Source organism: Dermatophagoides farinae, unplaced genomic scaffold, assembly GCF_024713945.1.
Source record: "Dermatophagoides farinae isolate YC_2012a unplaced genomic scaffold, ASM2471394v1 contig7, whole genome shotgun sequence".
Taxonomy (NCBI): domain Eukaryota; kingdom Metazoa; phylum Arthropoda; class Arachnida; order Sarcoptiformes; family Pyroglyphidae; genus Dermatophagoides; species Dermatophagoides farinae.
In genome coordinates this window covers 95,187-239,365 of record NW_027461522.1, presented here as the reverse complement: position 1 = coordinate 239,365, position 144,179 = coordinate 95,187, and the positions used below count along the sequence as shown (strand labels likewise).

General features: G+C 35.6%; 13 protein-coding genes, 2 non-coding genes and 3 pseudogenes across 15 annotated transcripts; 12 read left to right on the top strand and 6 right to left on the bottom strand.

The window, feature by feature from the left end:
* LOC142598114 (uncharacterized) overlaps positions 1–1,015 on the bottom strand; it is a 1,722-nt pseudogene extending 707 nt beyond the window's left edge.
* A 1,416-nt stretch (positions 1,016–2,431) lies between these two features.
* On the top strand, positions 2,432–9,017 carry LOC142598113 (ras-related protein Rab-4B-like). The gene is made up of 3 exons (XM_075735075.1): positions 2,432–2,447; positions 6,183–6,707; positions 8,758–9,017. The coding sequence occupies exons 1-3, from the start codon at positions 2,432–2,434 to the stop codon at positions 9,015–9,017; spliced, it is 801 nt and encodes a 266-aa protein (XP_075591190.1).
* Positions 9,018–19,199: 10,182 nt separating this feature from the next.
* LOC142598097 (uncharacterized) lies at positions 19,200–20,522 on the top strand. The gene has a single exon (XM_075735059.1). The coding sequence runs from the start codon at positions 19,200–19,202 to the stop codon at positions 20,520–20,522; it is 1,323 nt and encodes a 440-aa protein (XP_075591174.1).
* Positions 20,523–62,794: 42,272 nt separating this feature from the next.
* LOC142598112 (GTP-binding nuclear protein Ran-like) lies at positions 62,795–63,648 on the top strand. Its single transcript, XM_075735074.1, has one exon. The coding sequence runs from the start codon at positions 62,795–62,797 to the stop codon at positions 63,485–63,487; it is 693 nt and encodes a 230-aa protein (XP_075591189.1). The 3' UTR covers positions 63,488–63,648.
* Positions 63,649–66,158: 2,510 nt separating this feature from the next.
* Positions 66,159–67,358, top strand: LOC142598098 (uncharacterized). The gene has a single exon (XM_075735060.1). It carries the CDS (start codon positions 66,159–66,161, stop codon positions 67,257–67,259), a length of 1,101 nt encoding a protein of 366 aa, XP_075591175.1. The 3' UTR covers positions 67,260–67,358.
* Positions 67,359–75,380: 8,022 nt separating this feature from the next.
* Positions 75,381–76,390, top strand: LOC142598111 (uncharacterized). Its single transcript, XM_075735073.1, has one exon. The coding sequence runs from the start codon at positions 75,437–75,439 to the stop codon at positions 76,388–76,390; it is 954 nt and encodes a 317-aa protein (XP_075591188.1). The 5' UTR covers positions 75,381–75,436.
* A 2,170-nt stretch (positions 76,391–78,560) lies between these two features.
* On the bottom strand, positions 78,561–79,025 carry LOC142598110 (ribonuclease H-like). Its single transcript, XM_075735072.1, has one exon. The coding sequence runs from the start codon at positions 79,023–79,025 to the stop codon at positions 78,561–78,563; it is 465 nt and encodes a 154-aa protein (XP_075591187.1).
* A 1,207-nt stretch (positions 79,026–80,232) lies between these two features.
* Positions 80,233–81,539, top strand: LOC142598109 (developmentally-regulated GTP-binding protein 2 pseudogene; annotated as a pseudogene).
* A 2,304-nt stretch (positions 81,540–83,843) lies between these two features.
* On the top strand, positions 83,844–93,877 carry LOC142598108 (uncharacterized). Its single transcript, XM_075735070.1, has 6 exons — positions 83,844–85,189; positions 92,381–92,636; positions 92,811–93,236; positions 93,342–93,434; positions 93,504–93,795; positions 93,861–93,877. The coding sequence occupies exons 1-6, from the start codon at positions 83,844–83,846 to the stop codon at positions 93,875–93,877; spliced, it is 2,430 nt and encodes an 809-aa protein (XP_075591185.1).
* A 1,253-nt stretch (positions 93,878–95,130) lies between these two features.
* Positions 95,131–99,490, bottom strand: LOC142598107 (uncharacterized). Its single transcript, XM_075735069.1, has 4 exons — positions 99,392–99,490; positions 99,096–99,341; positions 98,588–99,011; positions 95,131–95,171 (listed from the first exon to the last, which is right to left on the bottom strand). Exons 1-4 carry the CDS (start codon positions 99,488–99,490, stop codon positions 95,131–95,133), a joined length of 810 nt encoding a protein of 269 aa, XP_075591184.1.
* TRNAV-UAC (transfer RNA valine (anticodon UAC)) lies at positions 97,168–97,240 on the top strand. Its single transcript has one exon. It is a non-coding gene; the product is annotated as a tRNA-Val (tRNA).
* On the top strand, positions 97,297–97,369 carry TRNAV-AAC (transfer RNA valine (anticodon AAC)). The gene has a single exon. It is a non-coding gene; the product is annotated as a tRNA-Val (tRNA).
* A 1,743-nt stretch (positions 99,491–101,233) lies between the features above and the next one.
* LOC142598106 (large ribosomal subunit protein uL4A pseudogene) lies at positions 101,234–102,147 on the top strand (annotated as a pseudogene).
* Positions 102,148–104,124: 1,977 nt separating this feature from the next.
* LOC142598105 (uncharacterized) lies at positions 104,125–123,476 on the bottom strand. Its single transcript, XM_075735068.1, has 7 exons — positions 123,356–123,476; positions 121,804–122,884; positions 106,813–107,283; positions 105,989–106,296; positions 105,302–105,916; positions 104,244–105,235; positions 104,125–104,130 (listed from the first exon to the last, which is right to left on the bottom strand). The coding sequence occupies exons 1-7, from the start codon at positions 123,474–123,476 to the stop codon at positions 104,125–104,127; spliced, it is 3,594 nt and encodes a 1,197-aa protein (XP_075591183.1).
* Positions 123,477–123,890: 414 nt separating this feature from the next.
* Positions 123,891–124,556, top strand: LOC142598096 (uncharacterized). Its single transcript, XM_075735058.1, has one exon. It carries the CDS (start codon positions 123,891–123,893, stop codon positions 124,419–124,421), a length of 531 nt encoding a protein of 176 aa, XP_075591173.1. The 3' UTR covers positions 124,422–124,556.
* Positions 124,557–126,847: 2,291 nt separating this feature from the next.
* LOC142598104 (DNA-directed RNA polymerases I and III subunit RPAC1-like) lies at positions 126,848–127,723 on the bottom strand. Its single transcript, XM_075735067.1, has 2 exons — positions 127,159–127,723; positions 126,848–126,870 (listed from the first exon to the last, which is right to left on the bottom strand). The coding sequence occupies exons 1-2, from the start codon at positions 127,721–127,723 to the stop codon at positions 126,848–126,850; spliced, it is 588 nt and encodes a 195-aa protein (XP_075591182.1).
* An 8,246-nt stretch (positions 127,724–135,969) lies between these two features.
* LOC142598103 (cysteine--tRNA ligase, cytoplasmic-like) lies at positions 135,970–137,631 on the bottom strand. Its single transcript, XM_075735066.1, has 2 exons — positions 136,652–137,631; positions 135,970–136,012 (listed from the first exon to the last, which is right to left on the bottom strand). Exons 1-2 carry the CDS (start codon positions 137,623–137,625, stop codon positions 135,970–135,972), a joined length of 1,017 nt encoding a protein of 338 aa, XP_075591181.1. The 5' UTR covers positions 137,626–137,631.
* A 250-nt stretch (positions 137,632–137,881) lies between these two features.
* LOC142598102 (uncharacterized) lies at positions 137,882–139,045 on the top strand. Its single transcript, XM_075735065.1, has one exon. It carries the CDS (start codon positions 137,882–137,884, stop codon positions 139,043–139,045), a length of 1,164 nt encoding a protein of 387 aa, XP_075591180.1.
* Positions 139,046–144,179: the final 5,134 nt, after the last annotated feature.

Genomic DNA, 144,179 nt, shown 5'->3' with positions numbered 1-144,179 from the left:
TCAAAGCATATTCGACTTGGTACAATCGTCCTTCTGGAGAAAACGTTGATACACCTCGATCGTATTCGTTTCTAGACAAATAATGGCTGTTTGTTAACGTACTGAGAGTTATACATGCTGTTGTGACGACTAAATAACTGAATACGTTAGTATCGCTATTCACTGAAAATGATAATCAAGAAAAATGCTATTTGATTTTATTGAACCAGCACAAATTGAGATTAAAAATAAAAAAATCTGTTAATTGCAAAAATAATTATTTACTTATAATTGGTTATCGAGTAATAGAGAATCAGAGCGGCCGTAGTGATGGGTCGATTTTCGTCTGTACAATAATATAGATTAAAAAATTTTGCACGTACATGTTTTATTTTGTTTATTAACGCTTGTTTAACATATGTCACTCCAATATTCTGATTCGCAAACCACGCATTCCAGCATTGACTTTGCTGAAATAGACCAATTCAACACTTTGTCAGACCAGATAAGTGAGTATAAGGAAAAAATAGGCGAACTGACCAAAACGAAGGAGGAGTTTAAAGCTAAATCAGACCAAATGTTGGGAGCGATGAAATCTTGTAAACTAAAAGAGCTAAACACGTTGAAAACTGAGTATGAAAAAACAATAGCTCTCGTAGGAGATTTGAAAGAGCTTTTGAAAAGTGAGTTGAACATCATGGAACAAGACAAAGAACATATCAACGAAGTCATGAATTCGTTCAAGCAAATCACGTGCACCCAAAAGTAGGCAGGATATTTACAGCTTTTTTGCAATCGCTCGTGAAAAATTTCGTCTTATGACTTTTTGAAGTCAGAGCGAAGTGAGAGGCTCGAAAGATACAGGAATTCCGGAGTCAATAAGTTTTTTCCGCATAGTATCTTTAATTTGGTCCGCTTCGAGAGTAGTCACAGTTGTGAGTTTTTCTATAATTCGTGGAGCGCGATTTTTCACTTCCTGAATCACGTTAGAAAACGAGTTTTTGGCTGACAAATAACGAAGTGCGGCTTTAGGCATTTCTGTGTAAGTCAGCTTGACTGACGAAGCGAGAAAAGGAATTTTCGTGAGCGAGTCTGTAACGGCTTTGGCCACTTCTGGGTTCACAAATTCAATGAAACCAAAACCTTTTGAGTTTCCTGTCTTCGCACTTCGACATATAATTGTACGTTTGATTGTCCCGAATTGCGAAAAAAATTTTTTTAAATCAGAAATTTCAAGTAAATGCGGTAATTTGTGAAGTCTGACGACGCCTACGGTCGCTAGTTTTTTATTTGCCATTAGTTTTTATTTCTAATGTTAAGTCGTTGTCTGTCTATGGACTGTTATTGTTTTTTGCAGTGTTAACACGACGAAACTACCCAAAAAAAATTTTTATTTCTAAAACTTCTTGTATTTATTTTAACATGAGATAAATTAATATTATTCTTTCTGCAACCTCAGAAAGACATAAATGATACACGTTATTATCTAATTTGCTTTGGCAAAGAAAAAAAACTAAACTCGCTGATTTGGCACTGAAATAAATGGTTGTAGATAGTTCAGACAACTTAAATCAAGATCTAGATTCACTCATCAAGAATGAAAGAAAAAATAAGCGTCTTACCAAGCAAAAAAGTTCTATAATCGATTCTTCTGCTTACAAAAAAATTATTTATAAAGCCAGCAAAAGCGAGCTAGACACAAAAGCAGAACAAAATGACGATTATTGGTACAGTTCCGACTTGGTTTACAAGCCTAAAACTTTTTCAGACTCTAGAAATGCGAAAAAAAACAGTGATAACGAAACAAAAAACTTGCATTCGCGTTACGAATCTAAACTTTCGAAAAGCAAGATAAACCGTAAAATTAAAGAAAAAACAGATATTGAACTGTCAACAAATACTGTTTTGATCAGTAAGATGGATAAACAAAACACCACAGCAGCTACGAATTCGGACTTGTTGGTGGAGAATTGTTTTTACTGTTTCCACTTCGACGATTTGGACTTTCTTTCAATCAGAGTGGATTCCAGCTATTCGAATTCGATTACTACTATATATATGCTAAAAGAAATAATAGAGTTTAATTATTTTTTGAAACGCTGCAATGAGGGCGTAAACTGTGTACTAAAAAGGTTTGCATCTATCGTACGCGCTCGCTTTGTTGAAAATGACCTAGACGAGTGGGTTGCTGGAAAACACCGGGAATTTAACAGAGAACTTTTACTACATTATCTGGATGTCTCTCCAGACTCAAAGTCCATCATGTGCAACAATAAATATCCTTATTTATATAAAACTTTGTTGAGATGTCTTCAGCCAGATGGTTTGATGCTCCGTTTTGCAAACACCAAAAGTGTTTCAAAAAACGAAAATAGTCAGATCATGTCACGTTTACAAACAGAATTGAACGCGGACGTTATTAATATTTACATATCGCTGCTCAAAGAGCACTATGAATCGAAAGAAGTGTATGTATTCGAAACAGATTATATGAACCAGTTCGACATAGCGTTTCAAGCAAAACCAAACCAAGAGGAACAAGTTTTGTCTGACAACATTGTATTACCTTCAAACATGAGTTCATGGAAGTCTGAAATCAAGAGAATCATGGCTAGCTTGAAAGTGAGGGAAAAGTGCATTGAAGTCTTTGAACGCTTACACAAATATCTGCAGCGAGCAAACGTAAATTTAGACGACTATTCACTCCTTTGTTTTCCTTACAATTATTTTTCCGTGCATTGGATATTATTGGTTGCTGACGTGAAAAACAAAAAGGTGTATTGGCTCGATTCCACTCAGTCGCAATACTCTGCTGGTGTGCGAAAACTGCTTTCCAATAGTGAGTATGGGCTTCGATTTTCACTTTCTGCCGCAGAACAAGACATCGCGTTGCGGCCAGGATTCGCTGTAATAGAATATTTGGTTAAATTTATTCTCTATTATAAGTCAAAGCGTGAAAAAGATTTCGATTATGAGCTCACTGCTTGGAAAAAAATAGTGGTATCCGATTTGCCTCAACAAAACGCGGGCTCTCTAGATTGCGGAGTTTTTATGTGTCAATACATCAGGTGTGTTTTAAAATACCTGGATCCAACCAAATTCGACTTCGTTGCTGAAGATATAAGTAAAATTAAAGAAGGTATGATTTTGAGTCTGGGAGCTGGAAAAATATTTACTTCTTTGGATGAACTAAACAGCCACAAGCCCGAGGTAATGAACGACTCTAACTATAGCTCTAACGACGATAGTGATAACCTTGTTGACGAAGAAGTGATAGCAGACTGATAAGTTAGTGCATAAAGTCGTGCGGGTATTTTTCTTTCTTTTATAATTTAATAAATGTATTAGGTAGTAATTTTTGGCTTATAATTTGAATTTTCATCTAACAGACGCAAGAAATGAGTTGAAACCGCATTTTATGGCGTCTAACCCAGTAATATCATTTATTCTTGAGTTAGCTAAAGAAAAAAGTTTGTATGGCGAATTATCGCTGGAGATTTTCGCCAAATGCGACGAAATTACCTATGATTACTTGGAAGAACTGTACAATAAACACTCGGCAGATATTACTGATATTTTAGCTTTTATTACTACGTTTGTGACCTATTCATCTTTTTTGTCTGTTAATTTTTGCAGTCGCTTAATTCAGCTATTGTTTGTCTTGCTTAATGCGGTCGTACTGCAACCAGACGGAGACAGCTTTATCGGCGAGCAATGGTGTGTAATTATTGTTCATTTCATGCGAAATTTGACGGTCGGTTTGGCTCATTTCGATCTGATTTCTAGTTTTGTAGACTGTCTATTGTTGAATGCTGCTAGCTTGTGCAAAGCCATTGAGACATTTAGGCTGTCGAATAAACCGTTATTTCTTTTGGAAATGATCTGTTTTCATTTATTGAACTACCATATCAGTTACAAACGCAAGGACATTTTGACAACTAAAATCAACAAGCTTTTTGGCTTGTTTTCTGAAAACTTCTTGTATCCAAAGTACCACGTTTTGTTTCAATCTAATTTGAATAAACTCGGCCCAGACTCGAACGTTTCTTTGAAAATCGACTCTGCCGAAATTGCTGTGATTCCAGCCTACTATTTCACTCCTTTCTTGTTCTCGCGAGCAGTCATAAGCGTGCTTAGGCAAGACATTTCTGAAACAAAACTGGACTCACAACTCTTAGTTAAGTACGAAAATCTTCAGTCTGAAACCACAATTTCTAATCAAGTCTTTATACATTTGACAAGAGGATTTCCTTTGGAGCTTTTTTTGCTCTCAAAAACTTTTTATCACGCGAACTTTACACAGCTAGAATATATCTACTACCTAGATAACTTTTTTTACCGAAATGACATTAGAAATTTTAAGATATGGTGGAAGGGAGTTCCAACACATCTGTCTTGTCTCACGCTCTATCAATGTACAATCCCTATGCGGGCAGAGCTGATGTACAATTTCTACTTCTGGAGTGGAGGCGAAGTTTTTAAATTAGATACAGTCCACAATAATGCTGAAATTCGCCGAAATTTTTACGCCCAATGCAAAATCTTGTTGGAAGGTTCCTTGTTCCATTTTCACAGTTTAACGGAACATTTGAGTTCAAACTTGAATAGTTTGTCAAGTTCTTATTCATACGTGATCGAAACTTACCAGAAAAGAATTAAACACCTTATTGACTCTATTTTCAACGGCAGTTGTGATAATGTGTTGACGCAATATAAAAATAGCGCCAATTGTCCGACGCCTGACACACGAAGTTTTGTACGAAGTAGCGAGTATCATTTCACATTTATTTTTTTCGAACAGATCGAAAATGTGGTTCACGCTCATCTGTCTAATAAGATTAACCCCGTTCAAAACCCTATGGAGACATTTCGAATTTTTGTTTTGTTTGAGTTTTTCCAAACCGTCATTTGTCCGAAAAACAAAAACGAGGGAAACGGTCATTTTATCTCGTTTATCGTCACAATCTTTTTTCATGCGTTGTTTATTTTAAACATTAAAAACTGGGACGAAGCGACAAAAAGAAAGTCTGACATTGAAAACGTACTGCTTCAGTTACTGTATTTTATTGAGTCAGAATCCGTCTTAAAGCTAACTAATCTTATTTTTAATGCAGAGTCTGTGATTGAGAACGAGTCTGAGGTTGTGGAAAATGTCTATGTTTGCAACAAAGATAATTTGCACGAATATTTTATGCCATCTAATTTGCTCGACTCTATTCAAGCTCTTAGAGACCCTATAAACAACCTATCTCTTATTCAGGGTCTGAGCCTTATCGACACAAAGGCCAACTCGCTCGATTATTGCAAATTGTTGAAAGGATTAAATTTTATTAACAGTTTAATGAATCTGATTGATTTCATTTATACCGTGAATCAAAACTATGTTTGGCAATACACGCGTTCTGTAGCTAAGAACCAAACAGAAATATATAAAATCTGGTACGAATGCTTGAAGTACAGCATATCTACCAAACAAACGATATTCTCGGCTTCAATGCTAGACCAATTCCCAGAACTCGATGCAATTCAGCTTCTTGCTAATGTTCTGGCAAACATTTACTACGAACCCGATCTTTCCTCGATTTCTCCATGTATTGCTCGTATACACAGCGTTAAATATAAATTAGTAGAAACCCATTTATTTTTTTCTATGAGTTTCAATTACTTTGCTTGCTTTACACGCGAAAGCTTGATAGAGAATTTAAACACTTTTGCGCACGAAATATCGGTGCAACACAAACAATGTTCCCATAACACTTGTTTATTCGATCTATTCAACTTCCAGACTCAAAAGCTCGACGTGAGCTCTTTGCCAGAAGATGCGTCGACGCTCATTCAAGGAATATACAGCATTATTATTGAAAAAATTTTCGAAGAACCAGATATTATTCCTTACTGTGTCCACATACAAAATAACTATTCTAATTATATCCTGTCTAAAATAGACGCGCAAGGAAATCTCAAGCGTTTAGTTTTAGATCTCATGTAGATGTACTTAGGTTATACAGCTTCAATTGTTTTTGGCACTGCCAAAAAAATAAAGCGTTCAAATAATTTATTGATTAAATATAATCATAGAAATAAAATTTCATTCGTTTGAAGTCGTCACACTTTGCAGCGCTAAATGTACAACTATAAGACATCATATCTGTCATGAACGCCACAATGAACAAGCGTAAGTTTGCCTGATTAAGAGTTTGCAGTGCTTATTCTGGGAGACGCCAGCGTTGGAAAAACACACTTGGTTATGTCTTTTGCAAAAAAAAAATTGCCTGACAAGCCTTCAGCTACTATTGGAATCGAGTTTGAAACGATCGTCGTAAATACCAAGTCGGGCAAACAAAAGTCTTTCTATATATGGGATACCGCTGGGCAGGAACGCTTTAGATCTATCACAAAAAGCCATTTCCGCCGGGCTTTAGGTTGTTTTTTGGTGTACGACATCACTGAGCGACAAAGCTACATGAATATTCCTCGGTGGCTGTCAGATCTGCGACAATCTGCGCCAGCAGAAATCGTGATCATACTTATTGGAAACAAAATAGATCTTGTTGACGGAGAAAATTTACGAAAAGTTACATACGAAGAAGCCCAACAGTATGCAAATGAAAACGGGCTGTTGTTTTTTGAAACCAGTGCGATTTCGAAACAAAATGTGTCAGATACTTTGCTCGCTATGGCAGAGTCAATAGAAGAAAAACAAAAAAACGAAAAATTTAACGATAACAGTATGCGGGACAACTTTTATCGAGAATCTTTTCAGCTGAAAGATACCGAACAGAAGCCAGTCATCTGTTGTGGGTACAAACTAACAAGCATTTAAAACACTTAGTTAGTGTGTTCATTGGCTAGTACACACTCACTGGGTGGTGTCCAACAACGGAGTATTGGATTTTTAATTATTCTGCGCCTAAGCTGAAACTGACTTTGTTTGCTGTTTACAGAATGAGCGATCACTTCATGTCTTTAGCAGTTCAACTTATAAAATTTAACTGTTATACTACAGTTAGCCAAAGCAGCAAATGGGTATCGCCGAAAACTTGCTCACAGTTTTCTAGACAATGGTTTTAATAAGGAAATTATTTAATCTCTGAAAATAAAGTTTTTTATTTAGTCCCATTCGACCAGTTCGCCTCTTGGCGTATTTACCACACACTCTGATAAACAATCTTCTTCTAGCTGCGAGAAAGACAAAGCATCTTGATTTATCATTAACGGAGAAAGAGGCGTGAGGTTTAAACACGAAGGCGAATTTAGCGTTACATTGGGTGTCTGTATCAATGGGGTTTCACAGACATCTTCTCTCCTGCCCATATTTATATTTAAGGTCATCTTTTGTGCTGACTTTTTGCATTGTGATTCTGGCCTCCCTTCATATTCAACTTTAATAGCTTTTGACTTTCTTCTTCCATCTTCATCAGATTTGCGGTCGACTGAATTTCTGGCATTTTATCTATTTCTACTTTTGAAATTTCAAAAGAATCTTTGTGTAGCGTGTGTTTTTTGTCACATGCATCTGACATCTTTTACTGTATGTAGCACAAGAAATTTTCCTAGATAAACTTGTTATATTGTGTTATCAAAGATCGTGTTTGGAACTTTCTTAAATCATATCTAAATATAAAATAAACATTTTGTATATTTATCAATCTATCTCAAGTATGCAAAAAGACGTAGCGTAGCGTGAATTTTTTTACTTAGCTGTTATAAATGAAAATAAATAACTGATCGCGTGAACATATGAGCAATCAGACAACAGTTCAATCAGATTCGGAACTGAAGTCGTCCAAATTGCATTCTTCGACTAACTTCACTCTATTTTCGTCTTGTTCACAGGTGAAACTAGTTTCGCTGGCAGTGTCGTGTAAAGGGGTATGAAATGATAATGGAGTTTCAAATTGATCGTTACTTGACTCTGTGTCAAAAGTTCGTTGATTCTCACGAATACATACTTTTTTGCTTACATGCACATCGCTTGATGCGTGTATTCCGTGGTTATTCGTTTTAAGTTGGCAATTAGACATTTTAGGTGATGAAAGGGAGAGTCCGTATTGATCGTGGTGCTTATGCGCTGCATTATTGGAATTTTGTTCTGATATTTGATTGTCTGAAATCTGAGTCGAATAGTTAATTTTTTTTGATGTAACCGACTTTTGATTGTCTTTTTTAACATCATTATCTAAGCATTTTTTTTTTTTCTTCGTTTAACTCTAATTCTGTTGAAACACGCTGGTTTTGATTTTTATCCAAAACTTCATTGTTGTTCAAATTTCTGAATTCTTCGTCGGAACTTGATGATAAATTGATTGCATTGTTTGAAATTCGAATTTTTTTACTTTTACGTGACAAGACAGCAACATTACTTATATCACTTTTATTTGATAAAGAGTCGATGAGATTTGAAGCTGAAGTTTGATATTCAAATGCACTTAAAAGTTCTTCTTCAGATGAAGAATCATCAAACCTTGGGGAGTTATCTGCTTTTTTCCGTTGATGTATCATTAACCATTAATTTTTTTGTTTTTCTTCTGCTATTAGGTATAGAAGCGTTGACATCTTTGGCATTTTTCTTTTTGTCGTCGCTAGAAGAAAAATCGAAAAAATCATTAACTTCTATAAATTTCTTCCCCTTCGGTAAAACTATTTCATCGTCACTTGAAGGTGAATCATTGTGAACAGAAGGTTTAATAACAGTTCTTTGTACAGGTTTAACGGGTTCATCATCACTTGAACAGGAATTATCATGAACTGAAGGTTTAATAGCAGTTCTTTGTACAGGTTTAACTGATTCATCATCACTGGACGAAGAATCATTCCGAACTGAAGGTTTAATAACAATTCTTTGTACAGGTTTAACGGGTTCATCATCACTTGAAGAGGAATTATCATTCCGAACTGAAGGTTTAATAACAGTTCTTTGTACAGGTTTAACGGGTTCATCATCACTTGAAGGAGAATCATTCTGGACAGAAGGTTTAATAACAGTTTTTTGTACAGCTTTAACGGGTTCATCATCACGTGAAGAAGAATCATCATGAACTGAACGTTTAGTAACAGTTCTTTGTACACGTTTTAACTGGTTCATCATCACTTGAAGAAGAATTATTCTGAACAGAAGATTTAGCTGCAATTCTTTGTACAGGTTTAACAGGTTCATCATCACTGGACGAAGAATCATTGTGAATTGAAGGTTTAATAACAGTTCTTTGTACAGGTTTAACTGATTCATCATCACTGGACGAAGAATCATTCCGAACTGAAGGTTTAATAACAGTTCTTTGTACAGGCTTAACAGGTTCATCATCGCTCGAAGAAGAATCATTGTGAACAGAAGGTTTAGTTGCAATTCTTTGTACAGGTTTAACAGGTTCATCATCACTGGACGAAGAATCATTGTGAACTAAATGTTTAATAACAGTTCTTTGTACAGGATTAACAGGTTTCATCATCGCTCGAAGAAGAATCATCGTGAACTGAGGGTTTAGTAATAATTCTTTGTACAGGTTTAAACTGGTTCATCATCACTGGACGAAGAATCATTGTGAACTAAATGTTTAATAACAGTTCTTTGTATAGGTTTAACGGGTTCATCATCACTTGAAGAAGAATCATCACGAACTAAATGTTTAGTAACAGTTCTTTGTACAGGTTTAACTGGTTCATCATCACTTGAAGAAGAATTATCATGAACTAAATGTTTAGTAATAGTTATTTGTACAGGTTTAACGGGTTCATCATCACTTGAAGAAGAATCATTGTGAACAGAAGGTTTAATAACAGTTCTTTGTACAGGTTTAACTGGTTCATCATCACTTGAAGAGGAATTATCATGAACTGAAGGTTTAAAAACAGTTTTTTGTACAGCTTTAACAAGTTCATCATCACTTGATGAATAATCAACGTGGAGTGACGATTTAGAAATAGTTGGTTGCACAGGCTTAACTGGTTCATCATCACTTGAAGAAAAATCATTCTGAACAGAAGGTTTAATAACAGTTCTTTGCACAGGTTTAACTGGTTCATCATCACCTGAAGAAGAATCATCATGAACTAAATGTTTAGTAACAGTTCTTTGTACAGGTTTAACGGGTCCATCATCACTGGACGAAGAATCATCATGAACTGAAGGTTTAATAACTGTTCTTTGTACAGGTTTAACTGGTTCATCATCACTTGAAGAAGAATCATCATGAACTAAATGTTTAATAACAGTTCTTTGTACAGGTTTAACTGGTTCATCACTGGACGAAGAATCATCATGAACTGAAGGTTTAATAACAGTTCTTTGTACAGGTTTAACGGGTTCATCATCACTAGACGATGAATCATTGTGAACAGAAGGTTTAATAACAGTTCTTTGTACAGGTTTAACTGATTCATCATCACTTGAAGAAGAATTATCATGAACTAAATGTTTAGTAATGGTTTTTTGTACAGGTTTAACGGGTTCATCATCACTTGAAGAAGAATCATTGTGAACAGAAGATTTAGCTGCAGTTCTTTGTACACGTTTAACTGGTTCATCATCACTTGAAGAAGAATCATCATGAACTGAAGGTTTAATAACAGTTCTTTGTACAGGTTTAACTGGTTCATCATCACTTGAAGAAGAATCATCATGAATTGAACGTTTAGTAATAGTTCTTTGTACGGGTTTAACAGGTTCATCATCACTTGAAGAAGAATCATTGTGAACAGAAGGTTTAGCTGCAATTCTTTGTACAGGTTTAACTGGTTCATCATCACTAGACGAAGAATCACCGTGGACTGACGGTTTAATAACAGTTCTTTGTACAGGTTTAACGGGTTCATCATCACTTGAAGGAGAATCATTCTGGACAGAAGGTTTAATAACAGTTTTTTGCACAGCTTTAACGGGTTCATCATCACTTGAAGAAGAATCATCATGAATTGAACGTTTAGTAATAGTTCTTTGTACGGGTTTAACAGGTTCATCATCACTTGAAGAAGAATCATTGTGAACAGAAGGTTTAGCTGCAATTCTTTGTACAGGTTTAACTGGTTCATCATCACTTGAAGAGGAGTTATCAAGAACTGAAGGTTTAAAAAACAGTTTTTTGTACAGCTTTAACAAGTTCATCATCACTTGATGAAGAATCAATGTGGAGTGAAGATTTAGCTTCAATTCTTTTTACGGGTTTAATTGGTTCGTCATCGTAAGAAAGTCTTGCTGAACTACTTTTGATAGATATAGTTATTTCGTCGTCACTTGACAAAGAATTAGAGTTGTTCGAAACATCAAAAGTGGTTTTTCCATCGAGCTTTTGTTTTTTGTTTTTAGTAGTAGACTCGGTCTGAACAGTGGTAGTTTTCTGTAGTTTAATTTTAGTAACTGGTAAAATTAAATCTTCATTACTTGATGATGTGTTAAAGTTTATAGTATTATCGTTTTGTTTAAATAAATGTTTTGAAGTTGTTTTATCTGTACCTTTGAACGTATCTATTACTTGGCCATCATTATCAGTTGACGCTTGATTGTTGCTAATTTGATTTTTTTTTGTGTGTGAACCTGTTTTGATAAAATCTAATCGTGAATTTGCAACATTTAGATTATCATCAATTTTCTGTGTATTTTCACCTAGTTTGCGTAAATGCGAATTTGTTATATCATTCTTATTTCTCCGGTTATCAGAAAAAGCACTTGGTGGTTCATCATCATCTGATGATGAAGAACAATTAACTCGTATTTTTTTTCGTTGATGTTGAACCATCACTAGGATAACTTGAACAGCATTTTTTTCGCCTTTGGTATTTTATCGGAAATACATTTGTTCTTATAAGTTTTGGTTTTAGAAACAAAATGATTTGGCTTTGAGTTACCCAAAACCATAAAAAGCTAGGTTTTATATATTAATAAAGCTTAGTACGCTTGATAACTGTAGTTTTATATTCTCAAATAACAAAAAATTTCCTAACAATTAAATTACTGAATTACACCGACTATTTGCAGTCATTAGTAGAGCACTTAATAAATAATTTTTAGTTTATTTATTTATTTTTTTGGATTTTCATATTGAATAAAAATAATTAGTTTTGGAACTAAAAAATATCAGATAAAAATTTTAATATCAGAAAAATCTTAAATGACGAAAAACTAATTGATCTCATTATTGTCCAAATTATCGTCAGAGCATTCAGAAACAATTAGATCTTCGTCGTTTAAAGAATCACTACTTTCGCTATCTAAGTAATAATTAATATAGATGTCATTCTTATTGCCGCTATTCTTGACAATGTATTTGTCTTTTTGAATATAATCATTAGGTTGATCGTTACTGCTGACTATGCAAATCAGGTTGTCATACTCTAAATTTTGTAACGTCAACTAGTTCGCTCTGCAGTCTGGAACGTGAATCTTTTTTAATTTCTTCTAGCGTGTTCTTCTTTTTCTCAACAATATCGGCTTTATTTCGCACGTATTTGACTGTCAGCACAATCTTTAACTTCTAAAATTGTTTTGTCAGTTTTAGGACTTAAAATGTTCTTCTTTTGTAAATCAAATTTGTTTTCTGAGAATACATTAGACTCAGCATTGTTTTAGCTTATCTGTAACGTCTGTATAAAATGATGTCATGACGTATTTTGCATTTTTTGAACGCTCTAGTATATCAGTATTCTCTAACTCTTGGGTAGCGCTTGTTTGCACTGATTGATTATTAATATCAGTAATATCTTGTTGAGCCAACTTTGCACTTGGAAATGAAAGATCGAGTAATGTTTCATTGAAAAATTTGTTGCAAGAACCTGTGGTGTTAGAGTACTCTCCAGCGGAGCTTTGAGTTTGTGTAGTGACCTCAGACACGTATTCTTCGAATTTTTTTTGTCTTTTTTTATCTGATACTAAATATTCTGTTGGCAAGTAGTCAGACAACAAGGTTTGACAAGCTACGCGTTTTCTGTATTGACGCTTGAGTTTGTTATAATATCCAAATGTTACTGGATGTCTTGAACTGGTAACGTCTGCAGGATAGTACGCTTTAGAAGTTGGCACAAGACTGTTAAAGTAGTCAAAAACACATTGTTCGCGATCATGAATTTATATAAAGTTAAAACTTCTATCGTGTTCAATGGACCACGAAGTTCTTGTTTACAGGTCATTCTTTTTATTTTGTTTGGTTTTTCATCTTCAAGTGGTTTCGCAATAGTTATTTCCTGGCTCGGAGATAGAGGGATTTGTCCACTAAGCTGCATGAAAGGCGTTCTACTAGCATCAGTCAACAGTGGAGGTGTTGCGAAATTATATGCGGTTTTAATTTCAACGGGTTCTTCACTCATTTCCGCGAACAAACGTGATAAAATGCTGTCGTCTAATTCGAGTAAACCATCCCAGAATACACGCGAAAGTTCATGAATATTCCTGGGAAGTACAAGTCTTCTAATTTTTCTGACTATCTCATCTTGTTCCACGAGATCTGCGTCTTGACAGTAGTCTTCCAAAATAGGCGTTATCGCTAAACGGTTTTCATTCTCTACAACAATAGTTTTTTTTTTTAAATCAACTTGTTCTGCAAAAGCATAGCTACGACCCATAGCTATTGGCTGAGGTTTTTTGTCGTTGGTTGGAGTTGCTTGACTACTTTTAAATGCCGCTCTGTCTGGCGTTTCCGTGTAAACTTTTGCTTTCGACTGACACTTGGCGATGTTAAAAGTAGAAGGAACGGGATTTCTTAATTTCACAATTGCTGATACATTTTTGCATTCGGACAGCGAGAAAATTTCCTTCTCATCAAATGTAACAGGGTCTTCAAGCATTAAAGAGCGTTCAAAAAGATGCATTTCTAACTTGTCTTTAAACGAATGATAAAAGTCGTCTTTAGAGCATTCTGAATTAAGGAAAATTGAAAACGGTTTATGTTTTGGGATATCAGGTTTGACTGGCATTGTTCCTTTCATGTAGTCTAAAAATATTCGAGACGCATCAGCGGGTCCAAATAGATGACGTTCTCTGTATAATTCAAAGTTTATGTTATTTTCTGCGATTTCGTCTGGAGTGATTGAGAATTCGCTACGCTGTCGACCAATATTTGTGGTATGATGTTTTTTTGATTTTTCGTTGAATGGGTAATTTATCATTCGATCAGATTTTTCAGTCTGGTCAGACCGTACTCTTACAGGTTTCAGTCCTGTCATAAAAAAATCAACATCAGGATAATCAGTAAATTCAAGGTTTTTTAAGTCTTCGAGCTTAACAAAAGATGGATAGTCCTTTGGATCCGGTACATTTTTGAAAATGTCTTTAGACAAATTGAAAGCTGGATAAGAGAATTCCTTGAGGTTTTTATTGGGTTTAAAGCCACTCTCAATGGGAAAAGTTAAAGTTCTAATACGTTCAAAACTATTGCGATTGCCTTCGCATATTCGCTGAGGAAATTTAATTACTTTTTTTACAGAAGACCTTTTATTGTTAACGACAGAGATCGAGTTATCCCTTCGTTTATTATCGGGCGAACTGATAATAACGCTATTTCTCTGTTTTTGATCCTTGGTATCACTTTTTTTTTGTGACTCAGCTCCTATTACATAGTAATTTTCAAAATAATTATCAGACTCATATGGAACAATTTCCTGAGTAAATTGATTTCCTGCTTCTGATGACCTTTGTAGATAAGCTTGTTTAGCTTTTTCGCCTAAACGCATATATAGCTCGCTCGGGGCGTCTTTATGAAAATGCTTTAGAGCGAAGTGGATGTTCATTTCGTCGTTACATGTGCAACAAATCCATTTTGTGGTTACTTTTCCTGTGCATAAGTGCTTGGTAAAATCTTTTGGTAATACATAAGCGTGACAATGTTGACACAGAAATTCAGTCATTCAAAGACATTCTTTTTAAAAAATGAAGAATAACTCTAATGTCAATAAGCATTTTTTTGAATTTGGAGACGGACGTTGTTTATTATAACATTTAAATTTTGGGCTTATAAAAGATTTATATGTAAAAGTTCACTTTTAGTCGAGAAGGGACCATCAACCCGACGTATAAAAACCGCGGTGAGAGTTTTTAAGCTATTTTATACATTTTTGCGGCGGTTAACAATTGTGCCAATAAAATAACAGCTAAAATTTATTCTAATTTTGCTGGAGCGCTGATACACTTGGGTACCTCACATTCAATCAAAGTGTAGGTTTGCAAAACTACAACTTGGACTTACAGACTTGTTTTAAGTTTTTTAAAAACTCTTCAAACATGTCTGTTATAAAAGCGGTGTCTTCAACAAGATCGTGCGGAATTTCGCCAAACTTGTCGTGAATCGCAGTAGAGATGTCTGTGATAAGTTGATTTTGATCTTTTAGCTCGATTTCAAATTCCATTAGCCCTTGCGAAATCAGTTTGTGTAAGTGGTGGATCAGTTCTGCTAAGGTACTGCTTTGGTTTTCTAATGAGTCGTCGCTCTCGTTCAGTGAGGAGTATCGCTGCAGAGTGTTTTTAAGTATGCTATCTGTTTCTTTTAACACTATGTTTAATTCTGAAATTATTTCATTCACCATGTTCAAGTCGAATTTTTGTTCCTGACCAGCGACACTTAATTCTGTAATTCGCGCTAGAAGGCTTACGTCGATATCTGACATGGCAACTGTGGTTTCGGCTGCGAATTGAGTTAAGGATTTTCCTTCGAAAAAATTATATCTCTTAATCGCTCTAAGCGATATTCTACTTATTGAAGTGTGAATTTTTTTACTTAAGTCGTTTGGACTTAGATTTTGGTTGTTGTAAGCGACGAAATTAATAATATTGCTTAATTTCAATAGTGTTTGTAAAAACTCACGAAACGCGCCCCCAGAATGCAGAGATAAGCAACAGTTCTGCAAGTAGTTAATGAGTCTTTTGGTTTTAATAATAGTTTCGCCCCTGATTTTGATCAGAGACTCTGTCGAAGAGATCAGTTTTTGAATTAATTTAATTTCTGGAATAAACGAAATATGATACAAAAGCTTGTCCGCTATACTGTATTCTGACAAGTCTTCTATTTCTTTTAATTTTATTTGTTCATCGTGCGAAGGATAAATTTCACTCAATGCTTTAATTATCGTAGGGTGATTTTTCACGAACCGGTAAAATTCTGAGTAGTCGGTACCGTTTGTTTTTATTTTAATAATGTGGTTTACAGATTCGTCCAAATTTATGAAGTTGGACTTGCTGTTCTCTATGAAATATTGTATACATTTCATTACTGTGCATATCACAATCTTATTAATATTGGTCAAGTTGTCGTCGTCAAATCCCAGAGCGCGAGTGCAAATCAGTACTTTATGAAGTTTACTTGGGTCTAGAATCGATTTTACCTTAGTTTTCGTAGAGTCATCTTTTTCTTCTTTTACAGTTTGGTGTTCATTCGTAGGAACTAAGTATTTCGTTATTTCTGTCAATACATTTGGTTGAGGCAGTTTACTTATGTCAACATCTGACCAAATTGAAGAGCTTGAGCTTTTGTTTTCAATATCAAATAAAATTATGGGCTTTGCCGCTAATGTGGCAGAATTCTCACACAAGTAATTGTTCATCTCGGCTATGAATTTTTGTTTTTTTTCATTAGCGGTAGAACGACCTGACTGTGGAGTGTTAAGCTTTGGAGAATTACCTGCCGTGTCTAGGAGAGCTTTTGTATGGTGTTTTTTCTTAAGAGGGGGATTTGTTTTCACAAGACTTTTCGGATGTGTCACCAGATTTTTCTTAGTCGAGCATTTTTTTATTGTTTGATCAACCAAGTTTTTGGAAACTGGTTTTTCACTTAGCTTGGTTTTAGCTTTTGCGTTTTCTAAAGAAATGCTGTCATTTGAAACAATAGAAAACGCCTTAGTATTCCCACTATGACTCAGTTTTGTAGGCAATTGTTTGCAAACTTTTAAATTTTTGCTTGATCCTTTTGTATTAATGAGTTCAAACTTTGAATTTATTTTCTCAACTGTGGGTGTTGCGTTGTCAGACGACATAGTACTTTCCTGATTCAATTCAGACTCGAGAAATATGACAGACTCATGCATAAGTTGTTTCTTTTTTTTCCAATGTGGAATGAAAATCATCAACTCGTCACTTATCTCGTTATGGACCAGCTTTTTCTTGGATTTTTTGTTCGGCATCGCCAATAAAAGAGAAGAAAGATAGACATTATTTTTGTGGGTCTGAGCTTCTTTACTTATTAAATTGATAAGTTTTTGGTTGACTAAAACGTGCAATTTCAAAAGTTTTTTTGACGGCAACTTTTTGTTGGACAATATCTGAAGAAACAATTCATAAGACTCCTGAATTAGCTTCTGATCATAATGATTCATTCTTAAATATCATCGATTTGTAAAATAGTTCGTTAAAAAAAAATTAAGCGAGTATTGAGCAGTTTACGTTCAGATTTGTTGTATCGAAGCTGAAATTGATTTATTTATAGGAGATTATTTTCTTTTTAATTTATACATATATATTTATTTGGTTTGACGGATTTTTCATCGCTAAAGTCTATTCGCAGATTGTTATTAGTGGTGTTGGGCCTATCTGTACGTAACAGTGATACTTTTATTTTTCGTGTAAAATAATAATTCCAACTAATAATATTATTCTATATCTGCTTTTTTGAGTTAAGAATTATTGAAGAGACGCCTGACGTAGACAATAAAATGCCTAACAATTTGGCAAAACATATTCGCTTTCACCCATGTAAAGATATTGAAAGTTTTAATTCAGTAAGTGGCGATACTCGTAACTTTTTAGGTAATAAATTCACCAGGGTATCCGGCAACGTATTTTCACCAATACATAAAACCAAACGTTTCCGTCCAATGGCCGGCAGATTTCAGAATTAATATTTGCTACATCCCAACTACGTTTGACATGCATATTTTTGCTCAACCGCCGTTTCCTATGGGAAATGATCAGTATTCAAACGTTTCAAGCTTAGTCAAGCGTGTTGAAAAGCTTTTCAACTTTCCTGGCGAGTTCCTCTGTGAAGAAGTGTTCAGAATGCTTTTGCACAGCTTTGAACTTTACACGAATAAGTGTGAAAACCAAGCTATCAACGGCAGCAAAGATTTGAGTGCTAAAAGTGAGTCTCCCGCTGATCAGAAAGCGCGTCAAATTCTTTCATACTTCAATATACCTGGAGCTGTTATCGGTTCTATAAAAACCAACTTCGACGATGCATCCGGAGAGAACGTCTGTTATGTCTGCGAAATAGGAACTAACATGTTGTTAGACCCACAAAACAAATTTTTTGTTGTTCAGCGTCGAATTGAGTGGATGATGAGGTTTTTCATTTCTGATTTGACAGAGATCAAACCTTGCTGGCGCTGGCGTTTCTTCCTTTTGATCCGTTTCTTGGAAGACCCAAGCGCGTTCACCACTACGTTTAAAGATTTTGAGGCTAGTAAAAAACTTGCTGTTCCTTCCAACATTAATAACTCTTCTAAATCGTCAGAACTATTCTCGTTTTTAAAACGCGATACTCAAGTAGAACTAACTTACGACTTGTTATTTGATTATGGAAAGCCCGTAGAAATCTTGGGATTTTGTTCAGCTTACCAGTTTTATTCTCTGCCGTCAGAGAAATTGAGAATATCTCAATACATGATAATGCCGCCGTATCAGCGAAAAGGACTCGGATCAAAATTTCTATCTGCTTTGTTAGAGCATTTGAATTTATCAATTAACATAATGTACGTTCACGTGGAAAAGCCTAGTAAAACATTTAAGCACATGTGGCTTCAACTATCTCTAAGAAGGTCTATCTCACAAGGATACTTATCAATTAATAATTTTTTGCCAAAAACAGATCCTGAGTACGAATTTATCGACGTGCTTGATCGAGAGGTCTGGGAAACTAAAGTAGAAGATTTAAAAAACCACCTTCAATTTCCTCCAAGCATCGTATTTGATATACGAGTAATTCTTTGCCTTGCGCCCTACTGTTCACATAAGATGATCAACACTATGGATCTAAATGAAGTTTACACTCTTATAAACACCGAAAAAAATCTTGGAATAATTGCAGATGCTATTTTAAAACGAATACAAGTACAAATGGCTGAGTCATACGCATACAACGAAGCTAATTATGAAACATTGCAAGAAGCATATGAAACTAATTTTGTTTTATTAATTGAATCATCTTGTGTTGCGCTGCGCAGTTTGAGATTATTCTACGCACGTTAAATGTTCTGTCACGGACGTGTGTGTATTAATTCTTTTTTAAGGTATTATAAAATAGCTAAATAAAATGAGTGTTATAAAGAATATTGTTGCTAGATCTATTTTCGACTCCAGAGGAAATCCAACTGTCGAAGTTGATCTAACCACTGAATCTGGCGTTTATCGTGCAGCTGTTCCTTCAGGAGCCTCGACCGGAATTTATGAAGTATTAGAACTCAGAGATAAAGGTTCTGATTACATGGGCAAAGGTGTTTCAAAAGCCGTTAAAAATGTGAACGAAATCATTAGACCAGCTTTGATCGGAAAAGATGTAACTGATCAAAAAGGTATTGATGAGTATATGTCTCAAGTACTCGACGGTTCTAAGAACGAATGGGGTTGGAACAAAGCCAAGCTCGGAGGAAATGCTATTCTCGCAGTTTCCATGGCTGTATGTCGAGCTGCTGCAGGTTACTTGAAAATGCCTTTGTACAAATACATTGCCAAACTTGCTGGTAATGATGTTAATAAGTTTACCCTGCCAGTACCTTCTTTCAATGTTATCAACGGAGGTTCACACGCTGGAAACAAACTAGCCATGCAAGAATTCATGATCATGCCTATTGGAGCGAAAAACTTCGTCGAAGCAATGAAAATGGGTTCTGAAATTTACCACACTTTGAAAGGTTTAATCAAGAAGGAATATGGACAGGATGCAACCAACGTAGGTGACGAAGGAGGTTTTGCGCCAAACATTCAAGACAATATGAAAGCTTTGGTAATCCTAACGGAAGCTATCAAGAAAGCTGGTTACGAAGGAAAAGTTAAAATAGCCTCCGATATTGCTGCCAGCGAATTTTACAAGGAAGGCAAATATGATCTTGACTTTAAGAATCCTGATAGCGACAAATCTAAGTGGCTCACGGGAGAAGAATTGATTTCTCTTTACGAACAATTCGTCGACAAATACGACGTTGTGTCAATTGAAGATCCATTCGACCAAGATGATTTCGAATCTTACACCAAAATGAACAAAACTCTTGGTAAACGCATTCAAATCGTAGGCGATGATCTTTTAGTAACGAACAAAACGCGTATTAAGCTTGCCCACGAAAAAGACGCTTGTAATGCTTTGTTGCTCAAGGTTAACCAAATTGGTACCGTTTACGAAGCTATTGAATCTGTACTTCTTGCGAAAAGTTATGGTTGGGGAGTCATGGTTTCACACAGGTCCGGCGAAACTGAAGACAACTTCATAGCTGATCTCGTTGTTGGTCTCGGAACTAAACAAATCAAAACTGGTGCGCCATGCCGTAGTGAACGTCTTGCCAAATACAATCAGCTATTAAGAATTGAAGAAGAACTCGGCTCCAACTGCACTTACGCAGGAGAATCATACCGTAAATTCTGAACAGCTTGATTTTAATTTTTCTCTGTATAACTGTATTTGCAAATTTTTAAACAAATACTCACTACAGTGAGATTTCATAATCTGAATTCATTTAGTTAGACCTTCTATACTAGTGGTGGTTAATTGATTTTCTTCATTTGTCTAGATATAAATATTTATTTATAAATGTCTACGTACGAATGTGGTTCTATAGAAAAACTAATTACAATGAAAAAAACTATTAAACTACCAGATTTTGAAAACGAAATTCAGGTTGAGCAAGTCATAGCGAGTTGCTCGACTAGTTTGATCTTGAAAGTGATTTTAGAACTATCGAGCGATGATAAATTTTTTTTGTCACATAATCTTGACAAGAGAAACATAATCGGCTTGAGCGAAGAAGCTGAAGTTGATAAAGAAAACATAGACGTTCCAAATAAAGGAGCAGCAACTAGTTCTAAAGTAAAGAGAAATAAAAAAATGGTGAGATGTGCCATGAAAATAATCCCTTTTGGCCAAACTGTTTACGGTTTGAACGTAAACATAATTCGAGAGATAGAAGTATTAAAGATAATGCAAAATAAACCGGGTATCGTTTCGTTTTATCAAGCCGGAATGTTAGAAGACGACAAAATATTCATTTTGCTTGACTATTACAGCACCGATTTAGAGAAAGCATTAGCAAAAAGATCTTCTGGTTTTTTGGAAGTTGAAGTTCGAAGAATAACACGCGAGATTTTGACAGGCATATTGAACTTGAACTTAGCCGGCTACGTTCACAGAGATTTAAAACCATCGAATATTTTGCTTGCGTCTGATCATTCGAGAATCGCCGTAGCGGACTTTGGACTAAGTCGAAAACTGTTGTCTAGCGATAACGAAAGTATAAATGAAGATGCTGATTGCAGATGTAATTGTAGAAAAGCTTCCCGAAACGTCGTTACACTGCCGTACAGAGCGCCTGAAATAGCACTTCACGGAATTTGCATGTCATATTCCGGAGATATTTGGTCACTAGGCTGTATAATTTATGAACTACTGACTCAAACTAAACTATTCAATGTAAAAAATGTTAAACAGCTCGTGGAAGCCCAAAAATGGACCAACTCAAATATGAATACTTTTCCCATTTTGCATAACACTCCATATTCAAAAAAAGTTTCAGCTTTAAGTTGCTCAAACGCTTGCAAAGTTTTTATAAACGAATGCTTATGTTATAATTACGCAAAAAGACCTACAGCCAGTGTGCTGATAAATCATTATTGGTTATTAAGTAACTTATAAAACCAGTCTAATTGCACCATAATAAATGGATATCAATATTGACGATTATTTCGACTTCTCAAACATACAAGATCACCTCGCAGAGAGAAAGGAGAAACTCAAAAAAATAATTTCATTAGACAGACTCACAGAATACAATAGAAACATTGGACACTCCAACGACAAAGTCGATACGATATGGGAGAGCCTTGCAATAGAAGCTATTTTAGATGAACTGATGTTTGATCCAAAAATTCAAACAGACACGAACGCCCTTTTGTACCAGCAGTGCTGCGACATCGAGTGCAAACATAACCTTCTGTGGAGTCAGCCCACGAATGTTATTTTGAAACCAATTTCGTTTAAAGAAGCACAAAAAGAGGTATACATCAGTTTTCCGTACTATCCTACATTGTTGAACGACACGGACAAGCAGCTCAAAGAGAAACACAAGATAGAACTCGAAAAACGTAAAAAGAAGTTTAACGAATACGTCGAAATGATTTCAACGTTAATCACAGAAGAAGATGATATTAAGTTAATGGCAAAACCGCTGAGACATCTAGGGCTCGGCGAACCAGTGGTTAAAGCTAAGGGAATGAAGATCAGCGACGACACCGACGAACATAACAGCGCAGCTCTGTTTACTGACCCAAAATTGCAATTGCGAAAAGTAGACAACAGCCATGTCCCGTCAAAGTCGGTAATTCGTAAGAGAATAGTAAAAGGTGCTTTTCAAAAGCGTAACAGAATTAATTTATTAGATCAACTTTAGTCTTGATCAAGGTTAGTATGAAATTGAATCAGATTTTTCATTACGTCGTTTCGACATTTTTCAAGGCAATAGTCGTTGCATGGATTGTTTGGATCATGATAATTAACATCGTATATTTTGCAGAAGTTTTTGCAGTCACAAAAGTCATCCTTTTGCTGAGGTTTTTTGTGTTTGGCTTCGTTTTGAAGCTTTTTAACGATTTCGTCGGCTTTTTTCCAGACTTCGCTATTCTTGTTTAAGTAGTCTTTGATGAACTCGTTATTTTTACGCGCGGTTTCTTCTGGAACATCAATAGGTTTTGGATCTTTGTATACATCAAGATCTTTATCATAAGGAGCGCAGTCGCGTGGGTACGGGTGAGAGTCGTTGAAGGAAATGTACTGTGGTGGTATTCGAGTATAATTTACATACAAACTAAACGCGCAAAACGGCGGTGCGGAAACCATGCTACACGGTCCTATAATATCGTCGATCCAAAACCCAGGACAAGCTACCAGAGTTAGTAAACAGTGCATAAAGCACATTGGAAATGTCATAGCTTCTTGCACACCCAGGGGAATCCAGCACAAAGGATAATTTTTTGCACATAGCATTCCAAAATACGCAGACGCGCAAGTTAGATATTTAGCTTCAGAAGTCCTACCGACCTTGGCGGCGTATTTCGCCGGAAAGTTATCAAAACTGCCGTCGAGTACGTGATCGTTTGTTACAGCCCCGACAAAATGGGTTAGAGAAACAGGATAGAGAACACTGAACATGCAGTTTGTGGATGTCAACAAAGGAACACACGGCAAACTCCAGAGAATCCAGAATGGAGGAGGAATTTTCGGCGGCACAACGTCAATAATTATGGAAGCTGCAATTTCAACTATGCTTACTATCGACATAGCGGCGGTCATCCCGATTAAGGAAGTTGTAGCTGACTTGCCCGGATCAGCGGAGGTCATATTCTGTATAACCATATCAGTCAACCATTTTCCCAGTGAAAAACCCGAAGTGTATAAAAGAGGACCGCCGGGAAACTTTACTTTTTGCTGCGAAGATTCATCTTGGATTTCCGGCCCAGCGTCGCAATGCGGCAAAAGAGTCTGTATTTCGTCCGCCGCAGCTTGAAACTTTTCGAAATTATCTTTGTTGAATGTTTGCTTCATCGCGGTTTTAAGCCCTGTGCTGTCGAATTGTTTTTTAAGACTGTCGAACAAGATGTTGAGTACTTCGCTTTTTTGGTCGGAAGCGCCCTTTAGGTTTTTTTTGTTTGACTGGCAAAATTGGTTTAAAACTTGGGTAGAGTGAGTTAGTGAGTCTAGCAGTTTTGTCTGCTCGTTCAGCGTCATATCGTTGATTAATTGAGGCTTTTTCGCACTGAGTCGAGTCTTAACTTTGAAATTGTATATCGACAGCGCTAGACTGTCCGTAATTTCGATATACTCTTTTGGGTCAAAGGTAGGGCAAAAAAACTCTGGATCTAAGTCGACGTCATCCGAAATACCAAGAAAATTGTTTGTCATTTTGCTTCTTCTAAACGCTTGCGCAAAGAGGAGAGCTTTCGCCAACGAACATGCTTGTAAAAGTCTCATTTAGCAAGCTGTAACTAGAGTTTTTGAAAAGCATACAAAAATATTGCGAAATTATTGCTTATTCATTTATATATTTATTAGACAAGTAAGAAATCGCGGAAAAAATGAATCTTTCTAGATCACCCAAGTCGTTCTCGATTAGTATGTATCGCAATGACTGGTTTTTGACGAGAATGTCGTTGTACGTTGATCTGACTGTGTCAGAGTTTTTGTGTGCTCTGAGTGCTTGAATTTTATTTCTAATTCTATCTTTGAGTAACTGGGTGAATTCAACTTTCAGCGCAGGCGAAAGAAACTTGCTCATGTTATTTTTCAGCAACGTTTGTTCCAGGCTTGATGAGATAAGTCTGGCTCGTAATTTTTCTTTTTCAGCTTCGTTTGTCGTCTTCGACAACAGCCGTTTGATCCGACGGTTATGTATCCAAATTTTAGATTCTTCTGATAAGTTGTGTTTGGCCATGCAAGGCTGTTCTTTGTGAAAAACTTTGGACCGCAATTTTCCCGGTCCAGATAAAAATCGGGAGTAATTGGGATCGCGAATTTCACCTTCGCTTTCATCTGAAACTTCGATTTCTTCCATGAGATTATTTGTGCACTTCAGATTCAATTTTTTTTTTAATAGAATAAAATGAAATAAAGAACATGTTGGCGGCTATCCGCAATAATTTAGATATTTAGCTGAGTCACAAATTGTAAACTTGTTATCTACAAACTGAATATACCCGCCTTTAATCAGCGTTATGTAACGATCTTTAACTTGCACGTTTGAACGGTTCATTTCCGGCATGTTGGAAATAGCGTTCCAGTGGCCTACGCCGTACAAATTCAGCCCCTCGATCAAAACACAGGTTTCTTCAAACGTCCACCGCATTCTTGTGCGCGTACTACCAGTAGAACTACATCTTTTTTTTTTTTTGCTCAGAGATTCAGTCCAAGCTAGCTTGGTTTCTTTTGGAGAATTTTCTATCTGAGCTGGTTGGTCCGAAAAAGGAGTGGTGTTCTCGGTTGAATTTGCGTTGACTTGTGAATTTGTTTTTTCTGAGTCTAAACTGTCAATGTTTTTAGCGAAAGCTCGATTTTCAGCCACATTTTCCGCCTCTGGGCCCGTTGAATATTCACTTTTAATTTTATCTGGATCGCCTGCAGGCATCTCGGTGGAAAATGCTGCGTATCGTAGCGCTTCGTTTGAATTCTCAGTTGGTTTTTTTTTGCTTATACTTGCAGAACCGATCAGGGTCTCAATTGGTTTAATTTCGTTTTTAATTTTTCTTTTGTCCACCAGATAGTTGATAACTTCGGCACAGCGAAACAAAGTTTCGTCGTCGAACTGTCGTATCATCAAAATTAATTCTTTATAGTCAACATTTAGTTTTGACTGAACGTTTTTGTCTAAAATCAAGTCGAAGTGAGACGTTAGAAAAGAATGGTCTTGCTCAAGATCGATGAGGTTTTGAATTTGTGGTTTAGTCATTTCGGTCATGTTACAAAGTGGTGTTTAAAACCCTCGTCTCATGGAAACTATGCAACTATCGCTAGCAGAGAGACAACGAAATATTTATAGCTAAATCTAAAATAAAACCAAAAAAAAATCTATTGAAACTAAAATAAAAATAGAAACTAATTCTCTGGGATGAGTGTAAAAATATGTTAAGCCATTATAGAAAGAAATAAAAGTAAAACACAACACTTACTGGGCTTAATAAATCTAGTCACGAGTAATTCAGTAATTAAAACACAGATTAGCGTTTTGTCTAAATATAATTTCATCATAGATATTATAAATTTTTTCGCGTAATGATGCAGATTTTCGTGAAAACACTAACAGGAAAGAACATTACCCTGGAGGTGGAACCAAATGACACTATTGAGTCCATCAAAACCAAAATCCAAGACAAAGAAGGAATTCCTCCGGATCAGCAAAGACTTATTTTTGCTGGTAAGCAACTAGACGACAACCGCACTTTATCCGACTACAACATCCAGAAAGAATCCACAATTCATTTAGTGCTTCGTCTTAGAGGAGGTGGTGTTACAATTGAGCCCACTCTCGCCGCTTTAGCTAAAAAATACAACTGTGAAAAGATGATTTGTCGTAAATGTTATGCCCGTCTCCATCCTCGTGCTACCAACTGTCGCAAGAGAAAGTGCGGTCATTCTTCGCAACTTCGCCCAAAGAAGAAGTTGAAGGGATAATTCTTAAATCAATTTACATTCGCTAACAGTAATTTCTCATTTGTTAATTTATTTTATTGTTTAAACTTATAAACGTATTTAGCTTGTGTTTATACGAAAATTTACTCTTAATTTTTTATTTGTATAATGGACTTACAGCTGCAGAGCAGAGAAAAGGCCCTGCTAGGCAGCGGTTTGAGAATAGACTCTCGCAAGTTTGGCGATTCTCGAGAAATTAAGCTAACTACCAGCCGCGTAGACAACTATATCACGGTGGAGCTGGGCAAAACTGTGGTATCTGGCGAAATTCAAGCAGCAACCATTGTGCCGTCGCCCAAACAACCCAACCGAGGGAAATTGTCGATTTGCTTCGTACAATCAGATCTCGTCTACTTTCCGGCCAAACAAAAATCCGTTTCTACTCCGAAACACGAACTCTGCGAGATTCAAAACACTCTGCAACAACTGATAACAGAGAGCTCGGCGATCCACCTGGAGTCTTTATGCATAATTCGCGGAAAGAAAGTCTTTTTTTTAAAGTTGTTTTTGAGGCTCCACCAACACGACGGCGCTTTGCTGGACGCCTGCAGCGTGCTGGTGATAGCTCTAATTCAAAGTTTTCGCCAGATGAGTGCTAAAACCAACTGTTTTTTTTCTCTGCTGAACCAGCCTTATTTCGTCACGCTCGGCGTCTTCTGCGGTCAAACTAAACGAAACGAGACGGAGCAACCGGAAACGGGTGAATGCTTCGAGGAACAGTTGGTATTCGACCCCACGTATAGCGAAACCCTAGCGTGCATTTCGAACATTTCCATAGGCACCAATAAAGAAGGCGACATTTACGCCATTCAACTCAAAGGTCGGGACGCAACACTGCCGGCTATTTTCGACGTAGCGACCGCTAACACAAAAAAAAGAACTCAATATTACACTAATCAGATAGCTCTTTTTATCGAGCAAAACTATCAATTGCTACGCAATGAAAGGTGAATTAATATAGTTAACTACTATTTACTGTATAAAGGCTCAAAAATGTAAAGTTATATAGAAAAGCAACAAGTAACAGTCACAACACAAAAAATCATTTGATAATCGAGAGTTTAATTTACTTGCTTTGGAAATAAGTCTTTAATTAAATCGGGGCTTGTTCTTCTGTAGCATTCACAACACAGATTGCAAGTTGTTCACAAACTTCGACGATTTCATTTCTAGTCTGCTCAGTGTCTTCGCGTTCGAAAAGCTCGGCAAGTAATGCGAACTCGGGACGAGAGTGAGCTATACTACATTCGTAGGTCAAAGCTTTTAAGAAGTCAGGTGAAGGAGTAGTGTTTTTTAAGCGAGCCAGGATGTGCTCAAACACAAACAATTGCCAAAGTGAGACTGCGAGTTTTTCGAGTGATAAAGTTTTATTTTGTAAAAGTTTTTGTTTCGATTCCTTTGGGTTGGCAAAGAAATCGTTTCCAAAGTTTTGGTCCAGGTCAGACCCGTTTTCAGGATCTGATTCCGAAGACTGAGGGCGGTTGTCCAAGCGCGATGGTTCAACCTGTTCATCTGTTCTTTCGTTCTTATCTTTCTGCGCTGTCTCTTTGAAAACTTTGTCTTCGTCGACTGCGTTGCTTTTGTCGGTTTCGTCGGTTTCGTCGGTTTCGTCGCTTACAGTATAAAGGTCATTAGAGTAGTCGTCGTAATGGTAACCGGCTAAGTGAAGTATATTATTTTCGGTTAATTTGTACGGAGAACATGTTATGTCCTTCGAATTCGATTCAGACTTCTTTCTTTTTCCGCAACAGCACAAACTAGAAAACCCCATGTTCAATTAATATAAATTTCAAATAATAAAAGTTTGGAAAAAAAATTTTTGAAAAAAAAATTTTTATTATGATTGAAAATTTTATAATTCTATTATTAATTAGCGATAAAAATAATAAATCTACGTAAATAAATTTCAGACGTTCAAATTAACTTATGATTTTTTACTTCTTCGTCGTTTAACAACATATTAGGCAAATACTTGATCTGCGTTATTTCAATTAAATTATCTATAAATAATGTAGTCTAGTAAACTTACTGTCCAAAGCGGCTTGTAAATCTCCGTAATCCGTGTTGTATTCTTCTGAGTAGTAGACGTGCTTGATTCCAGACCTGATAATAGTCAAAAAACAGGCATTGCACGGCTTGTTCGTTACATAAATAGACGCGCCTTCTAGGTTTTTTCTGGGAGACTGCATGATGGCGTTAACCTCGGAATGAACACAGATGCAGTTGCTATTGTACTTACTGCCAGTGGGTTTTATGGGGTTGTCACACACCTTGCAACCGTGCCTGTTGCAATTCAACATGCCGGGCGGTGTTCCATTGTAACCCGTCGAAATGATCTTTCTGTCTTTGACAATTACAGAACCCACTCGACGCGAAATGCAAGTACTGCGCAATGCAACGACGTAAGAAAGCTCCAAAAAATAGTTGTGTCACGAGGGAATTGTGAATTTGCTCAGATATTTCTCAAACTCTTGCTGAGTGAAGTCAAATCTCGTCAGGCATAAACATTTATTTTACAAATTGCTGATAATTTTTTGCGTTTCCTACAGAACTTCCGAAGACTGAGGGCGGTTGTCCAAGCGCGATGGTTCAGCCTGTTCATCTGTTATTTCGTTCTTATCTTCCTGCGCTGTCTCTTTGAAAACGTTGTCTTCGTTGATTGCGTTGCTTTTGTCGGTTTCGTCGGCTACGTCGCTTACAGTATAAACTCCATTAGAGTAGTCGCCAAAGTAAGTTATATTATTTTGGGTTAATTCGGACGTAGAACATGTCTCGTTCTTCGAATTCAATCCAGACTTCTTTCTTTTTCCGCAACAGCACAAACTAGAAAACCCCATTTTCAATTAATATAAATTTCAAATAATAAAAGTTCGGAGAAAAAATTTTTATTATGATTGAAAATTTTATAATTCTATTATTAATTAGCGATAAAAATAATAAATCTACATAAATAAAATTTCAGACGCTCAAATTAACTTATGATTTTTTACCTCTTCTTCGTTCAACAACATATTAGGCAAATACTTGATCTGCGTCATTTCAATTAAATTATCTATAAATAATATAGTCTAGTAAACTTACTGTCCAAAGCGGCTTGTAAATCTCCGTAATCCGTGTTGTATTCTTCTGAGTAGTAGACGTGCTTGATTCCAGACCTGATAATAGTCAAAAAACAGGCATTGCACGGCTTGTTCGTTACATAAATAGACGCGCCTTCTAGGTTTTTTCTGGGAGACTGCATGATGGCGTTAACCTCGGAATGAACACAGATGCAGTTGCTATTGTACTTACTGCCAGTGGGTTTTATGGGGTTGTCACACACCTTGCAACCGTGCCTGTTGCAATTCAACATGCCGGGCGGTGTTCCATTGTAACCCGTCGAAATGATCTTTCTGTCTTTGACAATTACAGAACCCACTCGACGCGAAATGCAAGTACTGCGCAATGCAACGGCGTAGGAAAGCTCCAAAAAATAGTTATGCCACGAGGGAATTGTGAATTTGCTCAAATATTTCTCAAATTCTTGCTGAGTGAAGTCAAATCTCGTCAGGCATAAACATTTATTTTGCAAATTGCTGATAATTTTTTGCGTTTCCTACAGAACTTTTTTATTTAGGAACTCAAACATACCTGCATCTGACGGCAGATGTCTTCTAAACTCTTGTTTTCGAAAACACCGGAATCGTCCAAAATAGCATTCACTACAATGCTCAAGGATGTGTGACGCATATTGTCTGAACACATCAGAAATGTTTCATAAGTGTCGATAATGCTGAAGTAATTTCCTCTTCCAGGCAAGATGTGGTCACGTTTAAACACATTCGCAGGGACAAACTGGTAGTCCCACGAAGACAGACGTTGAGCAATAATTTTTACGTGTGAACCAATTAAAATCAGGAACATCCAATCCAGTACGAATAAATTTAAATTAATTAATTAAAAAAATAAAGACGCCCGCAGTCTTTAATAAATGTATGGATCCTAATACTGAAACGTTACTTCCAACAGTTAAAGCGCAAACGAGGAGTATAAATTTTGAAATCGAAGAATATTCACCCAGCGCTGCAGACGAAAACGTCTTCAGAGCAGAGAAAACCGAAGTCAAAAAACTGGAAAAAAAAAAATTGAAAAACTTGATCAAAAAAAACTCAAAATCAGATGTATTCGAAAAAGAGAAATTAGACGATCAGCAAGTTGAGCCCGCAACCAACGAAAAACAAAAATCTGACAGTGACAACAATACGTGTGACACAAAAGAGATTGCATACGCCAAGTGGCTGCTCAAGCTGCCGCATTTAACGCCTCCAGAATCTTTACGATCGCTTCCAGCGCACTTCAAAAAGTTCATTTACCACGACTTCCCACCTGACGAGAGCCAATTGGGACGCAAAGCTCCGGTACAGCAAGATAAACTTGCAGTGAAAACCCCGTCAATCCAAGGCGAGTACAATATTTGGTACGGCTACAACATCAGCTACGCGTTTGTAAACTCTCGGAAAATTCGGAGAGCAGCTAAGGCGGAATTCAGTTTGAACGTGTTCGAGCACTCAGGCATTACAAGAGCTACGAGGTTTAAAAACATTTTCAAACCTTTTTGCCTGTATTTTGCCAAAGGTCAATGCTTTAAAGGCAAAGAATGTGATTTTCACCACCGCCTCCCCACCCTTTACGACAACGATTTAATACCGTACAAAATGGATATCTTTGGACGTGAACGGCCTAAAGGCAACCATCATTATAAAATTGGCGTTGGCTCGATCAATTCTTCGTGCCGAAGCATAGTTTTGATTGATTTTCCGATAGAAGCACAACTCAAAGGATATAAATCAATGGAAGAAATTATCTTAGCTAAGTTCTGTCTGTTTGGACCCGTTGAAAGCATTAAAATTTCGAGAAACAAATCTTTAGTTTTCATTCGCTACTGTTATCGAGCTGCCTGCGAATTCGCTTTTGCCGCAATGGACGGCTATGAATTAGCGTTAAATAACGCAAAAACCGTTATTAGTATACAATGGGTTGTCGAAGACGATATTAACGTCTCAAAAGATATCGTTTCTGCGAAACAAAGACTGAGCATTGCATCAAGATTGGACTAGATTTAATTAATAATTTGCCGAATCGTACCTATTTTAAACACTTTAGGCAGAAGATCTGATCGACGCACAACCGTACCGACAAAGTGAGAGTATAGCTCATAGTACGGCATTATCAACGGGTTAAACATGAAATCTTTTAGACCTAAGTATCGTTCTTTTAGTTTTTGTAGATAACTTTCTTCTGGACAGTCGTAAATTATTTGTGCATAAGACAGCTGTAAAATATTACATTTGATCAATTTGTATACTGCTATTTCCAGAGCTTCGTTTGTCCAATCATGCTCGGAATTTAAATTTGGACAAACCTCCGCCAGTTTGCTTGAAGACAACAAAGAAGCACCACAGATAAAAGGAATTTTGCCTTTTGTACAAAGGACGTAGAAAGCTCGAAGCACACAATGGTCAATCAGTCTTAAAGACGACCAGAGCAAAATTACCAATCGAACTTCTGCTGGAGTATCAACACTGATAGAACCTTTTAGAACCTGCATATACCGCTTGCAATCAGAAACGGGCACGTAGTTATAAGCACTCAAGGGTGTAACTGGAGTAGTTGTAAGAGGGGTCGTATTTACTGAACAAAGATCAATAGGAGTGTATATAGTAGGTGTATTTGATGAACTTTGGCCTCGGGGATTCTTTGATACTCTTATATCGGAGTAGCACGTCGCTCGCTCGGTTTCTTGTCTGTATAGTTCTTTCTGCGAAAGAGGCGTTGTACTTTCAATTACGTGTCGTTGGCTTAACGGAGTAGCCGGCGTTTTACTAGCGTTGCGTGGTACCAATTCATATTTGTTAAAAAACAGCAATGGGTTAATTGCGTCTATCGGTTCTTTAAATGGATATTGAGATTTATACATTTCGTTAAAGGTTGCCAAAAGTCTTTTTGCAAAATATGAGTACAAAATCTCGCTGTCCTTTATAAATTCGGCACTCAAATCAGAGTAAATCTCTTGGTACCTGCTTTTTACTTCAGAAACTTGTAAGCAGTTATAGCAAGATTTGTCTCTCAACCGTATTTTAAAGATATTTTTATCTACTGCCTGGTGCAAAGCTGTGTCCAGCTCGTCTAAAAAGTTGACAGACAAGCACGTAGACCTAAACAAACGTTTTAAATAAGTAGACAAAAAATGTATATATTCGTGAGCCTCAAAAAAATTTAGTTTATGAGGAATAATTACGCTTTTTGAAATATGTAATCTGCTTTTTATTTTGGACACTGTAACATGTTTGATATCATTCATACTGGTATAAATTAATATGCTCCAATTCGGTTTTGACGGAGAACTCATTATATCTAATAAAGTGTAAAACAAAGAGTCTTCTTTGTTCGCTTCAGACGAATCAGTAATGTACAAAATTTCTTCCATATACACCGGAAAAACGATGATGCACGTTGTTTCTAAAGACTGTTCAGCTAGTCGTTTAAGATTATGAAATACGCTCATATTTCCTTTTTTAAATGTTCGACGTACATCTTTTGAATAGCATGCGAATAGTTGATTGAACAAATATATAGATACATATTCACGTGACTGAAATAGGTCATCTGAATCGAGTGTTTCAAGTTTAGGGAACGTGATAATGGAAGCGTTTTTAGATTGAAATTCTGCTAAAACATATTCATAAACTACAAACGTCCCAAGGTGTAGCAACCGTGGAATCTGCGCCGTTACAATGTTATTCCCTTGCGTAATTAAAGTAACAATTTTTTTGATTGCCTGGTTTATTTTCAAAGCTGGACAACCACAATACAACCACGAATAACGAGCTAGAATCTGGATTGCCACAGTTTTGATGTCATCAGATAATGGTAAGAGAAAAAAATCCTGACTTCTACTTAACAAATCTGGTTCATAGTACGTAGAATTATTTAGCATACAAGATTTATTTAACTGCCAAATATTCTGTAACAGATAAAAAAATCAATTTCTAATTAATTAAATTTGCTTCGATTAGTGCTTTGTGCGCACAGCTATTGATTATTTTAAATCGTTGTGGACCAAGTTTAACCCCACCGTACCATCGACTAACAATAACCACCACATCCTTTATTTTAAGTTTGCTTAACAACCAATGAAGCCCTGAGCCAGCTCCATGTTCTCCATCTGAGTCGTAATTTTTTTTTACATGGTTTGCATCACTAGCCGAAATCACGTAAGCAACAATGTTGTGCGTAGCTCTTTTAAAACGGGGGTTTGTTTCTAAAGATTTCAGTACACACTCTATTTCTTCTATTGTTCTTACATTAGCAACATGAGCCTGGAACACGCTTTTACGTTCTATAATTTCGTCGGAACTATAAACTTTGACGTAAGGCTTAAAAACAGTTGTTGAATGACCTTTATTAATTATTTTATGCGATTCAGCTGTGTTTTCTTTTTTTTCTATCGAATCATTAGGGTCATTTTTTTTAGTGTCTTCTTTCCTAGTTTTTCTAAATAGTAAACAATATTCTTCAACAATCTTGCTAATCAACAAATTTACTAATTCAGTCAAAAAGTAATCATTCACAGAGACATTTTCCGATAATTCATACTGCGTACTTTTTATAATACGCTCTTGAACAAAAGAATCGAACTCCCATAAGTCAAGTGTGATTTTTAAAATCTTGTCAAAAATATCATGCTCATTTAATTGAAGTGTAGTCAGCAAATCCACATAAATTTCTATTTCAAAGCTAAAAGGAAAAAAAATTCTATTAGTTGTATTATTAAATCCGTGTTTTTCCAAGTCTACATTGGAGAAATTAATAACTATTCTATCTTCTTTTACGTCGTAATCACAACCTTCTTCAGCGTATAAAACAAGTAAACATTCACACTCTTCTAGTATTGTATCGATTTTGTTCATTAACTATTATTTTTAAATAAAAACTCTCTGGTGACAAATTGGCCAAGGATCATTATCATACTTATAGATAAAATAATATTTTAATATATTATTATTTTAAGCTAGCAGAACTTTTTTCTAGATAACCTCAAATTCATCAACATTTACTTGTTATATTAATACAAACATCAATTGCATAATAATTGCTATTACAAACAAATAACTTCGTGTTCCGAAATATTTATATTATCTTGGAGTGCAGAATAAATTCTTTTCACAACTCATTATATAAAACACATCATTTGTAATAATTATTGAACTGCGAATTATTTTTGATCAAATGTGTAATTCACGCTAATTTAACACACTTCGTTTAAACGCTTGTCCGGGTAGTTTTCGTATATTTTTTTTTAAATAATGTAATAACTTATATACAAGTTTATTATATGATAATAAAACGTATCTATGAAACGGTATATTATAAAAATTAGATAAAAGTTAAAAAAATGCTTTTTTTCTTGTAAAACATGTTAATTATCTAATGAATAAATAGATGAGTTGTTTGATAAGTTGAGACAGTTAATTTTCTTTACTGATGTTACAGAAGACAGGCTTTTAAGTGTTTTTGTTAGTGAATAATAGATTCGCAAATTTTCTTATGCTTAATTGGAATAATGTCTAGAAACTTCACAAATTCTTTATAGAAATAAAATCATGGCGATGTATTTACGGTTGTGCTTTCAACAAGATTTAGCGTTTTTAACTAAGTCAATGATAACCTAAAAAATAATAAACGATGAAACGTACCTTTTTCAATTTAATGACGTCGTTTTGCAACGCTTCGGACTTGCGATTGAGTTCTAACACTAATTGATCAGATGGAATCTCTATTAAATTTTCAGAAGTAGAACTGAAATCACATTTCAGGTGAGAGCTGAAAAACATTTATCAGATGAAAACTTACTGTGACTTGTTGTTCAACAAACTATTTATATAATTGTTTAGCTGTTCGACTTTGTTTTTCAAGTTTTTGATTTCAAGATTTTTTTGATCGAGCTCTTTCTTTTGTTCGCTTAAACTGATTTTTTTTTCTTGGCTACTCAATGTTTTCAACAAACTTTCTTCCAATTTAAGATTCTCGGATTTTAACTTATTAACCTCTAGTTGAAGCGCTGTTTGTGCAGCTTGATTTTTTGCTTTAAAACTATCATAGTCAGCAGCAACGTTTTTGTATTGTTCATCTAGTTCGCTGAGCAAATCTACCAAACTTTTATTTTTATCCAAACACGTTGTAAGTAAGGACTGCAGCTCAATCATACGACTGCTAAGTTGTGAAATCTCAATGTCTTTTTTTTTATTATTTATCGAATATAAATGAAGCATTAAAACGGATCTCTCCAGTAACGCTTTTAAGTTTTGACCGACAGAATTGTCAGTAGCCGCATTGGCTTTAAAATCGTCTAACGTGCTGGAAGGGTCCTTACTGATTTTGTTATAAGCATAGCTAATTAAGTCACTAGTTGAAATCAATTCAGGATCATCAAACCTATTTTCATTAGATTCTACGGCTGAATGTGCAGATAAAATGTTTTTCTCAAGCAGGCTACTGTTTCCTAACTATAAAATGTACTATCTGAACGTAACTCACTTCAATATAATTCATTAATATTGCAATCTTAGCTTTATCTTCAATAGTTCAACAAACATCTAATTTTTGTAAACAAAGCTGCAGTTGTGTAAATAATTTTCAAAATTTTATATTTAAAAAATTTTAATTAATCAGCTCATCCAATCAACTTAATTTGAATTAATTTTTAAGGCATTCATACTTTCTTTGTAAAAATCGCTATCCATATAAACACAATCTTCTTTAGCGCGTTTATAATTATAAATGTTGATAATATCTTTCTTAGTAGTGCCACCAGCAATAAACCCAGTGCTGTGAACGAATATTTTAGTGCCCTCTATTTGAATGCCGGCGTATTTTTTTATATCTTCAATACTGTTGAGTCCACATAAATCAGAATGAATGGGTGCCCGATTTGCGAAATTGTCACTAAGGGTAGATAAAGAAAGATATTTAGCGTAGTTGTCTCGAGCTACAAATATTATACCCTTGAGTTCATAATTATATCTAGTTTCTAAAAAGTAGAGTATTTCGCGCTCTGAACAATTTGGCATTAAAAAGATAATCTTGCTTTTATGTTTCATGGCTAATTCAAACTGCTTTTCGGTCGCGGGAAAAACGTCCTGTTCCAATATTGCATTTTTGAGCCTTAAAAAAAGCGTTCTATAGATGTACTTAATAATTTCGTCAGGTAACTTGTCATTTCCTTGTTTGTACAAACTATATATTAACAGATATTCATCGCTAAAACAATGGTGAATAAATTTGTGTTTTCCCGGACAATTCTTAATGTCGAACCGGTAATTATCTTCAATTAGAAAATCGTAATGATCATTTTTTTCCAAATTTTTACACGCGTCAATATCTCGTATTCTCTTTTCAACAACAACAAAATCCTTATTTTTTTTGTAATAACCTCGCAACATCAAAGGGTTAACCTGTATTCCCATGAGTTTCCAGTAGGATTCTACTAGTGCAGGTTTTTTTTGCAAAGCAAAATTGACGTATTGCAATATATTGTTGACGTCTAACAGATCAAGAAGCATTTTAAGCCCTTTATTCGGGCCTTCATTTTGGAATTCATTTTTTAGAATTTTAATAAGAACTTGAGTGAATAGATTTTCCAAATCACAAGAGTTGTCTTGCTTATCTTTACCCAAAATATGCTGCAGCGATAAATAAGTCCAGTTGTATAACTCGGAGTATGATAACATTGTAATTTAATACTTGTATATTTGAGTAAACCTTTGATTCAAAAATAAAACAATATTTTTAATTAATCTTTTTTTACGGTTTAATGAAATAAATCTTCAATGTATTGACGTACATTCCTCTAACCTCTATATCTGGTTCTTGATGAATTTTGTTCGTTTGTATGCGGATAATTACATTTTTATTTCGAATTTACATAAATAGTAAAATTTTATAACAACGACATATTGCAATAACATAATATCTTCTTTAAAAGCTCAGTTATCTCTTATGCAATAGAAGATATTATACACACTTATAACTTAAAAGAATCGATGAAATCACCACTTACTAATTTATGATAGAGATTAATTACAACCAATTTATTAGTGTTTTAGTCACATACTTAGATTACTTATTTATAGATATTCATAATACGCAAAAATGTTTTGTTTTTAATGTGGTTTATTTTTTCGTTGAGTTGAACATATTTCGGATTTCAGTTCCTGCCTTCTTTGCTCCGGCTTCTATTTGGTGTTTCATAGAATTCATTGCGTCTCCAACTGCATTTCCGAGCTTAGATGCTGTATTCTTAACTTGTTTAGCGTTTGAGTCAATTTGTTGCTTGGCTTTTGAAGCAAAATTGGAAGCTGCGCTCTTAACTTGTTTAGCATTTGAGTCTAATTGCTGCTTAGCTTTTGAAGCGAAATTGTTGATGTTGTTATTGGCGATACTTTTTGCAGCCACTTCGTGTTGTTTCTTAGAAGGTGAGATTACGTTTTGTAAATTTTTGCCATCATTTTTAGCGTTGGTTTCCATTTGTTTCTTTGATGAGTCGCCGTGATCGGCTGTTTTGTTTTTTGTTACTTTGTTTCTAGCTTGTTTTTCAACTACTTTTTTAGCTTTTCCTTTAGCGTGCGTTTCGAACTGCGTTTTTGATGGTTGTAGCATTTCAGATAGTTTATTTCCGGCTTTTTTTGCTCCTGATTCGATTTGATCTTTAGCATTATTGGCCATGTTACCTAGTTTGTTAGCTGCGTGAGTTGCATGAGATTCTACTTGATCTTTGACTTCATTTGCAAAGTTTCCTAGTTTTTTAGCTCCATGTTTTATTCGATCTTTAGCATTGCTTGCCATGTTACCTAATTTGTCAGCAGCGTGAGTTGCGTGAGATTCTACTTGGTCTTTAGCATTGCTTGCCATATTACCTAATTTGTCAGCAGCGTGGGTTGCGTGAGATTCTACTTGGTCTTTAGCATTACTGGCCATGTTTCCTAATTTGTTAGCTGCGTGGGTTGCGTGAGATTCTACTTGGTCTTTAGCATTACTGGCCATGTTTCCTAATTTGTTAGCTGCGTGGGTTGCGTGAGATTCTACTTGGTCTTTAGCATTACTGACCATGTTTCCTAATTTGTTAGCTGCGTGGGTTGCGTGGAATTCTGCTTGGTCTTTAGCGTTGCTTGCCATATTACCTAATTTGTTAGCTGCGTGGGTTGCGTGAGATTCTACTTGGTCTTTAGCATTACTGGCCATGTTTCCTAATTTGTTAGCTGCGTGGGTTGCGTGGAATTCTGCTTGGTCTTTAGCGTTGCTTGCCATATTACCTAATTTGTTAGCTGCGTGGGTTGCATGAGATTCTACTTGGTCTTTAGCATTACTGGCCATGTTACCTAATTTGTTAGCTGCGTGGGTTGCGTGAGATTCTACTTGGTCTTTAGCATTACTGGCCATGTTTCCTAATTTGTTAGCTGCGTGGGTTGCGTGAGATTCTGCTTGGTCTTTAGCATTACTGGCCATGTTTCCTAATTTGTTAGCTGCGTGGGTTGCGTGAGATTCTACTTGAGTTTTAGTGTCGTCAGGCATGTTACTCATACGTTTACTATGGAATGCAAATGCCTTTCTTGGATCATATATGCCACCATGGTTTTGAGTAGCCTGAGATTCAACTTGGGTTTTTGCCTTGTACGCAATATCACCTAATTTGTTGTTTTGCTTAGCATTCGATTCGCACTGGGTTTTACAAGTATAAGTGTATTCACATCCATTGTTGTTTGTTTCTTGTTTTGCGTTTGAGGCGAATTGTGATTTATTGTATCCCGTACCATACTGGTTAGCTGATATTTTCTGATAGGCTGGGTTAAATGTTTCAGTTAGACCTGACTCGTTATGTGGTGTTTTAGAATAGTGACTGCCGTTGTGGTTTTTCGCGTGGAAATCATATTGTGTTTTGGCATTTGACACGTAATCACCCAATAATTTTCGAGATCTAGTATTGTCTCCGTCCAAGTCAGAAATATAGTTATAGTTGACTGCTTGAGTACCCATGGCATGTGATTCATTTTGTCTCTTTTCACCATGCATAATAAAGGTTGGGTTATAACCACTAGTTCCCTTGGCTCGAACTACTCCTAATGGGTTATTAGTTTTAGATTGTACTGAATACATTGATGAGCCGGGAATGTGAGTACTAGTACACGTTTCATTTATACCATGACGTCCTCGGTCAGCATTTGGATTGTTTTTTTGAGTGTGATGAGTGTTAGGTGTTGAGGGGTCTCCACTGATGAAGTCTGAAACCTTTTTTTTAATATTGTTATAAATGCCTTGGATGGAGTTTGATTTTTCTGTGGTATGGTGTTCGTCATTTTTATAAACCGGTTCTGCAGCAGTTCTATCGCGCTCATAGTCATATCTCGTTTCAACTTTAATGTTATCAGAACCTGAAGTTTTATTGTTCGATATCTTCTTTTCTATCGAATATGTTTTTTGAGGCGTGGGTTTTTCTACTTCTTGGGTTTGCACATTGGTGGAAGTCTTTATAGGTTTCTCTTCTACGACATTACTTTCCCCAGTTTTAGTTTTGATTTCTGTGAAGTTCGAGTTCCCTTTACCATCATAGTAGGTTTTTTCTATTTCTTCAACTGCTGTTTTAACACTTTTCTCTACCATTTTCTTATACAAATTTACTTGAAACTATTTATCTTTATCTAATCAAAAAATTTTAAACAGCTATAAAATGTACAAAGGAGCAAATCCACAATTAATAAAGGTGATGAATCAATTAAAACCACGCATTATTTGCTAAACTAACTTTTTAAATGATTATTGACCCAGTACACAATAAATTGGGAAAATTCATACTTTCTTCAATCTTGTTAAAATATGATTAATTATCATCAATAAAGCTTGGTTCATTAAACAAAGTAATTAGGTTTGCCTATTCGTTTAGCCTATACATCTGTACTTTAGTGTATATATTTTTCTTTAATTCATATTTTGATGGTTTACTGTACAACCGTTTTAAAATTTTTTTTAATTTAGGATGTTCTTCCTCAACCGACGGAACGTTGACTGCTACACAAGCTTCGATTTCTTTTCTTAATTTTTTTATTAGTTCGCATTTGTTAAACGCTATAAGGTAATTTGTATACAAAAATTCATACAGGTCACTTTTAGTATCAGATGGAAGTTTTTTCACTAACCGTTTGTTTCTCAATAAGCAGCACATTATTCCCGATCTTTTCAAATTACTGTTACGATTATTAAATATTAGTAATCAAAAACCATTTAGAAGATATAGTATTGACTAACTAAAAAAGCATGTATCGTTAAAGACAAGTTTGTTCTTGTAGCAATGATACACGTATTTATTTTGATTAAAGCTCAAAATTAAACTATTTTGTACATGCACACGGAATAGATTAACAGCAAAAATATTTCTCTCCTGTATGTCACAACCAAACCATGCAAATATATATCTAACACAAACTTATCTTAGTACTGAAGAAAAAAGTTATAATTACCCCGGCAATAACATAGAAAATCAAAAATTACTTGATTTACCAGCAGAGAAGTTTGCTAGAACGTCTTATTCAGCAACAAAAAATCTTCAACAAGACCCATATCAGCGCCTAAACAAAGAATCTTTAGATTTAAATTTCTCAGATCATTTTACGGGTTCCCATAAAGGTTTTTCAAATCCTGATCGTAGAAACGTTTTTAAGGTGCTAGAACATATTGGTAAAAAATCAGTACATGCAGGTTTATCACCATTTAAAACTGGTTTAGAACCAGTAAAGTTAAAATATCAGAGCCCAGTCAAACTAATTTTAAAAGGCGAGTTGGTGGAAATAGCTCCTTCGAAGGAGAACGACACGCTCTGCGATCGTGTATTAATAGAAATTTCCGATATAATTGGCGACTTTGCAAACAAGCAGCTCGATTTTTTTAACAACCATTTAAAAGTTCCTGATCAACTTAATTCACTGAAGCAGAAAATAAAAGGGTACCTGTTAGAAACAACAAAAAATCCTACTGGCAATGTAGACTACAAATTACAAATTCAAACCAGACAATGGCAAAATGACAATTTTTTAAACACAGTTAATAAGCTTTGGGATCGCATTATTTACAAGCAAAATCACGATTTTGTGTCGCCTCTTGATGTAGCACCTAAACACGCTCAAAATTTTTGCAATGAATTTTTTAAGCTCGTCGTAAAAGATGACGAAAAACACTATTTTGTTTGTCAAAACACACAAGATAATGGACTGCCTTGTCAAAATTGCTTAAACGAAGATTTTTGTACTCCCACAGAGTTGTATATAACAAAAGCTATGAATTTACGAAACCCTAACGAGTTTTGGAAGCTTTTACGTTGTAAGATAAATTGCAACAAGCACAAATGCAAATTTAAATACATCAATTGTGGCAAACACGAATCTATTGTTGACAATTTGCTCGATCCTATTAAATTAATTTACGCAGATTTATTTAAACAAACTTCCTTACAAGAATACTTGCATTACAACAAAAAACCAGGAGAAAATTTAATTCCAACTTTATATGGAAGACAACATATGTTCTGTCGTTTTTGCAAGAAAAACCAAGCTACCGGTGATTCTAGATTGAAATTTTCGTTTCCGACAGCTAGGGATCTAGCTTGCACGTGTGGGTTGTATCGTTCTAACATAGAAAACGTTAATTTCGAACTAAGACCCAGATAAACGTATCTTATAATCTCAAAATGTAAAATAAAATTACTCTTCTGTAAATTTCACATGGTTAATCAATGTCATAGAGTTAATGCATTCACGGGTTTTACATGTTGACGTTATGAAGACAAATCCATCATTGTCAGTTTTAAATTTATATAGCGTACCATAATAAAACTCGTTGATTTTAAGAGCAACGTTATCTAGTAAAATAATAGAATTTACTTCTAAGTTCTGTAACATTTCACCTGTTTTAGGTAAGCAAGCACTGCCTACCTGCACGACCAAAGAATAATGCGTATTAGGTTTCAGCTTTATTTTCCAATTTTTTGAAATACAGGCTTTATTATCTTTTTTACAAACTTTGCTGTTTTGAGGATAAAAGAATCCAATAGAACTTTTACTGATTGAGTTTCTCAACTTAGAAAGTCCTTCAAAGTTTTCCAAGATTTTTCCTTCGCAATTATATATTTTTGCAAGGTGAGACCACCCATATGAATAAAGATGATCATTTTTCGGTGGATATAGACTTCCTTTGTCATAAAAAATTTTTTTGGTCGGACCGTTGCTTGTAAACACTTCGCTTTCTAACCCAAAGAATACAATTACTGTATCTTTAGAATATGATGTTTCTTTTACTAAAAGATCCGAAGGTGTTTCTGATATGGAAGGTAAAACAATAAATCCTTTATTTGACTTGTTGTCATCATAACTCTGGATGTCGTTTCTAAGTAAGCCTTTAAACGAATTGTCCATTTCCTTTAGTTCAATATTAAACGAACAAGACTTGTCGAAATGACAAATTCCAGCGTGAATTGCTGCCATACACAACGAACTGTAAAAAGTATATATATTAGTTCCCCACACTAAAGGTCTAGAAATAAATTTTCTTGAGCAGGGAGTTTCGCAAACTACGTCATAACTAGTTTTATTTTGGTCCATAGTTTGTTTTTGAAGATTGTTCAATGAGGCCAAACAGTTTTTCGCCTTTAACTTTCCTACCTTTAATCTCAATCCTGTATTATCGGTTTCGTTATGTTCGGTTTTACATACGGAGCCGTAAAATTCAAAACCACCACCAGTTATCTGATCGAATGCATTCATTTTAGAAATTTCAATTTTAACACTTGTTGCTACGACAGGGTCCAGATTATACGTTTGAAGTTGGTCATCCACCGTGGACAAGACTTTAAATGTTTGTTTATATAATTTTTCTTTTATCATAGGTCGGTTCACATCTTTAAAGTATAGTGTCAATTCTGCCGGCATTTGTAAAGCATTACGTAGAGGTTTAAATTTAAAATGAGTAAGCTTAACAGGTGATTTAAAATTAACCGTAATAGACTGACCAATTCCTGTCACCCCGGTTTTCCAGCTCTCTTTTGCGTTGTCTGAGTGGTTAGCCGTTAAAGCGAATTTACAGTCGAAATCCGGACTGAGTGTACTCGTAGCTGAGCAGGACAGATAATTTGTATCGGCAGATTTAGGATTGCTAACATTTACGCTAGGCCCTGTACATAAATTGATCAACGTATCGTGTGGCCGGAGAAACGTTAAGAAGTTTTTATTTTTTATCGTGAAATTATACAAGTGATTGGCTTGCAGTAGCGCCAGCTTTATATTGTAAACTACAACATTTGTGGCAGGCTTGGTAAAATCTGGAACGTGGTAAAGACTTAAATAATCTTTTTCTCCATCTTCAAAAAATACATCCTTCGCGCCAGTGCACTCCAACGGAAATTCGCGTTCATAAGCAACGATCATTTCTGTAGGTACGTTCAACTTAAACGTTAAATTATTTAATTCATTGTGCGGGACGTCTGGATATATAGGAAGTAAGTCGTAACGTCTCTGAATGAATTTTTGGTTTCGCAACGAATACGATATATCACCAATGTAAAGCTCAGGATCGTCAAAAAAAGCTTTAACGCCCCTGTTAGCTTTGTTTAGCATTACATAATTTGCAGGTAAGGAATTCACTTGTAAACTTGGCAACTTATCTAACTGAAAAAAATATTCAGGTTCGATAATCGTTTTTGAAAACGTCGAGTTCGACCAATATAATTTGATGAAAGCATTTTTTTCGTTTTTCCACACCATGTGAGTAGAATGTATGAATTGGAGTACTATTTTGATTCTTCTAACGTTTGATAAAAAGATCTGTTTACTCTCAACGACATGTTCGCGAGATGGTTGATGAGAAAACTGGTTCTTTACAAAATCCACCGGGTCAGGTTCTATAGTTGCATTAGATTTTGCAGGCATTCTGTCCACAATAATCAATTTTCCATCTAAAAACAGTCGAGCCCCAACACTGGCATTAATATAAAACGTGTAGAGGTCATCTTCTGGCACTAACAAATATCCTTTCCACTCCACGGAAAACATATTTTTGGAAATACCTAAAACCGGGTCTCTGTCGTACCAATCGAAATCAATGTTCATATCGGTACGTATTATTTTTTTTGAGTACATTTGTTCATCTAAATCTAAGTTAATACCATCATAGTAGGTGCCAATTATGCCATCAGCTATTTCACTTCCATCGTATCCTGGAACATTGAGGCAATTATACAGATTTTTCTCCGTAGTTCTTTGATTTTCTTCCATTGTTCTTAACAAGTTTTCGCGCTGTACGATTAATTCATTTTTTTTTTGTTCAGCGTTGCGATTTAATTTTTCAATATGTTCTAGATCTTCCATTTGCTTAGTAAGTTTTTCCATGATGGCTTTTTTTTCGTTCAAACCTTCTGTACAAACACTCTGGAATGAATTTATAACTTTTTCTAAATTCTCATTATCTTTTTTAATTTTGATAGCTAAATTCGATAAAATCTTAACACTTGTGTTCAAATTTCTATCGGCTAGAGAAATGACCTTCCCGTACTCAATAGGATCAGCACAAAGACCCCATTCCTTTTGTTGAGCTTCTGGCTCGTTTATGTCGTATTCAATGTAGCACCATTCAACGCCTGTTTGACTGTTGTCTGGCGTCGTGACTTTAGTACAGTTGGTGAAACGCTGTCCGTTATGAATAAAAGCTGGAGCGCAGAGAAAACCATCTACCGTTCTTCTATGATTGAATCGATTTCTAGTTAACTTCAAATTATCATAAATCCATTGAGACATTTCTGTCGGATTGGTTGTGTCTGCGTTAATTAGTTGCGTATTTAGACACAAAAAAACTAATGTAACGACGTTCTTGAACATCTCTCTTTTAAAACTTATTGATCTATCTTACAATACTATTAATATTAGCCATATTACTATTAAATCTAAAAGTTCGATTGGACTTTTTTGATCAAAGATATTTTATTAATTTAAGAATTATTTATTTTCAACAAAACTTAACCAAGACTCTCATAGGTCTCAGTATACAATTTTTCTACTTACTTGTTTGAATTTAACGTGTATTTATATAAGACAGTTTTTATTTATAGCATAGCAGTTAATTTGTTAACAATCTGTTTAGTTTCAACTCTTGAATTATGATTGGAAAAAAATTAATAGCGTAAAAATTTAATAATACTATAATTGAAAATTTATAAATATACCAAATGTCTATTACGATAGTTCAGTTTAAAAATAAGTCTATTGATTTTAACCATATTAAATATCACTGACATAAAGCTTGTTCGATCCGACTTAATGAACGCCAGTTCCAATACCGATATAAATCAATTAGGACGAAAAAGCAATATAATTTAAAAAAAGCTAACTGATATCACTTTTACTGAATAACCATTGAGTTTACATGACAGATAGTGTTACTTAATAAATACAATAATATATATTTGATAAATCCAGAACCAAAATAACACTCTGTTTAATCGTATAAGAGACGTTACACTAATATATTTTACAAATACACGTCTTAAAATAAATGTCATAGCTCGAATTACATTTGAAACGCTTAAATATGCTGAACTGTGGTTAAAAATAAAGTGTTGGCGGGCGAAAAAGAAAGATTTAAAATGTTGTTTTTCAGTTCATATGTTTTTATTAATTCGGAATAATCTGGAGAGTTATGCGAAAACATTATTTTGTCGTTTTCGACTGATTCGACTTCGAAAATGTAAACTTTATTGTTGGAACAGCCCACTGTTAAAAGTTTTGAATTATTAGAAAATGATACCGTTAATGGAAAAGAATCGACTTCGTATTTTTTATAAAAAGCGGACTTAATCAAATCCCACACATTAATATTTGTAGAAAGCCCAAATAATACGACATAACGACCGTTCGGACTGTAAACTATGTTGTCAATATGACTAGAGACGCTAATCGTGCCCACGAGGTTGGCGATTCGGGGATCCCAAAAGCGAACTCTCTTTTCTTCACTCGACAAAGTAGAAACAAGAACACTGTTAGGATGAAAAGAACATTTGTCGACGCTAAAAGGATGTCCTAAAAACGCTCTAATAGGTTTATCTGCGTTCATGTTCCATAGCAGCGCAACTTTAGCAATATGACTAGAAACGAATTGAAATCCGAACTCATCTACATCGAGAGACAATACCGGGGATTCTCCCGAAAATTGGTGTACAGTCGACATTGTGTCCAATTCCCAAACTTTAATTGTGCTGTCCAACGACGCAGATAAAGCTATGTTTAAATGACCACCGGTTTGAAAAGACGATAAAAATTTGAAGCCTGTGATGGGCATAGCATGACAGTTATGTTTGAACAGGTCGCTAGTATTTGAAAAATTGTATTGTGATAAATCAGATAAGACTTGCTCAGAGTCATTAGATAAAAATATTTCCTTGTTTGCCTCGTGATAATTATTTAAAATTCGAGAGAAAACCGTGTTTTTAAAATTAATGATGGATACAATGCCGCTAGAAGAATTAGTCACGGCTACTTTGTTGTGATCGGCGTTCAACTCACATTTAAACGAATTGCTGAAGCTTTCAAGTTTATGTCTTATTTTGAGATTAAGCTGCATGATATTTGGCAGGTTTGAACGACTAACTTCGTTTCGGCGTAGTTGATTCCAATATTTATTTTTGTAGTATTGATCTATTCTCCACTTGACTGATGGACTGTTCAGGCTGTTAAACGGTAAAGTGTAAATTGAGTACAAGTTTTTCGGAAAGCAAATGCATTTAGGTTCAAATTCCAGAATATCGTTGTGTTTTATCGCAGGGAAATTAGGTAGGTACGAGTGAATTCCACATAAGATAGCCAGGTTAGGCGACGAAATTAATCCATTACCGCTTTTACATATCCCTAGCTGGCTCAAATTGTTGCAAAGCTTCGCCACACATTTTTCAGATTCAGTGTTGTTAAAAGGCAGAAAAATCATTCGATTTTGAAGAAGACTAAGTAAAAGATTTTCATTCTCGTTGACTAGCTTGATAGAGAGCATTTTCTTTTCTTCGTTTTCCAGAAATAATAAATACTTGGTGCCGCTCAACAAAGAATTTACGAACTTGTTGTTCTTCAAATATTCCTTACTCTTTATGATTTTGAGTTTCTCAATTTCTAAATGATGATTGGCTTTATGTTCCTCGGCATATGTGTTTAAAAAAGAAACGGCTTGTTGAGTGTCTTTGTTCACGAGTCGAACCCAAATTTCAATAAAGAGAATAAATAGCGTTTCATGCATGCCTGGTGACATGAAAAACGATTGATAGACGAACTTTCTGAATTCGACATAGGTATTCCAAAGTACTCTTATTTGATCTGCTTCGGAGATCTTGCTTAATATTTCAGTTTCTACATGATCAACAGGTTTTGCAAAAAAATTTTTGTCACGCGACTTCGTATCCATGATGTCTGCTTCTGAAGCTTTCTCTTTGTTGTAGTTGCTTGCAGCATCAGTCAATACATTTTCTTTTATTTTTTGAGACTTGTTCATCTCTAATTGTTCGAATTCATTGCCTGGGCTTTTTTGGCTTCTTCTCGAATTGGCACTCATGTCGATAGAGTAGTTATTTAAGTCAGTTTTCGTGCGAAGCGATTCAGAGTTGGAAGGTAGAGTTTTACTTGCAGTGTCGATAATTCTTTCAGAATAATCGGGTTTATGTAAGGAATGGTCTTTTTGAGGTTTTGCTGACGCATTTGGTAACTGTTCCCTCTGTTCTAACGTGTTCATTTCATCGGTGTTTTGGTATTGTTGACTGGGTTTTTGAATCGAATTAAAATCGGTCTGAGTTTCGATGTATTGAACTGATTTCTGATCTAATTGAACAGATTCGAAAGATTGTTCTTTATCATTTTTTTTTTTGTACTGAATGCGATACTGTTCTCGATTCATGGGATACGCTTGAGGCTGGTTCATTTGTTTTAATATTGGAAAATGTTGTTGAGGATAAAATCTAGGTTTGTTGGCCATAGCAAGATTTTGACCGTCGTTGTAGGATTTATAGCTGGCCATGTTAGCATTAGGCATATTCATGTGAGCAGGTTTTTGTACATTATTCATTGAATGCAAGCCTGAATGCAGCATCGGTTTTTTGTCGTGCATATCGCCATAGAGCCTTTGCTTTTCCAGTAAGTTAGTTGAATTATTTTGTTTGTAGGAAAGCGCGTTCATCATGTTTGCGTTTGCAATGGGGCGTGATTCATAGTTGATATTGTTTGGCTTGGTTTCGTGCATAAAAGATATCCCGTTTTGCTGGTACGGATAAAACTTCTCCCGGACTTTTACAAATTCATTTTGTTTAGGTTGCATATAAACCTGGTTGTACATGTTTTTATCCCAGTTCATGTCTCCTTCCATGTTGAAGTTTTTCGGTTGCTGAGATAGACTTTCATGATTTTTTGGAACGTACGGCATCAAATTCGGATTTTTCGGCATCATTTTAATGGGTCGTGAGTTGATATTACCGTTGTCCGTCATGCCGTTTAACATGGGGGTGGTTTGGTTATAGCGCTGACCAGCGTTGATCATTTCTGACGACTTGTTCCAGTTAGAGTTGGGATGGTTTTTCATGTAGATTCTTGGATCATTGGACTGAGAGAAATTTTCGTCCGGTTTGTGATATGACATTTGAGGCTGATGCCCGTAGTACATTTGCTTTTTAACCGCATTTGGCATTAGCCCGTCATGCAGGACATAGGGATAACTCATTCCTGATTTGTTTTTATCCATCATGTGAATGTGCATGTTATTCGTCATCATTTGTTGCTGCATCATATGCTGATGCGCCTCAGGATGATTGTTGATGCTTCTCGGCATTTCATTAAGGTTTGGGTTTTGTTGTGGGAGATATCGTTGCTGGTTGTAGTTCCCCGGTTTATTTGGGCCAATCTGTCCGTTGTTATTGTAGCTCATTTGAAATTTAAACGACTATTTTGATCTATAAAAACTATGTTGTTTTCCTAATATGAGATTCTGATTTTTTATTGATGAGCGCTTGCAACTAAATTTTTATGTGTAGTTTTAACTAGCCAAAAAGTGCTTCAATAAAAATTATAATCGTGTTAAATGTTATCAGAAAAATTCTCCCGTACACGCGTATAGCATATAAAATAAATGATACTTGAAAAACAACTCCACCAGCTTCTTTTCTTGGAAAGTCTAAACCGTCTAAAAATAATTTACATATTATCAAACATACATTTTGCGAGAATTCGTTTCTCGTTAATGATTGCAATACTGTTCATGGCAAGCACTATTATTTTCAATAATTTCCATAATGATAATCCAAACATGTTGTTTTTGTCAACGCACTTATTTTAAGAACACCAATAGATTTTTTAATTTAACTTGTTCACAAAAAATGAAAAAAACAATTATTAAGATTTAGGTTAAACCCCATCGCGAGAGATTAGGCGAAAACTCGCTCAGTTTAGTTCATGATCCATGTGATAATCTGAAAATCATTTTGCCGCTCGCATTTTTTCATTTAATTACTTAATTACTTTGAATCGATTTCGTTTTCTCTTGAAATCGATTGTTTTGGAGATAAAAAATAAAGCAGTTTATATTTTTTTATTTCATCAAATTCATATATCTCTTTAACTAAAACATTAAGTTAAACAAAATCTATTTAGTTCGCTTAGATAGTTCCACAAGAAAAATTTTGGCAATAAATAATATTTTGTCATCATTTTATCAGGCTGGAATAATAAAATAATTTTCCTGTAGTTGTATAAAATCGCAACTTCACATCAATGAAACCCAAATACTGTTCATAAGTTATTAGGTTGTATGTATTTTAATTAAATAGCCTGGAAATGAGTCATGATTTTAATAATGAAAATGAAAAAAATAGTCGTTTAGCTAGGTTAAAAGAAGCTAGATTAAAGTTGAAAAAACAAAAACTTTCAGATCCAAACTATAAAAGTGGCAATGACGAACACTCTGCACTGATAAAAACGGAAAGCAAGATCAAGATCAATCTTAATGTTCATGACGGTAATAATCAGGTTAAGAAAATCAAAAATATCTTGAAGGAGGGAACAGAACTAAAGAATTTTACGAAAAATAAAAAAGAGTTTTTGTCATTTCTATCTTCTCGTGATGGCGAAAAATTAGACTCTGATGAGTCTGACGAGTTTATTTCGTTGCCTAAAGGCAGATCAGAAAGCTTAGCTGATTTAGATGATTTGGAAGCCGTGTTAAATGATAAAGAGATGAACGAAACAACTGATCAAGCAAGCGAAGAAGAAAATATCTCGTTGAGTGTTGTGTCAATAGAAAATCCTACGACTGAGAATTTAAAAACACTTGAAAAAACAGCTATAAAAGAAAAATTACCATACAGTGAACTGGTGAAAAAATACCAATTAGATATTGGGAGCCTCAATAAATCAAATGCCGACGATAGTGATTTTACTTTTACTAGAAATGCGATTGTATTGCCAGAGTTGATGACCATGGACGAAGCAAAAGTGTTTAGAGAACAAAATAATATCAGAGTGTCAGGTAACAATTACGTATGTCCAGTTTTGGAATTTGCTGATATGGGGTTGAACAGGAAAATACTAAGCAATTTAGCACTACGAAACGTGCTTAAAGCGAGACCCATTCAATCTCAAGTTATTCCCAACGCTCTAATGGGCCGAGATATAATTTGTGTGTCGCCAACTGGGTCTGGCAAAACGCTCACATATCTAATTCCATTGATCCAGTTTCTCCAAACTTACAGATTTTCAAAAAAGTACAAACCAAATGGACTTGTTTTGCTACCTACTAGAGAACTCGTACTGTTAATTCACAAAACCTGTTTGTGGCTGGCGGCTGGAACGAGTCTGCAAATAACCTTTTTATGCGGCGGGGAGCCTCTCAGTTGTCAGTTGGGCCGCGTTCGCTACGGGCCAGATCTAATAGTTGCATCAATGACTCGGTTACTCGAAGTTTTAAGATTTAGCAAAAAGTTTAGTTTGTGTTATGTGTTATTTTTGGTAATTGATGAAGCAGACTGTATGTTTGACAACAGATATAACTCTGGCGTTGAAACAATCCTGCCTTTATTAAATAAAGAAAAGCAAGTGATCATTGTGACGGCAACGTTCCCCAAATTTTTGTATTCTGTGGCGAAGAAATGGTTAAACTCGCCCATTTTTATCACTTTGACAAAATCTGAAGACGATATAAAGCGAACTAAGCACGTATTCAAAATTGTTTTAACTGAAAACGATAAGTTTCTTGAGCTATTACGACTTTTGGGAACTTGGCATCCACATGGGGAACGAATCTTAATTTTCATGAGTATAGAAGAACGCTGTGTCTGGATTGCTTCTGAACTTATAAACTACGGATACCCTTGTCTTACTTTGCATAAGAATGCACCACTGGACGAGCGTATTGAAAGCGTGGCTTCTTTGAATTTAAGAAGGCGAACTATTTTGGTCTCTACGCAAATCGGCAGTCGTGGTATCGATTTTCATAATGTAATTTTAGTAATCAATTATGACGGTAGTAAATCTGTGCCAGACTATGTACATAAATCTGGACGAACTGCCCGAGGCAACAATATAGGTGTTGTTTATAATTTTTACTTGGAGGACGAAATAAAAGCAGCTGCAACTATTGTTAATTCTTTGAAAAATTCTATCGTAGAAGCAGACGAAAAAATCAAAGTTTTCGCCGAATTGTACAATGAAGAACTCACTGCTAGAAACAAAAAACTTAAAGGATTTTATTCATTACCTCCTACCTCACAAACTGACGGTCAATCGAAACAAAATGTTCCAGATTCTCAGGAAAAAGCTGTTGTCACAAAATCAGATCAGACAGGAAACAAAACGTATGAAGCTAGTCGAAAAGATGAGTACATTGACTTTATTTTGAACGAGTGGACAAAAACAATTCAAGATCCAAAAAAAAAATTGGAACAACAAAAAGCTTTATATCCTTCTGTTTTTCATTTAATTAATTCCATTAACGAGCGTGGAGGCACTTCAAATTATCACAGGAACGAATCAATAATTGGAAAATGTTCTCGGTTAGCAAACAATAAATACATCGCCACTTTGAATATTAATGATTACCCAGCCGTTGTGCGTAACATGCTTACGAGTCCTGAGTCTTTATTGTCTTTTTCCGAACTTTTGTCTACCACGATCACGCTACTTGGTGAAAATGTTAACAAACTTTTATACGCAAAAAAACGCTATACTCAGTCTCCACTTTACTTACAAATTGTTGGTGATTCGGAACTTTCAGTTTTAGTTACCCAAGAGCAAATTTATAAAACATTTGAAACTGAAAGCAAAGCTAAACTAAAATTAAACCGTCTTAAAGATCAATAAAAAAGACATTAATAATTATATCAATACAAAAGAATTGATCAACTTACTTGAAACCAGTTGTTCGACGTATATTTAACGAAACTTACTTTAACAATTTGATAAATTCAGATACATTTTTACGTTTTCCTACGTTATAATATTTTAGCCTTATGAATAATTAATTTCACAACGTATTCGTATCTACAATTGAATTTAACTTGATAATCCGTTGAGGTATTGTATGATTGAAGGACACAATTTATTTCGATTTGTTTGAAAAGGTTTGTCAGCTTCTTTGCTGCGATGAAGTTTAGGAAAACAGTATTTTCTGTCTGTTATATTTGCTGTGTAAAATATTTATCACTGAATACACTTAAGTATTAAAAATATAGTATTTGCGTTGTATAAATACTAAATTAAGCTAACTTAGTTTCTTTTACAAAGTTTATTGATGAAAAATAAATCTAATGAGTGAAATCTATACTAATGACAAATCGGGAAATAATATATACTTAGACTTGAGCGTGCGGTTGATCCAGAGTTATGAAATAATAATCACTATCTGTCTTCTTCTATCTGTAATGTCAGCATATATTTTCTTTTTACTTCTTGTGAAAGCTAAATTAGTGAATTTTAAGTTTTATGTAGGTATCGTCGGTTCGATATTATCGATGTGCGCTCTGCTAAGCCCACTAATAGCGTGTTACTATTGCTGGATGGGCCAGCAAAAAGCGAAGCTTCACTACAAGCTCTATTTGGGGTTCGCGTTATCGTGTTTATTTGGTACTTTTTACGGATTGAATTACAATATCATTCCCATGCTTGTTGCGAATGTGTTTGGATATGTAATACAGTTAATTGCGTTAGGAACATTTTTTATTACTGAGCCTTGCATTAATTCATTTATTTCAAGAAGATTACAAAAGTATACTTTAGGAAAAAATTTCGACCAAATCCTGACTAATAACAAATTCACTGTCATGCTATCGATTTATACATTAATAGTGTCTTTAATTACTTTTTATTTATGTTTGCTTATCATGATACTGCCGAGACAGTTGACGGTAGGCCCAGGATACGTATTTTTCTGCATCTCGCCGTTTTTAGGGTTACTGTCTAGTTTGAAGCAAGATTTGCTGAATTATCGAATTTGTAACGCAAAAAAGAAAATTTTGCCGGAAGCAGACGCTGAAGTTCAATCTGTGATAGAACCTTTGAGCTTGACTATTATTATGATAAACAGTTCAGTGTGGATGACTTACGGTCTTTTGCTGAGTGACTCAATAATAATATTTACGTCGTTGCTCGGAATTGTTTTTCCAATGTTAGAACTGCTTTTAATTTTAATTCCGCCAATCATGGTTGTATTTCCTTCCGGTAAGCCAAGTTCTGATAACAGAACGATTGATGATACACAAAGTAACAAAATGTCATACGATTCTAACACTCCAGCATCAAGTGTAAATTCTTGCACCAAAATCGAAGCAGGACGGGGAACTAAATCTTGCGAAGACCCCACTCAGTACAGAAAAAAAAAACTATGCGTTGTCGAAACGCAAGGGGCGATTACAAAAATAAACTCGAATTTTGTATGGTGTTTTAATTCATACTATTCAGTGGACACGAAATCTTTGATTATCGATCCTTATTCTTTGTTGTTCAGAAAGATGATGAACTATTCATCGTCAAACGAAATTTGAGCAATGTTGTTTTAAACTTTAGAATCCAATCTAATCGTTTATTTAATAGACAGCTATATCTCGTTCGTCGTCTGAGAAAAAAGACCCACTACCGTGTTTGTTTTTGTTATAGGTGTCTTCGATAAAACTCATAGAAAAAATAGTTTGTAGGTCTCCGTTTTCAAGTCTGTTCATCGGCATAATAGTTGAAAAAAAATCGTATCCGTATTTGTTCAGTTGTGATATTATTCGTTCTTCAGTTGAAATTATTTTCGAAACATATTTATTTTTTGATGTTACTGTTTGTTTGGCCCAGTGCCACTCGAATGAAGTCACCGGCAAAATAAGCGAAGCTAAAAGTGATATTATGAAAAATATCACTACAACGAAACACAAAAAAACACCTAGCAGTAATATTAGTATTCTCAAATGAAAATAAGTTGAATAACTACGGGAAAACAGAAACAAAGTAAAAGGAGGCCCTGTAAGCAAGTAATCATGTGTCGAGTTGCTGTTAACCGTATCTTCAACAGAAAACAATTGTTGGACTTGGAAGTGATTCATACTCTCAAGTTTTGGTTGGTTTCCTTCTATACAGCGATACTGAAACTGAATATAATAGCTCAACACTTTTATTCGAATAAGTCGTAACAGAAACAACGGTGTTCTGAAAAATACGTTATCCAAATGAATGGATTTTGCAGCATAGCTAATGAGTTCAGAAATAATTTCGTACATGGTATCGGAAGCTTCCTGACACGAACAAGAAAACTCTGTGTTTATGCAATCGTTAAGCGAACAATTATAGTCTAGTTGATCATCATGCGCTAAAAATTCAAACTGGTCTTCGCCCCAGCGTGTGTGTTTCCAAGAAGTATACGATTTGAAATTTGTTAAAATTATGTCGTCTGTTTCATTATTGTTATTCAAAGTTTGGTCATCAGATAAATTACTATTACTGAAACTTGAACGATTCATTTATTCGTGATTCTTATCTATTTTTTTCATGAAATGAAACAAATTTTTTACACTGCTATTTAACAATGGAACTTCACTAGACACTTTGTCAATAGAAGATTACTTTATTTTTAAAAATAGATTTTGCGCTACGATTACAATATAATTCTAAATTTCTAATTTATTTTTTCTAGAAATGTAATTTCATCAATGAGTAGCTAGCTATCTATAGCAGGTGATTGCGATAATAATATCTTTAAATTTTCAATAATTTGAGTAATTAAATTTTAGCTGAGTTATGTTTTTTATTTTTGTTAAAAAGTGAGTAGCTTTTTACTATAATTAACGATTGTAAGAAATTTGTTTTCATTTGTGAGATCAGTGAATGACTTTTTATGCTCATGTTTTGTTTGAGATAGCGTATTTTGGCGAAGGATATAGGGGTATGGCTATTCAAATAGCCGATGGTAAAGTTGATTTACCAACGGTCGAATCCGTAATCATTAAGGCCCTTATTAAAGCCAAATTAATTGATTCATACGACTCTTGCAACTTTAATCGTGCCGGTAGAACAGACAAAAATGTGAATGCCAGGTCAAACTACATCTCATTAACTGTTAAAAAGACAAAGTCTAATCAGTATTACGACTATGTTAAAATTTTAAATTCTATGATGCCCATATCTATCAGAGTTTTGTCAGCATATGAGGTTCCACCTTGGTTTAACGCTAGAGGATTTTGCAAAGCCCGTACTTATATTTATTATATCATTAACAAGCCTTCGTATAATATAGATGCCATGAAAACTGCTGCCACAGAGTTCATAGGACATCATTATTTTATTAATTTTTGTAAAATTGACAAGTCAAAAAAAAATGAATCATTTAAGCGAACCGTGTATAGCAGTGCATTGACAGTTTCAGAAGACGGCCGTTTTATCATTTATAAAGTCAAAGGTAGCGCATTTTTGTGGCATCAAGTACGTATGATGGTTGCTTTTTTGCTAGGTGTAGGTCTTAATCAATATAAAGTTGAAGATTTAAAGTTGTATCTTTCTTCTTCTGTAAAAATAGTAAACATTGCCCCAGCAGACCCTAAAAAACTGATTTTGTACCAATGCGATTACCCTATTCTTCCTTATATTGCGGAAAAAATAAGTTACAATTATAAAACTTCAAAGGATATTGAAGCTTTTGATGAATTACAATCCAAATTTGAAATATGGAAAACTATCTTTGCTTTCTAAATTTTTTATTTATGTACTTAGCTAAATATCCAAGATTACAGTTTTGTCACGTTGTGAAAATACAGAAATAATCACCTACAATTAAAATAAGTTAACACGTTATTTGAATTGTGATGCTTTTTCAGTATCTTTGCTAGTTCGTAAATTATTAGATTAAATTATATTTAGGAAAACCAGTTGACACACAGTAAAGATATATTTGAACTGAATGATTATGAATGGGAACGTTATTTTGAATAACTCTGCTAATAACTTAAAGAAAACCTTGATCAATGGTTGTCAATTTGCTGTAACACGAGAAGAAAGAAATCAAATATTAACCAAATTAACTCAATTAATTCAAAATTCAAGTCATAAAACGTTGAAAAATTTAGTTTTAAACGCTTTTGTAGGTTACTCAGAAGATGACACCGAAACCAGCAAGCCAGAAGATTTAATTAAAATTGATTTTTTAGCTTGTCACTTAGCTAGTGAGATATATCCTATAATTTTGAGTAGAATTAAAGAAAAAGCTAAAATCATCTCGCAAATTTTTGATTGTTACTCAATGTTATTTGAACATCACTCTGAAAATGTGCAAGAAAAAGCTTTGCAAGGTTTTGAAAAGTGTTTAACATGTCTATTGGGTCCGACCAGGAATGCTTTAGATTATTCAGAAAATTATGAATTGAATTCTAAAGTCAAAGTGATAAAAAAATATAAACAGGTTGTTGATGATTACTTGACACGGGAGTTAAATCCTGAATCGATAACTTCTAAAAATTATTTTGAGTATACAGCTCAATTAGACATGCTAACCGTGCTTTACAACAAAATTGATTGTGTTGTTTATAAGAGAAAAATTGTAGACAAAATTTGTTCAATCGTTACAATTAATCATCAATTAACTCAAAGTAAAGTAATAGAGTTTATCTTAAGATGTTGGGATAGTCTGGAAGAATCAGATTTATATTTACTTGTTTTTATTTTATTAACCAAGCTATGGCCAACCTATGAATTAATTATGACAGGTACTGTTCACGAAAGATTTGATCTTTTTGATTCTGACAATGAAGACTTCAAAGATTTCGTTGATTACGATCGTCTCTCTATTTTTGAAGATTCAGATTATTACGCATGCAGATGTGAACTTATATCAATACTATTTAAAATAGTGAAAAAGTTCAAAACTAATCAAATTAACGAATTTTTTTTGAGTTATTTGTCTATCATTCACACTTACATGTACTCAAACGTAAAGTTGAGATTTTTAGACGAAGTTGAACAGAGCGATATCGAATTCCTTATGCAAAATGAACGGTATTTATATCCCGTTTATAGATTAGCGTTTGACACCGATATTCATATTGCAAAAAAAGCGTTGCATGTTTTATCCACAAAATTGATCGAAAGGATTAAATTAAGCCAAAATTCGAAATCAAAAAAAGAACTAAATATTACTGGTTATAAAAAATATGGTGTTAAATATCTCAATGATCATACTAAATCGCCCGTGCTAAACATATCCGCTAGTGAAGCTGGTTTAAATAGTCCAAAATATTCTGAAGGTTATTTAACAAGGGAAAGTATAAGTCGAAGATTAGAGTTAGTTAGTACTTCAGCAACAGAATTTGAATTTGAATTAAAAGACGAAAAGAATACCGATTTTTCTTCTATTGAGCCAATTAGTGCCATGAGTACAGGATGTTCATCAACAAGAAGTTCTAGTAGTTCTTTGAATTTCAGGAGTTTAGGTGATCTTGATCACGTACCGTTTGATTTTGACGATGATTGTCAGTTTTGCGGCGTATTCAATTGCACTACAAAAAGAAAAGAATATAAAAAAAATATTTTAGATGAATATGATAAACGAAATAAAAAAAATCCACTCTTTGCGCCTTTTACTAGAACAAATGAAAAATCAAAAATCTATTCATCTCTGTTCAGTGAAAGATCTGTAAAATCTCAAAATAACAAGCCAGTAGACAATTTAATCCAGTATACAATAAATTTATTTGAAAATCTACCCAAGGATTTAATTAAATATAAGCAAGCAGTTCAATTATTTTTTATCGTATATCCAAGTTTACCTTCTACTAAAGCTTCAGAATACCTTGCACAGCTATACAAAACTCAAGATTCCGAAACTTATGTATTGCTCTTAGACAATTATAAATATATTTCAGCTAACATAGACGATTTATTATTAGTGACTTCAGCAGTTATTTGTCGACAGTGGAGAGTTAGAGTTGCGTTAGCTGCTAATTTACCGCATTTTTCTAAAAGCATAATAACACTGCTTTGGCCATTGTTGATGGCTGATTCTTCTAAGGACGTTAGGCAATGTTTTTTGCAAAGCATTGATGGTTTATACGAGTGTTTAGGCAGCAAATGGGTTATTAAGTATTTAATACGTCCATTGTTGGAAACAATGGTTCATGAAGCGAAAAAAATAGGATGTTACAGTTTTGAAGATTCTAACATTGAGCTTAACCAAGTAATCGAAAGCAAACAAGGCACACCAAAAATTAAAAAAACATACAACGTTCGTTCTATTAAGTCTAATATTGCTTCAGCATTTAGTTGTTTACTTTCGTCTAATATTGTTACATCTACGATTCCAATGGTACAAGAATATTCAAGTGTGAGCGACGACTTGTTATATCTTAATGAATCTGAAATTGACAGTAATATATTTCTACTACGTTTATTGCAAAAATCAAAGATTAAACTTTCGTTAGCTTCGCAAAAAAAAATCATAAAAGAGTCTCAAAAAACCATTATCAATTTATATATCTCAGCATTGGAAACCTTACTTGTAAGTTAAACACGTCTAGTTATTTTTAGGTATGTATCTCTAAATTGAGAACTGTTAACAAGGAGTTTGTAAATATTATCAAGATGTTTTCTAAATGTCAAATAGATCGTATAAAGATATTATCAGAAGAAATAGTTACGAGTATCGGATGATGATTGTATAAAACGTATTAAAACAATCAAAACTAATTAAAACTACTTCAAATTAATAGAGTTGTAATTTTATTTCACTTTCCATCCGTTAGCAAGTTTGAAATACCAGGCCGACTAAATATATTGCATTTTTATTTTTTAAATATCTTGTTAGTTAAAATTGGTAAAATTACAATTTCAATATTAAACATCGCTAGCCTGGCTAAACAAAATTAAAAAATAAGTCATTACTGAAAGTCGTGACCAAGATAGAAATGAAATGTTGTTTACATAGTGAAGACCAATGCAGTAATCCTATTCAACATACAAACAAACATCTTCGTCAACTTTGTGATGATTTTGAAAAGATAATAACAAATACAAGGCTTGTAATTGAAAAACATCACCTAATTTCATCAATTTACACCAACACTCAGCTGTTCGATCCAAGTGTTTGGCAGGTGTCAGAGAGTAAAAACTGTTTTCCAAATTATGAATTAATTGAATACGCATTACTAATAGGAGGAAAATTGACAGATTGGAAAAATAAACCAGATGAATGGAAAAACAATGCAAAAAAAACCTTAATGATATTGTTTAAAAAAGACATAGCTCATTCTAATATAACGGATATTTCTCTTACTGATAATTTTGTTGACATTAATTTTAAATTTTTGGCCGAGGATAAAATTACTAAATTCTACAATTATAATGAACTGTTCGTTACGTTTAGATGTTATTTTTACATCGATATTGAGAAACAAAACTTGTCTGACAATTGGCTTATCAATCCCAAAACTGTTTTTGAAGATAAAGACACATCTGACACATTAACAGTACCGAACTTTGTTGGCCAATTGTTTCACATGTATTACATTCCGACCTTACAGAGTGAAATCATTGCTTACTGTAACAATTTCAGCTTTCTGACTAATACAATCAAAACTCTGAAGTATTGGGCATATAAGCAAGGCATATATAGTCGTGAAAATGATTATTTCTGGGATATCATTTGTATTTATGTGGTTTCGAACAATGCAAATAGTTTGGACATAGAACCTAAAAATTGCATCAAGAATTTAAAACTTATAATAAAGTTTTTGGCAACTCATAAGTGGTCGAGTCAGCCTATTTACTTGAAACCAATATGTCAAGCTTTGTATGAAGCCAGTTTTCCCGGAAGGCTTACTAATCGCGATTTAAACCAGTTCAATCAAGTCGCATCTGTTTGTTGGAGACAAAAGTTGAAGAGCGTTAAAAGGCCTTGGGCTTTTATTTCTTCTTATTTCGACCCGTGGGGTTTGCTTATACCGGTGCACAAAAACAAAACGGACGTTATATATGCTGCTAGACATCACTTTGAAGAAATGAACGAAAATTCACTGTTTAAATTCAAGACTTACTTGCCGAAACACATCAGTTCAATTTTGATCTTGAAAAAAATCAATGACGTTTTGCAGACGGTTGATCTGTTGAAATACAAAAACATAAAACTACAATCAGAAACTGGCTTTTCAATAATGAAAAACAACCCAGGATTGCTATTAAAAGAGGAAATAGAAGATCAGTTGAGTAGCTGCACACAAATTTTTTACAGCAAGTACCAACAGCCCTGTGCACAATATTATTTGGTGTTGAACAGTTCACTTTTAAAACAAGACACAAACGAGCAGGCTCCTGAAAACGATGTGCATTCGAAACTAAATACGTTATTTGGTGATTTAGTCGGTGCAATTGTTTTGAAAAACAGCGTGAAATTTGACGATTATTATAGTCGATTAATAAACGAAGGTTGCATATAATAATACTCGAATTATTAATTAATAATTAATTGAAAATATATTATACAGGTTTATGTTCTACTTGTCGTTCGATGTCAGAGATAATTAGTTACAAATGTGTTTCAGCGTTGTATTTAGTATCGAAAAACACAAATTGGGCGGTTGCCACAGTTCGAGTCGACGAGTTTGACACTGCCAAGTTCTCGTTCGTCGCTGGGTTTGGCAGGCATTTGGTATATATTAAAGATCAAAAAAATTTGGTCGTGTTGCATTCGTTTCAGAAATCCATTCGCAGGATCGAGTTTGACGGGCGAAACATGTTTAGCGCCAGTTTTGACGGCACTTTGTGTTGGTTCGTTTACTCCAAAGCGGAAGACGAGTTTTCACTGAACTGGGTTTCGCAAAAAATTCCATCAGAAGTAAAGGGTTTGTCGACGTTAACGATCGATAATAATATCTACTTGGCGGTGTCTTGTAGAAATGCGAACGTTTGGATTTTCAAAATGCCTAATTTCGTGGAAGGCGAATCTGCGTCCCTTATGACTCAAAGCTCCAAACAATTTGACTTAGCAGACGTTTCGTACTCTTTCAAAGCAAATCAAACAGATTACAAAGTCGTTGCTGACCCGCAGTCGAAACTAAAATCGCAGAAAGCGTTGACTTGCAAAAACAAAACAGTTGTTTGTGACGTGATTCTGAGTACCCACACGCAAGATGTCAAATGCGTATCGTTCAACAAGGTTCTCTGCGTGCTGGCAAGCTGCTCGTTCGACGGGTCGGTCCACTTGCACAAAAAAACGTCTGCCAGTTGGCAATTTGTGTATAAGCACACGTTCGAAGGACAGACAGTGTGGGCAGTATTGTGGATCAACTCGTTGGGCTGTTTAGTTTTTACAGGCGACGGAGCTATACACTACTTGTACCAGCGTATGACGAAAAATCACTTGCTCTTCGTCATTCATCCGTTGAAGTCCGACTTCGTGATCATCAAACTGAACACTAACCTGAAACGCATTCTTAACGTCCCTGATCAAGTGCTTCTGGAGGTTTACTCTGCAAAACTGTTTCTGAGTTCAGACGCATCAATTGTGTCAGTCGCCACCAACACTCCTAAACTTGTCGAGTTTACAATCACACAATCTGTCGATAAAACTGATTTGTTGGCTGTGAACGCTATCTTAGACAACCCAGAGAACCGCAGTTACACCTACGATTTCGCTTACTCAAATTACAACACGTTTTTAACGACCGGTTCTGACAATGCCATTAAAATTTGCACTAAAATTAAACCCGCCGAAAAAATCTTATAAAATATTTATTTAGTTTTCCAATATTATATATTTATTTAATGGAAATTAATTATAAAACAAAAATTTCAATTTATAAAACATTTCTAACAAATTAAGATTTAATTTTGCGTTATTGAAATTGTTAACTTTTTTGGCTAAACATGAATCAGAGTCCGGTAAACCAACTTCAACCCAACCAAGAGCAGAACACAAACAATCACCAATGTCCAGTATTTAAAATAATCGTTGTTGGAGACGGAGCTGTTGGTAAAACAACATTTGTTAAACGTCACTTGACAGGAGAGTTTGAAAAAAAATACGCAGCTACCGTGGGAGCTGAAGTATACCCCATGAAGTTTTTTACGAACTATGGTCCAATCGTTTTTGAAGTCTGGGACACTGCCGGACAAGAAAAGCTTGCAGGTCTTCGAGACGCCTATTATGTAGCTGCGCAAGGAGCGATCCTCATGTTTGATGTAACAAACCGTACATCGTACAAAAACTTACCCAGCTGGTACCGTGACGTGGTCCGTGTTTGTAATAAAATTCCAATTGTTTTGCTTGGAAATAAAGTTGATGTGTTCGAACGGGTCGTCAAGGCTAAAAGCGTGAACTTCCATCGCAGACACAGTTGTCAGTACTACGAAGTATCGGCAAAAACTAATTATAATTTTGAGCGTCCTTTCTTGTGGTTAGCCCGTAGACTAACAGGGCAGGTCGCGCTTGAATTCGTCGGTGAGTACGCTCACAAACCTGAATTTGTCATGAACCCCAGCTTAATCGCCAAAAATGAAGCTGAATTGGCCGCAGCTGCAAACGCTCAAATTGAAGACGACGGTGAGGACGAACTTTAAACGTTCAAATAAACGTGCTTTGATAAAGGAACTGTTGTTCCTTGTAGAATACATGTGACTAAATTTCATAAATTCTAAAAATAACTGCATATTTAAAGCTTATAATGGTCGGCGAGCGTCTTTAAGTCGGCGACTCGAATTTGTTCGCACTTTAATTTTGTAACTATCTTCATCATTATATGAATAGATTTTTGCGTACCATCTAAACAAATCGAAGTTTGGTGCTGTAGTTCTTGCCACAATTTTTTATTTGAAATTAAAGAATCGTATATCCGTCTGCAGATTCGCGGACTGGGCGAGTAATGCTTAAGCAGCAGTGAGTTGTGCTTTTTAATGTTGTTAATATTTGACAGCAGTAAGTTTACCTGGTCCCAGAACAAAATACATTTTTCCAAAGATTCAGTGAACTTTTGCAAACTGAGTATGCCATGAAGCATCAGTTCGCGCCGAGATATAAGCCGAGACTGCAAAAATACAGAGTCATCCGCAGACTCCTTGCTGCTGTTTAAACTTTCAATGATATTGGTTGACATGACTTTGTTGTCAAACAAGTCTGGATTTATGCTTGAAGTATTGCTGCCCATAACAGAATCAGGACTCGGTTCGACGTTTTGCTGGTTTAAAAATAAAGGATCTTCCGTTGTAAAGCTGACGCTTCTCTCAAACTTTGGTTCTGCGGGAGATGGATCCGTCAGTTTAGAAGAAACGGGAGTCGTTCCTGAGATGAGCCCTGGCTTAATGTGCAAATCAGGGTGAACGCTGAGCAATCTGCCTGTTTGATCAAAAAAAATCTCGAAAACCTCGTAAAAACTTTTAGGCTTGTCTACTTCAACTAAACTCGCGATTTCGTTTGAACGACCCGGCTTGGATGCAACGTGGTTAACAACTTTTTTTGCAAGCATTTTATCGCTGATATGCAAAATGTCAGAAAACTCATTAGTACGCTGGAACTCAGTCAAAAGTATTGACGTGGAGTTTAAAAGAATCTTGTATTGATGATGCATTTGATCGACAGCTTCAACCACATCGTTGGTTAGCAGTTGTAGCTGATCGAACAAATCGAGCGAAGCTTCAATGTCGTTTTCATCCAAAAAAAGAGCTACATCGTCAAGTATTTCAATGATAGAATCACATGTGTAACATATGATTTGAAACACTTTGTGAGTGGCTAAGCCTAAATCTTTAATCGTAATTAATAGTCTTTCTAACCTGGAAGCCAAAAAGTCGTCGTACTGTAAAATAAAATATGCTTGATTAAACACGTAGAACAAAGTTTCCAAAGACTGAAGCAACATTGAAGTGTCTAAAACATGATAACTTTTATTAATAGTCGCAGAAGTAGTGGCAGGAGCTTGTTGATACACTTTGCTAGAATTAAAACTTTCTGTTATAGTGACTGATTCGGTAGATGCATTATTTTCAGGTTTATCTGAAATGTCACTAGTAATTGAACTTTTGGAAGTCCTGGTCATCGGTGAAGATAACTCTGGAAGAGAATCAGTCAGCTCTATTTTAGCTGACACGTTCATAAAAAATGGGCCAGCCGTTATCGTTATAGGATGTTTTTCTATTGGTTTGTATTCAGGAATTGGAAAAGGAAATTTCTTTCTAGCCCATTCAGTCTTTAACAGTTCAGACAGACTCAGTCTTTTATCAATGTCAGGAGTTAACAATCCTTTAAGAATTTGAATGCACTCTTTGCTGAGCTGAGTTTCGATTTCTTTTTCAATATGAAAAGTACCGCTTAAAATGTCTTGCTCGAAATTGTACGTGCAGTCAAACGGGTATTTACTGCATAAAAGAGCATATAACAAACAACCCAGAGACCATAGATCAGTAGACTTACCATAACCCAAGTTCTGTCTTCCTGCCATAATTACTTCCGGACTCCAGTATTGCGGAGTTCCTACACAGCTTTTAGCTAGTTTTTTTTTGTTCATCTCCTTACTTAAACCAAAGTCCGATAATTTCACATAAAAATAGTTGTCCTCGCATTCTTGTTCGACAAGTACATTTTCTAATTTCAAGTCACGGTGGATAATGTTGTTTTGATGTAAAAAATTAAGAGTATTCGCAATTTGAATAATAATAAATCGTGCTTGATCTTCTTTTAAGGGTTCATTCTGAATTTTAAAAAACAATTCACCATTAGGAACCAAATCAAGCAACAACAGAAGATAGTTATCTAAATCAACAACACCGTGTAGATTGACGATACCTGAATGAGATATTGAGCTCAATATTTTAACTTCCCTCTTGATTTTCTCTTTAACAATAACCCATTCGGAATTGAATTTCAATTTATTGATATCGTAGACCTTGGCTGCGAGATCTTCAACAAAACTCTGGTCGTTTAGATAAGTAATTCTACGAACGTGATATACTATACCCCACGCTCCTATACCGATTAGAGATAAAAATTCAATATATTGGCCTAAAATCAAATGTACAGTTATAAGCGAAGAATTTTTTAGCTGTACGTTTTTTGCTTTTCAAATTATAGAATTTCAAGCGCGAAAACAAAAGCCGCTAAAAAACTATTCTCGACGCATTATAATAATTATTAACTTACTCTCACTGATCCTTAATATTGTATTTTTTCCATTGGCATTAAGGTCCATATCAAAAAATTTACATTCTTATTTTGATAAATGAGCTTGTATTTTTGACAATGAGTACTACTCAAAAGATAACTGAAATAGAAAATGAAATTGCTAGAACACAGAAAAACAAAGCTACTAATTTTCACATCGGGCTTTTAAAAGCTAAGTTAGCGCGGTTGCGACAGCAACTGCTTGATGGAGTTTCTAAGTCGAGCGGAGGCACTGGAGAAGGTTTTGATGTAACTAAAGTAGGTGATGCTAGAGTAGGATTTGTGGGTTTTCCTAGTGTAGGTAAAAGTACATTATTAACGAAATTAACCGGTCAATTTAGCGTTGCTGCAGATTACGAGTTTACTACCTTGACTTGTGTTCCTGGAATCCTTCGTTATCAAGGAGCAAAAATTCAAATGCTTGATTTGCCAGGTATTATTGAAGGAGCTAAAGACGGTAAAGGACGAGGTAAGCAAGTAATCGCTGTTGTGCGTACTTGCAACCTTGTATTAATCGTGCTCGACGCAACGAATCCTTTAACCCACAAACGTTTAATCGAAAAAGAACTTGAAGGCTTCGGACTTCGTTTAAACAAGCAACCCGCAAACATTTCTATTAGTCAAAAAGACAAAGGTGGAATAATTGTCATTAATTCCGTTCCTTTGACTCATCTCGACCACGAAACAATTGTCTCGATTTGTCACGAATACCGTGTTATCAATTGTAGCATAAACTTCAAAACAGATGCCACTGCTGACGAGTTCATCGATGCTTTAGAAGGCAACCGTATTTACGTTCCTTGTATATACGTCTTGAACAAAATTGATCAAATAACAATGGAAGAACTTGATTTATTATCGCAATGTCAACACACTTGTTTAATTAGTGCAAAAGACAATTGGAATCTTGACGAGTTAGTAAAAATGATTTGGGAGTACCTCAATTTAATTAGAATATATACCAAACCGCATGGCCAAGCCCCTGATTACTCAGATCCCGTTGTATTAAAGAGAAATAAAGCAACGGTAGCTGACTTCTGTGTACGTATTCACAAACAAATTTTAGATCAGCTTAAATACGCTTTAGTCTGGGGAACTTCGGTTAAGTTTAACCCGCAAAAAGTCGGAAAAGATCATGTTTTGAATGATGAAGATATTGTTCAGCTGGTTAAAAAATAAATCACACGTATATATTATTTATACATTTTATGTAAAAGAGGCACTGAAAAATTTGGAAAGTCTCCTCAAACAAGGTTTTCCGTCATTATTTAAATTAGGTTTTTCATTACTGCGACATTCGAATTAATTTTGCAATTGTATTTGTTTATATCGAAAAAATTATAACAGTTTAATTTTTAGTAACTTGTGTGAACTATTTGCAGATCTACTGGAGTTTTGGATTCGAGTTTTTGCCTTAGTTTCATTGAAAGCGGTCAATGTGTCTGTTACACGTGAACACAACGTGTCTATTTTATTTATTAGCATTTGAACTTGAGCAGTATTGAATGACAATGGCATGACGGAGTTTATTTTAAACATTATTTGTGGTAGAATCAATCAAACCGTTGATCAGACCACTTGAGAAAACGTGTAGAATAAGTTTTCAGCATCGTCGTTGGAGATAAAGAGTTTCGCTGCGACGTCTGAAATGGACAAGGGTGTCTGACTCATTAGGTGAGCTTGCGAGACGCGGAACAAACAGTTGATTTGAATTTTCTGCGTGCATACTGGCAAGAAACCCGAAAACCCGATCTCATGTAACGCAGCCTCATTTTTTTTAATGTAGTTGTTGTATATTTCAATGTCAGCACTGTCTACAACAGTCAACAACTCCAGCATGAGCCAGCACTCAGTTGACAATTTCATATTAGCATCAAGAACGGATTTGACAAGCTGCGAATTTAGTACTTCTGTACCGTTGAAGTTATTTGAGCACAGCAAACATGACTTGCATAAGTCAGTTATTAGCTCGATTTTCTGGTTATCAGGCACAAATTCTAAATTACGCGAAGCGGACAAAATGTGCGAAAATGTTTTCTGATGATCCGGTATGAATCGGGCTAGCTTGTACATGCTGTAGTGAAACAAGTACAATGCGTAGTCATTTAAATTGTACTGAGACTGGCGAACAACCTCTAGGTCAAAAAATATTTCTTCAGCGGTCGCACGATCTGGTACGGGCAAATTAAGCAAGTGCAAACAAATACTCGAGTACAGCATGATGACATAATTAACGTCTTTTTTTACTTGAGGACAAAATACTTTTAGAGTAGCTAAAGCGAGCTGCGGGTCGATTTGGTGAGTTACTTTGCAAACAAATTCAATCAGCATCCCAAGTTCGAATCTGTTTTCATTTTTTCCAAAAGCTACAATTAAATAGGCACATTTGAGCTTTTGATCGTTCAAATTACTTATTTTTTCTACGGCACTAGTGAAGAATTCTTGATGTAGAAGATGTTCTTGATAATGCTTCAGGTCGAGTTTTTCAACTAGCTCTTTTTCAGTCGGAAATCTTCCTATCACTCTTTCCGCGTCGTCAATGTCTAAAAAAAGATCTCTTCTCTGTTAACATACGGTTTAGCTTGCTGTACCATTTATCACACAGCTCTGGAGTGAAACCCCCGCGTTTCATATTTCAATTTATAACAAAAAATTGATAATTGTAATATTTTTTTATTAGTGATATTTGCAAACAAAAAATGATTGCTTTACGTACGAATGATGCATGGAGCTATTTTCTTGATTTAACAGGTCCATCCAATCTAGCGATAGTTCAATAGTTCGTCAATCTAAAATAGCGAAGAGATAAGAAAAATGATTTATTATAAAGTAGGAAAACTAGCAAACAATATAGAAGAGATGAAGATATATTTAAACCGGAAACTAAAACGGAACAGATATCCAAGATAAAAGACTGTGTATGCAGGTTGCTTAACGAAAGCATCGCAGTTGATTTAGTCGTTACTAATTTAAGATAGCTAGAATAATTGGTAGTTTTAAGGCCGGTGGACAGAAGTAAAACTGTATGGTCTGGGACGCTTCTGTTCATGCTCTGTTTTTGGCATCATTTAAGACTGCGAGAGCTTCGTTAATCTTTTCACGTAAAGCGATGTCGTGGGTTATTAATTTTTTAAGTTGTATATCATTTAACTCTAGCAGCATACCAGTAAGTTTGGCAGCCAAGTCTGGTTGATAATTGAAAACCAAAGGAAACAGTTGTTCCCCAAACCACTTTTTGTTGTCTTTGTCAGATCTTACTTTTTGTAACACGTTTTTTGTCGATTCATAGTTGTTTTTACCGGTGGCAGAATGGGAGTCGGCGTTCCAGTTGTCTGAGTACATGGGCGAGTGTCTATTCTTTTGATGGTTATAGTGCGACTCGTGCATCGATAGATCGTTGTTTTTCTTGATTGTGTACTCTTCGGTGAGTCTAGCGGTTCGGGAACTTTTGTTTTCAGCAAGCCCAACGTAAAGTGGCTTGGAACCTATTTTGGTGAAGTGCATTGTCCCGATGGCTTCTGTAGCTTCTGCACTATTTGCGAAACAAACAAATCCGAAACCTTTAGACTCACCGTTCTGGCTTCTCATAACGATAGATGAAGTTATAGTGCCAAATGGTTCGAAAAGTTTTTTCAAACCTTCGTTATCCATGTCGAGAGGAATGTTTTTTACATACAGATTGATGCCTTCCTTCTTGGGATTAGTTGTTGGAGAAGCGGAAGCGCGGGTAAATTTGAAACGCTCCATTTTGCTCAAAGCTCTGCAAATAAATAATTTGTATCTGGGTTTCTTGGTTTCGGAAGCTTCTTTGGTTGACTCGAGTGGTGATGTGTTAACAGGTTCGTTGGAATGTTCCATGTCGACTTGCTTGTTCCTGGTGATAGTTTGATCTTCGTCTGTAGCGTCATCGATGGATGATGATGCAAGGTTGTTTTCGGCAAGTTTTTCGGAATAAATGGTTTCTTTTTTTTCAGAAGCAGAGCTAGAGCTTGTTTCTTTAGAATCAGAAACTTTTGCTTCCGTGGAAGAAACATTGTCATTCGAGATTTCATCAGTAGAAGCCGATTCAACTTGTAGAACATCTTGTGCAGAAGTTGTGGACTCTGTTTTGTCGTCCTCGACTTCCTTGCTAATCAATTCGTCACAGAATTTTCCATGGAGCTCATCAATGGATTTCTTCGCGGCTTCGTGAGATTCGAAATTTATGCAGGCAAAAGGTCGAGAGAGGTGGTCAACTGAGTGGTACAAGCTAGTGATAGTTCCCATTTTTTCAAAGACTGAACGTAATTCTTTCTCAGTCCAGCTGGGGTTAAAATCTTTGACGTAAATGTTGGTAAAGTTTTTCGCCTTGCCATCACCCTTCTTTTCGCGATTCAAAAACAGCATGACCTCAATGCACTTGTTCCCAAGCTTGTAACCGTTCATTTCCTTGATCGCTTCGGCAGCTGCCTCGGCATTTGCGTAATGAACAAACCCATAACCTAGACTTTTTCCGTTTACGTCAGTAGCTATTTTACACGACAAAATCGTTCCAAATTTGTAAAATGCGTTGTGTAAATCTTTGGTTTCAATCGATTTTTCGATGTTACGGATGTATAAGTTGGAATCATTCTTCATACGGATTGACGGGTCGCGTTGGGACCACATAATTCTGCATGGAGTGCCTTCAATCAAAGAATAATTTAGTTCCTTAATTGCTTTTTCCGCATCAGATAAAGAATGATAATTAACGTATCCGTATCCCAAACTGTTTCGAGTTTGCACATCTCTGCATATTTTAATAGAAGCAACAGGTCCAACAGTGTTAAAAATCGTGTATAAAGTTGTTTCGTTAACAGAGGGTGAAAGGTCACCTACAAACAGCGAGGTTGAAGCTACATTTTGTAAATTAAATCCACTACTCGACATCTTTTTTGACTATATAAATTAGGAAACGAAAAAATTAGGAGACAAACTAGTTAATATCCAGAATATTTTGTTTTTATTTTATTTTTTATTATTAGATAAATTTTAGTATTTTTTAATCTCGGCATCTTCATTGGAACAATTCTAGTAGCTATTCATCCAGTTACGCGTGTCTAAGTCGACACTCCGCATGTTAGACTCTAAATTCACATAACTCTTTAAAATTTCCATCTTTTTCCACAATCTAAACACGTAACGTACGACGTCATAGGCTCGTCACTGCTTCTTGTTTGTAATTGGTAATATGTAGTGTTGTGGCTTTTGCATTTCCCGCACATAAATTGTCCTTTCAATTGTTTCCTGTTGCGTAACTCCCAATCTGACTGCGAAGCTTGCATTGCTTGGTTAGCTTGATGCTTTCGCTCAGCTTTTTTTTCATCACTTGCCATGTCTAAAGAAGTCATCTCGACCAAGGCTGACGGCAAAATCAAGTTTTGGTAAACACGTTCGTTGAAAATTGGGTTGCTTTTATCCCCTAAATTGAAAGTAATGGAGCGGATCTGTCCGTTGTAATTATCCAGGCTGTTGCCTTCTACAACATATTTTTGCCAACACACGGTTTCGATTTCCGTTACTATGTTTTCGAGCTGCTTTTTGCAAATTAAGTTGACAAATTCGCCGCTGCATCCACTGACAAACTTTTTATAAATAAATTTTCGTAAATTATTGCGTTTCACGTCTTCGCATAGCTCGCCCAAAAAAATAGATTTTTCAATGTCGACACATCCCTTGTGTGTACACTTCACAGCTTCAGTCTGTATCTCCTCACGCTCATCGCTCAAGAGATTCTCGTCCGATGATTTACGATCAATCTGAGAATCTATGTTATCGTCGTTTTTTTCAATGCCAACTGTCTTTTCATTTTTATTTTCTTTTGAACAAGTTTCTTGTTCTTGATCTTCAGCTTTTTTTTCTATATTTTCTTTCTTCCTCTCGTTTTCATCCATATAACAACTTGATAATATTTTCTGTGCCAGCACGGAAACCTTTACATCGTGATATTTAGCTAAGTTTTTGAGAAGCTGTTTATAACTTGAGTTTTTTTCGATTTGTGTTCTAACTAAGCCTTGATTTAAGTCACTTAAATCATTAAGTATAGTAATTAACTTTAATTCATTTTTTTCCCCCTTTTAATATTTTAAACAAGAAAATACTTACTTTTCGATTTTTGAACAACGAATTTAATGATTCGAACAAACAAATTGCACTCTTGTCCATGGCGTGTATCCATACTGTTTGAACTCGACTATAATCTTATACACTATAAAAGGAAAATAATACTAAGAAAATGCACTTTTTATTAGTCACAAAAGTTTGTTTTTTTCTTTTAAAATAAAAAAAAAGTGTTGTGCACTTAACGAAACATGCTGCCAAGGACACAAAAAATAATTAATAAATGAAAATTAAAAATAACTTTTCTGGTAAATTTGAAAGTAATCAAAATTGATAAAAGTGCTTAAAATAGCTGAATACAGCGTAGATCACCATAAATGAGCACTCAAACAGTCATTCCTAGTAGAATGTAAGTAGGTTTATTTTACATATCCGCAGGATGTTGCAAACATATCGAACTAAACTCAAATCGGCAACCCAGGGGCACTCGTTGTTAAAAACAAAAGCTGATGCTTTGACAATGAAAAACAGAACATTAAAAGCCGAAGCTGCAGATCTAAAAAACTCGTTGGAAACAGAAATAAACAAAGCGTATTATAAGTTAGCAAAAGTAAACTACTCGACTGAATTTTCAAACAATTGGTCTCAAGCCATCATCCAGTCTGTTAAAAATGCTTCTACAACGCTGGTTCGTAACGTGGAAAACGTTGCTGGAGTTAAGATAAATAACTATGAGCTTTTGATTGAAAAAAACGAACTTTTGGATAACAGAGGGCTAATAAGAGGGCAAAACACGTTGATCGAGCTCAAAGAACAGTTTACTAGAGTCTTGACTTTACTAGTGAAGCACAGTTCACTCGTGCGGTCTCTTGAATCGATTAGTCGGGAATTGAAACAAACTAATAGAAGAGTGAATGCGTTAGACACAGTAATGATTCCAAATCTGCAAATGAACATAAACTATATAACAAAAGAACTAGACGAACTCGAGCGAGAAGAGTTTTACAGACTGAAAAAAATCCAACAAAAAAAACAAAGTGACAAATTTGAACTTTAATGAAAGCCGCTGGCCAATTTCCGTTTTAAGTGATAGTGAGATTCGGTATTCTATCTTAAAAAGTAAGTTCTAATGACTAAAAAAAAACCTATCACCACTAAAGCTGCCAGTATCGACGTTCTTTTAGTATTTAAGCGCTCTATGGTGTGCATCAGCTGATCAGCTCGTTTGGTCGACAACTTGAAGTAATTCACTGTGTTGTAGATTTTTCTCGAAAGTTCATTTTGTCTTTTGAACGAATTCAAAATTTGCATAGCTTGAGTTGCTGACTCGTCTGTCATGTTGATGCACACGTGCAGGGCATCTAGTTTTTTGATTTCTTCCAGCTCCGAATTATGCGGGTTAAATTTTGTTCTGTAAGTGGTGTTGCCACAACGATTGATTTGCGCGTGTTTAAGATCCATTATTTGGTTTTCTAAGTTTTTTCTAAGTAGTTTTACCTTATTGATTGTGTTTGAATTGTACGGAATCTTCAAGACTATGGATATTAAACTTTTCTGCAACTGGGTTGCCTGAGCAATCAATTGATCAAGCACGTCTGAGTCTAAAATCTGAGTACTGTTCAAGTAACTGACAACTTTGTTTTCTAACTCATCTATCTTTTGTCTAAAATCATCGAGCTGAGACTTGCCATCATTCATCTTAACTTTATTATTTATTTTGATTCTATTATTATTTCAAATAAAATAAAATCAATTATTCGCTCTCTGGTCTGTCATTATACATGTTGGTAAACAAAGTTCTTTTAGTCAGTAAACTATATTGTTTTCAGTCTTTTTTTCTATGGTGTTGTTCTTTATTATAGCTTTACTGAAATGAAAAATCCAGTCGTTTTTTTCTTTTTCGTCATTCGCTATAAACATGATTTTTCTGTCGTCTGTGTATAATTCAAACCCAAATTTATGCATATATTCTGGTGTGCAAGAAATTTTGACAAATGAATCTATGGGTAAAATTTCGCTTTTGGAAGAATCTTTCTCGTTAGTTTTGAACACTAGCAAGTGACTGGAAGTCAAAACTACCCAGCGCTTACGCCATTCTAGCATGTATCGACTTCGTTTCAGCAACCAGCCATTAATCAAAACCTGATCCAGGTTATACAGTTTGTCTTCTGAATCAAGCGTAGAATCTGGTACGGAACTGTGATTCATAAAAGAAAATTATTACTAGTTGATTAATTATTTCAGTCTGATTTTTAGATAATTAATCAAAAAATTTTATTAATGTTTTGGGTAGCAGCTATAGCCTTGTTAATTGTGAAATGCGGTCCTTCAAATAAGGAAATCGGAAAAAGATCAGAAGTGTTAAGTAAGCTAGATTGCAACAAATTCCATGTTAGTGACTGGAACTAATACCGATGACAAAAATCGAATGCAGCAAGCTCGTCGTGTTATTAATAAATTTATTCCTAATAGTAAGTTAAAATAATACTATATTAAAATATTAAAATTTTAGAACCGGCAAGTGACGTAAGTGTCGCATTAGTTACAATTTACTTAGGAAAACTCGATAATCAAAAATAACCTTAAAGATTCACATTTGTTCGAGATCATAAACAAGGTAAGTGCATAATTGAACTAACGACTTACTAGTACGTGGTAATTTACCGGCCAGAATATAAAAACGAAAAGGAATTGAACATAAGCTTCAATAATACCCCAGAACTGCCTAGCAGCAAGCCAAAGACTGCACAGCGTCAAGTTTTCACAGAAAATATTAATACAAAAAAAAACGTAATTAAAGAAGCAGCCAGACAGATGAGTATTTTCACGAAGAAATATGATCCAAAGAATGCGAAAAATAAAAAAATAATAAAAAATAATTATATAATTTCAGGTCCAATAAATAATTTTGGTTCCGTTTCTTAGTTTTTTTTGCTCTAAATCTATAAAAAATTTTAATTTATTAATAATTATTTAATTATCAATATTCAATGAGTCAAGAACACGAGCAAAACAATAAGAGTGAAGTACAAAATACTCAATACAACGAAAGTTATGTAGAGACAAACAATGGCAACGAAGAAAACGATGACATTGTTTACATTAAATCTTTTGACGAATTGTCTTTAAAAAAAGATTTATTAAAAGGTATTTACAACTACGGTTTTGAAAAGCCTTCGGCAATTCAGCAATGTGGTATTCAGCCCGTTATTGAAGGTCACGACGTCATAGGACAGGCCCAATCTGGTACTGGTAAAACCGCAACTTTCGTTATTGCCATGCTCCAAGTTATTGACGAGACTTTAGACAAACTTCAAGGATTAATTCTAGCGCCTACAAGAGAATTAGCTGCTCAAATTCAACGTGTGACTGACGGTATCGGTACCTTCTTAAACATCAGCTGCATCACCTGTATTGGTGGTACACACACTTCTTACGACATTGAAGCGTTAAGAAAAGGTGTGCACATCGTGGTAGCTACTCCAGGACGTATCAGCGAATTAATGAGACTTAAGAAGTTCCCATACCAGGACTTATCGGTCGTCGTTATTGACGAAGCTGATGAAATGCTTTCAAGAGGTTTCATCGACCAAGTAACCGACATATTATCTTATATCGACCAAAACAAATCCGGCAACATTGTTTTAGCCATGTTCAGCGCCACCATGCCTAAAGAAATTCTTGCTTTGGCAGAAACTGTACTTGAAAATCCCAAGCGTATTTTAGTTAGAAGCAGTCAATTGACTTTAGAAGGTATCAAACAGTTCTACGTTAACACTGAAAACGACGAACATAAATACTCGGTCTTGACCGAGCTCTACGAAACCATTGAAATTCAGGCCTGTATCATCTATGCCAACTCTAGAAAGAGAGTAGAGGACTTAGCTATGAAAATGACCGAAGACAACCACACCGTCTCCTTCATTCATGGTGATATGCCCCAAAAGGAAAGAGAAGCTATCATGGAGCAATTCAGACTCGGTTCAACTCGTGTTCTCATCACCACTGACTTACTCGCCAGAGGTATTGACGTTCAAACTGTTTCACTTGTTATCAATTACGACCTACCCTCCAATTATGAAAATTACCTTCACAGAATCGGACGTTCCGGAAGATTCGGTAAGAAGGGAGTTGCCATTAACTTTGCCAGCCGTAACGATATGAACATTATTCGCGGACTCGAGCAATTTTATCAAACTCAAATTCAACTACTCATAAATCCAGAAAATTAAATAAGGGTAAACTTTATAATTTTCGCACACTGGTTGAACTTTTTTGGTTGATGCAGTTTTTATAATTTGTAATATACGATGTAACTATACCAAAAAAAGAAATCTTAAATAAACATTTTTTTCTGAATTTGAATAAAGCTCAAAGATTTATAATGACAACAAAATTTTTATTATTTCTTTTACGTGACTGAAACTCGTAGCTCAAAATGCGCCCGCCGTGATCGATTAATAGCTAGCTTGTTTTTCGCAGATGTAGCAGTAAAACGGTTTTTTTTGCTGAATATTGTCTATTTTGATTTTTCTCGCGATCTGCTTGCAGATCACTGTCCATTGCAAATCTTCACGCTGAAACAGCTGCAAGCGCGTCGACGGGTTACTGTAGCTGAAACAAATATACACACCGCGGTTTCTCAACACGCGGTATATATTATTCAACATGTTTTTAATGTCGGATAGCGCGTTGTCGCTAGAAATAACGCAATCAAAAGTCCCCTTGTCTAAAACGACGTCGTAAATGTCGTTTTCGAAATCAGACATGTCGCGCACGTCAGCCACTTTGTAGTCACCATTGGGGTTAAGTTTCGATTTTATGTTGATGACGACGTCGCTGAAATCGATGTTGGTGATTCTACTGTAGCCCTCGTTGGCGAGTTCAATTTCTAAATAACTCATTCCACAGCCTACGTGTAGAATTTGAACGTTTTTGTTCGCCAAATACTCTTTCACATAGGGCTTCAAAGACGTCCATATCCCGTACCACTCAAACACATACGGGTCGTTTTCATATCGCTGATTCCAGATTGTTTTCAACGAATACTAATAAAATACTGCACAGCAACTCGTTCACTTACATCATGCATTTATTCAATTACGATTACTTGACAAAGCGGTGTTATGTGCTTTAATATATTTAAATATTTTATACTTTTTAGAATTATTTTCTATTTCGCCGGCTTTTCGGCTGAGAAAAATTTCGCGCAACCTAACTGCCTAATACTCAGAGCGCGCTTTCATCTAAAATGACATACTCAGATTTTTCTCTTGAAATGTTAGATTTGCCTTTCCGAGGTTGAACTAATGTTCGGATCCCTCGGCAGGCTTGTTTGTACTGCTGATCTTTTTGTATTTTAGTCAAAACCACTTCAGGCTCAGCTTGTTTACTGAACGACGAAGCGTCATTCCTAGCCTTGTTTTCGTACTTACTGATAAATTCAATCGTACGATTGAAACTTTCATCAGTTATTTTTTTGTCAGTTACGATACGAACGGCTTTTTGCTTGTCAGTAGGCAGCTCGTTGATAAATTGGTTTAAGTCCTCCATGTCATAATCATTGTTTTTCAATTCAAATGACGCAAACGAGTTTTTGTCGCCGTTGCGTGACAAACACCGGTAAGAAGAGCTGTCGTTAAAATTGTTTAAAAGGCTCTTCTCGTTATTACTGCAAGGGCAATCTTTATTTGCGTTAATCTCGTTGAGCTTACGCAGATTTTCTACTGTCAGCCCTGAAATACTAGTTTGTCTAAATTCAAAACAGCCAGTTTCTGCGTTGGAGCGAGACGCTGCGCCATCGAGTTTTTTATTAACTGTCTTACAGTTTGTGTCGCTGACCTTAGAATCACTTTCAATTTCTAGGTCAACTTCTTCAAAGTTGTCGAACGAATTACTACTTTTTTTGGGCTCATCGAACCTAAGCCTCGATTTTTTCCAAATTAAATCAACCAAGTCGGTGCCAAGTTCTTTTTCGTAGTTCACCGTTGACATGATAATGTCGCTAACTTCACTACCAGAACAGTCGAGTTCGTCATACTCATCGTTCATTAGCAGGTTTGTTACGTAACGCTCTTCTTCAGACAACTCACTACAAGGCACTTCAAGCTCACTTGTAAATAACTTGTCTTTCAATTTAGCGTCTAAATTGTTTGCTTGCACAGTAATTAGTTTATATTGCTGGGGCAATCGACTCTCGTCGACAAAATGTTGAGAGTAATCATAATCATCGTCAGGAAACTCTTGAGGAGAATCCAAATACGTTTTTTCAATATCTGACATTTTAGATATTAAAAATTCGTAAAAATTACTCGAAAATGACTTTTTTTTTCTTCTAAAAAATAATTTTTTTGAATTAGTTTGATTTTTTGCTTAATTTCAGAACGCAACTGCCACGTTCGCTCACTCTTCTTCTTCTTTTAAGTATTCTCTACTCAATTTATCAGCTATCACATTACCTTCAATTCCTTTGTGACCTTTTACATGTAACAACAAAACGTTTGGCAACAGAATAAGCAGTTCAACTATTTGATTTAGTAAATCTTGATTGGCTTGATAATTTCCAGTGCAATGGAGCCCCATTCGTTTTTTGCGATAGAAGTCGATTCCATTGATACTATACTCGCTATCAGTATAAATCTTAGCATGCACATCTTCGCCGTACTTGCTCTTGATATAGTCTAGTGCGCGTAAAATTGCAGTCAGTTCAGCACTGTTATTAGTTCCTCCGTCCAACTTTCCGTAAAAGTCAGGTATGTCAGGAATTTCAAAATGTATACCGTACCCAGACTTTGAATTCAACTGACCATTGTTTTTACAGCTCCCGTCTGTGTAAATCACCAACGTGCTGTCTTTATTATGTACCATCGTAATATTGAGCTAAAATAACTTTAGATAAGTGACTTTTCTGAGTAAAACCTGAAAGAAAAAAATTTATACCAAATGCACATTTGACATGAAAATATTATAGGTCAAAAAAAAATATTTATTATTATTTAACTTTTGGTTAATACATTTTAAGAAACACATTTGGTTTCTCTGCTTTGCCTCATGATGGCCGGTGTAGTTGAACAGCAAGATCCTGTAGAGACCAACAATGAGGAATCCAGTGTCAGCATCAAAACAATAGGGGTAGATATTCCAATCGAATATTTAGACAACAAAGCGATATACATTTCTTTGGAGAGAGTTACTAAAATAATCAACATTCCTGCCGACTGCAGACAGTTGCACATACATGCCTGTTTGTTAGATTCCATGAACGGCTTGGAAAACAACAATTTGTATGAACTAGATTTATATCAGAACAAAATTACTGAAATAAAAAATATCGCCCATATGACGAATCTAGTCAAGCTTGATCTCTCCTTCAACAAAATTCCTACACTCGTCGGACTGCCCAAACTTGAAAACCTTAAAATTTTTCACATAAGCAATAATAAACTCAAGTCTCTTCAAGGTTTGATAAATTTTTCAAATCTCACGATTTTTGACGCTGGGTGCAACGAAATAGATGACGTGTCTGACCTAGCTGAATTAGAACATCTCGAAGAGCTGTGGCTTGGCTGCAATGTTTTGCGAGCAATGACTCTGCCAAGAACATTTAAATATGCAACATCCATATCGCTGGAATCGAACAAAATTAGAGAATGGAATCGCGAAGACCTCCTGAAATTCAAAAACGTGAAAAACTTGTTACTTTCTAAAAACAAGCTAAAAGAAGTTCCAGAATATATAGACGAACTGACGTCTTTAGAAATACTAGACATATCTTATAATAAAATCACCAGTTTAGAAAATTTGAAAAAATGCAAGAAATTAATTGAAATTTGGGCGAACAACACCACTATTGAAGATCTAGAAGCATTAGCCGGGCTCAAAGAATTGGAAAATTTAAGAGTGGTAAGTACCGAAATTGATCAAAATTTATTAGCTCTATTTGGAATTTACGCCTCTGCAGAAAAAACTGCGAGAAAATTACGCCAAAATCATTCATGACTATCTGCCCCGTAAGTTTTTACATACGATATTTTTTAGAAATCACTTCTTTGGATGGAGAGTAAGTTTTTATTTGACCCGTAATTTCACCGTTCTGTAAAAGATAAAAACGACGAAAACCACAAATAATTATTAAATATTTTAAAAATAATTTTACTGGTTAGAAAACCGCAAAAAAAGACCTTTTGGACTGATACTGCTTATTAAAGAATTACAAAATGTGTGTTGAGTAATCATGGGTATTTTAGAAGTGAGTACAATCAATTTGCTTATATATAATTTTAGAGAATTAAAGAAATTGAGTTTGAAATTTCACGTACTCAGAAAAACAAAGCGACTGAATATCACTTAGGTCGACTAAAGGCTCAGTTAGCCAAACTTAGAACTGAGCTGATGAGTGGTGCGTCGACAAGCAAAGAAAAAGGAGAAGGATTTGATGTACAGAAACATGGAGACGCTCGAATCGCGTTAATCGGTTATCCATCAGTAGGCAAATCAACCCTACAGCATTGTCTGACGGGCGTGAGAACTGCCATAGCGTCATATGAGTTTACAACGCTGACATGTGTGCCAGGTATAATAAAATATAGGGACACAACGCTTCAGTTATTAGATTTGCCAGGTATAGTAGAAGGTGCAGCGAATGGAAGAGGCCGTGGGCGTCAAGTTATTGCTGTGGCACGCAGTGCCGACATAATATTAATGGTTTTAGACGCCACAAAAGACGCTGAACAGCGACAGCGTTTGGAGTACGAGCTTGAAACTGTGGGCATCCGACTAAACAAATCAATGCCCAACATCACAATAACACGAAAGGCGCACGGTGGAATTCTGTTCAACTCAACAGTACCTTTGACGCGCATGAATCAAAAATTATGTCAAACAATACTAAATACGTATAAGATATTCAACGCTGATGTAATATTCAGAGAAGACTGCGGTCCTGAAAGTCTTATCGACGTTATTGAGGGAAACAGAAAATACATAAAATGTCTATACGTCTATAACAAAATAGATATGCTAAGTATCGATCAAATTGACGCTTTGGCAAGGTCACCAGATTCTGTTTGCATTAGCTCAGAAAGAAAATGGAATCTAGACCAGTTGTTACATGTACTATGGGGTTACTTAAACATCGTTCGAGTGTATACAAAACGAGCATTGTCTGAACCAAACTTTGAAGAACCAATCATATTAACATTTCAGCGAGGAGGTGCCTCAATTAAAAATCTCTTGCCTTACATTCACAAAGACCTGCTGAAGAGTGCTAAAAGCGCTATGGTGTGGGGAACCTCAGTTAAGTTTTACCCGCAACAAGTAACGCTAGACCACGTCTTAGAAGACGAAGACGTCGTCCAAATAATAAAGAAGAAGACTGAGTAAGCAGCTTACAGACCAAAACGGCCTTCGCACGCAGTTTCGAGCGAATTTTCGTCCGAAATGACCACATAGTTATGCAGGTTTGTCGGTCTGCAGAGAACCATCTGGTACGCGTCTTTGTTCAGCCCGTAGTAATGCTCAATAACGTTTTCGATTTTATAATTCCGATTTTTGTAAAATTTTATTGCTCGACCATTTGTCTGATCAACAAATAAATCAACGTACGTTGCTCCCAAAGCAAACGCAGCTTCTTCAAAGTAGCGCATTAAATTGTGCGCTACACCCGTACTTCTATACGGGTAAGTAACAGTCAAAACACTAATGTGAGCTTTGGGCATTTCTCGGCAAGTCCACATGACTGTTCCAAGCAAATATCCAACAATTTCTCCATATTCGTCGATAGCTACGCGAGATCCTAGATAATTTTCGATAGCGTAACTTAGATAAAACGATGTATCAAACACAAATGTATGATCATCCAGGTTTACTTCGTACAGTTTTGAAATGTCATCAACTCCAAAAGGCTTATATCTTATTTTGTTCACATCGACTTTGCACTTGCTTACATCAGCCAAAACTTTTTGTGAAAAAAAATCAATCGACGCTAATTCTTCAAAGCCACTCAACTCTGTTTTTGGCATCAGTGGCTGAATTAACCGTTTAAAAGAGCGCTTAAAAAAATAAATAAATAATAATCGTAGTAACAAATCCTAAAGGCAGATGCGAGTCTACTTAAATAGCTAATCACGACATGAACGATGATGAAAAAAATTATCAATCGTCGGGTAATGATACTTTTGTAAATTATTATGCAGAGCCGGAAACAACCAGTGACTGTTCGTCCAAACCGCTTAAAATCTATAAGTGTAAGTTAAATTTAAGATATTTTGTATAGGCAATTCTGCCTTTCTTGCGAACGAATCTGGCATAAATTGTTCGCTCTATAGATTAAACATAGCCCATTACATACGAGTTAAAAAAAACCAAACCAAAATAAAAAAAAAAAAACTTGAAAATATCACTAATCAAATCAACAATTACATGTCTGGGCTGTTCAAGCAAGTGTTGATTTTTTCAAAACTGCGGAACCATGCATTAGTCACGTTTATAGACGTTTTCAACGCTTTACAAATGTACGATCACAATCTGACTAAAAAGATTCTTACAATGAATAGTACTCAGATTTCGGACGTGTTCAAGGATTTCATTTATTCAGACGGCCTTTTGCAGTATGCGAAGAGCTTTTCTAAAACTAGATGCCAAAAAACAGAAGATTTCACACAATTAACAAAGACAGACCTGAAAATATCGAAAACGTATCTTGACGTTGTGGCCGAACGGCTGTTCGAACATTATAAAAAACATCCAAGCATAAACGAGATTCCCGCGCTATTTTCTTTGGACTTTTACAACGATGCAGTTTCAATGCCTGCAAATACTGCAACTGTTCTAAAAAACGAAGCTTTATCCGTAAAAGTCAAATCAAGGAAGGAAACCCCGGGTCTTACGGAGGCGTCTAATATACTTATCAATTTGTGCAGAGCAAAATCTGATTTATCGTTTTTGGACATAGACCATAAGACCTTTTTCACGTTGAGTAACGTGCAGGGCCTAAAAAATACACAATCTACGCTGCTTCAATACTTACAGCAAAAAAACCAAAACATTATTTTTGATAGCGACCCCACTTTATATCTGTTTGAAGATTTGCCGATTTTGTATCCGGAATCGTTTGATTTGTGGTACCCTATTCCATCGCATTTAGAATCATATTTAATATTGTCAAAAAACAAGACGAGTATTATAAACTCAGAAAGATACACTAATGAAGGCTCACAAGAATACAAAAGAAATATGCAGAAAGAACTCAACTTGCTGCTAGAAATATAGCGGGCTTAATAACAAAGCTTTTCGGTTCAATTATTATATGCAAAAAAATAATAGGCAAAAAATTTATTTTAAACTGCAAGTAAATTTGGAAACAAAAATTTGGCTGATAATCCAAACTACAAAATGAATAATAATGATAAAAAGTTTAATCTCACAGAAGGTTCTGTTAGTCTTCACAGCGTGAATTTAATAGGCAGTTCTGACTTACCCACAGATAAAGAAGATGAAACTGTGTTTTATAACAGTGCACAAGTGTTTAATAGAGATTTAACGTTATTAATAATAAAGTGTTATGCAGAAAATGTCATTCAAAGTAAGATAGAAAAATACGAAAAGTCACATGACAGAACTTACATGCCTGCTATTTTCGAGGGGCTAACGCTCTGTGAAGGTTTGGCAGCGTCTGGGCTTCGCTCAATGCGATGGGCCAAAGAATTGCCTGCCAGCTATGTGAGAAAAATTGTCACTTGCGATTTAGACCCTACTGCTGTCGCAACTGCTAAGCTGCAACACGACTTGAACGGAATTCCAGCTTCATTGATGGAAATTCAGCAAGGGGACATTAACTACTTACTTTTCAAAAATAAATATGAAAACAATATCAAATTTGATGTTATTGATCTTGATCCATACGGCAGCATTGCTCCATTTCTCGACAGTGCAATATCCAACATTAAGGACAGAGGTCTGCTTTGCGTCACCTCGACTGATATGTGCGTACTTGGAGCAAACATTCCTGAAGTTTGCTTTTCGAAATATTGTGGTACTGCCACCAAACGACCATTTTTACATGAAGCTAGCGTACGTATAGTTCTAAACGCAATGCGAGTAGTGGCAGGAAAATATGGAAAATTCATTAAACCACTGATAAGTTTGTCAGTAGACTTTTACGTTAGGATCTTTGTTTTAGTTTTGAATAAGCCTTCACTATGTAAATCTAACGCTTACCAGACAGGGCTCGTGAGAAATTGCGTTAACTGTTCTTGGTATGAGGTTCAAGGCTTGGGTGACGCTTGCACATTGTTGAAAAAGAAGGAAAAAAACAAAAAACGTCGCTTAGGTAAGCAAAATAAGGAAGAAGAAACCGAGGAACCGATCAAACCAGAGTCTGTCACTCCTTTTGAGCCAATTTTAGGTTTCCGCAACCTACCTCTGGAAGCTGCTTACACCGTTGCGCGTTTTCAAACAAAAACCAATGCTGACAAATGTCCTGAATGCAATAATAAAACCGAACTTACGGGGCCTATGTACACTGGTCCACTGCACGATCAGGAATTCGTGTCCCAAGTAATCGCTGAAATCAGTAAAATTAAGCAGTTTTCAGACAATGTCGACACTTCTTTTAACAATCAGCATAAAATAGAACGCCAAAACATAAATGTAGTTACTGACGACTCTAATGACAGAAACAAACTAGTGGACAATGTTAAGAATCGTTTTAACTCCGACAAACAAACTTTTGTTTTCACTCATCTGTCCAAAAAAACTTTTCCGAAAATTTCTGGTTTGCTTAACGTTATCAAGGAAGATTTAGACGATATTCCGCTGTTCTACAATTTGCCCTTGATATGTAAAAATATGAAACTGTCAGTTCCCAAGCAAAAATTGCTTTTGAGTGCGTTGCTGAACATCGGCTACAGGATCGGACTGTTCCACAGAGAACCCTTGAGCATAAAAACAGATGCCCCATTTTTCGTACTTAAGGACTTAATTCATTACTGCATAGAATTCACCAACCCGGCTGACGCTACAAAAGATTACAAGTACAGATTGCCGAAAAAATATTTTATCCCTACGATTCACGAAAAATTCAACGCTGAGCAAAAAGTCCTAAAATTCGTGGCGAATCCAGAAAAAAACTGGGGCCCGGCTCGGCGAGCAGCTAACCCCAAAAAAAATTCTGAATAGTCTTTAAGCTAACTTTTCCAACGTTAAACTATCAATCAGAGTTATTAAAAGTGGGTGCTGAAGCACTTTTTCCATTGTTTCATACAGAGGACGTTCCACGGGCTTTAGACCTAGTTCGATATACAGTTTTAGTAAATTTATCAAGATCCCGTTGCAAAATAATATTGGATCTGACAGTTCAAGCAAGTTTTTCTCGCTCTAAAAATTATCAGTTGGTTAAAGGATTTTAACTTACGTATTCAACGAAGGAAAACACTCCAGCTTTTATTTCTTGCAATGTATTTTGCTCTTCTTCACCTGTAACTTCCAAACTAAGCATATGTTTCAGCACGCAAACTAGAAAGCTTAGTGTAGATTCTGATAAAAAAGTATTTGCGACTTTGCTTTGTGAGAGACCCACAATGAATTCTTTCACATAAAGTAAAACTTGATCTTTACTTTCTTTTAGTAACCAACATATGTGGTTGTACACGCTAGAATTTGCCGCGTCAATTCGCAATAAATCTATACAGAAAAAGAAACTATCTACTGCGTACTGTTTCAATATGCTTTTTTCTGCCAGCAAAAAACCGTAAAAATCCCACGCGTGCATATTTTTCAGGTCTTTGGAAATATAATCTTCGACATAATTTAGTTCTTCTTGTAAAACTTTATGTTTTAACGCAGAATCAGTACAATTAGAATATAAAATTCTACGAAAATTCCACGCCTGGTAGCATTTCGCTCCTTTTTCTAACACTAGGTTGGAAAACTGCCTAAGTTCGCTTAGGGACGGATTCTGAGCTTCAATTAATGTCAAAAACTTATTCCAAGCATAATAGTTTCCCGGAACAGTAATTAAAATAGCCTTTATCTTTTCTATAGATGTTGTATTTTCAAGTACTTCTAATTTATCAACAACTTCTTGACTAAGCATTTTGGTTTCTTTTGTAAATGCTCATGAATGAACTGTGTTTGCTTTAAATAAATAAATTATTATTTTTTTTTTTTAAAAAAAACTGGGTGTTACTTTAATTAAATTGAACTAACCACAATATAAAATTGTCTAAAAACTCAACGTGAGAATTGATCACACGTTTTGAATTACATTTACATAAGAATATACGAAAGATCTTAACACTTGTGTTTAACCGGCTTAAACCAATCGATTTAATATAGTTTGAAATGCAATGAATGAATTTAGTTATGTTGTGATTTTTGACGATATCGCAGATAACACAATAGGATTTAAAAAGTGGAACTCTAAAGCAAAATTACCAAGAAGGGATAGTTTGAATTATAAAAATGACATAGACAAAGGTTACCACATTTTTAAATCGTTTCCGCTAGTGATAATTTTGGGCTACAATGAATCTGAAAAACAGGTTGATACATCTTGCTCGGTCGATTTTGTTTCAACGCCGTGTCAAAATAATTTCTGCTCTCGAATACATAGTTTAACACACCGAAACTTCGTGGATTTTGTTTGCTTAAACCTGTTTAACAACCTGAGTTCAATTGGTTTAAACAGTTTTTCAACAGACAAAGGCGTGTCTGAATATCTTCAAGAAAACAAATCAGCCGTGATGACGGCGTTCGAACTTTTATTCACGTCGAAAGGAAAATATATTGGGCTCAACACTAATATATGCGCCGCACTTATCCCTCCTAAAACTTCCATGTCGTCTGACTTTTTTAAGAGCATTTCTGGTAAAATATTTCGGCAAGAACCGCTAAAGATCAGTCCATTTGGTAGTGAGAATGCAATTTCCGACAGTAAAGGAGGTATAATGAACCTAGGTCGTACTGTGTGGCATATGTCCAACCAATGTTTAGAACTTGAACAACCAACTTTAAGTAACTTATCGCCCGTCTTTAAAGAAGATAATATTTATTTCCGAATCAAAGAAACTATTTCTGGTTTTGGATATTTTACTCCTATAAACAAACTAACCACGGTTAGCATGTCATTGTCCGGAGAGTGTGAAGTTTTATCGGCATTGCCAAAATCGATAGAGTTTGATCTTGTTTTTAATCTTGGCAAGTTCGTTAAAAAAAGCGATTGGTACTGGAGCCAACAGCTCACTCAACTAACTGATAATTTCTTAAGCAAAAGCTTGTATTTCAAACCCTGCTACGGACTTCAAACGTTGGTACGCTACTCTGTAAATATTATCTCAGGCTTCAATCTGCCTATCAAACTGACAATGGAAAAAAACGCTGACGCGTCTTCCGATCTTACTAAATATACCATTAGTCTAGTACTAGCCAATAATGCAGACTTCCCAAACGCATATTTAGACAGACCTTTTGAATGTGAAAAGTTATTGTTAGTCTTTAACATGTTCGATGACATTCATCACGAAAAAGTAACGCAAGGTGACTTAGTCAAAACTCGTAATTCCACCGTGGTTAAGTGGACGTTAGATATATTAAGCAACACAAAAGCTCAATTTGTGTTTTTTTCGTCAAAAGCGTTCTCAACGGTGAAAATAAGTTTTGAAGCAATTAGCTTCTCCCTTTCTGGGTTTAGCATAAAATCAATTACTAATAAAGAAAGTGAAATAAAACCAAGAAAAAAATTAATACACATGTTGAAATGCAAAGATTTTGAAGTGCGACTCAGAGACTACAGCTCAAGTACATTATAAAGCATTATTTTCTTTTAAAATTAAATTTTGGCGTAAAACTAATTTAGAAAGTAAAAATAAAGCGATTAAGCATATAAAGAGTGAATGGGAAAATTTTTTTGTGAATATTGTCAAGTTAAGTTGTCTCATTCTTCTCCCTCGGGACGTAAGCAGCACGATAACGGACGCAGACACATTATCGCGAAAATTGACTACTACAAAAGTAAGTTTGCCGCACATTCAACGTTAGATCTAATTCTGTCTCCACAGTTCGTGCCACCTAGCCATATCCCAGCTGAGATAGTTTACAACTTGCAAAAAATCTGTTCTTCAAACATGCTTCAGGCTATCATTCCAAACACTCACAGCAAAAAGTACATTGCATCTTTACGTTATCACTATAAGCAACGTACAGGAGGTGAGGTAAACATCAAAAACGAACCATACAACTCTGGGCAGTCAAAAAGTTATATGTATTCTACTCCCTACAACACACAGAAACACTAATTAAACATTTCTTTTATTACAAAAAAAACTGTAAAATATGTATTGGTACATAGTTTTTCTTTGTTAACACATTAGATAAGTTGTCTAGACAAGAAATCTATGTGGGATCAAATAAAAACAAGATTTTGCATGTGAAATTCATCTCATCTAAATTGAGGCTGGCTACTGCTCAAGCGGCAATTCTGCTGAATTAATGCTTTCGTATACGCATTTTTGAACAGATCGCATATATTCGCTTTTATTATGTATATATAGTTTGGCAGCTTCAGCGTTCGCCGGTGAATTCGGGTTTGGGTCTGTTAACAGCGACCTAACTGACATCAAAATGCCCTTAACGTCGTATATGGGACTCCATTCATTTTGTAGAATATCTAAGCATAGCAAGCCGTCAACGTAAACATTGGGGTGGAAAATTTTAGTCACAAATTTAACCACGGGTGGCTTATCAGGATAGTTTTCCGGGAACTTAATGGATAAGACAAAAATGCCGCCTTCCCATACGGTATCTTCTGGACCGAAAATCAAACCGTGCCATTGAGCCAGATTTTGCTTTAATGGATATGCATTTACGCCTGGAGGCGTATCGTTTTGTAGACTCATAAAATCTTTAATTAATCTTTTACGCTAGCAAAGCTGTTTTCCGTGAAACTTACGCTACGATCGTTTAATTGCACTACTTCATCTCCCGTAGTCATTTACTAAAATAATTTCAAATCTTCAATTATGATTAAATAAATTTTGGTTAACGCATGTTATTATAGTCTCTCTTTTGAAATTAATTAATGTGTTTATTATAAATTGATGTTTTTTTTTAATATAAAAGGTAGAATTAGTCCTATCCGTATTTTTACCACTTAATAGATCTAAATTAATATGGCATCACACACATAATTAAATATAAATATCAATTGGCAAGCTTTCGCATTTGCATCGATAAAACGCATGAATTTCGAAAATATTTTTCCTCAGTGTGATACTCCTAGAACGTATGGCAAAATCAACGCACTCAAAGAACTCATAAAAATTATCGTTTCACTTAATTCTGAAACGTTAAAAATCGAAAAAGTTCATAACCTCGTATTTTTTACTTATTTGACTGCTCTGATCGCTTCAGAGGATAAAGCTAAACAAAATCGCGTACTTTCTCATATTATTTCTGGCTATCATAACATTTTACGGATTATCGAAATTTACAGTCAGGATGCTCTGATTACTAAAGAACAAGAGGAATCAATTTTTATACAATCTCCCATGATTATTGACTATTTTAAAAAACTAAACAGCGATTTGACAGGTTTCAACGAATACGAATTACTCGACAAAAACTGCCTACTTGCTATATCATTTCGAACTTGTTTCAACAAAATACTAAATCTTATTAAACAAAACTGTGTTTTCAAAGAAATAATCGATATTTTATTCTCAACCTTTTGTATGATTTATTATTTAATATTTCGAGATCAAGATACGAAGATATTTGATTATGCCGTTATCTATAGTGGATTTGCTTCTCAAGAATTTAGTATAAGTGAATACAATGCTCTAGAACCAACTATTGCGAGTTTTAACGAGCTGGAACAGCTTTATTGTTTATACAATAAACAAGCAGACGTAAAAAATTATTTCATTGACGTTATCGACCTTAAAGACAAAAATGTAGAACTACTAGTAAAAATAATTGCTGCAGATCAAATCTTCTGCATCAGTGAGTTACTTATAGACGAAGTAACGAACGACAAATTGTTACATTTTTTAATTCAAAACTCAGAACGTTATGTAACTTTAGAATACGGAAAGTCGTACACTAACACGGACTGGACAATTAAAATCGACCAATTCAAGAACATATGGTTGAAAAATGGATATTTGGCGCAATACCCGCTGAGAAACCATCTTGATGCTGATAATGTTTGCAAACGGCTCGATTTAGTCGAGATTTTAATTCAAAAGAACGTTAAGGAGTTCGGTAAAAAAAAATTGAGAGATCTTCTTAAATTCAAATGCAATAAACCTTCTTTTGTTGAACAATGGTGGATCGACAGTGTAGAAGCATACACTCCTCCTCACTATGATGACTTCAACAACTTTTACGTCTGCTTATATGGAACCAAATACATTGTTTTCTTTGAAAACGAAGAAGCACTTGGAGATGTGGAAAAATCGAAATACTGCAAAAACTCGTACAATATGAGTTTGGAAAGTTGCAAAGAATTAATTAACGATATTATTGACGATAATCAAGAAAAAAACAAACGAATCGACATCGCCTTGATAATCTTAAACGCAGGCGATGCAATTTACATTCCAAAAAAAGTTTATCATGCCGTGTACACAAATGTTTTCAGCGTAGCTATAAGTCACTGGTGGAAAAACGAAGAAACACAATCATAAAAAAAATATATATTATTTACTTAAAGTTTAATAATTGTGAAATCGTCTATAATCCTCTTTATACCTATTTGAAAAAATTTTTTTTTCATTATATGTTTTAATAAGCAGTTTTGCGGTGAGAATATAGTAAAACCTTCTAAAAATTACGCTTACATTTGAAAACCTCAGTTAGAGACTTTGAAGCATGAAAAATGATTTAGAGCTTTCTCCAGACGTCGATATTTCGCAGCTAACGATAGATATCTTTCATCCAGATGAAATCAAAAAAATAAGTGTGGTAGAAATTACCAACTCTGAAATTTTCAAAAACAACGTGCCTGTAAAGTATGGCCTACACGATTCTAGGCTAGGTTTTTTTGGTAATGGTGAATCATGTGGATATTGTAACAAATACTTCAAATGCCCCGGACATTTGGGCCATATAAATTTAGCACTTCCGTTGTTTAATCCCCTTTTGTTTTCTGAACTGTTAGACCTACTCAAGTTGACTTGCTTAAAATGTTGCAGATTGAAGCTAACGGACATTGACAACGAATACCTTCAGCTATGTTTCAATCTGTTCCAAGCGAAAGAATATAGACTACTTGACGACGTGATTAAGCAGGGCAATATCTTGCGTAAATATCAACATTACCTTTCGACAGAAGAAGCAAAAGAGTTCAAAGTAAACGTAGAGCTGAACGAATTTCCCGAACACGAATTCGACAGGTCAAAATTTCTTGAGCTATTCCATCGAGCCAAGAACATTCATAGTAAAATATCAGCTGGAAACGACATAGCTAATTTCGCTTCGCTGATCGGCGAAAGTATCACTACAATTGAGTCGTGGAAATTTTTAAAATCAACTTTTTTCAAGGAAGCCAGCTCGAGCAATTGTCCTCATTGCGGCAACACTATTTCCATAAGTTACAAAGCAGCCGCTAATTTTTTTGACATCCAATTGGAGTATCAGTTTTCTCATCAGCCGCCATTTGAAGAACATACATTCCTTCAAATTCCAACGGAGTCGAGTGAAAACACCGGTGAATGCATGAAAGGAATTGAACAAGACATACAAAAAATAACAATCGCTCAAATTCATGCGGAAAAACAAAAAACTTTGGTTATTGGACGGAACAACAAGCGAATTGCTCGAGTTATGTTATCGTCTTATCAGGTGGAATCTATACTTAAAAAATTGTTTGCAAGCAAAGATAAAACACTCATCAACATGATGGTTCCCATTACTCAAAATACGTTGGAAAAAACTTTTTTTTACTACTCTATCCTGGTTCCTAGCAACAAGTTCCGCCCACTCGGTGAGAACATTGTATCTAGCGGAACGGGTAAGGTACTCCACCCGCACACCCAAGCACTTCAAAAAATCAGACGAACAAACAGTGATGTTCTCTTAATCTTATATACTCTTAGAGCTACTAATGAAAACTTACTCCTCGATTACGACAATGAATTGTTAGAATCTTGCAGTGAATTCAAGTTTTCGAAGCTTGACAAATCATCTATTACTGATTTTTATAACAAGGTTCACGGAAACTATAGTATTTTACATTCTCAAGTTTCAAAACTTCAGCAATTTGTCAACAGTTACATTGACGGCAACAAATCACAAGATAAATCTGCTCCTGCTGGCGTTCGGCAATGGCTTGAAAAAAAGAGCGGAGCCGTTCGTCAAAAGATGATGGGTAAAAGAGTAAACTATGCAGCGAGAACTATTATTGCTCCAGACTGTCAAATTGATACTAATGAAATCGGTATTCCAAAAGAGTTTGCAATGAAATTATCTGTTCCCATATTTGTAAATACACTCAATATAGACGAAGTTTGTCAAAGAATAAACAACGGTGCAACAGTATATCCAGGTTGCAATTTTTTAACTTACCCGTCGGGAAGAATCCTGGATTTTATTCGGAAGCCACTTAACGAAACTCAAAAAGCCAATTTGTGCAATGAAATACGTTCCAACCTCCAGGCATCCTTGGATAATCTTGACAAGATCGAAGGTAAGCCTTTCATACTTCGAAGACATTTGAAAAATGGAGACACTGTTTTAATGAACAGGCAACCGTCTTTGCACAAACCGTCTATTTTAGCGCATTTTGTTCGCGTTTTAGAAAATCAGAAATGTTTTAGACTGCACTATACTAACTGTTCTGGTTATAATGCCGATTTCGATGGAGACGAAATGAATTTACATTGTTTACAAAACCCGACCGCACAGGTTGAAGCCGCGATACTTATGAATGCTGATACAAACTATACGAACCCCAGAAATGGAGCTCCATTAAGAGGGTTAATTCAAGATCACATTGTTTCTGGAGCTTTGCTGACTGTAAAAGGAACTTTTTTGAAAAAAGACGAGTATTTACAAATTATATATTCGGCTGTTGCGAAATACGTCGACAAAAATGGATTGATCAATTTGTCTGAAGGAAACGTCATCAACCGGGAACTTACTTCTGGAGATCCTTTTTCTCAATTGACAAATACGTTTCTGCATAAGGTTTGTATAGAACCACCCACGATATTTTACCCTGTTCAGCTGTGGACTGGAAAACAGGTTATTTCTTCCTTACTGAAAACTATTGTGGACTATGCAGCTATGTCTTTGTATGGATTGAATTCCGACTTGAAGCTTGACAAGTCTTTTACAGAAAACTACAAGGGAATCAATTTGCAGACCAAATCTAAAACACCTGTAACAGCTTGGCGCGGTATCATTACTACTGATAATGACGAGGCTACAGTTGTAATTCAAAACAGTGAGCTTTTACAAGGAGTTTTCGATAAAAACCAGTATGGTGCTTCCTTTAATGGTCTAGTCCACGTTTGTTCTGAGTTATTAAACGCACGTGTTGCTGGAATATTATTATCTTGTTTTTCCCGAGCGTTCACAACATATATTCAATTTAGAGGATTTACTTGTGGTTTAGCAGATTTTGAATTGAACCGGAAGGGTCTCGACAGGCGAACAGAACTGTTGCAAAGATGTTCAACGGCTTCTCTATTACTTCAAACTCAGTTTTTGAACAATATTGATAAAAGTCACACGCATGATGACAATGATTTCTCTAGTGATAACTCAAAATTGTTGCAGGTCTTTGCTGATAACATTTCTGAAAATTTCACACACGATAACATTAATTCTATTTGCAGGGAAAAATATTCATTTACCTCTATCACTCACACCAAAGATGAGACGTATGACATATCGAGCTTTTCTGGCCTTCGTGAGTTACTTAAGTCTCAAAATGAAGCAGTGAATGAAGAACTGGTAAACCGTTTGACCTTAATCTCCTCTTTGCTAGATAGCCAAAGGTATCTATCACAAACAGAATCGGGTGCCTTACTTCTCACTGAAGCTTTCAAACAACTTATACAATTTATTAGAGAAAACTTCTCAGATTCTACTCACATAACTCAGTACCTTGTTCGTATTATTTATTCAAGGTCTGACATTTTCAGTAACACTTCTTCTTTGTTCGGCGCACTTCCCGATGTTTACAGAAATAGAGTTACTAAGCAATTTCCATCGTGGGTTTGGAATGCTCAAAACAACAAGTTTGATTTTTGGGATTTAGCCAGATACAACGACAACCAGGTGGTAATGAACAAATCTTTGATCAGAATCAAGTCCATTAAAGATTTAAACGTGAAGCTGTATATTTCGATATGCACAGAATTTAAAAAACTTATCACTGAAAAATTCAAAGGTAAACAACAAGCAGTTATTAACTTGTTTGGTAAATATTTCCAAAGTTCAATGAGCACAATCACAAGCGCTTCAAGCGATGTCGTATCCCCAGACACTCTGCTTTACCCATTCCCTAACAACGGGTTCGCAAGCATGATTTTCACAGCAGCCAAAGGTTCAAAGATCAATTTCGGTATGATTTCAGGAATGCTTTCTCAACAGAGTTTAGAAGGAAAAAGAATGCCTACAATGATTTCCGGAAAAACACTTCCTTCTTTCGGTTATTACGATTTTGGTTCACGTTCATACGGTTTGATTACTGATTCATATATGGCCGGTCTACGTCCTCAAGAATACTATTTCCACTGTATGGCAGGACGAGAAGGTTTGATAGACACTGCGGTTAAAACCTCGAAATCTGGGTATCTTCAGCGTTGTATAATGAAAAGTATGGAAGGAATGAAAGTCCATTTCGACGGAACTGTCCGTGATTCAGATTCAAGTATAGTGCAGTTTTTATATGGAGAAGATGGTATCGATGTTTCTAAAGCCTCTCTTCTCAAGAATTCTGAAATTTACACCAATAATTTTGAAATTTCTAAGAGACGTTTTCATTTGGACTCCAACGAACAAAATTACCTAATAAAGAAATCCATTAAAACAAATATCAATACAAACAATAATGATGATACAACAACTTCGCTAAACAACCCTTACTTTTATTTAGGCGCAACTTCGGAAAACTACGCTGATTATCAATTACAAACGCAAAACAAATTAATCAATGGCATGACTAGCGCACCACCAACTCTTCAGCTAAGGTCTATCTCGGCAAAAAAATTGGATTTGCTGTTAAGACTTGTATACCAGAACGCTCTTTCTTGTCCAGGAGAACCTGTAGGTTGCTTAGCTGCCCAGTCATTAGGAGAACCAGCCACACAAATGACATTGAACACTTTCCACTTGGCGGGTCACGGGGCAGCAAACGTTACATTAGGTATTCCAAGGCTTAATGAAATCATCCATACTGCAGGATTTGCCTCCACTCCACTTTGCATTGCGCCCCTTACAGGAAATAAGAAGCAAGCAAGCCGAAACATTGAGCGAATTTTAGATAGCATTAGATCGGTGTTTTTGCAGGATATTATAAATTCGGTGGGAGTGCAGACAAATCTTTGTTACAAACTAACAAAGAAAGATCAACTTGAAAAGCACTGGGTATATAAATGTACGCTGCAACTCGAAAACTTAGATCATTTCTGCAAGGCTGTTCCCATGTTTACCCCAGAGTCACTTTTCACGTTTATCTACAATAAGTTTTTGGGTCAACTCACTTTTGACTTTAACGAGCTGGTTCGTTCTACAGCAATGAAAGCTAATTTTGAATCTTTAGCTCCTAATGTAAACGAGTTATCCGAAACCGCTGACAAGTTACTTATTCAAAGATTGGTCAAAGTTTCTGATAGACGCATGTCTTTAAAGAAAAATATTAAGAAGAGCAGTAGCTCCGGGGCTGCTGTTGGAGATAACGATATAGCAGGAGGAGAAACCAACTTGGACTATTTACATTCAAAACCTGCAGCTGAAGAACCCGACGAAGAACAAACACAGGACAGATTCTCGACTGCTGAAGAAGACAATTCCGACGCTTCAGATTCTGTCGATTCAGATAACGATGACATGCGAGACACGACTTCAGTAGATGAAAACGAATTTGAAGAAGACGCCAAGACATTTAATAGCGATTCAGAAGCGTCGTATAAGTTTAACACAGATATTGAAAACTGCGGCACATCAATTGACGGTTCTTCCGAATCTCACGAGGTGTCGGAGTTGTCAGTTTCTGATAAAGATATCACGCAAAAAGTCAAAGTTCGAACATTACCGTCGGCCTGTTACCGTTTCATGGACGGTTTCAAATTTTCCAAAGACACGTGGACCGTTGACATTCGATTTGTTATACCACAACAAGCATGTCCGCGTGAAGTCAATTTGCTCAACGCTGCTAAATCCCGTATTGCGAAAACGATGCTCTATTATTCTGGTGTGAAGGAACTTCCTCAAATTTATCCAACGACCAAATACTCGATTTTTGACAACCGATACGTGTACGAAATGCATGTCAGAGACAATAATTTGCAACGCCTCCTAAATTTCGACTCCGAATTGATAGACCACCATCATATTTATTGCAACGATATTAAAGCCATTTCTCTCACGTTTGGCATTGAAGCAGCTCGAGCTACAATTATTCGCGAACTTCAAGCTGTATTTGGGTCTTACGGTATCGTGGTAGATTTCCGACATCTGTCTTTAGTTGCAGACACACTTACGAGTTCTGGTGAGTATCGAAGCTTGAGTCGAATTGGCATGGCACACCACAGCAGTCCTCTTCTACAGCTCAGTTTCGAAACAGCGTTCAAGTTTTTGTGTTCAGGGTTGTCTCGTCGCGCAACGGACAACCTAAATAGTCCTACGGGTTCTATCATTGTTGGAAAAGAACCTCCTCTTGGTACAGGTTCTACTCGAATTTTGACCAAGATATAAACGATTATTACACAAGCAATATACTTTCATATCCCTGACTTCCACTCCATGCGTTTGAATATTTTCTCAGTTCTGATTTAGAACATTAGCGGTCGTGGTCTAGTGGCTATGACGTCTGCTTTACACGCAGAAGATCGGGAGTTCGATCCTCCCCGACCGTATTTTTTATATGTGCTGTATGATCAAATGTAGAGTCATGCAATAAAAACATTTTTAAGCGGTGGTGGTCTAGTGGCTATGACGTCTGCTTAACACGCAGAAGGTCGGGAGTTCGATCCTCCCCCACCGTATGTTTTTTGTTTGTATTTATATAACACTAACGTAATTGGTATCAATATTGAATTAATTAAATAAATTTTCTTTTTAGTAGTTACCAAATTGAGTTTAATTCATTTATAGCTGATAAAATTATCGGGTGGGTTATTAAATTATCGTTTCTAAAATGCTTATTAGTGATAAACTTACAAATATTTTTCAATTTTATTTTTTTCGTTCGTATTCGTATATATTAGTTTATTAATCTGTTCAACCTCGCAATAAAACGAGTTAGAGTCATTGAAGTTTACGTTATTGTCGTTGTTGATCAAGTCTAATGATTTTTTTAACGCCAAAAGAAACTGACTGGCCTGAGGTTGTATAGACAACAGGTCACTTATGTATTGCGAAGCGGTGTTAAAACTGCCATCGAGTATATTTGACAAACATTCACATATGTCTGGAATCAGAGTATTGATTAAAATTTCATGAGATAACACTTTCAACATCGACTGCAAAAATAGTTCTTGTAGTTGAAAGTCGAATGAAATAAAAACTGCTAGAATATGATCGATTTCGTCTTTCGAATTAATAAGCTCTACAATTAGTGTCGAAATCTCGGAAAAAGGTAAATTTTTTTCATGAACTAATGCTAATTTGTTTAACTGTTTGTGCTGCAAAGGCTCGTAAACTATTTTTTGAATACTAGTAATTACCTTTGGCGTGTTTTTTCGCACATCATTGTGCGGAATTTCATGCCAGTTTCCAGCAACAAAATTGTTAATAGTCTATGTAATCTTTGGATTGAACGACTTACTATTATTTCTTCTGACATTGTTGGTTTAACAAAAGATGTTCAAAGTTTTTTGATCGGCTTATAACTTTTATGCCACCGTATTTTTGAAAATTGACATATTAGTTTATAAATAACAGCAATAAAGTGTTAATTAAAATTATTTAGTTATATTCGTTTATTAAAGAATAATAGAGCAATTAAAAAACTTAGAAACAAAATTATGAAACAAAAAACTATAGGTTGGGATCGTTCCAAACAGAGTCTGTGGCTAGATCTAAGTGCGATATAGTGTCTATTATGCCACTGTTCCACGTTCCCGTGATACGCATACCATTTTTAAACAAAAGCTGTCCTTTTCCGTTTTTTTTGTTGTTAACCCATTCTCCTTCGTAGACTCCTTGGTCTGCTGAGCAAAAGAACAAGCCAGTTCCGTGTCTCTGGTTTTCTTTCCACATACCTTCATATCTAGAGCCGTTTTTATATACGTAAACTCCAAATCCCAACTGTTGGTCGTCGACCCAGTCACCTATGTACGAGTCACCTGTGGCGTACTGTATTTCTCCATATCCGTGTTTTAAATTTTTTTCAAACTGTCCAACGTATTTGTCTCCGTTGACGTACATCATTGACCCTTTTCCATGCATTTGATCTTGCTGGAAATCTCCTTCATATTTGTCGCCATTGCCAAACTTGAGACTGCCGAACCCATCTTTTAAATCTTTTTTAAAATGTCCTTCGTAAACGTTGTTGTCGGTGTATTTTAAAATGCCGCTTCCGTGCATTTCTCCGTTGTTCCATTCTCCATTGTACACCGAACCATCTGCGTAAGTGTAAACCCCGTGGCCGTGCATGACGCCGTTCAACCACTGCCCGTCATAAGACTCTATGTTGAGTCCAGAAGCAGTGTTGTAAATTACTCGACCAGTACCACTGCGTTTGTCTTCGACCCACTCGCCTTCGTAAACGTCTCCATCAGCATATTCGTATCGTCCGTAGCCATGCATTTTTCCTTCTTTCCACTCTCCATCGTATCTATCTCCCGTTGCAAAGGTCAATACACCTTTGCCATCGATGATTCCATTATTCCACGTTCCTTCATATCTGTTGCCAGAATTGAATTGGGCAACTCCATTGCCGTGAATCACATCGTCTTTCCATTCTCCCATGTAGGTCGATCCGTCTGCGTACTGAAACGTACCGGCACCGTGTCTCTTTCCAAGTTGGAATTCTCCCTGTTACATTTGATGCGTGTAGAACTTACCTCGTATTTTTCTTTCGTACTATAAACCAAAACACCTTTGCCATGAAACAGTCCATCTTTTATCTGTCCATGATAGGAATTATGTACTTCGGTTGTCATTGGTTATAGAAACCGTTATTTAACAGCACATTTAAGTTCGTGTTAATGCTTAATTTATGTATAGTTTATTTTACTATTTTATTGAAAGAAAAACCGATTTTTGTTCGTGCACCATAGCTCCGGCAAAGAATTTATAATTACTAAAAAAGCTAAATAGCGCCAAAAACTTATTTTCAAGTGAAAATTACGTTTATACAATTATTTATTATATAAACGGTCTGATGGACCGAATTTATCGCGGCCAACGCTTGTTTTATCTCTTGCTGAAAAGCAAGATAATGAAAATTAATCTGGAAGAACGCAAGCATATTGAGAGTCTGTTATGTTTGCAATAGTTCTGGATAAAAAAGCTTTTTTTCTCTCATTTCTGATCATTTCGTTCAAGCCGTTGGACGAGTCGTACAGTATCTGATTTATCGTTTGTTCGTTTTGAAAATAATCTTCGTCTTTTAAACAGATTTCTGTGCTCATTGCAGAGTAAGTGATATGGTATTGGTCGTTATTGAAATCTGGGGGTGAAGACGAAATTAAAAAAAGTTTGATGTTGTTGAACCAACTTTCGTTCCAAGGGTTGATTTTATTGTGATAGTGATGTTTGATGTGTTCATATGTCGTTCTATTCAAACTAATTAAGTAAGTGTGGTAACAAGCCAAACCCAAAATAAACCAGAAAAACGCTAAAAACATCAGTCCAATGACGATCAAAGGCCATATCATTTTTTTGACATCAAGATTAGGGCTCATCTGTCTTTCTTTATAAAACGTGTAAAGAGTAACAGCAGCCATGGGAGTTATTATCATAAAACACGCCAAAGTGCTTAATAGAAAAAACATGAAGCTCCTGTAGTTCCTTATGCCGATACAATTCGAAAACCACGGGCAATGGTGGTCAAATCTACACACACAACGGTCGCAGATTGAACAGTGAACCGTTCTTGGCAATCGTAAAGTGTTGCAAGTACGGCAGTATTTCAAATACACTGTCACACCTCGTACATTGATCGTTGCCACATTTGAAATGTAATCAAAAGGTAATGGTATTTCTTTGCTGTTGACAGGTAGATATCCGGGATCAGCTAGAGTTGTAGCGAGGTAAAAATATATCATTAAAACTTCGAAAACTGCCAACAACACCGATATCGTTATTTTGACTCCATCATTGTATTTTAAAACCTATAAATGTTTACTTGCGATTATGTGTTTGTTTTTGGATCATAACTGACTTACAGGCACAATATAAAATAAAAACAAATAGCTGGGAAATAGCATTAGTACTATTATGACAAGGGCTGAGACAAGCAGCCTAGAAACAGGAAAACCAGCCATTATAAAAGCGTTCGAATTATAATACTGTTATGCATGCCTAAAAATTTGGTGTGCCTTTTGCAAATTCAAATATTTTGCTGGTGAAGCAAAATATTTGAATTTATATAAAATACTGAAAAATTACACTTATAAAAAAGTATTTTATTTCAATTAGTTTTATTAATCCAAAAAAAGTTGTATTATATAACGCGCAAATCTGATTAAAAAAGCATAGAGCGCATTCTTACTTGTTGATACATTTGTATGAAAACCTTTAATTTTTTTGGTTCCTATTTTATATTTATGTTTAGGAGTGTTAACGAGACGTAACGTTTATAGCGGTTTAATTTTAATTATAAAGATTAGCTCTAAAAATGTCTGCCCAAATTTGTGCTAACGTATATTCGTCAGAAGGTGCCGTTTGCAATCGCCAGGAACTTCCTGCTGTGTTTTCAGCACCAGTAAGAGCTGACTTGATAAAGCATATTCAGACAAATATGGCTAAAAACGCCAGACAACCATATGCTGTTTCTCCTAACTCGGGATACCAACACAGTGCTGAGTCTTGGGGTACTGGTAGGGCTCTTGCTAGAATTCCCAGAATCAAGGGTAGCGGTACAAGTCGTTCCGGACAAGGTGCTTTCGGTAACATGTGCCGCGACGGAGGTATGTATGCGCCTACCAAGACCCACAGAAGATGGCACAGAAAAATCAGCAAGGCTGAAAAGAGATATGCTGTTGCCTCAGCGCTTGCTTGCTCCGCCATGTCATCGTTGGTACAAGCTAGAGGCCATAAAGTTTCTCAAGTCAAGGAATTTCCTTTGGTCGTCGAAACTCAAGCACTTGAAGGTTTAAAGAAGACTAAGGAAGCCGTCAGCCTTTTAAAGAAACTTGGTTGCGAGGAAGAACTTAAACGAATCATCGAAACCAGAACACTTAGAACTGGAAACAGCAGACTTAGGCACGGAAAGCGTAGAGTTAGAGTTGGTCCTTTGATTGTCTACAGTGGCAAGACCGACAACATGCTTGCTTTCAGAAATATTCCCGGTGTCGACATTTGTCACGTCTCCAGACTTAACCTTATTAAACTCGCTCCAGGTGGAGTTCCTGGCCGATTTGTTATTTTCTCTGAAGAAGCGATGAAACAACTTAACGACGTTTACGCCAGCAAGAAAGATTTCATCATTCCTTCCGGTTTAATGACCAACCCAGACGTTGCTCGCATTATCAACTCTCAGGAAGTACAAGAAGTTCTACGACCTGCTAAGGAAGGCGCTTTGCCAAAGGTTGAAAACAAAAACCCACTTAAAAATGAAAAGGCCCGTGAAACACTCGCCGTAGCTAAACTCTAAGTTTAAGTCATTTCGTTGAATACAATTATTAAGTCAAGTTTTTAAGTGTTAGACTATTTATCTACATACAATATTTACCTTATAAAACAATTGATGTATATATTATTTTCTATTATAAGTAATAACTCATAAGGTTTCGATGCTTGAGATAGTTTTTTTAAGTACAGATTGTTGATCTGCGGTTTAATCTGTATCTTTTCTGATTCTTTGTCGCTTATCAATTTCTGAATATAACGCTTGAGAAAGTGATCGAGTCGTAGCCGCAAAAGTAGCTAATGTCCATTTAGTTTGCACAGATTTGCGTTTAGATTGAAATCTGAAAGCGTTTTCGACAAGAGCAATAGCTTGAGGGCAGTTTATTTGATACGGTTTATCAGACTTGTGTACAATGGAAATTGTTCCGTCGCGTTCCAAAAACACAATAACAATGTTTCCAAAGGTGACTGACTTCCATAAGTTGCTTGTGAGGAACGAAAACTCAGCGTCAAACCTAGCTGCATATTTGATAAACGAGATGAAAGTCGACTTTGTAATGGTGGACAGTTTACCTCGCTCGTTAAGAGGAATTCTTTCTCCAATACGAATTTTGTTGTCAGGTTCTGTATCCGAAGGACAGCTGAAGAACGCAATAGCTTTAGCGAGTGGTTTGGCAGACCAAACAATGGTGAATTTTTGTAACGACGGATCGAACACTAAATAACAACCTCTGGTAGTACTCCAGCGGTGTTTAGTTTCGTCTGATTCTTCTGGGAAGCGTTGAGTGTAGTAGTTGTACTTTTCTTCGTAACTAACCGTTCCTTCTGCGCTTTCGAAATTTTCTACTTCTTCTTTCTTATGTTCGATGAACGCTTCTGCATCATCCAATTCGTTTGCAATGACAGATTGTAAATTATTGGCATTTGGTCCTTTAAAACCTTTCCTGTTGCTCTCACTTTCAACAACGTTATTAGCAACCTTTGAACCACAGCAAAACGAGAAAATTGCGGATTTTACTTTAGGTTTGATTTCATTGTCAGTGTTTTTGTCGTCCACGTCGTATACAATTTCTTTCTCGTCAACGTTGGATCCGTAGCACAGTGAAAATAGTCCACGCTTTTTGTGCGTAACTGTTTCAATTTCCGTTGTTGTTGTTAATTCTTCAACAATTTGGCCATCCTCAGTTGGCATAACGTCAGCATCCACTTCAGCTCTATCACCAACGTCAACGTGCAATCCAGTTTCCTTAGATGCGTCTTCAACTTCTTCAGTAGATAATTCCTTTGTTTCATTTTCGTCACCGTCAACTGAAACTTGTTCGTCCAGTTCTGATTTTTCCTCAACAGAATCGGTGTGTTCGACATCTTCACCAACCGCGTCGTCGTTAAACACTTCTTCATCTACTATCTTTTGTTTGACTCCGCTACAACAACCACAAAAGCCGCTTGGGTGAATTTCTTCAAATTGTTCGTCATCAGAGCTGAGTTCGTCATCAGAGCTGAGTTCGGCATCAGAGCTGAGTTTGTCATTTGAATCTTCACCTGAGTAAAGTTCCGATTCAGATGTCTCTACTTGCTCTTCAATAATCTGCTCGATTTCTGCAGGGGTAGTTGCTTCGGATAGAGATTCAGTACTAGTCATAATTAAAACTATTTGACATGCACTTTGGTTCACATGCGTACGTTAGAAAAAAATGTGAAAAAAACTCAAAACCATTGTTACATTATTACATGGTTTAGTGATTAAATAAGTTCATTTTTTACGTCACCTAATTGGCTGCATAGATGTTTAATTTAAAAATTCATAAGCAAAAATATGAAAAACTAAACTCATTATTTATACGTTTTCGTATCCTTTTGTACTACTTGAGTAAATGTAAAAGATCTATACTCTTGCTCACAGTGTGAACTTAAATAATTATGACAACGATTATAATATATTCTAATAATACAAATTAAAATAATTTATGATTCAACAAGTGAGTAATATGATGACTGATCGCTAGTACTAGAATTTAATTTAGAAATTTTATTTAAGATTGGGTTGTTGGTTTCTGCGTTGGCCGCGTTCTTTGAATTCCTGGCCGCACGTCTGGCAGAAACTCGGACTGGCTTGCTAACGGGTGTTTCTTCAACTACTGGACTAACGGATTTGGTAGTTGCACGTCGTTTTTTTCTGCTGACTACAGCGGTTTGGGTAGTAGAATCATTTTCGTTTTCCTCGTCTGATAAATAAAGGTCAAAACCAAGTAACTTAGATCGTTTCTTTTTGCCTGTTTTTTTTTGTGCCTGTTTGTATTTGAGGCGTTCCTCCAATGGAACTACTTCAGTCCATTTTATTTTGTCGGAATCTTGCGCTTTGGCCGGAGCTTCATAGTTAAAATCAGTAATGTTGCTATAACTATTTAACAACTGGACAGACATATCGTCTTCTTTTGACTGTTCAGCTTCTTTAAGAATGGCGTCTAAATCTACGTCTAAATTATTTTCTGAGGTTTTGTTCTTAGACCACAGCTTCGTAGCTCCAAACTTGAGAATTTTTCCCAGTTCTTCGCGAGAAAATCCTACGGATTTAGACTGATTCATTGTTAATGTATTTGACACATTTAATCCTTGAACGACAAGTGCGTCTAATACCATTTTGGATTTAGCTCTTTCTAATATCTCTTCTTCGATTGAATTTTTTGTGATCAAACGATAAATTTGTACCGTCTTTTTTTGTCCTATTCTGTGTGCTCTGGCTTCTGCTTGCAGATCATTTTGAGGATTCCAGTCACTGTCATAAATAATAACGGTATCAGCGCTTGTAAGGTTGATACCCAACCCCCCTGCTTTAGTAGACAAAAGAAAACAGAAATCGTCGGAATCTGGAGCGTTGAAACGATCCATCGCTTTCTTTCGAACGTCTCTTCGCATAGTACCGTCTAGACGCTGATGCTTATAACCGTTTAATGTCAAATATTTTGAAAGTATGTTAATCATGCGTACCATTTGACTGAAAATTAAAACACGATGGTTCTTTTCCTTAAGACGCTTAAGCAATTTGTGAAGCAGACCCATTTTTCCAGATGACCACACAATATCGTGATTGTATTGTTCCCTTGACATCTTATCTAACGAGTCAAGATGGCCGTCAGCGTTCAAGTTATACGAAGACATATTCTGATCAAGCAATTCACGTTTGTGATAGGAGAGCAAGAAAGGATGATTGCAAATTTTCTTCAGTTCAACGCAAATATTCTGCAAAGTTATTTTCGAGCCGCCAGTGTTTTTACTTAAACTTTCATAATTGTGCAAGATAACGTCTTGGCAGAATTTTTGTTGTATGGGAGACAACTCAACACGCAAAATCCACTCAATTTTTTTAGGTAAAGATTTTAGAACGTCTCTTTTTACTCTTCGTAATACAATAGGCGATAAACACCGCTGCAACTCTTGAAGTTGTTGCTGTTTCAGCTCTCCAGTACTTGCTGTGTTCTCGATTTCAGAAAATCGAGGTTTGAATAAACTCAAACTGGGATAAAGTGTGGGATTCATAAAGTGTAGCAAACTCCATAACTCGTCTAAGTTGTTGTGCAACGGTGTTCCACTTAAGAGTAGTCTGTAACGCGCCCGAAAACTGCAGAGTTCTTTAAACCTTTTACTTTGTGAGTTTTTGAGTTGATGTGCTTCGTCTACAGTAATTAAATACCAACTTATACTTCTTAATTCTTGAAGATCGTTTGGCCATTGGAATATTGAAGGCGTAGCAATTACAACGTCAGCACGGTATCTAAGGCGATTAGTAATTATCGCTTTCAGTTGAGCTGGCGTTAACACACTGAGCCGACTGCGTGGGTGAATAAAATTCGAATATGCAATTCTACTCATTGGTCTAGATTTGACAACTTTAAGCTCTTCTTGTTTAATGATTTCTCGTGATTGAGGATCACCATGATACAGAACTACATTTGCAAGTGGTAGCCACTTGGCGAATTCGCTGTACCAGTTGTCCATTGTGCTTTGCGGTACTATGAGCAAAAATGGTCCAGCCAGTTTTTCTACATACAGTAAATGTCCTATCACCGCTATAGTTTGAACAGTTTTACCAAGGCCCATTTCGTCTGCGAGCAAAACACTTAAATTATTCTTCATCCTACTGATCATCCAGTTGACTCCAGTCAATTGATAGTCTCTCAATGTTAAACATTCTTCTTTTATAGAAGTTTCACCTGAATTAGTTTCTGCAAGCTTAGCATCAGTTGGAATCTTTTCTAAATTGAGTTCGCTTTCAGAAATATGCTGTTGAGACGGGCTTGGTTTATTGGTAGATGGATTAGGATTATTAAGTTGTTGTTGTTCTGCATCTGTAGCGAACGAGACTGAATTGAATTCAGTTGTAGAAGTAGTAGCGACATTTTTTGATTGATTTATGTTTAGATCTACAATAGAATTATTATCAAATTCTGTTTTTGAATTATTGGCGCTCATTGAATGACTGTTGAGATAATCCATCTTGGAATAAATGTTAATATTTTCCAAAGTTTTAGCTCCAAGCTGACTGCCGTTAGAAGTAGGATTCGGATATTGAGGTCTCGGAGGGTAGTTTACGTTGGGCACAAGACGTTGGCTGTATAGTGAGTCTGGCTGAAACTGCTGTTGCTGGTAAATAGTAGCTTCAGACTTGCATTCTGATTGGTCTGCCGAAAACATGCTTTTGAACCAGTTCTTATTAGCCAAGTAGGAAGGAGTTGATTTGTAAGGATTGAAAGACGTTTCACTCAGATCGTGTTGATTCAAAGCCATGTGTGCACTATCTTTTCCTGTAATGCGGGATTCTCTACTAATGTAGTCGTCGATTATTTGTTTAAAGTTATGTTCAACTAGAAAATCATAAGATTCCCATGTAGCACTTTCATAAGGAGTTGCTTGCCATTTGACCAAATACAAAATTTCTTGATTTGGGTCTTTAGGATTGACAGCAGTTGTAATTATGCGTTCGGCTACAAGCGCATCAAAGTCCAGTTGCTTCTGAAGCTCAATTGCGATGTTCATCTGTTCAATTTCGTCTTCTCCTAAGTATTCAAGAGCGTGGAGCATTTCTTCTTGCTTTTTAATGTAGTTGAAAAGTTTCTTTTGTCCTCCTTGACATATGTTTTTAACTTGTTCAAGTGTCAATAAACTGTTTTTTAACAAACAAAGTTTCTTCCATTTGATGTTGTAGGTCCTGATTTTGATGCATCCTTCGTAAGGCGGGGTATTGTTGTTCCATGTTATGTAATCAGCGTTGAGACTTATATCTTCGTTTTTAGGAGTTGCTGGCGAAGTTTCGTTCGAAGCTATAATGTCTTCTGTTGTAGCAGAAAATTTGTCAAGGAGCTTTATGGGCTGAATTCTCTGACAGTTTTCTATCGCAAATATTTCAATTTTAGACAAAATAAAAGAGTCTGCGCTTGAATTCGTTAAAGAAACTTGTGAGCTTTGTTCAGACTCATCAGGTAAAAGATTCTGGTTCTCGGAGAGCATGTCTTCCGTTTCATTAATATACGAATCAGAGTCGGCTTCCCTAATTTCTTCGGATTCCTTAGTTTCCTCAGGCCTTTCATCAAAAGTATGTAGTGATTCCTGTACCTCTTCCTTAGTTTCTTCTTTGTTGATAAATTCAGATTGTACTTGATCTTGGTCAGCGTCGTCTATTGAGCTAACAGACTTTTTGTTTGTTGTAAGAGCACACTCATCGAAGTTAACAGGCTTGGAAGCAAAATTGTTTACTTCTTTGCACTCCGCAACCGAAGTTTCTCCTGTAGGTACAATTTCAAAAACGATTTGTCGGTCGGAATCCCACCAAAAGTCAATGTGACTGATAACACGGTCGATTATGAATTCGTTTGTAAACCCGATTCTGTCTAGAACAGTTTCTTTGACTTTGCTCTTGGCAGTTTCAACGTCGGAATCGCTTAGATCTAAGTCTGAAGAAGACCGTCTATAAGAGCTTTCTTTGTTGTTTTTATCGGGGTCGTCTTTTTTCTCCCAGACGGAAGATTTGGAGTCGGACGGACAATAGTCAGAGTCGTTAAAGTTATCAAAATCGCTTTCAGAGTCTTCATATTCGTGATATTTAACTGATTTTCTGCGAGTTGTTCGCCTGTTAGAGGTGTAAGTGCTGTTCTGATTGATAAAAGAGTTATATCCTGGTTTTGGCTGGTCTATGTTGTTTATCTGCTGCCCTGGATACCGCGGCGGCAAATTTTTGGGTATCATAGGGCTGATTACGTTGTCTGGAATTTGTTGGTAAGCCGGACGCGGCACGTTAATGCTGTTGTGAGGCCGTTGGAAGTCGTATGGAATGCCTACTCCTGGTGGAATAGGGTACATAGGTATATTTGGCATCATGCCTCTATCGTTGATAGGTACTCGAGGAGGAATAGGTTTATTGTGGATAGCGTCCGGCAAGATATTCCTGTTCATTGACAGTTTGTAAACCTTTGCGGCATTGGGTACAAACCTGCCCGCGTACGTGTTTCTCATATGGGGTAAATGTGCCCCATAATTCATCTGGTTCAAGTTAGCATTATTGGTTGGAATAATCTTTTCAAGAATGATGGGCTGGTTCAAATGTGGCGAATTTTTCTCGCCCAATTCCGCGTTCATCATTTGAATATTCCCATTGTACAGCGGAGGTCGGAGCGAATCATTGCATTGCGAAGGCGTCACATTCGAAGATATATTGTTGTTGAAAGAGTTTATGTCTGTTGGGCACTTGTTGACGAGTTCTTTTTGAGAAGTGTTGCTTTCTTTATTCTTGTTATGTAGTTGATCATAAGGGAATTCAAAAACGCCACTATAATCACCACTCATTAACACAAAGGATCCTCGAAGGTAAATAATCCAATAAAGTGATCCAAATCAATTCGCTGTACAGAAATATTTCTTATTATTTAATAATTATTTCGAATATTCGTAGAATAAAATTTCCAGAATCACTTGTCAACTATTTCTTTTTTATTCTCCTGATTATGTATAATTATTTATCGAGCTTTATAACGTGCTATTTTTATATATATTTTTTTTTAAATTTATATTTATTAAAAATTTTTTGTGAAATTTTATTGGTAGCTTTCGTCTATGGCGTAGACGAAGTCATTTTTTGGAGGTTCGTATTTATCTGTGTAGTAGACCTTTCTCGATATTAGTTTTGCATTTTTTAGACGCGGATCGTCTGGTTTGACGCCGCTTGGTAGTATGACGTTGTGAATGTGTAGCGATTTTTTTCTGAGCATCGATTGAATTTGTTTTTCGAACTCTTCATGATCTTTCTGTGTTTTTACAGGACGACTTTTTTTGACAACGGCGTTCAAATCTCTGGCAGCCAAGCAGCAAAACTGGCACGGACCGGCTTCACTGCAAGAATTACAGTGTTTGATGTCGTTGAATTCGAAAACGTTTAAATCGCCTTTCGAACAGTGTGTGTCTCGCTTTTCAACCGGTTGTAATTTACAAGACCGTAGTCGTGAGTCGTAGAAAGCTCTGTTTTTCGCAAAAAAGTTAGTTTGATCGTCTTCTGAGACATATTTGACGTTGTAGTAATCCTGAGGGTTGGGCTGGTAGTTAGGATTGTAAATGGTGTATTTGTCTGGTTCTTCGATGCAACAGACAGTTGCAAAGGATTTCCAAACATGTTTAACAAAACCAATAAAGCTTTCGTCGTGCGTATGTACCAACAATTTGTTGTTACAATGCGGACATTCGTAAACTTTTCCTTTGCTATATGACATTGATGTTTAGCTGAAAACTAAAACTTTTAAAATGAGTATGAAATGTGTTTACTGACATTAAATAAAGAAGTATAATTGGAGCGCAAGAAATTTCAAATTTTGGCGGAATCTTCGAAACAGAAATAGACTGATTACAGTTCTATACGCTGTTTAGCTGAGAGAAGTCGAAAAATTTGCTTAATTTTTTTCAATAAAAGCACAAATACGATTAAAAATTTTATTGGGATGACACATTATAAAGCAAAAGGAACAAAGTAGTGATTCCGGTACAGAAGTTCTGTTGTCAAGCCAAATGCGTTAGACGCAAAACCCAAAACATTTGCGAAAAAATTCAAGTTTATTTTTTTGTTTCTAGCGATTTATAAATAGATTCATTTTATTAATTCAATCTTTAAATTTTTTTAATAGAAAGATAAGCTGAAGCAGACACGTACAAAACATAGCACGTTGTATTTTTAAGCTATGTATAAGATGAAGTAATTAACTGTGTAGAGGAATTAATCGTTAATATGAAGAATCAAGAAGGAGGAGACATTGCTAGAAACAGGTATTTATCTATGGCGTGGGAAGCTGATGGTATGTTGGAGCACCGCACTTCAGATGGGGAGGTAATTTACAGCCCGCAATACAGCGACGACAAGTATGTTTACCGGCATATTCACACGCCTAGAATCGTTATGAAGCGCGCTATCAAAATGCTCGCGCTAAAAAACCAATGCCGCAACGAAAAGGCCGACCAAAGAGCCATCAACGACATTAATGACGCGCTGCTCGATTACGACGAGATCGTAACGCAGTTGTATCTTCACATGAGCCCCGACTGGAAGCTTTATATGATTCATGAAAGAGACTCGACATTTTGTTTTCGCAGACCGCGCCGCGACTAGTGAATTTTACATTCATATTTAATCAATCTGTAACCTGTAAATTGACGTGCATTCAACTTGAATAATTTGCGTCCTGTTTGTGAGCGAAAAAACTGGGAAAAGAAAATTTATTTTTAAGAATATCGAACCGGTAGCAGTCACGCGAGCGCGGATCTTCTGCAGTTGTGACAATTTTTTTTCCTAGGACATGAAGTTCGTTTTCAGTAAGCTTTTGCGTGGGCTCCAGTACCAGCCCCCTTGAAATCGTGTAGAAAATAAACTCTGACGACAGCTCAAGCCACTTTTCATTGTTTAAAACGCCGTTGCACGTTTTTAGAAGCAAACTCAGCTTCAGAAAAAATTTCTTGGCATCTGAGAGGACATATCTATTGTCACGGCTCAGCTCGGAAAAGTCTAAAGATTCAGGCAAAACTTTTGGCGCAAACTCAATGTGTTTTGGCAAATTCGATTTGGCAGGCTCGTATTTTTCGTACCTTTTTTCTAACTGGGAATAATATGGATAGTGGTAGTCATGACCGTCACTAGCAAAATTTTTGACATTCTGGTGATGGTTGAACGCTGGTCTAGGCGTTGTTTTATCGTAGTAGTTAGATTTGTGTGGGTGAGTTTGGCTGGATCGCATTGGGGACTTGTCTTCCTTTGCTTCGTTATCATTAATCGCATGAGTCGGGGCACTCGTGAATTTGCGTGACGCGGTTTTGAGCGAAGCAGGCGTTTCTGCATCTTTGTTCGGCTTGCTGACGGACGCTCGAGTACGTTTCAGCGCAACTGGCTTTTCGTTGCTCAATGAATTTGATTTCTGCGCTTTAGCAGTCTCGTTGGCGTTTGAGTCAGTGTCACAACTCTTGTCGGGCGACGAAGCTTCGTGATTGTTTGAAACGTTTGAGTTGATTACGTTGGTATTTGCTAAAAAATCACGTGGTATGCGTTTGTTAGCGTATCTGCGAGTGTTGTTACAGTTTCTGAAAGTTTTGTTGGCGGTTCTGGACGACTTGTGCAGCATGTTTCCCTGTCTGGGAATGCCAAGATCCTTGGCGGGTGCGTTGTTTCTATTCATACAAAAAATGTATACTTCAATGAATTATATATGGGTCATGTGATAATAATTAAAACGCGATAAATTAAATAGCATTTTAGGATTTCTATTTATTTAGTTTACCAAAAAATGTACATAATTTAAAAAAATTTTGTGTGGGCCCCTATGTTTCCTGGGGATGGTTTCGCAGATTTAATTTTTCATGGATTAAATTGTGGTTAGCAACCACAGCTTTGCTCGCGTGTGCTGCGAAGAGAGCCACCAAGCGCAGAGATGACTCGATGTACAGTTCATCTTCCAGTTGCTTGGAGTTGATGTTTTGTGGCATTTTGTTGATGGTTTCCTGCATTTTCTTGCACATCAAAATAGCAAACGAGTTGTTGATCTCACTCGGGTGGTTAATTAAATACATGAAATAGTCTCGAATTTTATCTAGAGAGCTTTTCAGAAATTGCAGGCTTTCGCTGATGCTTTCTACATTTTTTTTCAATGTGTAATTTTTGTAGCTGTGTTTTATGTCTCGAAGCAGGTGTTCGACAGCAGTTTCTTCCACTTCCTCGAACGTCAAAGTGTAAGGAACAGGAACGAAAGAGAGCTTGGGTTTTTTTATGGTCAGTTCAAAGGTGTAATACGTCTGCAATGGCATTGACGTGTCGTTTACGTTTAAGAGCAAAAAAATTGGGTTTTCGGTAAACTCGAAAAAAAGTTGGTGGATCGAAAAGTCCGTTTCGTTAAACTTAGACGCGGTAGAGTACCAGCCAATGATTTTTTCGTTTGCGTTGATTTTTAAGTACATGGCAAACATGTTTCGCAAGTATGTGATGTCGAGGAACCAAATGTTTTCTTCATTTGACATTTCTTCAAATGGCACGGCGTAACAGTTCGACACGGTTATTTGGTTGTTGGTACTTTCTCCTAAAAGAGCTCCTACCACACGTTTGTTTGTGTTGCCACAAGATCTAGAATAATGATCTACGATGGAAAGCAACGGCATCGGGTGAATCAATACAGGATGAGACAAAAGCTCTACGTCACGGGGCTTAAAATTCTCATACTCGACCGAGTGCGCCGTGTTGACTAAAGAAATGGAATTTTGGTTCATGGGAGTTTACGCTGAATTACAAGTTGCAGCGTAAAAGCTTCTTTATATTTTTAAATTTGATAATTTAATATAAGAGAATTTATTAATAATAAATATTCCAAATAAAGCGATTACTTCGCTTCGAACTGTGAACTGAACGATCAAAAATAATTTAAACTTATGTCGGGGTGACAAGCGTAGGTAGCGACCACGGCGTCTGAACAATGCCTACTATCAACCCAAACAGGCCAATGGCACTAACAAATATTTCTATGATCAGTACTTTGATGAAAATTCCGGGTTTTTGCGCGTCAGCAAGTGCACAGCCACTGCCGATGATGCCAACTCCAATTCTAAAAATGTATTTTACGAGCATAAAGTTTCATGCTGTTGGTTTTTACTGAAACAAAAACAAAATTAAAGCTCTGGAACACTTACCCACAAACTAAGTTACTGATGCCCACCGTTAGTCCCCCAAAAAATATGCTTCCGGCAGCTGTAACTGCTGCAGGGTAATATTCTTCAGGTATTACATCAGGTAAAACTTTGCATTTTGCGTGAAGTAAAATAGCCATAATGATGCCATAAATGGCAACTGCTTCACAAAAAATAATTGAAACTAGATTTTTCGATCTTATTTCCGGAGCAAAAATACTAGCCCCTAGCAAAACGCTACCTGTTAGATACATGCCTCTACGCGAAGGTGAGAATCAACAAGTACTTACATCCCGGCGCCAATAATGGAAAAACCAAGTGAGGAAAAAACTCCAAGATATGCAATGTGAGAAGGATGAATCTCCATGAAATATTCAGTAATCGAACGCATAGTTGACTAAGCTTGTATATTTATCAGGTACATATTATTTTAATATTGATCTTTATTTTTAGTATAGTAGAATTAATGATTTATTAATATTTTGAAACTACTGCTCGGACAGACATAGATTTAACTGTGATTTAACTCAGCTAGAGGTTTAAATGGTCTAAAAAAATCTGGCAGCGCTTGCTTTCGTGTGCATGGTAAATCAATTCTTGCATATAGCGGTTGTACCGAGACTGTAATTCTTGCCCCAAGTATAAATTATCTTCTTTTAGCAAACTACATTGATTTTGAGTATTCATACACAATTTTGTCATATACGTTGAATAAGTCGCAAAGGTTTTAATCGTTTTCAACAATATCTGCAGCGCGTTAAAGGTAGCCCGGTCTTTAGGATGGAACATCAAACTTTGCAATAACGTTTGTACTAATGCTAGTTGTAACTTTAAATATGATGAGTAGGAATTGATTTTATACTGTTTTTTTTGTTGTACCAAAAGAGAACCGTGCTTTTCTGGAGAGAAAATTGATGTTCGGGATGATTGTTTCACAAAACTAGAAATTACGTCTTTTGCATCGTTTTTATCTGAATTCATTTGCGCCCAAAATAACTGTAAGTTGGGTTCAATTAATCCATGTAAAATGTAACGAATAAATTTCCGAGTAAATCTTTTCATTAAAGTCGTTGTAGAAACTATAACAGAGTACAGCTCTGACTCTACAATGCTAGCTTCTTTGCATTTTGTGAATATTAACCAAGTGTGGTTTAGTATCGATTCAGCAGTGAATAAGTAAAACAAAACTTGGTTTATATATGAGTAAACAATTTTAATTGAACTTGGAAACAATATGGCACTAATAATATTGGCCAACGTAGATTCATTTTTTTCTCGTATTATTAATCTAAAATGGTCTTGGATGTAATCCACACTTTCAGTGAGAGTTATTTTTTTAGACTCATAGCCAAAATAAGTTTTCAGTTCATCTAAAGTTTGCAGTTCGATATTTGGTCGGTAAGATTCAATCTCCTTCGCAGTTGAAAACAATTGCGAACAAAATTCATTGTCTTGGTAAGATATGTAAGGCAAATAAGATAACATCATATTGGGGTAATCCGATAAATTATGAGACAAAATGTATCGTCCAATTTCTTCATAACTACGCAAATTCATCAGCGTGAAAGCAAACTCGTATTTGAACTCAAAATAGTTGTTCTTGCTTTTATATTTGTTTATATTGTCGCACAACAACTGATTTATTGAAGTTACATTACAGAAATCATTGGGATTAACCAGTTGATAGCTAAAGTATTCTTGATAAATCCCTAGCGCACTGCCAAGCGGACCAGCTTCACGAAAAAATGAAAGTTCTTGATACTCAAATATGTAGTTCAAAAACGGATTGATGAACCGGTCGTAAATTAACGTATCAATCGAGAGGTTGAGATTATAAATACTTTCCTTGATTTTATTGAAGTAATTGAAGTTTGATACATTATGAGTATTTTTGTTCTCACTGCCAGAACTAAAGCTAAAAGAATTATCGCAAATAGAATGAATTTCTCCGTATATTTTAGTAATGTTAATGATTTTCTCGACTGATTTGTTTAGAATGTCGCATGACAAATACTTTTTTAGATTGTACAATATGTTAATTGTTGAGTTGAGAGGGAAAATTATTTGCTCAAAATCAATTGGCAGTTTAGGGTTCGTGTAAATAAATTTTTCTCTCCATCTAGCTAAACCTTGACCGTTATATGTCTGAAGAAAATTATTTTCTATATAAAAAAACTCATGGTTGAAATCATTTGTCGACTCGTTTGTTAGTATTGTATAAAAATAAGTTTCAACTCTTTCAGACAAAATTTTAACGAGTTTGGAGTGACAGTTTTTAAATTTGTTCAAAGGAATATATAAAGATATAACACTGATCGCCTGAAGTATAAAATTGACCGGTCTATCGTTTATTTCATTCATAAGCCTTGTATCGCTATTGTTGATAGAAGTGTCAGCCTCTCTGTTGTTTATTGTAATTTCGTTTGACGAAAGCACCTCATCGATTAAATTCATGTTTAACCCATTTGAACGCTGCTTTAAATATTTAGACAGTAGTTGGTCTGTGTTAGATAAACTGTTCGAAAATTCTTCGTTGCATATATTTATGATTTCTTTACAAAAGTTTAAAACGGAAACCAACTCTTCTAAATTGGTCAATATGCAAGTAATAGTTACAAGTTCAGCACTTATCATCACTTTAGTTATGACGTTTATGATTTTTTCGATTGTCGCCGTGAGTAATTCATCAAGTTCTGAAGATACAGTAATAAAAACAAACATATTGCACTGAATGTATTCTTGTAGTGTCAATTTGATTTTGTAAAACTGTAAAAGAATCTGCAGAACACAGTAAAAAGAGTATGAAAAAATTTTTTCCTCATGGTTTTCACCATTCGTAATATTTCTAATGCGTTTTAAATCGTAGCTGTAGTCTAAGATTTTCAAAACGCAATGGTGAATTCCAAACGTAATTGGTTCAGAAACAAAATGGATATAGCTACTGCTTGTGCCAGTTAGACAAGCTATTATATCTGTGATGAAAATTTTTTCTCGCGCTTCGTAAAACTTATTGCGTTCCTGGACCGATATTTTATTGAAATTCATTTTATCTCCGTACAACAATTTTAAATTGGAATCAAAGATTTTAGCGTATGCTTTGTCTTGTGGAGTTTCTTGATTAGCGTTGGTAAAGGTAGAAATGTTTAGAGAAGAACTGATGAAACCTTGATAAAAGTTGAATCCTCTTGAAAAATGAAAAATATCACTAGGGCTACAAACCGAAGATATGCGTCTTACTTGGATTGTATCTAAGCTGCTTACAGACCCTTGTGCCTCATTTAATCCTATGCAAAAGTCGGTTTCGAATAGTTGCAATATGAATAAGCCTCCGGGACTAATGAGACCTACATCATTGAACGGACTCGTCAAAATAAACTTAGCAAATTTAAACGACTTGTTCTGCGGAATTTTCGCGAAAGCGACCTTATATTCAAAGTTTTTCAAATAGTATTGAAGATAGAGGCCTTCGCCACTTTGAAGCATGACGACGTCGCCATAGCGAATATTTTTTGCATAGTTCGAGTGTTCTGGAACAATGATTAGAGAATGTTCCATAGTGTCTAAATTTAAGCAAGAAAAAATCGAGTCGTCAAGCTTGTCGGAGTAATAAATCGATCGTAACACAATGATCAACGCGTTATTACAGTAACTATTTACGGTGCTGTATGACTCTCGCACTTCAGCATTATAAAGCTTAAGATCTTCATCCCAAGAATTTCTATTCAGGCTTAACAACGAATTTGTCGAAAAATGAAGTTGAACTGGCTCGTAGTATTGTAAGTTCATATCATCAGGTTTTTCATGAAAAACTGCTGCAGATTTTTAATGTCTTTGAAAAACTGTTGACTTACAATTTGCTCTTAGTTGGAATTGCGAAAGTACGATCAGTTCAAAATCAATCTTACTGTTTGAAAAGGTTTAACTTAGTTAGCTATCTCAACCGCTGAGTCAAGTTCACTAATGTTATTGTTAGAGATGTTGTCCAAAAATAAACCAATATTTATTAAATTTTTATTTTGACATTTGAACAGGAAAACTTATAACAGGTAAAAAGACTATTAAATATTAGCATCTATTCTTTGCAAGTTTCGGACATAAAAAATCTGCCTGCGAAGTTAGAAGCAACGTTGACAACTTGATTGCCAATACACAAAAACTCGTCACCACGAGGAGGGACATAGTGAATGTCGTACTCTTTGTCGTTGATTTGAATCGAGTCTGGAATTTTTTCTAAGTCAACCATGTGCTGAACTAACCCATTAAATATTTGATTGTTGTTTAATTCAGTAATATTGTTGTCAACTTCGACACATATAATACAGTCGTCTTCCGCGTACTGGATGTCGTTTAAAGTTCCAATCTCCGTAAACTCTACAGGAAAATTTTCAAAGAAAATGTTAGCAGGCTTGCCTTTATCCATTGCTAGTACTTCATTGAAATTAATAAAAATTACAAAGAATTAACGCTAGGTTTTTTTATAAAAATTAATTTTTAGCACTTAGTTATTGTTCAATGATGATTGGTGTAATGACAAGCCCTACAGGTATCTCAGGCAGCAGTAACAAATCTATTGTACTTATTCTTCTTATTGCGTGATCTATCGTTTCATTTGCTAGTAGTTTGTTGTTCAATAAATATAAAGTCAACTCTTCACTGTTGGCATCTATAGTTTTGTTTAGATACTTTATAATTATGTCAACCTGCGTATTTTTGTGAATTAACATATAATAGGGGTTATTTGCGGCGTTCAGACTCGCTGTACCTAGATTGTGCGTTATCGTTATTTTTAGGTGATAGAAGTTGATACTCTGTGACGTTTTCATGAGTAGTTGAGATATTTTCTCGTTAGAAACAGATTGACTAACGTCTGGTAGTTCGTCTTGGGGCTCTAAATTTTTGGTATATTTTTCATCAGCAAGTTTAAAGTCTTGTGACGCGTAATATTTATGAAGAAATTGTTTTTCCTGGTCGATAAAATATGGAAAAATAGTGTCGAGCAAATTTTGTACAGTTTCGTCGTTACCTAACGTTTCTTTGTAGTTGGATGAAATCGATAAATAGCACTTAGGGCAGTGAGAACCTTTGTTAATTATGTAGCGTACTAGACAGACGCGACAAAAAGTGTGCGAGCAATCTTTGATCGTTGTTGCTGATCTAAAAAAACCGTTGCAAATCATGCAAATAAAGTAGGAAGAGACGAGAAACAGGTCGTATGGCTAAAAATAAACAATAACTGATCAATTTTACAAACATACAGGTTGTTCGTCTTGGTTATTCGTGTTTAACTGTTGGTGTTCTGAGATGGGCTGCATTGTGATGATACTTTGCGTTAATATCTATTTAGTAAATAATAATTTGAGTGTTGATAATATTGAATAGTAAAATTACCAAATTAATCTAAATGATTTATTTTAGATTATTGATTAAAAAAGACAGGCAATAACATGAGGATTAAAATAGCAATCGGGAGGTAGAAGCGAGTAGTTTTTAATGACTCAATGGACTACGTTAAGCTTTCAAACACTGCGATACTAATGATCCCGCCCCGAATTAACTAGTTTGTAGAAATAAAGGAATTATATTAAAACTAAAGAAGACATAAAAATTAAATCGAATAACTAAAACTGAATCTCGCTTCAACAACTAAAGTTTTTCAACTGGTCTGTTGTTTCAGAATTTTTCGCTGTTCTGTCGAAATAGTTTTTATTGAGGAACGGCAGTTGTGTGACCGTTCTCGGCCTCCCGCCACGATTTTTTCCGCTGGAGTTTTGCAGCGGTAAACTAGCAATTACAGCGGCGTGAGGTGTTTGAAACTTTTCTGCGCTAGCCTTAGCATTTTCCCATATTATTCTAGCACTACAATAAGCTTCTTCGACAGAATTAAAGCGGGACAGCGCTACCCATCCGACATAGATGTTTTGAAACCTTACTCTAAAACCTTTTTGTTTTTTGTCAAAATATAAGCCGGGCAATGGAGGAAGACTTTCGGCGATAGACATTATATCTCGGCGTATCTTGCGTTTTCCATTTTCATCAGAAGCAGTAAACTTATTCAACTTGTTTTTGCGAGTAGCTGAAGACGAATAAATTTTCTTTTTCTGCTGTTTTTGAAACGATTGTGACGAAATCTCTGGCAGTTTAGAATTGTGCTTTCGAATCGTTTTTTGAGAAATACAATCATTTTCATAAGAGTTACTATTAGTTACATCGTAGTTATAGAATTTTGAATCAAGAGTATCTAGCGCGTAAAAATTACTGGATTGGTGAAACGAAGAACGTTCAATAGATGGTGAGTTTTTTGATTTAATATTACTGGTTAAATAGTTTTGAAAAAAAACATAATTATCCACTGACGAATCCATTTCCGACCAACTGTTTCGTAGCTTATAGTTTTTGATGTTGTCTGAATTTGATAACGAAAGGTTCTGTGTAGAAAGGTTTTCGTTTGTTAGAGAGTTTGAAGAGTGGATAAACATTTTCGATTTCTCGTTGTAAATGTCTAGCATCGAGACTTCATGCAATAGGTTGTTTGTAAAAGAATTATCTTTCTGGATTTCGCTGACGTTAACTTGGTCTTTTTGATTCAATTCAGATTTTGTTCTTAAAGCATAGTAAAAGAGATCATCTTGTTTAGAATTTTCCATGCCATTTTCGATGTATGAATTGCTGTCTTGCGCAAAGCAAACGTTCATATTTAAAAGATTGTCGTTTACCAGAAGTTTGTTTTTATTCATTTTGTTATTATCCACCAAGACATTGTCTAGGTTGTAGTGATCAACTTCTGCATATCCTTCATTACTATTTAACTTATAGGTTAAAAAAGACACGAGTTTATCAAACATACCATCTTCTTGATTTTTGGTCATTTCCGTTTCATCGTTATTTTTTTCTGACTCGTCATTTAGTTTGGAAATAAGTCTAGAAGGAGCTGAATGATTTTCAGCCAAGTCGTTCTTAATTCTGTATGAAACAGGAACAGGGGTTAAAGGAATATGATGCAGGTCTTTTTTAGAAAAACTGTAAATTTCACTAGCTTTCCATGTTGTTTCGCGCGGGGATGATGGAATCCCTTTAAATTCTATTTTGGGTTTTTCACGTGTATCTAGATAATAATCATATTGTTGTTCATGACTAGTTCTTTGTAATGACAGAAAGTTTTCTGGATCGCAGCGTTGATAATTATTCTTATTGTCGTTTTCATAAACATTTACTAAAGGAGTTTCGTGCAAAATTTCTAAGCCGTTGTAAGACTCTGAGTTATTGTTGTAACAATATTGTGTATTTTGACTAAAACATGTTCGATGTTCAGACGGATAAATATTAGGAGAAGCAGAGTTATTTAGCTGTGTTATTTTTCCTTTCACAACTTTGGGAAGGACACGCTTGGATTTGAAAGCGTTATAGTTGTAATAGCCATTATTAGTCTCCGCTACATTGAATGAAGAAGCAACGAAAGTTTGAAAAGTTTCACTAACTGGTTCTTTGTACCAAATTTTGTCAGATTCGTCTCGATAAAAGATAGTTCTTGAGTCAGGTATGGAATCTATTTTTGCTCCGTGGTTTTCTAATTCAGATTCAGTGTAGTCCTGAAAGCTACCACTTTTGTCTTGAAAAGCATATTGACTAGTGAATGAAGCTGTTTCCCTTTCAGAAATATGTTTAATTTCCAGTTTCGTTGAACTGGCTTGATAATGGTTGTTATCAGCACTGTTGTTATTGAGCACATTATAATAGTTAGGATCTACTACGTAATTCTTTATTGAACTAGTAACATGCTCTCTATGCACAAGAGGTGTCACCAAACGCGTGTTACAAATAAAATTTTCGTCATCCCGGTCGCTCAAGTCGTTTAAATTTCTTTCTAAATTTTTATCTGACTCTTGACTTTTTATATTACGTTTATCAAGATATACATGGTTGCCTTGATTTAAATTAGAATTAGCTGTTTCATCGTAACTAAAGTTATTGAACTCTACAGCATCATTTCTGCAAGAATATGACATATTTTGTTAGATATAAAGTGCTTAACAGTTCAAATCGTTATTACAAGCTGATTTAGGTATCAGCAACACAAAAAATATTCAAATATGCTGGTCACCTTATATTTTTACTTGCTTGCTAACATGTCAATAATATTAAGTGGAATAGGCTAAGTGTGCGTTAGTTGTATATTACACGAGTCAATAAATTGGTCAGGTTGTTACACAACTAAACCTCGATTATAAGATTCGAAATTAGCGTTAATCCAACTCAGTCTGCTGATTAATTGGAAGATGTTACATATTCACACTAATAACATAGTTATTAACATTAATTACACGGAAATAGAATATTGTGTAAATATAAAAAGATTTAGCAATTAAGATGAGCTAAAAAGAATCATGTGATGTTCAGTATGGATTTCAACTTCAAGAACAACTTAAGGTGTTTTTTTACTTCGTCAGTGAAGTAAGTTTTCCCAACTTCGATGCTTTGTCTGGTTAAATACGAAACCAAGACTTCGTCATCTTGAATGTCTTTTTTGATTTCAAGTGATGATTCTGAAAACTTAACGGCAACTTGCATTCCTCTTGTCGCTGATAATACCGTTTTACGTTCATGTTCTATGGAATCTAAAGTACCTAGATGAAGTTTTTTTGACGGACAATAAATAGGCGTACCTGGAATAAGTTCACCTTCCTGAACTTCGACACCAAATATCATTGGATTCTTGTAGTTGAAAACTAAACCTGGCAGCATTTTCATAATAACAGGTGTTACGAAATGTTTACGGTTTTCTTCTTTAAGTTGCGCTCGGTAATTTTCAATGTGCATTGTGTATTTATCGAAAAGATGATAAATGATATCCTCTTTGAAAATCGTTACTCCAAGGTTGGTTGCTTCTTGTAAAGCTTCTGGATCGATTTTTACATCGAAAGCAAGAATCACTGCGTATTCTTTGTAGCCACGTTCAATCATAGTGCTTGCTTTAACTACGTCAAGCTTGTGAACTGTGCCAATTGAAACATTGTTAACAGGAATTCTCGAGTTTTTCAAAAAGTCTAAAAGAGCTTCGAGCGAGCCTAAACTACTAGCAACAACATAAACTCCGTGAGAAGATTTTTCAATGGATTGCACAATGCTGTCAACATCAGATTGCAGAATTTTCTTATATTCCTCAATTTTTTCTGGGTTGTCACTGACGTATAGTGAGCTTCCGGCAATTGCATCTTGAAGATTTAACCCTGCGATTCTGACTCCCATTGCAGCTCGAACTTCGTCATGATGAATATATTCGCCATTGACTCGTGATTCTCTGAGCGGCTGTGGTGTTAGCAAAGCTTTTACGTTGGACACGATAGGTCCTTTGAGTCCTGCTGCAACAAACGTATCACCTTTACGTAAAACTCCACCAATCAACAAAACATCTATTGTTGAGCCAAGTCCCACAGTGTTTTTAACGTCAAGAATAGTCGCAGTCACTGTTTCCATTTCGAGAGTTATTCTGTTACTCATATACTCTTGAGTTAATTTAACCATTAAGTAGAGTAAATCTGGAATTCCTTGACCGGTAACAGCGCTAGTAGGGACTAAATTAATTTGTTTTTTAGAGTTAGTGTTTTCTGTGAATAAAGTAAATGTTAACATGGCTTTTTTACATAGCTCAATCATACAATGTTGAGCTTTGGACCTGAAATCGTCAACGGTATTTTTCTTTTGATTTTTGATTGCTCGTACAAAAGGTTCGAATTCTTGCGATTTCCACCCAAAACATCTATCTATTTTGTTTAAAGCAACAATAAAAGGACATTTCTTATTTATTAGCAATTCCAGCGCTTCCATCGTTTGTTGTTCGATACCTTTTGTGATGTCAACAACTAGAATAGCGATATCACAAAGGCTTGAACCTCGTCGACGTAAATTGGAGAAAGACTCGTGGCCCGGCGTATCGATTATGATAAGTCCTGGAATCTTGACTTCGAACTTAGAATCGACTTTACTGCATTGATCTTTCAGTGTTTCTGCAGGAAAATAAGTCGCTCCAATTTGTTGGGTAATACCTCCACATTCTCCTTGCTGAATATTTGTACCGCGCATTTTGTCTAACAGCTTGGTTTTACCAGTATCAACATGACCAAGGATACAACAAATAGGAGATCTTAAGAAGTTAGCTTGTGACATAGTTTCGTTAGCCTGTTGTAACTCGGCATTGTTATTCTGATTAGCATTTTTCTGAGAAAGCTTTGCTTTTTGTTTCTTTGTTAAAACTTTTCTGCTGGCTTTTTCAGCTGTTTTCTTATTAAACTGTTTTTTTTCAGCATCGTCGTCTTTAATTTTTCCCTGATTTGATTTAGTTGTATTATTATCGTTATTATTTTTTTCTGAAAAATTATTAGAAAATTTTATTTCCTTCTCCAAAGCAGTAGTTTTTTTGTTTGGGTACTCTTCAATGTCCGATAAATCAGAAGTGAAATCCATCGTTACTATAGAAACATTACGAATTTCTTGTAATTCATTTTAGTTAGAAATTTGATTTAGACAAAACACGTTAATAATTTCTTTATAAACATTATAGAAATTACATTACATTCAGAAATGGCAGAAATTCAGAAGACCAAGGAGGACAATCCCATGCGTAAAATACGCATTGAGAAATTAATATTAAATATTTGCATTGGTGAAACTGGAGACCGTTTGACTAGAGCCTCTCGTGTGCTTCAAGAATTAAGTGGACAGACTCCTGTTGAAAATAAAGCGCACAAGACAATCAGAGCTTTTGGTATCAGAAGAAACGATAAAATTGCCACTTGCGTAACTGTAAGGGGTTCAAAAGCCTTGGAACTTTTAGAAAAAGGTCTCAAGGTAAAGGAATACCAACTAAATAAATCGTGTTTTTCTGAATCTGGTATCTTCGGTTTCGGTATTCAAGAGCACATCGATTTAGGTTACAAATACGATCCAAACATTGGTATTTTCGGTATTGATTTTTCTGTCCACCTCACTCGTCCAGGATACCGTGTTTGCAAACGCCGAGCAAAGAAAACCAAGATAGGCCCATTTAACCGAGTCAATGCCAGCGAGGCTCGAAATTGGTTTGAACAAACCTTTGACGGACAACTTTTCTGAACTGTATAACTTGTTGTCTGTTTTGTATTTCTAAATTATATTTTTTCATGTTTTTCTAATACACATAGCTATTAATATATCTGTTTAAATTAATTTAATTTAAATTTTGCGTTGACTAAGAAGAATATTCAGGTGTGTTTCCGGCCGGCGTCTGATGGATAACAGACAAGCTGCTGGTCAACTAATTAGAGATATTCAAGGGCAATACAAACAATTGGTAGGAAGCGTTGATAAGTTTTTTTTTCTATCTTCTAGTGAAAAATTTGATTATATAACTGCATTGCTTTACCAGTGGGAAAAGATTCACGATAAATTTGTAAATCTTTCCCCTAACGAACAAGTACTTTTAAAAAACGAATATTTTCTTATAGATTCTCACCTGCAGACACTTTTTAATTTCATTGAAGCAAATGCATTATGCATGGCTGATAAAAATGATTACACGTTTAGCTTGCTAAAGGATATAAAATACTTATTAATTTGTTTGAACGCACTCGAAGAAAATTTGAGATAGTGACGTTTTTCGAAAATTAAAAAAATCGCTCACTATCTCATGAACTATGCCAAAGCAAGCGTTCTCAATGAATCAAATATACACATTTTCAGGTTCGTCCAAACAGCATTGACAACAAGTATTCATCATGTCAGCATATGTTTTGTATAGTTTGAAACCTAATGTTTCGTTTGCTGGCGTTTTGTCTATTTTAGTGATAACGTTAATTGGAATAATCGGGTAAGTATCCGGCCGCTGGTTTGATTTTTTTTTTTTTTGGCCGCTTCGATAGATAATTTGTTTTTGACTTTTCGACTTGAATTTATTAAACAACTGAATATTAGCGCCACTGGTAGAATCTGAAAGATCTTCCGGAAAGTTCGAGTTAAGCTTTGTATTATCGACGTTTAGTTGAGAAACGAGTCCTAATACGAGTTTATTCTGTTTCTTCCTTGTCTGATCATAATCAGGGGATTCGAAATTTTCGACGATCTCAGAGTTCTCTGCAGCAGCATTAGCCGTATTAAATTGCTAACAAATATTTGGTTATTTAAACATACCATAAAAAGTTTATCCGTTAAAAATTATACTTAATCTAGGTTTACAATTTTTTTGCATTCTACTCCTTGCTAGAAATTACATGCGATTGTAACGTAAGATTACACATTAATAAATGGTGGCCCTAGAAAGTCTAATAACAACCATCATTCATAAATTATTCTAACGTTCTGTCGATGTATATTTTTATAGATTTTGAACTATTTTACTCACACACCGAAATTCAAATTAACAACTAATATATTTATCCCAATGAGAGTCTTTAGTTATTTGTTATACACGAGCCTCTGCGTCTTTACAACTATAGAAAGCAAGATTTTGGCAATTCTTTACCCGAACAGACTCGATAGTTGCAACAGTGAGAAGAGTTTGTTGTCTGTGTTGTCCATAATGTCTTTACTGTTCAATACAGACAGTATTACAACTGCGGGAATGGACATAATGGACTTTATGCAAGACAAAGACATTTTCGAAAAGCTAAACAAATACACAGACCGCATGCCAATTAACAAAACGTTCATCGACCCAGAATGCACCGATTTAGTAAAACTAATAGACGACTTTAGTAGCGTACTGACCAAAGCACTTTCGCGAAAAAATGAATGGTCAAGTGTTATCGATCAAGTAACGGAACTTATTAACAACAACTTTGTGTTGATCGATGGAGAAAAATTGAAGCTCAATTATGATAAAATGATTCAAAAATATTACTATCAGTCGACCGCTTCTCCGGCTCTTATCATAGTATCAGAATGCGTAGAACCCCGCATCGAATATACAAATGAAGACGAATTAGACATGTATGAATTCATAAATAATCACCTTACAAGATTAGTAGACGATAGAAAGATGGGTTTTGAAGCCTGTCCGACATGCATTAACAACTTGATTTCCAAGCTCGTCAAAACTATTGGAATATCTCGAGAAAAAGATTCAGAAATCAACGAGTTTGTCGACTCTACAATTAAAGACATATCAAATTCACATCAATCAATGTTACAATACATTCTAGATATCAAAAAAGAAAACATGCCTAAATCTCTAGGCGAAGTTGTCAAGAAGATTCTTACTTTAGAAAATCTGAACAAGATGAACTATAACAATAGTATAATTAACAGAATCATGCCTTCGATGATTGCAATTATGGACGAGTACAACAGTGAACTTATTGGGTTAAGCGAGCCAAACATATCGCGGGCGTTCGATGAATATTTCATAGAGCAAAATTGCGACAAAGCTGTTTAGTGGCTCTAACTTGAGGTAAAAAATTAATCGCACCATTCATTTCTATTTGTAAGTTGAAAGTTTAAATAAGCAGACTAGTAACTAAATATTTCTGTATTATGAAAATAAATCATGTATTATGTTAATCTCGTTAACCTTTAAACTTTTGTAACTCTTTTTTAATATTAGTAAACTTATTTAAAAATATTTTTAAAGCTAAACTCAAGATTCTTCTAGGTGGTATAGCCATCGTGCTTTCCACAATGAACTTAAAATGATCTTTTACTTTCAAATGCTCAACTTTGTGAGAAAAGTGCTCGACAGCTAATCGCGGAGTCAACTCGTTGTGAAAATGGTTAGCTTCGCTCGTTTTTTCGTCAAACTCAACGGGTTCTAGTAGCAATTTCAACTCGTCTTCTGACAGGGAATAAAACATGTTTGTTTCAGGGTTTATTTTCAAACGTAATATGGATTTTAATTTATAGTATGCCACGCAAACAGGAGACCATTTAGCGTGAGTGGCTCCAATACCTTTTTCTAGATACATGAACATATCGATTTCTTGTCCAGGGCCGATTTTGGTAATCAATATGTCCTCTGAAACAGGACGTACATTAATATTTTTGAACTTATGTTTTTCCTCATTGTTTCTGGGAATCCATTGTAAGTGTCGGCTGTAAATGGGCATACATTTAATTTCTTGTGGACAAACCACATTTAAACTAAATTGTAGTGAATTATTGCTGTTTAAACCACAGTCAGAATTTCTAAAGTCAAACAAGTCTGGATCGACAGAAAAAGGAATTAAGCAAAGACGGTGGCATAATATTTCATCTTGAATGACTCCGGTATTTTGATACATTTCGCAAGTTTCAATCGCCATAGTAGGCACATTTGATAGCATAATTCGCCTTAGCGCGTTTGCCACAGAAACATCAACGCCAATTAAGTCAAACTCGAGCGTGTCTTCGGTTTCTGCTATCAATTCTATCTTCATTTGATCGATGAGCTCGTCTAAAGGTACCATAGAAGGTGAATAAGACACATTTCTTGGTCCCTCGACGGTGCAATTAATGTAATTGCTCATGCTGCTTTTAAATCATTATTTTTCAACTATTTTTTTGATTATTTTTTTTAACCTAAAAATTTTTTTATTGCGATAATTCTAAAAATAATCAAGTGAAAATTAATATCCTAATCACTTTCCCATTATATATAATCTAAAACAAAGGCATAACTACTTATAGATTAGCTTGAAATATAAAACGATCATTTTAAGTTTTCAACCATGATTTAGCCAAAATGGAGCACAACTACCATGTTGATACAGTAGTACAAAATTCATATGAAGAAGATAACTTTGCTTCTCAAATTGTTACAGCTCTGGAAGCCGATTCAAATGTTTTTGATGCATCAAACACACTTGACAATGATCCCATAAAACAATATTTTGAAAATTCAAATTTTTTGTTGAAGAGAAAAAAAACAGGTTCTGATTGGCTTGTTAGTTCGATGCCTACTGACGAAATGAAAAACAATAAAGATAATGCTTATCACGTTTGTGAAGTTCACACGTTCGCCGAAATCGAAGATTCAGAGGTATTTGTAAAAATTTTGGAAAAAAAAATAGAAAATAGTGAAATAGTCTTAGGTACAATGCTTGGGGTGACAAATCCCGATCAAACTGATCCTGAAGTCTGGGCTGCCATCGGTTACAAAGATGAAGAAAATAATAATTTCATTCCATGTATTTGGTTACCACCTATGGTGAGTGTTTTCTGCGAAATCTTTATTTGTTTGAATGCCTGTTTAAAAATAAATATTTGTGGCGAAAAACAACCTGTAGCATTTATTTATAATAATATAACTGATAACAACTCGGTTCACGTAAAAATTTCGTGTTTTTGCGATGATCCTGTTCGCGTATTCAAAGAGATATTTGATGCACACGTACACTTATCACTTTTTGCAACCAATGGCGCGATAATAGATAGTAACAGGTCTGGTAAATACATTCAAAAAGCGTTGACGAGCGAAAATTGCTGCACACATTTATTCACATGTGACTCGATCACGAGCTTTCCAATTACTAACACGTCAGGCATCATTAAGTGTTTTTCAACGACTGAAACACCAGACTATGTTAAAAAAACAGATAATACGTTTGCAGCGTTCCAAATCGACGTTAACAGTCAATTAAAAATTGGCTGGTCTCTATTTCCCGAAGGTTCAAATATAAATTTTATTAGTATCAAATCATTCACTACGTATTCGTACAATACTTGGCAAAAAACTATTTATACTATTCAAGATAACAAAATTGTAAAAAATAACGAGTCTGCAATGAAGGCAGATTTCTTGATATCCAGTGCGCTGTCCGAGTATACAAAACAATTCACAGACAGCTTCGACACTAAATCAGTCAATAAAAAACTTAAAAAACCAGACGCTTCTTTTTATGATTTACAGCAAAATAACAAAGTTTTGCAAGCTTGTGTCACACCGAGTAGGACATCAGACTCTGTTTCTACTTCTGCGTTTATTGAAAATCTGATTCTAGATCTCACTAAATTTACGGAAGAAGAGAAAGCAGAATCAGACTTGAACAGTAGTGTTAATCAAATGATCAAAAGATCTGGGTTTGAGTTTCACATAATATCAGAATCATTTGAGCATTTCGATGTCAATACAATGTTATTTAATCAAAACAAATTTTACAACAACTTTCAAGAAGAATGTAATGCATTACAAGCAGTAAAAGGCTCACGTATGAGCGAACCAATAAGAAACATTTTTAAGAAAATAGTCAAGAGTCGTATTTTGTCCACTATAATCAAAGATGAAAAAATCCGTTTATATGGTTTGGGTGGTTTCTACGGTTATCCAGATTATTACTCTGAATTACAGCCAAATGAAGGTTATCCGATAACAACGCCGAAAATGAATGATAATCATATCATTCCAATAGCAAGAAGTCCTATAGCGTGCCCATACATGAAGATTACGTTATTACCACACCAGCAAGATGGTGTTCGTTGGATATGTGCGCATGAACGAAGAGATATTGATGAATTACTTTACGAGATTCCTTACACTTTTTCTTTAAGTGGCAAACCAGGGCATTACACTTGTCTTCGCACGTTCAAAGAAGTTTCAAATTCCGACATTAACTTCATTAGAGGAGGTATTTTGGCAGATGAAATGGGGCTCGGAAAATCTGTTCAGTTGTTAGCAGCTATTTTGCTAGATGATCATACCATTAAAAGAATTAAAAAACTTGATGAAGTATTGGAGAACAGTTCACAGAGTTGGGAATTTGACACATTTGGCTTTCCTACAGAACAGATAAATGCTAAATATGTTACTTCCGAGTTTAACGAGAAAGGTGAACGATTAGGTGGAACTTTGATAGTGTGTCCCGTAACTATGATCGGGGAATGGAAACGCATTATTTCTGAAACTACCAACATACATCCAAGTTTCGTGATTGAGTTTCATGGGCCAAATAGGAAAAAGTACAGTAGAGGAGATTTGAGCAACGCACTTATTGTAATAACATCGTATGGCACCGTAGCTGCCAATACCTCTACATACACAAGTTATTTACACAAAATTAACTGGCATAGGCTGATACTAGATGAAGCTCACGAAATTAAAAACGCAATAACGCTAAAAACAAAGTCTATTAAAAGCTTAAAAGCTTTTATTTGTTGGTTTGTGTCCGGAACACCGTTACAAAACAACATAAAGGAATTCATCAATATTTTAAGCTTGATTGGCGCAGAGAATTATGTTACTGCTAACAAAAACAAGTACATTTCTGAAGAGCTTGAGCAGGTTATGTACTTATACTGCTTGCGTTCTTTAATGTTGCGAAGAGAAAAAAATATTTTTGACACCAAATCGTTTGGAACAACGTCTATCATGGCTCAGAGCAACGACAAATACAACGAATCTGAAAGAAATGCTACCCCGATGAACTTATCGGTTTGTCGATCTCCTGACAATTACGAGCTAAGAAATTCTCAAGTTATGTTTAAAACACCAAATACTTTAGCCACGTTACCACCTAAGCACGTTGTGCTTCACAAAGTTACGATGTCCGAAGAAGAAATGCGAATTTACAATTTGTTTAAGAAAACAGCTAAAAGCATCATAAACGATCAGAACTCAAGCGTCTCCTGGATCCAAATAAATTCACTGATGATGTATTTAAGATTATTAACTGCGGGTCAAGAAGTACTCAACACGGACGCCCGAAATTTACTGAACGCAATGATTGCAAATGAATCGATTCATAGCTCAAAACCTGCAGGAATGTCAGATCAAAAGTTTGAATATGCGAAGCAACTTCTGAAACTGAAATTTTTAGATACTCCAGGTGCTGCCGCTGAACATAACAACTACTTGAAAGAAGATTATACTGAGCCGATAAAACCAGATAATACGAAATTCTGTCCAATTTGTTTATCAAACGATCCAGAAATTATCACGCACTGTAGCCATTACTTTCACACCGACTGTCTCAATACGTGGCTTTCTAATTCAGACGTCTGTCCGTGCTGCAGAGAGCCTCTTTCGATGGACACGATGTTTAAAATTTGGGAGCTTCAAGACTTACAAGGTAAAATCAATATCCAGCCTACCCAAAAAACAGTTCCAGTGACTAAATTCCAGTACGTTATCAGCTTAATTATGCAAACAATTAATCAAGGCCATGTAGACCCGGACGACGACGAACCGTTGAAAATTATTGTGTTCAGCAGCTTTGTGCGTGTCCTAAACATAGTTTGCTCATTGCTAACTGAACACCAAATTCCCTACTACCAAATAACGGGAAAAGTCTCAAACACGCAGCGTACCAAAGTCATCAGTGAATTTCAAACAACGCCTAAGTCTAGCGTTATGTTATGTACATATGGAGCCGCGGCTGTAGGTATTACAGTGACTGCAGCGAACCATGTGATTCTCCTTGACCCTTGGTGGAATCCTTTTATCGAAGATCAAGCTATTGATAGAATACACAGAATTGGGCAGGTTAGACCCGTCTATGTACATCGAATTATTATGGCCAATACAATTGAAGAAAGTATATTAAAATGTCAAGAAAATAAACGCCAACTGGCCCAAAGACTAGCAGGAATATCGCCAACAAAAAAATTAGTTAAAACTATTGACTTAAATGAGATAAAAAATATGATAATTGAGTGACTGCTGTTGCATTTTTTTTGAATAATTAACAAAAAATTAACGCATGGGTTTTGCAATAACAGATAAATTAAACAGCTCACTCAGCTTAATAACGAAAGGAGTTATAGCTTCCTTTATAGTTATTTCTCTCTTTGTTCTTTTTATCCTAGCAACTATTGTTTACAAGAAAAAACTAAACCGCTACAATATTGAGATATGATTTAAACGCTGAAGCCACCTGTAATGACACATTTATTATTTTTATAAAATTTCTCATGAAAGCTTTTTTTATATTATTAATAGTTAATTAAAATCTAAACACACTGTCGTGTATTAAATAAACCTACCGCAGTTGCAAATTGCAAGGCAATTTCGAACTTTAAGGTTCTAGTTGATATCACAATGAGTTCGAACTTAGGTCTTTACAGCGTTTTGATCTTTTCAGTTGGCGTGTTTGTTAATTTGATAGTTTTGTTTTTGCATTCATTTAATGTTGCTAATGTGTAAGTTTTTGCCAGATAAAATTTTTAGCAAAAAAATTTTTATTTTTCACCCCTACTTGAACGGTGTTGGGGTAAACGAAGGTCATTTTTGGCATTTGATCTCACTGTTGTCACGCTACTCATTGCGTAAAAAATGTCGAACTAGATTTGTCATCTTCACTAAACATAATTTTCCAAATTTAGAGGAGACGATTATAAACGCAAACAAATTATACAAAGCAGATTTTCAAATTAAACACAGCGAAACAAAAACAAGCAAAGTCGTAGTGTTAAACGAGTATACCGAAGTCGAACTTGTCAGACTTTATTGCAGTTTTCTTTTAACATTGCATTTCTACTATCTACCTGTTATCAGTCTGCATTTGTCCGAATGTATTTTAGGTTTGGAAGCGGCGTTTCGTTCTACTGGACAAGCGAAAGATATAATAGTCGACACATCGGTGCTTAATTACTCTACGTTAGTGTTTTCCTGGATAACTTCTCTCGGATTACGTAATTCATACGTACTCATGCATGTGTCTGCGACAGAAATCACTTCGCTGCGTATTTCGTCAAACAAAATGGCAAGACTCGAATGGCTCGAACTTATCATCATCCGACTACTAAACAAACTCCATTATTTATTTGTCAGTTTGCCTATAATATCCACAAGCAAGGTTGCCACACTTTCTATGCAGCAGCGAAATCCTGAAGCCAAAATTATTACACTTTTCCCTGCTACCAGTATAAATTCAGTTGACTCATACATGCCGTGGAACATGCGGCAAAATGCAATAATCAGCATCATCGAGCTTAAATATTGTAAACAGTATAACTCCCTTGTGGATTCAGTGTATTTTACGTCTCAGAAACTCGATTTCTCCAATCCAATTGAGTTCAATTTGTGTTTAAACTTCGAATTCAATGCCTCCAATCTCACCACTATGCAAGAAATTTACGATTACATCACCAAACACTGTCCTTTAGCGTCTGTCTACATCTTCAATCATTCTTATATTTCGAAGACCGTATCACTGGAGGACAATTTATTATTACGAAACAAATCTAACGCCAAAGCAAATCTCATAATAAATATTCACATAAACATTTCATGCGAAAAACTAGAACAAATTTTAACCAACGCTAAAATTGGTATCCACACCTACAACCTGGATCTGTTTTCGCACCACGTGGTCAACTACATGGCTGCAGGCTTATTCATCATTTCAAGTCACAAAAGCGCTGCGTTGTCAGACGTAATGGCGTCTGTCTCCAAGTCAGAAGCCAAGGAGTTGTTAACTACATTTTCTAACTCCGATTCCATTCATGAAATAAAGCAGTTAATACTAATTTCGCAGTTTGCAAAAACGTATGCCAGTGAGAACGAGCTCATCAAATCGCTCTTAATGGCTTTTTCGCCAGAATATCAGTCTGAACAGAAAAAACTCCGGTTCCTCAGTCGTTGTTGCTATGAAATTTCGAAACACAGGTTTGATACCATTGAGTCACAGTGCTTAAAAATTCTCCAGCTTTGGCAACTAGTCAAAAACTAGTTTTGACGCCAGGCTAGTATACAAAACAGCGTAAAACACTAGTCCAAGATATAAATTGTCGACTTTGTCGGTGCAATAGTACTCAAAAACACCGGTTACAACACTTGCCAATAAAATTTCTAAACGGCAATAATATCCCTTTACCAAACTGTTTATTATTTCGGAGCTTGCTACTGTAGAAAAAATAAAAGATACCAGCCCGAAAACGGTTTTGTCGTTTACGCGATTCTTTGGAAAAAATCTATAGTACACGTTTGGAATCAAAGCACTAAAACTATCGCCTATGCCTGAGGCGTAAAACCCAGACAACGTCAAGTGAATATTTTTGCCGACTCTTCGATCAACAATGTTTGTTCTGATATCTTCAAAAAAAACAGGCAGTAATGGCGAAACGTACTGATAAATAAACGACTTTCGATATATTGTTTCGCGTTTATCGTCTTCAAGACCCGATAAAAAATTTTTTTTCATAAACGAGATCGAGATTTTCAAGTTGCTGACGCGAAAAAACTCGATAAGATAGACACAAAGCAGCTGAACACACCCGCAAAGCTCGCAAATAAAGTAAGACGAGTTAACTAAATTGAGAAAAAGAACACTATGAAAATGGAAGTACTTTCTTTTAATTATTTTATTTAGCTTGTCATCAATTGAAAGTCTTGCCTCGTTGAAGCAAGTGATATAAATAATAAATAGCATAATGAGACTGAACGCAGTTAGAAAGGTTTTCGTTTTGTAGTGGAGTAACTCTGTGATATAACACTGCAAATCTTCGAGCTGCTGCAACTGATACCAAAAAGAAAGAGTGTGTACCATTAAGCTAGGCACATCTACAGTATTTGACTCATAGTTTAAAAAAAAAATAACTACCTGAATTATCAGTTCAAAAAGTCTGAACCTCGGAGCCGTTGTATCTTCCCCGGCATGAGACAAACACGAACATATGATGAGGAGTAGAATCTTAAGTAACACGAGGTCAGTGGAGCTTTTAAACAAATTTTTATAAGTTCTACATACTAAACAATAAAAACCTAAATTCATCCCTGTTTGAAAAATAATCAGACAGAGGTAACGAGGTATGAATTTATATTTAATAGAGAAAAATTAGATTTTGTCACAAATAAATATTTTATAGCGGGCTAAATGACGCGAAAACTGTTTTATTAAGTCAGTTCGTCAGTTTGAAGACCCTGCTCGAAAATCCACTTATCAGCGACGAGGGTCGAAGATTCAATAGACTCGAGCAACACATTTTTGACGCTGTTCCCTTTGACCAAGTTGATTTCGTCATTGTTGATCGTCAATCTTTTGTTTTGCGGGTAGCCGTACTGGATCGGGGCAAGATTTACTGCACAGTGTCTGATACGAATAATATCTTGCGGAGCTCGGTGTTTAGACTGCTCGGAAATGATTATTTTATTTGACTTCGAGTTTTCCATGACAAGCAGTTCCTTTTCTCACAGATTGTTTGCTTGGAGTTTGCAGTTTTAAAAGCGCAACGACAAAAAATTTCGACGAGAGTTTTCTTTTTTCGCGCAGAAAGACGTGTTGATCGTGGTTTCCAGCACGTTGTCTGCCACCGTCGAGCTGATGCTTTTTAGAACGATAGAACGCAATCCGTCGTTGTCTGTGGCAGCGATTATGCGTTCTTTGTCGTTTAGTTGTTTGTTGATCGAACGTTCTTGGTTGTGCATTCCGCTAGCGATTTTGCATACCACCGGGTAGTTTACTTGCACGATCAGAAACAGCAAGTAACTGATGCACAATCCAATCAGAGCTGCTTGTGAGCAATTAGTTATGGTCGGTACAAACTCAAGAGCCAGCACGTTGTTTTCCAATTTAATATTTTTTTTGGTAATCACACGCAGTTGGGCAAGCGTCAAAGGGTGCTCAGGGTCACGAATGTTGGAAACGAAATAATAGAATTCCTAATGTAAATAAAGCGCAAAAGACTTACATCTTCCGTGATGGGATCTGAAGAACGGTTTAGCAGAATGTCTAAAAAAGTGACTTGAGGGTCGAACTGAAACGCACAAACTTTAGCTACACTAGGGTCCGGATTTTCCATTACAAACACAACCAATAGTCACGCTATTAATTTATATATATAAATTAAATTATATTTTTTTCCATGTAAACGAGCCAGCTGTATCTTCCAGTTTGATAGCGAATTTGTCGAGCAAACCCTGACGCATCTGGTCGCTAATGCTCATTAGTTCCATGCCAAGAGGCTTGCTGTCGGGAATCTTGAGCAGTTTTTTTGCAGCGGATCGAACTTGCATTCTAATCGGCCCTATAAACTCGGAAATAACAGCGTCAACGTCTGCGTTAGCTGCAGATTCACGAACGTGATAATCAATTTGGTTTTGCTCTAGGCACAAACCGAGCGTACGAAGTACTTTTTGGAAATATTCTGAAATAGAAAACAAATCAGTCAGGTCTATGCTTTTTTCGCTTTCATTAGCTTCATAACTGTTAAATGTAGATATAAATGTTTTTAGATGTAGCAGAACCGCGCTGGTGTCAAAGTTGTTTTCAAGCGATTTGTACACCGACCTTTTCAAAACGTTCAAAACGTCGTTCAGCTGATTTTTTCCTTTTCGCTCAATGGTCGACCTGAGAGATGTGTATTCTTGTTTGAATTCATCAAAATCAAGTTTGACTGTTTTGTTGTTTCTAGCTTTTTCGGCGAGAATCAACGCATTCACCCTTGAAACGAAATTGTCAAACATTTTGTGGTAGCTGTTGGCTTCGTTCCAAGAGCTTTCTGCATTGATAAAATTCATTGGTTTGTCCCATCTGTTAAGTAAGAACAATATTCTGACAACCTGGAACGGGCGTTCCTCGAGAATCTTATCGATAGCAATGAAGTTTTTCAGCGACTTCGACATTTTACTGCCTTCAATGTTCAAGTGTCCACAGTGCCAGAAATTCAAAAAAACGTTTGGCGCGTCGTGGAAAGCCTCTGATTGGGCGATCTCATTCGTATGGTGCGGGAAAATCAAGTCGATTCCTCCCGAATGTATATCGATGGGATTGCCCAACTTTAAATTGGAAAGCGCACTGCATTCAATGTGCCATCCCGGACGCCCTTTGCCCCACGGGCTGTCCCAAAACGGCTCATGCGGCTTTGCAGCTTTCCAAAGAACAAAGTCAAGCGGGCAACGCTTTTCTTTAGAAGCGTCGTTGGGTTCTAAAGAGTTCAAGTCACTGTGAACCTGCAGTTTTGGAAATTTATGTTTTTCTGAACTTTTGAATTTAGTCAAGTCGAAGTAAACTGACCCGTTTGATTCGTAAGCGTACCCGTTACTGATTATTTGCTCTATGAAACTGACTATTTCTGGAATGTAATCAGTAACACGCAAAATAGACGACGGTGGCAGACAATTAAGTTTGTTAAGAGCTTGGAAAAACTTTGCTTCATAGTATCTGGCGATTACGTCTACACCTGTTTCTAAAGCGTTTGCCTTGTTTATTATTTTATCATCAATGTCGGTAATGTTGAGAACGAAGTTCACGTGGTAACCAAAGAAATCGACTAAAATTCTTCTAATAGTGTCGAAAACAACGTAGCTTCTTGCATGGCCCAAATGGGAGTCGTCGTACACAGTTGGACCGCAACAGTACCAGTTGACTGTGTTTCCTTCGTGAGGTACAAATGTAGCAGGCGCATTTTTTAAACTGTTAGTAACTGTTAAAACCATATCCTATCTACTCGCAATGAAGCTGACAAAGGCAACGAATAAATTAAATATTTCAGAGAATAAACTTTTCTTTTTTCGTTAATAATATTCAAGATTTTTTCACCGCTACAAATCCAATTTTCTCGAATAACATAACTTTGTTCGCAAAATTTTCTAAGTTTTTGAATAGGTTATGTCGAATTTTGTTGTTTCCCTAGATGGTTGTGCCGATGCAAACAAAAAAGACAAGAACTTTGAAGACGCGCACAGTGTAGTGATGTGTCATTCAAAACCAGTATCAGAATCTGCCAAACTAGTTTCGATGAAGCGTTTTAATGTGAACTCTACGATTAGCGAACTGCTGGATTCGTACCAATATTTTGGATTTCAAGCCACAAACGTGGGTAAGGCCGCAAAGATCTTAAGACAAATGTACGAATGGCGCTTGTCTTCGGAACCTTTGACGAAAGAAGAAGAAGAAGAGCTGGTGGACGTGCAAAACAACGACGGAACCATTTTTTCGTGGGCTAGCCCAGAAATTAGGCCCGCCACACGAGCTACCATTTTTTTATCTTTTACGAGTAACATGATCAGCTGCGGTTTGCGCGACACTTTTGTCTACTTGGCAAAACAAAATTTGGTGGACTGCATTGTCACAACCGCTGGTGGCATAGAAGAAGATTTTATTCGCTGTTTTGGAAAATTTGTAGTTGGAGACTTCCACAAAATAAAAGGACCAAAACTGCGTGCAGACGGTTGGAATCGCATTGGAAATATTTACGTCCCGAACGAGAACTACGTAAAATTTGAAAGTTGGCTTTTGCCAATTCTCGATTTCATGTTGGAACAGCAGATCAAGCTAAACTACAACTGGACGCCTTCGAAAATGACTGCCCTGATGGGGAAAATCATAAACGACGAATCGAGCTTGTACTACTGGTGCTACAAAAACAAGATTCCTGTTTTTTGTCCAGCAATAACAGACGGTTCTCTTGGAGATTGCTTATATTTTCACTACAAAAATAAAGATACAAAGTTGAAAATTGATACAATAGAAGATATAATATTTATGAACGAAACTGCAAGAACTGCTAAAAAATCCGGCATAATCATATTGGGAGGGGGGCTTCCGAAACATCACGTGTGCAACGCCAATTTAATGAAAAACGGAGCGGATTTTGCTGTTTACATCAATACAGGCCAGGAATTCGACGGCTGCGATTCGGGCGCTTCGCCAGACGAAGCGATTAGCTGGGGAAAAATAAATTCCGAGGCTCAGTACGTAAAAGTGAACTCGGACGCTAGCATTGTTTTTCCGTTATTGCTTTGTGGCGTCATAAAAAATTATACTGATTTCAAAAAAAGTGCGATTAGAACTTCTCCTTACTACACAAATTACTACCCAAATGTTGACATTTTTAATTTAGAGTTGAATCATTAGCTTGTTCTGTTTCTTCGTCTACTTCTGATTCAAGTTTCTTTCCAGTTACAAAGGATGACAAATATTTGTACACATTGATTGCGTATGTATTTAATTTGACAATTAGTTCTTTCATAACCTTATAGTACTTTTTGGCATAGGTGTTTAACTTTTCACTTATAGACTCCTTTGGGGTGTCGTTGGTTTTAAGGTCTTCGACGTCGAATATGTAACTGACGTCGGGTTCGTCAGTCGAGTTTGAGTAAGTTTTGTGCGGATTTATTTTTTTGTCTAATTCAGTTTTTAATGCTGGGTTTATTTCAGGAAACTCGTTTTCTGAATGCACAACAGGCAGGTTGAACACTTCATTTTTGAAATCTTCAGTCGTAATTAACTTTTTGTTCACTGTTTTTTCTTCTGTATAAGGGTAATTCTCAATTGAGTCGCTTTGCATGCTATACATATTGTATCCTGAAAGCGGATCAGCGTCAGTTGACGCAGAATTTGGGTGATCACCTCGTAAATTTGGCGTTTCCAGATCTAAACCGGTTTTTCTGTCACCGCGTGCAAGTTCGCTCACTGTGGAAGATGCTACATGCACCAACGCTGGAGTATAGCCTTCATATCCTGAATCACTTTCCCAAACGTTATATTCGGATCTAGTTGAGCTTATCAATAAGCTTAAAACAGCAAGCGTACCCTTTAGTTTCATTTTATAAAATTAATGTTATTAAGGATATCTTTTTCAAGTCAAAGTGTGTGAAATTATTTAGAAAGCAAAGATTTTGTTAATCTTATTATAATTAAAATGTAATCTAATATAAATATTACTCCAGCCAGATCGACGCAATTTGTTATCACAGACGTAAACATTTGATTAGACTTTACTAATTTAATATAAGGTCAGTTTAATCAGTTTGAGTGGACAGCAAATATTGTTTGCAGCTGTTCAAGAGTTCTTCGTTGAATTGTTTTGGACGATCTGCAATGGGTTCAGCTGCTGGGTCGCAATAATAACAATCCTTTTTCGGATCTTCGTTATTACGATAATATTCGTACGCTTTTAAGCAGTCAGACTCGCCGCGCTCCTTTTGAATTTCAGCGTTTATCTTACTCAAATTCGCGAACTCACTGCTTAAAACTTGCGTTCTTACTTGTTTATTTCGGTGTTTTTCGGGAACCCAGTGTTTTGGCAAAATGTCAACATCGTAGTCCACAAGTCCTGCTTTTCCAATGTCTATGTTTCCCACTACTCCTCTTGGAAGTTTCTCCTGTTCCACAGATACTAGTTTGTACATTCCTTTCATTAAAAAAGGATCGTTGAAGGTTAACCCTTCGCCGAGTTTTATTGATTCTACTATAACGGGTGCGTTGGCACTTAAGTCTAAAATTACACGCTGCATTTCGTCTTTTGTCTGTACTATCACAGGATTAAACTTGGCATTGTTCCCATCTATCAATTTGTCGTAATAGTGGTGCAATAAGGGACAGTCGTGGGCAATGTTTGATGTTGCGTTGCTACAAGAACAGCAATCTTTGAACATATTCGCTATTTTATCTCTTCTAAAAAAATTAAACGTGCAGACAAAATTAATGTGACTCGCTAACTCCGTCACACAATATTTTAATATGTATTTTTGTTCATTTTTGGCTCACTTCGGATAAAACTGTTTAAAACTTATCTCTGTATTTCACGAGAATGATTTTGGATGCAGTAATTTTAAGAAACGGTCTCTATGAAAGAACGTTTTGTTAAATACAAAGACAATAAAAAAATATTCATACTAATCGACGTTAGCGTTAAACATCGTAGGGAATTCAGTAAATTTTTTGAAGCGTGTTTAAAATACACTCCGTTATTGTCAAAAAGCAAACTTTTTTCGTTGTTATATATCGACGTAAGCGCAAGCAAATAAACGACCATAGTTACTGTTGCAAGTGCAGCACGAAAAGTGCGAGCGTTACGTTTACGGCAATGATCTTTGAATTGAATTAAGATCGACAACAACAAACAATGATACAATGACAAGTTGAAATGGTAAAACGATGCCCCAACTGCAAAAATTAAAAATGCAGTAAGAAACACATTAATTGTAATCAAACTATTTCGCGATTTTTTTTTCAATTTCGACCTCGTAAAAATATTATTTAATTTTAGTAATTTTTTATTTAGATCTTCTACAGGTTTTTTAAGACCAGAATCAAGGAGCTGAGTATGTACTATATCTTCTATGCCATATAAAGTGACACAAGTTTCAGGATCGGAAAAATCTGTCACATCTGTCGAACTATCTTGTAATAAATCGATTTGAAAATGGCTTTCGGCTACTTTGTTGGTTGATGATTTAGAAACGAGCCACGCGTATTCCATAGGCGTCAAAACCATAATTACGTTGTCATATAATGGCTTCATTAGACAGTAAAAGATGTAACCATCGTCTGTAACGCACACTATAGTTTGAGTAGGAAAAGTTTTAAAAAGCTGTGTTACCGTGCTTTTAACGACGTCTAACTGAAACAAATCAGTGCGTACGCTTTCAAAATCGATTGAAGTTCTATTTAAATCTTTAGAGATACTATAAAATTGGTTCTTTTCAATTACATGAAACTCGAGCTTTAATTCACCGTTTCTAATATGAGTAAATTCTGGCACATCAAAAGATGTATACATGTGTAGTAAGAAGGTGCACCAATACAGATTATTATGGGGTTACATTCATTAACAGTGCAATTTTAATGCAATATAATAACTTTTATTTTTAGGAGTAGAATATGTTTTCGAATAAACTAAAATATTTTTTTTGTTCCAATATTCCAAAAAACGAAAGAAACTTAATTACATCGTTCTCTACAAGTGCAAGGTTGCTTTGTGCATGCAAGAAAGCCATTGTATCTAGAACGAGCACATTTGGTTTACTTGAGCTATTCGTAATACACTTTTGTAACTGTATGTTTTCATTTGACACAGGCTGGTACATCACTGAATAAGTACCCATTTTTTTTAAGAGTACATGAATTTGCTTGCTCGCCAAATTAGGTACATGCATCAATCTATAGATTTTGTTATCAATATTGGTTATTTTGGTCACTAATAATTGCAGATTTATTGGTAAAATCGTCCTAACAATATGATTAGAAAATATCAGGGGAAAAAAGCTAAACATATGAACCCACTTTCGTAATAAAAATATAATTTTGTAACTGATAGTTTGATTGTGTCCAATGTTAATTTGTATAATCTGATTTAATAAATTCTTGTAAATTTCTAAGTAATTTTTTACTTGCGCAATTGAAATGTCAACTAGGTTAAAAATTTTCTCTGTTATTCGAGCTCTACGAGCTAATAGCTTAGGTAAAATTAACGTATTTTTGTTATATTTGTATTTACAACCCCTTTTGTTATAAGTTAATTTTGAAACAAGCAAACTTCCTATAATGAATTTGTATACTGAATTTTTTGTTAACTGGTCGTTAAAGTTGATTATTCGTTTTGTTCTGATTATTGGTATTTTGAAATGCAGAGTTCCAGTCAGATCTATAATATAATACTCAAATCGAACAGTCGATGACCGAAACCTATCTAGCAATAATGACAGATATGGGTTTTTCAATACAGCAAATCCCACTCTCAGGTATCCATTAAGCTTCTGATCTAGCCAAGTTAATAGCTCCTCATCTTCATTTACAACGATCGATTTAAAACTGAATTTGCTATCATCGTGCGCAAAATCAGTTTTTACCCGTAAGCAATAAATGTCTATATGCTTTAATCTATTTATACTTTCTAAGAAATGTTTTACTCTTGACAGTTCTGATCCTAAAATTATAAACGAACACGTATTGGAAAAAATACAGTTTTCCGAACTACAAAAATCTTTTAATTTTAGTTTTCCAAAAACCATAAGTTTTCTGCTAAAATCCAAAATTAAATAATTATTATCTAGCCATTTATTTTAGTTCGCAATTGAATTGAAGTAACAGGCCCAACTCTAAAATAGATATTTTTTTTTAATTATCTTATTATTTTAGTGTTTGGCTATTAGCATTGTACATCGTTCAATTTGTTTATAAATAATTATGTATTGGCTTGAAAATAGAAAGCTCAAGAAAATATGAATTTTACGAACGATGTTAAGAATATTACGAGATGTAGTCTTTGCAACTTGATGTACTATGAAATATTCCGTCTTAACATATCGTTTTCGCGACGGTCAGTGTTTAGTGAAGAGATGATCCAATCTAAAATTGATGATTTAATTACAAGTTTTACGTGTTTTCACAACGAAAAAGAAAATGCCGATGGAAGGGAAAAGGATGTGTGCATTGAAACGTTGTGTATGCTATATGATTCCGTACGGCTGAACGAGTCTGAGCGTTGTATGGTTTTACAGTGTTTTGAAATTTTCGTCATGGTTAGTCAATTATCGAAGCACAAGAAATGGCAAGACTGTTACAGAAAAATCATAAATTCTCTAGCTTTATTTGACTACAGCAACCAACGGAACCATCATATAAGTTTGCATTCGAAAATTAAAATAATCAATATAATAAACCAACTTATACCACTAGTTTATAAATCATTTATAAATCTGGGGTTCATTGAACGTATTTTTCAATTAATAAATGAGCTAATATTATCGCAATCAGATGAAATCATCTTGCAGGGTTTTCAAACAATCCAGAAACTGATCACGTACATATTTTCGATCTACGAAGAAGATTTGTACGATGCGAATTTGCTGCAGAACTTAGTCTATTTAGCGACTGACTTCATCAAATTAGCGTCGAAGTTGCCGCACGGAGTTCCACGCATAATGACACCGTCGAGATATATCATTTCTAACAACGGGAAAGGATTAGTAGATAGTACATCTTCTTCGCTCAAATACACGTTGTTAGAGCCTTACACACATACGTTTTTAGAAGATTTGTTCAAACCACAAAACAATATTGTAACTGAGTCAGTGATTCAGAAGAAAATAAAAATTACAAATAACGATTATATCATTCAGCAAGGGCTGCTTTTTCTAGAGATCGCTCTTAGCATCAATACTTACCCGCCTGAAATTCGAAAGTTTTTGCATGACCAGATGTTTATGTATTTTTGGCCGATATTCTGGTACTGTCACGAAAACTATCAAAATGAGACTCAAAT

Bases quoted from the DNA above. Each gene is read 5' to 3' on its own strand.
- LOC142598113 (XM_075735075.1), top strand. The intron at 6,708-8,757 runs GTATGCGGGACA...TTCTTTGTACAG, and splicing joins CGAAAAATTTAACGATAACA to GTTTAACTGATTCATCATCA.
- LOC142598097 (XM_075735059.1), top strand. From the start codon at position 19,200: ATGAGTGTTATAAAGAATATTGTTGCTAGATCTATTTTCGACTCCAGA.
- LOC142598112 (XM_075735074.1), top strand. From the start codon at position 62,795: ATGAATCAGAGTCCGGTAAACCAACTTCAACCCAACCAAGAGCAGAAC.
- LOC142598098 (XM_075735060.1), top strand. From the start codon at position 66,159: ATGAGTACTACTCAAAAGATAACTGAAATAGAAAATGAAATTGCTAGA.
- LOC142598111 (XM_075735073.1), top strand. From the start codon at position 75,437: ATGCTCCAAGTTATTGACGAGACTTTAGACAAACTTCAAGGATTAATT.
- LOC142598110 (XM_075735072.1), bottom strand. From the start codon at position 79,025: ATGGTACATAATAAAGACAGCACGTTGGTGATTTACACAGACGGGAGC.
- LOC142598108 (XM_075735070.1), top strand. From the start codon at position 83,844: ATGCGATGGGCCAAAGAATTGCCTGCCAGCTATGTGAGAAAAATTGTC. The intron at 85,190-92,380 runs GTACAGATTGCC...CGGAAACTATAG, and splicing joins GACGCTACAAAAGATTACAA to TATTTTACATTCTCAAGTTT. The intron at 93,237-93,341 runs GTCGACAAAAAT...TTTCTGCATAAG, and splicing joins ATTCGGCTGTTGCGAAATAC to GTTTGTATAGAACCACCCAC.
- LOC142598107 (XM_075735069.1), bottom strand. From the start codon at position 99,490: ATGACAACCGAAGTACATAATTCCTATCATGGACAGATAAAAGATGGA. The intron at 99,012-99,095 runs GTTTACGAAGGC...CTCAACATAGAG, and splicing joins ACGAATATGCTGATGGAGAC to TCTTATGACGGGCAGTGGTT. The intron at 95,172-98,587 runs GTATGTGGAAAG...TTTCTTTATTAG, and splicing joins AAACGGCTCTAGATATGAAG to GTAATTTTGTTCGTTGGAGT.
- LOC142598105 (XM_075735068.1), bottom strand. From the start codon at position 123,476: ATGTCACAAGCTAACTTCTTAAGATCTCCTATTTGTTGTATCCTTGGT. The intron at 106,297-106,812 runs GTTTTCGGCAGA...TTTAACATTGAG, and splicing joins AAGAACTGGTTCAAAAGCAT to AGACTATCAATTGACTGGAG. The intron at 105,917-105,988 runs GTAGAATTGCAT...CTCAACTGAAAG, and splicing joins TGTCAAATCTAGACCAATGA to CGATAATTACTAATCGCCTT.
- LOC142598096 (XM_075735058.1), top strand. From the start codon at position 123,891: ATGGCAGAAATTCAGAAGACCAAGGAGGACAATCCCATGCGTAAAATA.
- LOC142598104 (XM_075735067.1), bottom strand. From the start codon at position 127,723: ATGGTACCTTTAGACGAGCTCATCGATCAAATGAAGATAGAATTGATA. The intron at 126,871-127,158 runs GTTTGAAAATAA...ATATTAAAAAAG, and splicing joins TAAATTAAAATCCATATTAC to AGTTACAAAAGTTTAAAGGT.
- LOC142598103 (XM_075735066.1), bottom strand. From the start codon at position 137,625: ATGGTTTTAACAGTTACTAACAGTTTAAAAAATGCGCCTGCTACATTT. The intron at 136,013-136,651 runs GTTTGACAATTT...ATAAATTAATAG, and splicing joins GCCAACAGCTACCACAAAAT to CGTGACTATTGGTTGTGTTT.
- LOC142598102 (XM_075735065.1), top strand. From the start codon at position 137,882: ATGTGTCATTCAAAACCAGTATCAGAATCTGCCAAACTAGTTTCGATG.